This window comes from Marmota monax, unplaced genomic scaffold (assembly GCF_021218885.2).
Source record: "Marmota monax isolate L192 unplaced genomic scaffold, Marmota_monax_Labrador192_F-V1.1 WCK01_AAM20220418_F8-fsc00003, whole genome shotgun sequence".
NCBI lineage: Eukaryota > Metazoa > Chordata > Mammalia > Rodentia > Sciuridae > Marmota > Marmota monax.
In genome coordinates this window covers 2,336,664-2,480,842 of record NW_026694084.1, presented here as the reverse complement: position 1 = coordinate 2,480,842, position 144,179 = coordinate 2,336,664, and the positions used below count along the sequence as shown (strand labels likewise).

Genomic DNA, 144,179 nt, shown 5'->3' with positions numbered 1-144,179 from the left:
CTTCCACCTCTGACCAGGGAGGGAGACCTGAAAAATGTTGTTTGTGGTTCTATGATGACATTTTCTTTAAAAATATGATTTTTCTTAATGTGAAGCTTATCTTTGAATAGCACTTTAAGTGTTACAACAACATCTTTTTCATTTGCCTCTCTCATAATGAAAAAATTATATTTTACTTGTGAGTTTTATATTTTAAACAGCAAATATTGTTGAAAATATTGTTCATGTCCACTTCCACTGCTTTTTATCAGGCAGTACTGCCATTAAATTGGGACAAGAGGGATCCCTGAAATTAGAAGTGTGAGTGTGTGCTCGTGCGCACACACACACACACATGAACCATACACACAGTTTATTGGAGACCAACTTGGCATCTATGACACTCAGAACTGTGCAGTCAATATTAACAAAGTGTAGCTGTAACTTGAAGCAATCATTCTTATAAGGAATATTGAAACTAGACCATAAATTATGCAGCAATTTTCCTTTCCTAAAAACTATGATGATGCTCATATCTATCTGTTCTCTCTTTTCTCCTTTCTCCCTCCCTTTCTCTCAAATACAGAAACTCATATTCTCAGATAACCGAATATTATTAAATGTTACATAACTCTTTGTAAATATTTTCTTGTAATTCCTGAACTTAGAGACAATATCAAGCTTGTTCTTCACTGCATATCTAATATATACTGGACATTTAGAATATAATTGGTACTAAATACATATTCATTTTTGTTTGAACAAACTGTTTTCTCATGACTCGATGACTTTGAATCTGATATTCCTACAAGTCTATAACCCTTCACTAGAATCTTATTCTCTTTCCTGAGAGGTTTCCTAATTGTCTCCAAAAATATTTTTAAAAAATCTTTCCCTCTATGCTCGCATGCTCTTTCTTCACCATTTCCATCATTCCTTGGTCTTAATCCATTAAAACATGTTAGGCCCTCTGAAAAAAAAAATGTTGATTTACCTGTCTAACTTTTTCATTAGAGTAATTTAAAGTTGTCATTTCATTTTTGTAGTTTTAGCTTGCCCTTTCTTTGAATATGTAAATAATACATTTCAAAGTCCTATTATCTCTACTGTGAAAGGTCCAATGAGATCTACGATATCTTTGAAGGTTTCTCAGAGGAATTATTTCTTTGCTCTTTTCTACAATCTGAATTCCTAATGCAAGTTTGATTATTGTTTTTGGTGCCTACTGTCTTACTTTCTGTGATTTCTTCTCTTAATTCTTTTCAGTTCAAACATTTATAAAGCATTACTAAGCAAAAGGCTTTTATTCATAACATATTTTACTGTAAGCTTACAGGAAATGAAAGGAATTACATCCATAGCACTGAAATAGAAACACAGCATAACTGAGAATTGGTCATTTTAAAATTATCTAGATATCCTCAACACCAGGAATGTCTCAGTAAATACCAATGTCTGTGGATCACACTCTGTCTGCATACTGATTATAAGTCTTCTCCCTCTATTAGGTGATTTTCCCATTTCTCTGCTTTTTAACACTCTTTTTAAAGTTCTGACAGCTAAGGCGTTTTGTGTACTTTGAAGAGTAAACTAGCTCTCAATGTCCACCTTAGTCTTTATCTTAGGACTCTGTATAAATTCACTAAACTTCATTATTAAACTTTCTAAGAAAATTTAAAAAATAAATTAAATAGAGAAATTAATTCAAGATCTAAACCCTTAATAACAAAATACAGTAGAATATTCCCAGAATTCAGAAAGGTAGGGATTTCACTATTTAATATATTCAATATCATCTTATACTAATAAATAATCAGTACTGAGATGACTCAAAGAAGAATTAATTTTAGTGCCTAATATCAATTGTCTGTGAGTTCATGTCATTACTTTGCAAATAGTTTTCTTATAAACCACACAATTCAGCAGCCCCATGCTCCTTAAAGTTCAACATAATTATTCAAATAATACTGTTATAGCATTTATGGGATACAACACAATTTTTCTTACAATTAGGCCTTTATTTCTAGTTTAAAGATGTAGTCTGAATATTTGGACTGACTTTTCAAAATTTATTGAAAAAACTCAAAATATATGAAATATAAATGTCATGAAAACACTGGAAAATAATAAAGGGTACAAGTAATGGACCAGAAATGCTAAAGTATTTGGGGAGAATAGAAAACAGAATGGAAAGATGCAATCTAGCATAGTGCATTCTGAGACTGGGAAGATAGATAGCACCTTACTTGAAGTCCATGGGAAATAGTTTAGAATTCATTCCAAGGGCAATGGAATGTTATTGAAGAATTTTAATCAAAGAAGTAATATCATCAGATTTATATTGTTATAAGCTCGCTCTGGGAGATTTTGGAAAAGTGAAATTTTATTATAATACTTATGTTCCCAATTACTTATCTTCTCAGAAATGCAGAAAACAGTATGGGTAATTGATGGAGCTGAGACTGTGCATACCTGTGTCAAGGTTTTGCCAAAATAACTGTGGGAGAATATATTTAGAATATGCTATAGGTGGGGAAAGGAGTGCTGACATTTTGGATCTTCTCAGACCTGAAAAGACTACCAGAAGAACCACAAAGACGGACCAAGACAATTCCTATGCCCAAGACTGGGAACACATTGAGAACTGTAACTAGAGAGGATGTAAATTAGAGAAGCCTCATCCTGGTGCCACAACAGAGACTTGAGAGTTGGTAAGCTACAACTCACCTGCTCACAGAAAGCATGGATAGTACCTTCTATTATGCATATGAATAATCCAGAAAGATGATCTAGCCACTAGGGTTGAAGAAGATATGAGTAGATGAAGGAAAATATGAGGACTTACAAAGGAACCAAGAAGAATCCTAAGAACAGATGACTGCTCTGAACTGGAATAGCCAGATGTGTTAGAGGACAATGTTAACTGGTCTGCACCCAAAACATAAATCCTTAAAGTGGAGTTGATTATAACATTTAAGTAACTTTCTGGATCAAACATATGATTTTTAAATTAAAAGATATTAGTAGATCAATGGAGAGAAGATGACCAGTATTGAGAATCAAATAAATCGCGTGGAAGACTCAGGGAAAAACTACTTCAAAACAGAGTGAAAATAAGATGTAGAAACAATAAAAGATTAAAAATACACCCAGAAGACCTTATCTAAAATAACAGGAGAGAATGGACAGATTTCTTGGCTTAAATGATGACGCTCCTAAAGATTGAAGGGCTTCCCAAATAGAGTGGGAAAATACATACAAAGACAGTAGGAGCATAATCTGAAAATTCTATGCTTAGCAAATATTCTCTGATAAAGGTGTGCAAAATTATATTATGGTCATGTAGTACCCAGAAAGTATACTGTTATCCATCTGAGAAAACTCTTAAAAAATAAATTACAAACCAGATTCACACATAAGAATAGAACAGCAAAGAAAAATATAATGAGTAATAAACCTTCAAATAAAAATAGTTTAATAAAAGCTAGAAGAACTTTTTAAAGTTCTCACCATAAAGCATGATAAATGTTTAAGTAGAAAAATATGTTTGACCTGATTTAAACATTATGCAATGTATACATATATCTATCAAAACATTGCATGGTAGCCCATTAATACATACTATTTTTGTTTTATATATTAGTTTAAGATAAATTTAAAAATAACTTAGTGACTATATTTAGTATTATTGTGATAAATTAATAACAATAATATATATAAAGATTGGATTTTTGAAGAAAAAGGAACATATTATAGTAGAAAATCAATAGTACTCTAGAATAAAAGTTCCAAATTATCTTTCCAACCAAGAAAGTCAAAGGGATTTTTCCATCTATAATTATTCACCCATAAGAAGGATGAAATCATGTCATTTTTAGGAAAATGGGTAGAACTAGAAATCATCATATTAAAAGAAAGAAGACAAACACAGAAAGACAAGTATCATATGTAGGTATAGATGACCTGGAAGTAGTGTCTGGACCACTTGGGATGAGAGAAGGGACCAGAAGGAGGGGGAAGATAGGGAGGATAACAGAGTAGTTAGGAAGGATATGATAAAAGCAAAATATATGCATATATGAAATGTCACAGTGAAACCCATAAATGTATACAACTAATATGTGTTAATAATTATAATAAAAAAAATAAGTGACCTAAACAGATAGAAAAAGAGACCAAGAGAAAGAGAGACAAAGAGAGAGTGGGGGTTAGGAAGAGAGAGAGAGAGATAGAGAGAGAGAGAATGAAGATTGAAATAGGAAACTTTAAAAGTATTCTAAGGAACTTATTTTGACAATATTTGGGACTGTGGTATAGAGAGTAAATAGAGTATATTATTATACAGTCAGAGACAGTATTTGTTTGATATAGTATTATTAAAATATCTTTTGATGGGTAAAATTAAGAAGAAACATTAGGATTTCCAAACTGACAAAAGAAAATAATATACTAAAAACATTGAGAAAAGGAAAAGAAGAAACAACAAAGTAAAATAAACAAATTAAAATGGAGAGAATTATAAACAAACACATCAGTTATTCCTCTAAATATGAATGGATTGAATTTCTCCTATTGAAGCTGCATTTTCTCAGCATCAGAGATTCCCTTGATCCTTTTTACTGCAGTGTGCAAAAGAAAAGATTAAGGGAAATAATGCTCTCTTCTCTTGCTAGGAGAGTGGGCAGTTGAGTCAATCTAGTCATTAGTTTGGCTTTTTGTAATTGTTCTTATCACCTTCAGTGCACTGAGACAACATGCTTCTAATAATGGGTTGCTTTTGCTTGGCTTAGCAAAAAAAAGCAACCCATTATTAGGGCATGGGGTGTTAGAGATTTTTCTGTTTTCCTATTCTACTCTCCATTTTCAGAAGACTCCACTCATCTGCCCCACAGAGGAGGCTTCTTCATGGTCTTATAATAGTGGACTTTTGTAGATTTCAGTTCTTCTGGTATAGACTTAGATTCAGATAGGCTATTACCTCCTGGGCCTCAGAAGTATGGCTATCTCAGCATTCTAACACTTCCTCTTGTGGTGGCCAAACTTTGTCTTACTTCTGTGTAAAGTCTTGGGCCTGAGAATCCTTCTCTTCCTTTAGCTGTGGTAGATCCTTGCTTATTTCTGTGCAGCAGCCTGAACCTCTCCCCTCCCCAAAGGGCAGATGGCCATGTTCCCTTACTCACATCACTGGCAAATGCATTTTTGCCTGGAACAGTCCAGTGGAAGAAGAATTTTGTTTGTCACTGTACGAAGCTCCTAGAAGTGGGGAAGATCTTCTTCCTCCCTCCCCAGAGACAGAAGCATTTTGTTTCTACCTCTCTATCACCACAAGTCTGTCTTTGCCTAAACAGTGGGTGAGAGAGTTTGCTTCTCCTCTTTCTCCAGAGTCAACTTCTACTCCGAGGGCATGGCCTGGGCCTTAGGAAGCAGAAGGCTTTCCTGATTTGACCCCAAAAGGTCTCTTGGAATATTCAGACATGATAACAATAGACCTCATCATTATTGAAACTGAAGGAAATCAGAACTTCTGTTTCTGATAAAATATCCCCTCTAGGACAAATAAGATGGAGTTACATGAAAGAAGTAGATAAGGGTCACCAATTCACTAACATTTGTGTCTTCATGGCATCACAATATTCCTTACTGGCTTTGCTGGCCCATCTGTTTCCATCTGTTTATGTCTTCTAGTTTCTTCTATGTCTAGAGCAAAGTTAAAGGGATTTGAACACCCATCCTTGATTGAAATGAATTGGATGTTTTAAATTGTGTAATTTCCTTTCATTGTGTTGTTGTTATTGTTGCTTAGAATAGAGAATGCAATGCTATACAAAATAATAAAGATAAGAAGTAACAAAGCTCATTCATATACTCTTAGATACATACAAACACATAGAGAACTCCAATCTGTGTAAAATTTTAAATGTCTTACTTGTTGCTCCTCGCACATTTAGATCATTAATCTTAATTGGATACAAAGAGAAAGTGTTAAAGAAGTAAAATGTGCTGAGCATGCTAGTGCATGCCTGTAATCCCAGCAGCTCAGGAGGCTGAGACAAGAGGATTGTGAGTTCAAAGCCAGCCTCAGCAATGGCGAGGTGCTAAGCAACTCATTAAGAGCCTGATTCTAAATGAAATACAAAATAGGGCTGGGGATGTGTTTAGTTGCTGAGTGTCCCTGAGTTTAATCCCTGGTACCAAAAAAAAAAAAAAAAAAAAAGAAGAAGTAAAGTGTTATAGATCACACTCCATGATACCAGATAAACAATAAAATAATGATCAAATATTTCTTTGTTTGGAATAACTCTTAATTATTCCTTTTAGTGAGTAGTTATGAAATTAAAACTACAATTACAAACTAGAAGATAATAAAAAAGAGAGCATTTCATACACAATCCTAAAACTAAAAGCTCTAATGAGAAAAAAAAGCAAGTTTAAAAACCTTTCAATATTTATAATAGAGTATAATAAATGCAATAATACTCATGTTAGTACATTTTTAATAGGAAAATTGAATAAAAATATAGCCTAAGATTTAATTTTTTTTAAAACAATAGAAGATTAATCCTTTTTTTAAAATACTTTTTTAGTTGTCAATGGACCTTTATTTTACTTATTGATTCATGGTGCTGAGAATCGAACCCAGTGCCTCACACATGCTAAGAAAGTGCTCTGCCATTGAGCCACAACCCCAGCCCAAAGGTGAAATTTTTAGAAAGATGAAAAACATATTTATATGCCCTGAGGGAAAAATACATATGATTTGAATATGAATGTGAAAATAATCACAGATATGAAAATAATACTAATTTGTAAAATAAAAAATTATAACTCTAGGTAAAAAGTTTGAAAAACTAAGAGAAGGGAAGGTTTTCTAGAAAAATTTATTTATTAATAATGTATATCCAAGAGGTATAAGACATGAGTAGATAAATGATTATAAGAGAGATTTGAAAGCATATTAAAATATGTCACCAAAGTCAAATAAACCTATATGCTATGTAATATCCCAGTGCTTCAGTTTTCTGATCTATAAAATGTAGATAATGTCTTTCTGACAGAGTTGCTATGACAATTGCCTGTTTACATATATAAACTTCTTAGAGTACTTTATTAGGCATCATATAAATGTTAACTACTTCATTATTGGAGACGATATAACCCCAATGCTATGAAAAAAAGAAAAAAAGTGCATCATTAAAATACTACCAAAATTTGATTATTTTAAGAAAAAACAGATAATTGGACAAAATACACCAATTTTACTTGAAAATAGAACCACAAAATTCTAAATGTATTAACAAACCAATTCTAGTATATTAAAAATAATCACAAGTTATTTGAGAAAATGCCTGGGCTGGATACAGTGGTACATGCCTATTATCTCAGCTACTTAACAGGCTGAGGCAGGAGGTCACAAGTTTGAGGCCACCTTGGGAAATTTAACAATCTTGCTTCAAAATAAAAGTAAAAGGTCTAAGGATGTAGATCATTAGTAGAGTGCTCCTGGGTTCAATCCCCAGTACCAGAAAAAAAAGAAAGGAAAAAGAAAAAATATATATATTTATTCTAGGAAGGAAGAAGTGCACTGATATCCAAAAATATGATCTAATCAATTGTTAAAGGAGCCATCCTGATGAATATATAAGTAAATTCTTAAAAGAATTTGGTAAAATTTAACTGTTATTCTTAATTTTAAAATCTGAAATTAAAAAAAAAAACTAGTAAGATGTAAACTAGGTTGATTTCACAGAAACAATAATAATTATACTAAGCAGCGAGACTATTTTCATATTAGAAACAAGGAATCTACCTGTTACTATTATTTTAACCTCACCTGAAACATTGTCCATGCCTCTCAGTATTTTATTTTTTATTATCATTTAAAAGTCTATAACACTCTGTATATTTTACTTATTTTTCTGGCTTCTTGTCTGTGTATGATCTAGAATGGAAGTTCCATGACAGAGGTTTTTTGACTCTTTTCTTTCTGCTGTATCACTGAGACTTGAACAGTACCTGGAACAAAAATTAAATAAGGAGAAGAATTTAACAAATTAAGTAATTTGTCCCATATTAATTTTGGGGTAGTAACTAATGTAATAAGAAAGTTGGTTAGAAGAGAGAAAATTAAACCAACAAGGTGGTGCAGGCCTGTAAGCCTGTGACTGGGGAAGTTGAGGCAGGAGGATTGCAAGTTCAAGGTACAGCTTCAGCAATTTAGTGAGGCCCTAAACAAGTTAGTGAGACTTTCTCTCAAAGAAAAAAAAAAACAAGTAATAGGGAGTTCTGCTCAGTGGTGAAGCATGCTTTTCAGTTTAATCCTCAATTATAAAAAAAATTGTGGGCTGGGAATATAGCTCAGTTGGTAGAGTACTTGCCAAGGCCCTGGGTTCAATCCCCAGTACCATAAAAAATAAAATATAAAAGAGAAGAGAAGAGAAGAGGAGAGAGAGAGAGAGAGAGAGAGAGAGAGAGAGAGAGAGAGAGAGAGAGAGAGAGAGAGAGAGAGATATTTGTTTGGATGACTGCATGTCTCAAAACTTACAGTAAATAAACCTAATAGAATTAATGAGTAATTTGGCCAGGATTTGGATTTTTTTTCTCCCAGGAATTTTAATTAGAGGGGAATTTAAATCTCTATAGGAGTAGATACAACTGGAGTTGAGTCACTGTTAATAGTGCTCTAAAATTTTGTTCATGGACTCTTGTTCCTGAGATCCTTGGAGCACTTCTCATTTATATTTCTCAATTCTATAACTTCAGCAACACATTTCCTATTTTTACAGCTTAATTTAATGAAAGTCATTTTCTGTCACTTGGTATAAATACATTCTACCTATCAGAATAAGTAAAAAATGTTTTTTATATTTTAATTATAAAAATAAGGATTAATTTCTGTCTAGTCTGATTTGTGTGTGTATATGCAAACATACATATATATAATCAAAAAGTAAAACATGGATATGAAAAAGAGCATCACTGAAAAAACAGCATTCATGTTAGCATATAACTGACTAGAATTCTTAGAGAAACAGATGTTCTGGTTAATTTAATTTTCTTATAAATTAAAAAATAAAAAGAAGCTCCCAACACTTGAGAAAATCTTTATAAAATCTTTTTTTATTTTCTTGTTTTAATAAGCAATCAAAGAGCAAAATTTAGTGTTTCTTTGGTGAACTAGCTTTATGTTTACATCTTACCCCTTCTGTCACTTTTTTATTAAATTATTTATTTATTCTAATTTGTTATACATGGTGGCAGAATGCAATTCATATCATATTACACATATAGAACACAATTTTTCCAGTTATTGGTTGTACACAAAGTGTTTTCACACTATTTGTGTCTTCATACATGTACTTAGGGTAATGATGTCTAACTCATTCCATATCATTCCTACCCTCTTGTCTCCTCCCTTCTTCTCCCTCCCCTTTACATATCTAAAGTTTCAGTATTCCTCCCATGCTCCCCCTCCATCACCATTATGAGTCAGCATCCTCATATCAAAGAAAACATTTGGTCTTTGGTTTTTTGGGATTGGCTTACTTCACTTAGCATTGTATTCTCCAACTCCATCCATTTACCTGAAAATGCCATGATTTTATTCTTTTAATGCTGAGTAATGTTCCATTGTGTATATATACCAAACTTTCCCTATCCATTCATCTACTGAAGGGCATCTGAGTTGATTCTACAATTTAGCTACTGTGAATTGTGCTGCTATAAATATAAACGTTGCTATGGCTATATCCCTGTATTATGATGTTTTTGAGTCCTTTGGGTATAAACCAAGGAGCAGGATAGCTGGGTCAAAAGGTGGTTCCATTCTCAGTTTTCCAAGGAATCTCCATATTGCTTATCAGATTGGATGCGCCAATTTGCAGTACCACCAGCAGTGTATGAGTGTGCCTTTTCCCCCACATCCTTGCCAACACTTATTGTTGTTTGTATTCTTACTAGCTGCCATTCTGACTGAAGTGAGATGAAATCTTATAGTAGTTTTGATTTGCATTTCTCTAATTGCTAGGGATGTTGAACATTTTTTCATATGTTTGTTGACTGATTGTATATCCTCTTCTGAGAAGTGTCTGTTCAGTTCCTTGGCCCATTTACTGCTCAGGTTATTTGGGGGGTTTTTGGTGTTTTTTGAGTGCTTTATATACCCTAGAGATTAGTGCTCTATCTGATGTGCTTGTGATAAAGATTTGCTTCCATTTGTAGGCTCTCTATTCACCTCACTGATTGTTTCTTTTGCTGAGAAGAAGCTTTTTAGTTTCAATCCACCCATTTATTGATTCTTGATTTTAATTCTTGCACTATAAGAGTCTTATTAAGGAAGCTGGGACCTAATCCAACATGATGGAGATTTGGGCCTACATTTTCTTTCATTAGGTGCAAGGCACAAGGTCTCTGTTTTAATTCCTAGATCCTTGATCCACTTTGAGTTGAGTTTTGTGCATGGTGAGAGATAGAGGTTTAATTTCTTTTTGTTACATATGGATTTCCAGTTTTCCCAGAACCATTTGTTGAAGAGGCTATCTTTTCTCCAATGTACGTTTTTTGGTGCCTTTATCCAATATAAGATAACTATAGTTATGTGGGTTTGTCTCTGTGTCCTCTATTCTATATCATTGGTCTACAGGTCTATTTTGGTGCCAATACTGTGTTGTTTTTGTTACTATTGCTCTGTAGTATAGTTTAAGGTCTGGAATAGTAATGCCACCAGCTTCACTCTTTTGCTAAGGAATGCTTTGGCTAATCTGGGTCTCTTATTTTTCCAGATGAATTTCATGATTGCCTTTTCTATTTCTATGAGGAATGTCATTAGAATTTTGATTGAGATTGCAATGAATCTGTATAGTGCTTTTGGTAGCTTCTGTCACTTAATGTTGTTTTAACACTACTCTATTTCAGCCAGTGTTTTATTAATTGCTTTTTAGGATCTTCACTTTTGAATCACTAGTATTTTTAAAAATCATATATTATAAACTGTTTTAAATTCATTAATTCTTCTGACAATCTTCTATTTGTTGTTTGCCTTATAATTCTTTAAAATTTTTTAACACACATGAGTTTTTTAAAACAATACTCATATAGTCAATGTATCGATATATTTTATGCTGATTTCTTCATTTATTTGTATGTTTAGATGTTTCTAATTATTCAGTTAGTCTACCATATTTTATTCTAGTCATAATTTCTTCTATGTTTTGATTGTAATTTTTGATACATCTGTAGTCTATTTTAATTTGGGGGATGAGTTCTGATTCTAAATTGATTATTTAAAAATAAAAACATTTTATAGGTTAATCCTTTTATTCCTCACATATTATCTTGATCACACTTTAAATAAAATTCTCATGGTTATGGCTGTGTTTATGGTTGTTATTCCACAGATTTGTCCACATACCATTGCATTTGTAGAGCACTAATTTTTTAGCTCTTCTTGTTTGTTTACCTTTTCACATAAAATTTAGAATTTGTTTTTGCCTACCTGCTGTCAAAAGTATATAAATCACTGCCATATACTTTTGTTGAAAGGATTTAAAACTATGAATTGGAGGAAAGGAGTAGATATTTTCATACTATTCGCTTTAATATGTATCTATCATATAATATTCCAAAGTATAAGAAATTAAATAAGATGTAATCCCTGATATTAAGGACCTTGTTGTTAATAATTTACTAATTGTTAAAAGTATTCTTTCATGTGTTACAAACACAGAGAACTGATATATTGACCAAGTTGGGAATCTTGAATATCCAGGGACAAATGGTGTTTGAGTTCTAATTCCTTAACTATAAAGGTTACCCAAGTAAATGTTGGGGGTTAAGTAAAGCAGAGACAATCTAATGTAGAAATATTTTAGGAAATGAGTTGAATCATTGATCTAATTATAATACTTTGAAATAAAATGACTTTAGTTTTAGTAAAAATAAACATACCAAATCAACACAGTGTCCTTATACATTTAAATGCCAGAAAAGTTAGCATGAAATTTAAACAAACACATACATACATACACATAAAAACACACATACTTTTCTTCCCTTCTTCTTTTTGTAGCAATAGGAAATATTAAATTCACCTTTTGGGATAAAATGATTTTAGAAAATATAAAGGAATATGAAGTCAAAATAAAATCAGCAAAGTTGTGTCATCCCAAAATAATACTTAAAACTGTATACTGTATTTATATCTGTGCCTGTGCCTTTTGTTCTCTATCTGTATTTCTATATATCTATATCAATATTTATACCCATGTAAATTTATGGTTTATTAGCTTGATTTTTCAGCAAAGTAATTATTTTTTTAATTCTTCAAAAAAAAGATTTTAATATATACATAGGGTCCTAGAATATAAATGTATTATGAAAGTCTTTGCACTAAGATCAGTATAATTATTCTAATCATTGTTTTCAAAAGTACTTTTATTTATTTGATGAATCATATTCACCCTTTATACTTTTTATTATTAATAATTATACCAAGCAATTGCCTCTAGTAACTGCTCACCAATAAACTAAGCTCCTTCTTAACACTATTGGTATTCAAAGACAATAATAGTATTTATTCATTCTGTCTGTGCTAATTTTGCAGGAGAAACCCAAGTACTTTCACATAAAACCAAATAACATACATACATATATAAGTCTATATGCTAAATAATTCTCCATAGTTTCCATTCTCTGTAGGAAAACAAATTTTCCTTTTAGCTATTTTTTTAAGGAATTGTATAAATTCCTTGGAGACTCCAGAAAATTTCTGATATCTGTTTATGATGTTAGATCTACAGACCATCCCTTAAAAACATTTGTCAATTGGAGTTATGAGTGAACTTTGGGATAAAATGTCATCAAGGTAAGACAGTCTCTGATGCTTCAAGAGGCCTAATTGCTGCCATTAGTTTCTTGAATTTGTTGCGTTTCACACATATATATCTCATAAAATAAGGCACAGATAATAGTTTGGTTAGTGTTCTGTGCTTAATTAGACTCAGGGAGGTTGACCTGAATTGATAATGTGTTAACTCAAAAGAATGGAAAGTCCTGAAAGATAATTCACCATTCAAAATTTCAGTGAGATGTAACCTTTTAGTTGACCATCCCATCCTATTCTCTACTGTAGAAACATATTTGGGGAAGTAGGTCTATTACCTGGATCCTTGTCGTGTGTTATGTCACGATGTATACTTTGATTTTATTTCCTTATTTCCTTATTTTAAGATACGATACATAGACAACAACTATCTTAATTAACCATCCTTAGATTCCACTGAGTTATTTCTCTTTACAGATGTATATCTGTATTTCTGCATGTTCATATCTAGACTTCAGTTTCTGCATTTGGCAGAGAACTTCTGTAGAACTAATTTTTTGCCTTTAGTATGAATACTCATACAAATACTATTACCTGACTTATGACAGTGTTCATTGCAATTCAGAAGGAAAAGAATAATTAGCTAACAGGACCAAATGGAAAATAAGGAAAGAGGAGGTAGTAAGGTCCTATTCCATTCCAGATTTCTCCTGAAAACAATTCATTAATTATTTGGAAAACTACTGAAGTGAATTTGGGGAGCTGTTAGGGATTGAATCCAGGGCTTCACACATGCCAGGCAAGGACTCTACCATTGAGCTACACTCCCAGCCCCACAAAGTGAAATTTATTCCTACTCTTTTCTTATGCCATGCATGAAACAGGCAAATAAAACTAAATAGAGAAGAAGCTCTGAGAAATTATTTCAATTTAGAGTAACTGGAGAGATTCTAATATTCACATGTTCTGTATTACAGAATTACTTGAGTTGTTGGACTCAAAGAGACTGAGTATAAAAGTATATTCTAATTAAGTCTGAGTAAAATTTTCATCATCAGTTAGGTTGCAGTTACTAACAGTTAAAGATTTGTTAAGAAATATATTCTTGATAATTTCTATAGATATAGTTGTTAATTTTTCTAGTTTCTGGGTTCAACTATTTCCTCACATAGTTGAATTTCATATATAGGAAAATATTTAAAGCAAAATGCTTTAATGTAAATTTCAGAAAATGTGTATATCTGGTAAAACCATATGAAACAAAATAATTATTTCAGCTGATACTTGAGAAAATAGTGTGGTGCCTTTCAAAACGATGCGAAAAGAAAAAAAAAAAAAAACGGTTTCCCTGGTAAGCTATTCTATATTGCATATAGTAGAATGTTTGAACATGTATTTGATTTTTGCAGATATATGTAAAATCATCCTAAGAGATCTGAAAGGATCTCAGTCAAATCCTATTGTATATTCAAATCACTCAACTACTGCCTCCTTGTAATTAAAGACAACAAACACCTTTCTGGAAATTTGACGTACATAACTCTATAGGCAGAAAACATGCTAGTTAAATAGAGAAAAGTATCTAGTACCCTTAGCAATTTAAGTTAGTCATTGTAAATTATTAAGCTCATGCCTACATATTATACATCTGTACTTTATGAGCTCTACTAATGAGTGACAGAATATTGGATTCTTATTAATTGGGCACACTAACATATTAAGATTCTTAGGCCGTAATATGAAAGGTTAGAACGTGAATTATGCTAGTGGCTACTTTTTTTGGCCTTTTATTAGCCAAATCCTGGGCACAGAATAGGTAAAAAAAAGAATAGGTAATATAGTTCCTTAACCATACTACCACAAATATTACCGCTGCCACCACCACCACTACCACAACCAAAAGACTCATTTAACAAATATTTTCTTGGGTGACAAACATTTTTTTTGTCATGTTTGCCAGAATTTGTTTAATGATTAAGTCTGGGGAAACCCTGAAAGACCTTAGGACGTTTTATTATATATATATAAACAATAAGTGCATGAGATTAAATTTGAACCTTTATTTTCCACCAGATGGTAACTGAAAATACAGTGAAGCTAAATCTCCTCTAATATCTCTAAAGTAAGCTATGCCTCAGTTTTTTGTACCCAAAATAGATATATTCATAAATTTCAACCACTGCTTAGTGTGTGGTGGAAGTTACTGAGAAATCAAAAGAAAAATGGAAAAAAAATATAAGTAAAAGATTAGATAGGAGGCTATCACAAATGAAGGTCATGGAGGAATGAAGAGTTCATGGTCAATAGCTACATTTGTAATGAGAATTTATTGTACAGACACACTTATTTCTCTCTCTCTCTCTCTCTCTCTCTCTCACACACACACACACATACATACACACACACACACACAGAGAGAGAGAACAAACTTACATTTAAGACAAAAAAGCTATGTTTTCAAGAAATGATCTCAAACACTAGAGACCATTGGAGAACAAATAATAGTCATTCAAAAAATCAATTAGTGTCAGTTGACTTTGAAAAAGAAAACTAAAATGAAGTAAATCTACAGTGGTGCTCTACTTGAGTCTACAGAAAAATTTAAAACAATGAATTTATTAACCTTTACACACAGAACAAGCTGAGACAAGTTTGTCATGACAATTGTCAGAACAAATTTATTTTCAGAATTTAGCTCAGCTAGAGGTAATAATTACTGCATTATACATAATACTCTACTAAATTTTTTGTGGCTTCTAATTTTTATGGAATACAAAATATGTGAAATGTATACATAGAAAGAAAACATTTTTTTCATTTAAATTATATGGAACAAGTTAATGAATGCTAAATAAGTGATGACTTATTGCACAGACAAATTGTCTACAACAGAATAAGAGGCAAACTAATTAAGCTCTTCTTTTCAATTCTTTGAAAATAATTAGCTTAAGATTATTACTTAGTCTTCTTTTAAAATCTCATATGTTAATAATGTTTATGACAAATTGAATTTTTTACTTTTCAGACCCCTGCCCAACATGACCTCTAAAAACTCCTTTCCACTTTCACATCATCTGATTATCTTTTAAATCCTTAGCTCATATGTAAGGCTCTGATGATCTCATATTTTCCTTATCATAATCTACTTGAGTTCTCTCACTATAACATGCTAACTAAACATATTCCAACTGTATAATATATGTCAAATTCAAATATATATATATATATATATATATATATATATATATATAATACTTAAAAAGCATTACTTGCACAGGGATGTTAATGGTTTTGACGATGATAGGGCACAGTGACAATAGAATGCCAATTTACTACTATAGTAAATTTTTTTAGGCATTTCATTAGTAAAAATAATACTTTGTACTTCCTTATTTATAATCATATTTTTGTGTAATATTTAAAATTAACATTCCATTTCTGTGATTTTGATAGACATCTTTTCAGATAACTGAACCTGGGAAAGTTTGAGTGACTTGAACAAATTAACAAAGAGTTAGGCACAGAATTCATCACTGAACAAAACTGAGTTGAACTGATGAGAACATCACAAACAATTCTGTGTTTACTGCTCAGTTTAAGTAAAAATTGCATGTTCATTTTGAAGGCAATATGAAAAAACATGAAAAATGTTGGTGAGAAAATTAAAAGGAAAAGTTCACTGGATTCCTAGCCCTTATTCTAGCATTTGATAAAATCACATCTGTGGTAGACTTTATCCTTTGTGTTTACCAAACCCTGAATTTTCTTTCCACCTTGAGCACAGTTCAATTACATCTTTAAGCCTACCTTCTCCCAGTAGATGAGACCATGTGATTAAGTTCCAGCTAGTGCAATATGAGAAATTTGAAAATGATGCACATTGCTTCTATGCTTGTACCCCCAAAACACGCTCCTGTGATTTTCTATGGTTCTCTTAATTTCTTTTATTTCCCTTGTTTTTTAGATGAAATAGAATACGATTTCTAAGTAACAACTGCATTCTAGAACAAATTTCAAGAATATTTGTAGGATCAAAAAAATATCTAGCACCCACCAAGGTTAAGTTCAAAAATCAATTTAAAAAAAAATCCAGGCAGCAAAAGATATAGGAAAGATATACTATGGGATTAAAAGCCTTTCTTCCAGTACTAACAAACCCAGATACAGATGATATAAAGAATTAGTAGGAAAGAATAATAAATACGTACAATAACTATATTCCAAATGATCAAGAAAGTAGAGAAAAGGATAAAATGTTAAGGAAAAACAATGATGATATTTTTAAAATGTTAATTTAATCTTATAAATGCAGAAAACAATGTCTTATCTAAAAAAAAATACACTGGATGGAATAGAAACTTTTCAAAATTATAGACACAGAGAAAAATAGAAAAAGGGGAGACCAAATCTCTCTCTCTCTCTCTGTCTCTCTCTCGAGATATATATATATATATATATATATATATATATATATATACATATATATATATATATATATATATATATATCTGTTTGAAGTTATTGAAGGAAAGCAAAAAGTGGAAAGGATAAAAGAAACTGATGCAAAAACAACTCCAAATTTTTACATATTGATGAAATGTGAAACCCATATTTGTTGAAGCTCAACAAATCCTAAACACAAAAAATATAGAAAAATCTGCACCATGCCATATTATAATCAAACTGCTTAAAGTGACTGGCAAAGGGAAAAATTTTACAATCAATCAGAGATAAAAGATTAATTAGTAACAAAGGAACAAATGTAAGATAATAGCAAACCTCTTGTTGGTAATATGTAAGGCAGAGGAAAAGGAACAGCATCTTTAAAGTATTGAGGTAAAAACTGTCAATCTAGAATTCTATACCCAGCAATGTTATCTTTGAAACCGAAAGACAAAATAACAACTTACTAGACTTACAAAAAGATGTAAAATTTACAACCAGTAGGCATATGCCATAAGAAATGTTTAGAGAAGGCTTTTAAGCAGAAAGACAATAATAGAAAATGGTAATACAGATCTACACAAAGGAATAAAGAGCATGTAAAATGGTAAATAGGTGGGTGAATATAAAATAATTCTTTCATATTTTAAAACCTTTAAAGGAAGATCAAGTTGTTAAATCAAAAAATATCATCTGAATTGTTTGAGTTATAACATACATAGAAATATAATGCATGACAATAACATAAAGCCTCAAGAATACAAGTATATTTTGTCAAAATTATTTTGCTACATGCAAAATTATATAATATGTAAAGATAGTGATAGTAAGTTAAGTATGTATGCTACAAAGGAACCATTGAAAATTATAACTACTAAGTCAGTAAATAAAATGGAATCATTAAAAATTCTATAATTTCCAAACAGAAGAATAAGAAAAGGGAACAAAGAAAAAGTATAGAGAGAAAACAAATAGCAAAATGGTGTATTTAAATCTATCAAATTAGCAATCATGTTAATATAAATGGTCTATACCCCAATTAAAAGTCAGAAGTTGTCCAATTAGATAAAAAAGAAAACCTCAATTACATATTGCCTTTAAAAGTATTCAAAATATAAAGATGTAATTTGGTTACAAGCAAAATAATGGAAAAATTAAATCATACTAATACTGGTTAAAAGAAAGCTGACATAATTAAATTATAATCAGACAATGTTGAATACAGACAAATAATATGACCAGAAACAAAGAAGGTCATTTCACAATTGTAAAGGGGGTCAGTACATGTTAAAGGACATATCATATGCACATACTGACACAGTTTTAAGTATATGAAGCAAAAAAAAAAAAGTTCAAGTATAAATGGACAAATCTACAAGTATAGTAGAAGATTAAATACCTCTCTCAAGTAATTTTTTTAAAAAAGATATATAATCAGAAAAATATAGAAGCCATAAATGCCCCTATAAAACAACAAGACATTATTTAAATATGTAGAAACTTACTGAAGTATAGCAGTATTCTCCTGAAGTGCACATGAAATATTTACCAAGATAACAGATATTCTAGGACATAAAATGGATTTCTATAAATTTTAAATAATGAAATTTATGCAGAGTATATTATCTATAACAACAGAATTAAGTGGAAAAGTAATAATCCAAATATGTCTGGAAAATATCCAATTATTCACACTAATATATATGTATATATTATATATAAACTAACATATATAATATATATATTCTAAGTAATCCATTAATCATATAAGAAATAAAACAATAATTAAAAGTTTTTTAAATAAATGAAAATGAAAAGAAAACATTAAAAATCATGGGAGGAAAATTAAGCAGTGACTAGAGAAATTTATATCACTAATTTTCTATATTAGAAAAGAGAGAATTGTCTAATCAATGTCCATCTACCTAAACTTACTAAAACAAAACAAAACAAAACAAACATACAAATAACAACAACAAAAACCTTTCCCCTCCAGTCAGCAGGAACTGGGAGGCCATAAGTGCAGGAGGCTAGGGCAATAAACCTTGCTAAACCTTACAAAACAGGTACCCTTGGTTGTTAATGTTTCTTTCATGATCACTTGTTCTGACTGGGGCAGAGACATGAACAGAGACATACAAGCATCCCTACCAGAAATAAGAGCCAGGTCCTCCAGATATTGCATAGTAGAGGCAGATTTGGGGAGTGCAGAACTCTAAAATCAAAACCATTTTTCAAATTCTCCTCCAAGCTTCTGTTGGAAACATACAGTGTCTTCTGCCTGTATTTCCTCTTCTGTTGGTTCACATCCTATTCCTGGTCCAAGACAAGGCTATGAATAATATATAAGGCTGACACAGTAAGATGTCCAAGGGTACCATGGCACCACCACATCCATTTTCACAGCCCTCTACGAAGTACCGAGTTGGTGAATAACTCAGATTCCCTAGTAGTCAGCATCAGGGGTGGGAGGATGAATCAGGAGCTACCTCATAACTGAGATTGCTAGATATGATGGAGCTCCTTGAACTTTTCTATCTTATGATACATTAGATCATATGATACTATTAGTCAATTAAGAAGCTCTCCTGAGAAGATTTCCACCAAAAACTGAGCTGGAGAAACTATATACCATCTACACAATAATGATTTTTTTTTTCTTCTAGGTTGTATAGTGACAATACCATTCCTTAAAGTAGAAGGTGAAAAATGATGGTTGGGTGTTGGTCTGACTTCCCTGAAATAGGATAAGCTCATTGAAAAAGTGCTTGGGGCTTAAGAGTTTGGTCTTTACCTTCTATTGGACTAGTTTGGAGTGGAGGCTATGGGTTAAGACAGAAGTCCATATCCAGAATACCTTATATTGGCATACTTATAGGGTATAACGGTCTTGACCTTACAGCAGGGATGAGCCAATAATCCAAGGAAGGTGTCAACAAGTGATACACGTAAAAGTCCTGTTTGTTACTGGGCATGACCTTGGAAGTCAGGGAAGTGGTCTTATTTCAGGTTTTCCTAGTCTCACATTTCTACTATTCTTGTATAGATTCTCACTGGCTGTAGAGGAGCTGGCAACCATGTAGGCTGTTCTGTTGATGATGGCACGGGGTTATCAACCTGAATTAGAACTTGATCTTCAAGTATTTGATGTGAAATTTATGAGGAGATCCAGGCAGGTGCTGGTTGTTTGCAAAGGGCAGGTTGGTAGCCAGCAGCAGTATATGAAGGAAGTAATTCCCCAAAGCTAGTAATATTACATGTTAAATATACAAGAATCATGCGGTTTGGGATAAGAGGTCCCAGACCTATACAAGATGGTATTAATATATTATACTTAGAATGGTATTAAATATTCGCCATCTTTCTTTCAATTTTTCATGTTTTATATTCATTATTTAATACCATTCTAAGTATAATACCATTGTGCTTTCTTGGGTAAAGAAGAGAGTGCAATAGGGGACCAGAATATATTGTGAAGCTCAGACTTGATATCATTATCTTGAACTTTTCCTTTTCCTCTCTTGCACCAAATATGTTATACTATTTGATCTGTGACTCTGCAGAGGTGGGATCATTAAAGCCAACCTTCAAAATTTCATAGTAATGAAATGGTATCAGACCAAGCTTTATAATTTGTAGGTGCCAGGGGAAAATGTGCATGTGAGGCCTATTGTTACAAATAAAATAAAATAATAAAGAAAAAAGAAAAAGAAAAGAAAAACAAAACAAAACCAAAGAAACTAAAACAGGAATAATGTGCCACTAAAAGTAGAAAAATATAAAATATTTTTGCTTTCTTTCGCCATCTTTCTTTCAATTTTTCATGTTTTATATTCATTATTTAATACCATTCTAAGTAAAGAAAAAATATACTTTTTTATCATTAGCATGAAAAGTTTCATTTAATTTCATATTATACAATGCCAGTTTTAAACGAACAGGTAACAGTGATATATAGAATTGCTGCAATTACATAATTCATTTTTCATAGCTTACATTTTGTTCTTCTTGAAATAGCAATGTGATAGTCGGCTTTTTGTCACTGGACCAAAACACCTGGCAATATTTTTATTGTGGGCTCACAATTTCAAAGTTTGGGTACACAGTTGATCAACTCCATCATTTTGTGCCCAAGGTGAAGCAAAACACTATGGCAGAAGGGCAGCAGGGAAAGGAAACTGCTAGCCTCATAGCAGCAAGAAAGTTGAGAGATAAATGGGAAGGAGCCACAGGAAAGATGAATCCTTCCAGGGCAGCACCCAGTGACCCACCTCCTTCGACCATGCTCTACCTGCACACAGTTACCTAGTTCATTCAAACTAGGAATGACTGATTAGGTTATAGCTCTCTATTCAGCATTGTAATAGTTGTTATGCCATGAAAATGAATTAAAAATATTGAAAAGGAGAAAACAAAATTGTCATTATTTATAGAGGAAATTATTGTATAGAAAATAAATAATATTTAAAGGGAACTTTAGCAGAATTGCAAAATACAAAATAAAAATTCAAACATCAATATGGACTTCTGCTTCATGCTATGTCAGAATAGTTGAAAACTGACTAGCTTTTTTTAATGTAAGTTACTGTACAAGATAACACCTTTAAATATTCCTGTTTTAATACAGAAGCTTTTGGGGGGCAACTCAGATCTCAACCATAACAAATGGAAATCCTGCAAATCAAGCTCAACTGTTCTTATCTTACTTATTGATATGTACACATTCTCCCAATGCTATACGGAAGCAAGTGACTTCCATAACACACTTATCTAACACTTGTTTTAAATATCACTGAAACTTCATATCATGGATCCATGAGACTTCCCTGCTCATGGGCATCATGAACTCTCTATGAAATAAGATATCAAGGAATGGTAGTGCACATTTTATCTTGTGCTTATTTTCTCTGCTTATACACATGCTTTAATGTCCCATTAAACTTCACTTACAAAACATAAATTCAAAGATAAAATTATAAAAATTTCAAGATAGCAACAGTAGAGCATTAATTAAACATGGGAACTCTCTAAGTGTGATGTGCCATATGCCCAAACAGTGCTCAAATCATGAAGCTGGCCTTGAGTAACAGGTCCTGGGACCCAGTAAAGATCCAGTTCATGTTCTGGTTTTGTAAGGACTAAAAATTATGAAGACTTCCACCTGGTAGGATTTCCTGTTTCCTTGGCCTAGATACATGACCCTCCTAGGTGGGGTCATGCTGTGTGGCAATAATACTTGAGGATGTACCTAAAGTTCAGGTTCCCAATAATATACTGCAGCCCTGTGTAGTAGCAGCTGCTCATCTGGACTATAAGCCAGGGTTTCAACTAAACCTGGGATAGTAGAAGAGCACTTGAAGTGCACTTTAACATTGGAAAATGATTAATTGAATTCATTTTACCAACATAATAAAGTTTAAAAACATGATCATTTTAAAATATCTAGATAAAAATTTGATGAAGCTAATATCCATTTATGGTCTTTAAAAAATAAGTCTTTGAAAACTAGATATAAAAAAGAATTTCATTAACCTAGTTTAAAAAAAAATCACAATCAAGAAATACTTCATAATGAGTGTTAAAAGCTTTCCATTTGAGAGGAAAAAATATAATACCTGCCACCATCACTTCTATTCAGCATTGTAATGGTTGTTATGCCATGAAAATGAATTAAAAATATTGAAAAGGAGAAAACAAAATTGTCATTATTTATAGAGGAAATTATTGTATAGAAAATAAATAATATTTAAAGGAAACTTTAGCAGAATTGCAAAATACAAAATAAAAATTCAAACATCAATATGGACTTCTGCTTCATGCTATGTCAGAATAGTTGAAAACTGACTAGCTTTTTTTAATGTAAGTTACTGTACAAGATAACATGAGATGAAATTTTTCAGGCATTATGAAAGAGTCAGCACATAACTGTGATTCCTGAGAGAAGGGAAACATTTGACATGATCCCCATGTTCACTGTAGCTTTCTGTTTCGAACCAATTTCCTGATCACAACATGAGTAGTATTCACTGTAGCTCTCTATTTGGGACCAATTTCCTATTTACAATATGAGTAGTTGGAAAACAAGCAGAACATACCAGTCCCACTGGTCTGTGGAGTCAAATTTCAGAGTTTGGGGCCATGAAAATGGCTAGCCTCTACAGGGCAGGATATTGAAGAGAAGAAAGAAGTACCTAAGGGAGAGTTGAAAGTTTTGAGAGTTTCCTAAAAGTCCTTGGCCATGAATGAGGCTGTGCACTTACAATGAAAGATGTTAAAAGGCTTGCTAAAGACTGGTTGCTATAAATTTAAAGATGAATCATGACATTAGAGATTAACTAGGCTGAAGAGATCAAATTCCAACTCAGGCAGAGCAAAGAAACCACAGAAATGGGTCATGCAAAAGACTGATGAGACTTTTGGATGCAAATGGGTGCAAAGACCATACCATAAAGAAAAGCCTACTCCTAACTTACACTAAGAAGCTTAAAACCAAGCCTTGATAAGAACATAAGGGGAAAAAGAATTTGTAATTTGAGGTAGCCTATGTAGAGTGTCTTGGAAATGCCAACAAATCTACCTTAACAGAGCACATAAAAATACTATAGAAATGCAAAGTAATTGAGAACGATTCATTTTGTTGCTAGAAAAAAAAATCACTTTTCAAAATAATATAAAATAATCAAGTCTCTAAAACATATCATTTACAATATCCCACGCTATGGTTTTGATGTGGTTTGTCCCCCAAGAATTGATGTATTAGAAGTTTGGTTCCCAGTTTGGCGATGTAGAGGTGATGTGGAACCTTTATGAACTGGGACCTATTGGGGGGTCCTTAGGTCAATTAGAAGCAAGTCTTTGGAAGGAACTGTGGGACTCCAATCTCCCTGGCTTCTTATCTTGTGATGAGGTCTCTTGCTGTCATATATGCTCCCACCATGATGCTATCCTCCATCAGCTCTTCCCAGAGCTCAAATCACTGGGGAATCTTGAACTTTCAGTCTCCAAAACTGCAAACTGAATAAAACCCTTCTCTTTATAAAGTTAGAATATATCAGGTATTTTGTTATGGTAACAGAAAATGGTTGAATAAATTCAGTATCAAATAAAAAATTATCAGACATGCAGAGAGACAGAAAATAGGACCAATAGTCAGGAATAATAGTAGTCAATATATTGTGACCTCAAGAAAGCATAGACATTTTAATTATCAGGTAATGTGAATAAGACAGCTACTACTAACATATTCAAAGACTTACAGGAAAATATGCAAAGAGTTAGGAATCTCAGTTGAAAACTAGAAATATGTGAATGGAAATCCTAGGAATTCTACAGTAACTGAATCTAAAGCTTCACTAAATCAGCTTCAAATCAAATTATAGGGAGCTGAGTAGGGCATTTAATCTGAAGAACAGTGAGTAAAATCTTAAAAAATGAACACAGCCTTAGTGAAGGGACCTGGATGCCACAATGATTATTCCTATACTTGGAATCCCCAAATGATAGAAGAATTATAATGGGCCAGAAAAATTATTTGAAAAAATCATGGACAAAATTTCCCAAATGATATGAAACTTTGGCTTACATATCAAGCATTCAAGAAAATTAAAGTAGGATAAATTTCAATAAACTTATATGCATAAGCACATGGTAATGACACTTCTAGAAACTAAGATGAAATCTTGAAGACAGATGTGGAAAGAATAGACAGACTACAAACAGGAACATCAACATAAGTAATGACTAATCTGGCATTATAAACATAGAGGAAAGAAGACAATTGTGTAACATTTTAAATGCTGAGAGAAATAAAATAAAGCTTTCAACTAAAAAATCAGAATAACTTTAAAAGAGGATAAAGATATTTTCAGGCAAATAACAGTTGAGAGAAAATATCACCTATACACCTATACTATAAAAAATAATTTTGTAATATGAAGGGAAATGATTCAATTGGAAATGTAAGAAAGAACAAAATGTACCATAAGGAGTAAATATAAAAGTGAAATCTCTTAATTTCCTTGAAAAAATCAATTATTTTGGACAAAGTAACTGCATTTTTTAGTTTTTCTAACTTAAAAGAAACATATAACAAGATGGGAAGAAGATAAATGGAATTATACTCTTATAAGTTTCTTACATTTGTGAAGTGTGATGTATGAACAGGAATTGTGAAGTGTTATGTGTGAAATGTGAAACTGTGAACTCCAGCTCTAGTTGTTAGAGTTGAGGAGAAAATGGCATAGCATGAAGGAGGAATTGCATGAAGAGGAACATAGGAAATTACTCTTAGCAATGTAACATTAAGTGGAGATAACACTAATGAATCTCAGAAAGGATTTAAGGATACAAATGGTTAACCCCAGAATGACCACTAATAACATAATAAAACAAATATTGATAAAAAGCAAATAGAAGTCATTATCTTATTAAAATAAAGTTAAGGAATGGTAAACATATTTGACTGAACCAAATGAAATCAGAAAAGGAGAAACAAAAGATAAAATCAGGATTGGAAAAGAGAAAATATATAGAAAGATAGTATATCTTTCAATAAAATATCAATAATTACAGTAAGTGTAAGTGGAATATAAAGTAGATAATGAATTAAAGATTTTCAGGCTGGATAATACAAGTTAACTCAACAAAACACTGTCTAAAAGAGATAGACTTAAATGGAAAGACATAGGTAGCTTAAAAATAAAGGTATGGGAATGAATTTAGTAGAAACAATAAGCCTAAGAAATGCAGTTTAACTTTATTAGTATCAGGTAAAGTAGACTTCTAGATATAACCACAGATTTGGAAAAAAAGAAAACCTACACAATTCCATAAGCTAAATGAGTTGATTCATCAGGGAAGTCACATAAATTATAATGTATGTTTCTGACAGACTTGCAAAAATACATGAAGCAAGAATTAATATAATTAAAGAGACAAAGAAATGCCCAAGCATGGTTGGAGATTTAACACTTTTCAGTAAGTGATAGAATATGTCAAAAACATCAATATAGACTACAGCTGGACACGGTGGGTGCATGCCTGTAATCCCAGTGACTCTAGAGGCTGAGGCAGGAGGATTGCTAGTTCAAAGTCAGCCTCAGCAAAAGGAAGGCGCTAAACAAGTTGGTGAGATCCCATCTCTAAATAAAACAGAAATTTGTCTGGGGATGTGTCTCAGTGATCGAGTAGTCCTGAGTTCAATCCCGGTACCCCACTCCCCCAAAAAGATATAGACTACAGTAGACATCCATAGAACACTACATCTGACAATTGTAGAATATACCTACCCCCACCCCAAGATAAACCACAGGCTGGGCTATTTTAAAAAAGTATCAGTAATTTTCAAAAGTGTAAATTCTTAAAAGAGTTTGTTCTCTAATCCTAATGAAATTAAATTCCATACTAGAAACTACAAAATCTTTAAGTACTTGCAAACAAAACAGCATAATTCTAAATCTGTAACCCAATGATAAAAGAAAAATTCACAGCTAAGGAAATTAAAACATATTTCCCAAGGAATACAAATTAAAAAACTACATTTCAAGTGCATGGGATAAAACCAAAGCAATTCTTAGTCATAATATTCTAGTTTTAAATGCTTACAGTAGAAAAGAATAAAAATTTAAATCAATTATTTTAGTTTATACCTTAAAGATATAGTAACATAGAAAATTTAGTAAGGCGAAAATAAATAATAAAGGTAAGAGCAGAAATCAATGAAATAAAAAACAATAAACTTATCAAGACAAAAATTGTTCTTCTGAAAAGATTAATGTATTTAAATACTATAAACATTTCATTTAGGAGGGCAAAGGGGTATAATACCTCAGGAAAACAATTTGGTAATTTCCTTTTATTTAGAATATGGACTTGATCTACAACTTTTTTTGATTCTACTCTGAATTATAAGCCAAAGAGAATGTCTGGAAATTTTGCATTAGAAAATTCATGTGTTTATACAATAATTTTGTTACAGATGAAATCTAGTGACGATCCCCAAATCCTACAACAGAACAGAAATGTGAATTGTGGTATATTCAAGCACTAGAATATTTCTAAATAAATCAACCATAGCTATGTAAGGCAATTTAATCAAAAACCCTATCTTGAGTGTTTATTAGGTTCCCTTTGGATACATCAGTTTATAGAAGGATCAATACCTTTAAGCAACTTACATTCTTGGGGTAGAGATAAATAATAAACAATGCACATAATAAATAAATAAATTATGTATAAATACATTAAAAAGTGATGAAATATTACGTACAAAAGTACAAATGAAGCATTATAAGGGACTCTGGAATACTGAAGTTGGGGAGAAACTAGAGTATTATAAAAAGAGCAGATGGAGATTGCTTTTAGCACTGTAGTATTAAATGAATATAATGTTGATGAATCTTAGCAATAATATTGAGCAGCAGATATACATCCCTGATATACACTGATAAGTCCCAGTGCTTTGTTGAGGATGCATGAAGCTCCTATGGGATTCTGCAGTAGCTCTTTTCCCTGGCTGTGAGAAATGGGAATGCTCATTTTGAGATGAGCAGCACAAAATCAAAGCAACTTTGATTACTGAGTCAGCACCTGGACATTAGGAGGCTATCATCTGTAAAAGCCATTATTATCTCTCATTTTATTAATGAGAGAAAATGCTATCTGTGAATTATTTGTAAGCTGAATCATGATTTGGGAAATGTTTTAGAATTATTGACATATATTAATTGTTCAATAAATTGAGAGAAAAAGCTTAAATGTGAGTCTTTTCAACTGGCTAGGCTATAAGATATGTCTTATTTACATTTCATTTTTTACAGATGCAGCACATAGCTGCATATTTGAAATTTCATCCTTATAGTATTTAATTTGTGACTCCATTTTTCTTTCACTTATGTGAAACTATTCTCTACACATGTTTTTACATTATTTAAATATATCATGTATAATATATCATCTATAATAGATAATTTTTCATGATTTCAGAGACCATCTTGCATTCAATTATTTAAAAACAAACAAGTGTTGAAAAATGACTTAATAATATAGGTTCATTCTTCCCATGAAATTCATTTTTTATATGTGCTATGCAAATATAATTTCGAATGTTGTACAAGTCAACAGAAAATATTTTCTGTGGTTTACAAATCTCCTGACTTTTGAGAAAGAAGCTTTTCTTTTAAGAAGACCATTCCCATTTTCAAGTTTCTAATAAGTGGTTTAAATATAGTACTGTAAGGCAAAACCATGACTTTCATGCAAAATTTTAGGGGATCACAGAGCTTTTTTGGGGGGGGGGGAGAGTGTAACCAGAGATTGAACTCAGGGGCACTTGAACACTGAACAATATCCCCAGCCATGTTTTGTGTATTTCATTTAGAGACAGGGTCTCACTGAGTATGCTTAACACCTCGCTTTTGCTGAGAGTGGTTTTGAACTTGCAATTCTCCTGCTTCAGCTTCCACAGCTGCTGGAATTACAGACATTCACCACCACACCCAGCAAGATTTCTTAAATTAAGTCACATGAAAAATAATTTCTTTAAGTAATTTAAACAAAGTTCACCCTAAATGTTTCCCTGATTTTGTCCTAAGATGAATGCAGGCAAATAGCAATATGGGTCTGACCTATTAAGTAATCAGTTCCAGGTACTTTGATAATTCAACCATTAAAATAAGATAAACCTCTTCTAAACAAAATTAAATAATTTCATGTTATATTTACCATTTTAATGTATTCAGTAGACTTCACAATATTTTGGCAGAATCATCATTTTAAGATATTTAAATTTCATGATTAATAAAACAAGTTTCTGCAAATGAGTAAAATTGATCCCGTGAAACTTTTAAGTGTATTATTTTAAGTCAAAGGTGTAAGCACACATAATTATTAGATTCTAGTGTATATTTCAATTTGTCACAAATAGAACTTAATATATGACATTATATGATAAAGAAATAAGTATATTTATAAAATATATCTGAATGCTTTATTTTACATTAAGTCTTTTAGGTCTTGTTGTATATCTCGAAAATATATTTAATATTTGCTTAGTTATATTAGTTCCTCATAATTTTTTCCAATGTACATTTATAATATGGAATAATTTAAAATCACACGTTTTCCAAGTTTTGGAGCAGAAGCATGATGTGCAATAGAAATAACTGAGATGTGAATAGCACAAAACTCTCAATACTCCAAGTATGGGGAGTATTAAAAGTTAACTGGAAACATTACTTTTGGAGCACATTTTGAAAAACTTATAAAACTACTTCACAATAGTTATACTATAGGATGAGTTAGCTAGTGCTCATTTACATATCAGTAAAATGTAGAATAATTGGTTAAGACAAGCTCTTAAGTATATGTTCACAAGTAATTCAGGGATAGACTTATTATCTGATCTTTTTTCCTTATTTCTTCACAGGGATATAGTTTAAAAATTTATTATTCATATGTAGCACAGTATTTTATACTGGGTGTGTAACTAGATACGAAGGTATAGAGTTTCAAAAAACTTGAATATATGCTTCAAAAATCTGGAGCTGTACCTATATATATAACTGTGTTTATTTCAAATATTATAAATTTACAAGCATATAATGCATTTACTTAAATGTATATTTGTATTTTCTCACATATATGTGAGAATGCCCAAACGTATTTGCTATACTTATACTTATTTGAAATGGATTCAAATAAATACATTCAATGCTTAAATTTGCAGTACTTATTTATATAATGCACTTAACATACAATTGTAATTCTTTCTTTTTAGACTAAAACCAGATATTTTTGAAAGATTAAAAAAACATAATGAAGACTAGGAGTCTCACAAACTGAGAAAGTTCTGTAGAGTTATTTGCAGTTAGCAAGCTTTCAGATTTTAGAAATTCAGCAGGACAAGAAAATAAAATCATTTGCAATTGGAATGTGTTTCTTTTATTTCAACAATTTTATCACAATATGGTGGGCATTTTAATTGAATCTCAAAGCACTATCTAGAGATACTGTTTTTCTTGGTTTTGGTTTGATATGCTAAAAAAGGGGTGGGGTTTGCTATTTTAAAGTCACACACCAGGAACCTGATTAAGGATATTAATATAATCACCTTTTCATGTTTAACTTTACCTTTATTTCTGGTAGATTAACTGGAGACTAGAAGATGATTTAGGAGGACACAAAATAAAATTACATTTTGGATTCAATTCCTGGCCATGATATCCTGGGAAATTTCAGAGAACCTTCTGGTTAGTCTATTTATACTTTTCTTTTTTTTTGAATGCTACTTTCTCATGAGATTTTTTTTTTTAAAGATGATGGACTAGCCAGAGATAGGTAAATTATAATTCATCAAGAAAAAAACTAAACTGGAAGTTGCATGATTTTTTGAAGGACATTTAAATTGAGTTTACTAAAGTATAAAAAGACTCCAGACACTTAGATTTTGTTGAATAATTAAATAAATGTAATCTCTCCTAGCCTATGTTTCATTGTTCATAGGCTGTGGATAATAACTTCTCTTAGTGGGTTTTGTAAGATTATATAAATATATTACATAAAGTATTAGATTGTCAAATGTATTCCAAGTAATAACTAATATCTTAATATTTCTTCCTTATTTTATAGAAATAATATTTCTTCCTTATTTCATAAAAACTAAGTACCTGAAACTGACCCCAAACCCTAGTTGTGGGTCATATTTCAGCAATTAGCTTTCCTAAAATTTTAAGTTAAAATTAATATAAAGTTTCTTTTTTCTTTCTTTCATTATCTCTCTCTCTCTCTCCCTCTTTTTTTTTTTTTGGCTGGCCAAAGCTGCAATCAATACACTGTTTTCAAAGACAGTTCAGACTTCCACCTAGGGATACTTGCCTTTGAGTGTCAATTTGGGAGTATAAGGGTGTGTGGGGTGGGGCGTGTTCAATATCACAATAACTTTTTTTCGTCCTATATCTGTAAAATAAGTCAGTTTTCACATTTCTACCTTGCCTGACAGGTGTGGTAGCTTCTAACTTATTTCAAAAGGAAGGAAAGGCCTCAAGGCGCTCTTTAGCCTTCAGGATCGCGCAGAGGCGGGAGAGAGACCAACCAATCAGAGAGAAGACTGAGGGTTGGTCCCGCCTCTGCCGAGTGAGCCCTGCCCCTTTTACGAACCGCCCTGTGGGAATAGCGGCGTGCGCCTGGCTCGTCCCGCCCCTGCTTCTGAGTGACAGGACGGTGGACAGCAACATTCCCAGCCGGACACGAAGTTTGTCAGCCCTTGCCTTGGCTGAGCGGAGGTGTGTGTGTGTGTATCTGGTGAGGGCTAAGGGGCTGGGGAGACCCTGCAAAGAAAGCTCCGGGCCCGGATCTGAAAACGGGCGCACCTCCTTAATTGAGTCCTCAAAACGTTTAGGACACGATCGTTCCGCCCCTGGGAGCGGTTCTTGAGCGGACTGGGGGAAGGGAGATTTTGTAAGAGGAACCCGGAGCTCGGGAAACCTAATAGGTACGGTAATCACTTAAGGACCCTTTCCCCGAGAGCTAGGCGTTCGAGGTGGGATTGAGGGGAGAGCGGGCGCAGGGTTTGGGCGCAGGGTGGGCGTGGCCGCCGCGGTTGCTAAGGAACGCGCCGTTCCTGCCCTGCCAGCGTGTCTGGTGCTGGCCGCTGGGCCTTGGAAACGTTAGTCCCGCCCACTTCCTGAGGCTTTCCACTCGGCTAGGGATTGGTACCATTCTGCTGTCAATTATCTTGCGACCCTTCCTTCCCCACCCCCCTGGGCTGCCTTCTTGGTTCTGCAGTTCTCATTCAGGCCTACCTTTCGTGTATCATTTCTGCTTATTCGTTTTCCTGTTTCTCCTTATTAGTGAACAAGTATGCAGACTAAAATATTTGCAGAGAAGAGTGACTTGGTGCTTGTGGTGTTGGTGTTGGAGCCGGGTTACTTTACCTGGTGCTTGGTGAATCCCTTAATCCAGGAGACATTGGTGTCCATGTGGATGATTCTGAAAGAAGGGTTTAGGAATCTGTTCTCTTCACTTGCAGTTATTTTTCTGTGTTGCTTTTCTGAGCTCAGTGTACTTTCTCAGAAAGTTGAGACAATTCATTCCTGGAGGTTCCCCATTATAGGCTCTCCCCTTCAACCCCTATGCTGGGTCTATATTTGACAGTCAGTGGCTGTAGGGTAACAACCATTTCAAATGTCCTCTCCTTTGCTCATATCACTTGGCCCCAAATGATTCAGCAGAGCAAACATTCCAGAGAGAAAACAAAAAATTCTGCTTTCACTTCCCTGTGCCAGGTTTGCAGTGTAAATCTTCAGGAAGGAAACTTGTACTGCTTGTTAACACTGGGAAGAGCATTGGCCTACAAGTCAGGAAACTGGCAGGATTAATTGCTTTTAGGTAATAACCCATTAATTGCTTTTAGGTAATAACTCTTTCTCATCTTTAAAGTGGGGATACTTGTTTGTGTCCTTCCTTTTAGGAAGGACTGATTTGAAAATGTATTTAAAATAATAATCTTTACAAAGTGTTTTATACTTATAATCTGTCTATATGATCTGAATTTGACAAAATGGTTAATCTGTTTAAAGTACTTTTAATTTTTCCTTATGATTTTTTTTTTTAATCTTTAGGATTAGAAATAATCAAGAAACCACTAATGTATTCATTAATGATTCAGGGTTGTTCTGAAATGTCTTGCAGGATAACCTGCCCTCCGCCCCTCCCCACACCATCCCTCCTTTTTTTTTTTTTTTTAATGACGTGCATATATAGCCTGAAAGGAAGGGAGAGCATGTTTCTAATCCATTAATGATTAGACACTACAAGGCTGTACATAGAATTCATTATTTTCTTTGCTCAAGTCACCAATGAAAGTAGGCATCAATTGTAATATTAATTGTAGATGTAAGATGTTATCATTGGATAAGGACGAAATTGAAGAGGGAAAGATTTCTTACTTTTGTAATAAATCTTAAGGATATATATGTGTAACTTTTATTTCCTTAGCACGTTAATTTGAACTCTTTAACATTTGACTCTTTCCTTTGACTCTTTCATTATTCAACTCTATTTCTAATAGAAACTAGAATGAGGAAAAATGGATACAAGATAATGGACTTAGTGATTTTAGGGGTTCAGTAGTAGGTCTTTTTGAACTGTCTTGAATTTGTAAAAAGTTTACAACATCAGCTTTGTTACTAACATGCTGGTTGAGATTAGTGCTTTAAATAGGACACCAAAAATAAGTACTACTATTTCCTACCCTCTTTTATCCCCTAAAAAAATTTAGCTGATAGAAAAATTTCATTTTTTAGAACAGATGCATTTACCCAGAATCACTGCTGTGCAACCATAGCTGTACTCATTGGCATAATATACACCAGCATATTCCAGCCACTGATCAGATAACTGCCCTACTGAAAAGCTACACAAGGTGAGGGATCTTAGGCCAGGACTGTTAACTTAGTGCTCTGGTTTTCCATTGTGGGTGATACCTCTGGTTAACTGGAAATGTGTGGTAGTACTTTTGAGTTATTAAAGTATCTTTAAAGTAAGTAATGGCTTTTGGGACCCTGAAGTTTAGAGATGTAAAATATTTGGTATGTAGAAGAATTATGAAGTTTCACAAAGAATAATTTTCTTCCCTCACTCCAATGCACAAGGCATTTCCATGGAAATATTGGTCCTACAGAAGTTCTTTCATGTAGAAACATGTTTCTACATGAAAGAACTAGGGCATATTTCCCCCATTTTTGATATCAATAGATTTGGCTGTAATTGTGAAGTCTTAAAAATACTACTTAGAATATATATTTCTTAGTATTCTTTCAGAATAACTAAAACAATACTAACTAGTGAGACATATTTTGTATTTGCTACTCTCAAGAATTTCTTACTGAAGAGATAATGATTATATAGTCCTAGAACTGATTATTTTTCATAGCTACTATATGTATTTAACATTTCCTATATGGAAGAAATGTTAAGTATCTTTGGATAATTTGAGTGAGATGGGTATGTATATATTTTTATGAAATAATTTTGAAATGTTAAACAGCAGTAAAAAATATGTGTTCTACATCCAGAGGTTTAACAATCTGTTTCATTGAATTTGAAAGTAAATAAATGAGGGACTCTTGTCAAGTTCATGGCTTTATACCACTGAACATGGAGAATGGGGATAGTAATAAAGTAATTTAGTTCCATAATAGTGTTACTAGGGACATAGTTGTAAAAATAGCATAACAATTAGATTGAACAGCTTAAAATTTTAACAAAGAGAAAAGAAACTTGACTGTATTTTAAGCACATTTGTTTTGCATACTTTAAATGTTGAAAATATTTAAATATTTTGGGTATTAGGAATAACAAATGGATACCTAAGAAAATGTTCTAATTTTGATTTATGGTTTATGACCTACACCAGGTAGAAAATAACACTGGATGGAAAAACTTGGCTCCGGTATTAGAGATATTATTTTTTGGATATTGTAACACTTCCAGTGATCAAATTCATTATATAGGAAGGGTTGAAGATATGTAGTTCTCTTCCATTGTTTTTGAACCATATACTTGAACATTATAATATACTCCCATTATTCATAGAGACTTAATATAGCACTGAATTTCTCTCAATAGGGGCATGTCAGTGTTGTTGTTGTGTTTTTCCTCTTAATATAGGCAGGTATAATCAGTTTCTGATTCTGTTTCTAGAGGTCTGTTCTGTGTCTCCTCTCTTCCCCTTCAGGTTATCTCTCCTAAACATATTTGGAAAACATTACACTATGCAGGACCAGCATATACTCTTTTTAAAATATAAAAATAAATAAATTTAGCATTTGAAAATGAATTAAGTGGAACAAAACATCCCACAAAGTCAAGGCAAAGGAAATCAGCTGAAGACTCTGAGGCATACCTATGAAAACTTAAAAGTAATTTTCTGCTAAAGAAGAACATTTCAGGGAATTCTTTGATATTTAACATATTCAGGCATACATGAACTCTGTGGATAGGAAAATTCTATTTAAAAAGGACAGATACTGATGATGTGATAATAGGAAGTTAGAGAAAACAAAATAAGTACAAGGAAACTAAACATATTAGAGATATATACTTTTTAAAATTCTTGCTATAACAAATTACAACAAACTTTGGAGCTTAAAACAACAATTTTATTTTCCTATAGTTCTATAGTTGAGGAGCCTGACATATACCACAATGGGCTGAAATAAAGGAATCTGCAGAGCTGCATTCCTTTATGGAGGCTCAGAAAGATAATTTTCATTTTCTTGACTTCTAGTTTTTGAGGTTGCCCACATTCCTTTCTTCCCTCTTCTTCCATTTCCATAGTCAACAAGATGGCATCTTTATGGCTTCTTATGTAGTCACCTCTTCTGAATATAGCAGGGAAAGGTCATCCACTTTTCAAGACACATCTAGATTATCCAGGGAGATCTTCCCATTTTAAGGTTCTTCATTTAATCATGCCACATAATCCTTTGAGCCATATAAGGTAACTTATTCACAGATTCTCAAAATTATGATGGAACATATTTGGGTCAGGGGAGTATTATTCTGTCTACCACAATAACATTAAAAATCTGTATTTGAAGCAGTAAAAGGCAGAATTGATATTGTGATAAAGTTTAGTCAATACAGAGTATAGTCTTAAAAAGTTATATAGCTAAAAGTTATGTCATACAAGTAAGATGATATATATGAGTATAAAGTATGAAGACCACTTAATTTTTTAAATATTTGTAGATTCTGAAGATGAGACAATAATATAGATAATTTTTCCAAAAGAATAGAATAAAGCATTTGAAAAAAAAGGTAATAAACAACAGCAACAAAAAAAGAAGGAAATAAAACTTTTCCCAAGCTGAGAAAGACCTATAAATGCAGAAAGTCTTTATATAAGACATGACAACACAAAAAGGGACGATATCACAAAATTTTCAAATGATGATAATGAAAAAAATATTTTACATAGGAAGGAAAGAACAAAAGCATGTTATTATCAGGAAGTAAAAATTAGGTGGGTTTCCAACTTCTATTCTGTAGTGTAAAATGCTTGAAGACAACAGAACAATGTTTTGAATTTTAAAAATATTCCCATTCAAAGTGTATTTCTGATGTGATGGCAACATGAGACCATGTGTATATAAGGGGAAAAAACACTAAGATACCTACTGTAAATTATATATAAAAAGAAAAGAACCATGATGTGTTTGTGTATAAAACCTGATGGAATACTCTAGTATAGAAGTACCTTGAGATAGTTTTGTTAAATCTACTTAAAAATTGACTGAAAATTAAAAATTTACCTGCATAAGAAGATATATATTGTAAAAGTTAATTCAGTAGCAACATTCTATAGTTAAATAAAATTTTGTGACCTTCTAATTTATTTATTCCAGATATGAAATCTAGTATTTCAAGAGAATGAACAGATTTAAAAATATAACCACACCATTGATTTGCAAACTATAACCAATGGGCCTACTCTGGCCCACCATATCTATCACATGACCTTGTAAAAATCGTGTCATTTTGTGAAATGAAAATTTAAAAATTCAAATTTTATTATTAATAAATAAAGTTTTATTGGAAAACAACCACATTCATTTATTTCCATATTGTCAATGGCGGCTTTTACACTGCAGCAGCAGAGTTGAGTAATTGCCACAGAGATGCGTATGTGACACTTTCATTGCTGCTTCTGTGCATATTACAAATAGTAGTGACACAGTAGTAACTTGATTTTGCCTCTTGGCATGCAAAACATAAATTATTTGTATCTGGAAAACAGAAAAACTTTTATAACTCCTGAACAGAATTGTAAACTTTAGTGTATAAATTAATATTTTTCTTTTCAATTTAAGGAATCCTGATTTACTCCATTATTGCTTTCTTATGTCAGTATCTCTGGTCTTTTATGAATTGGTGTTAACATCAAGAAGATCTTATTCTTTACATTTAATAATCTGTAACTTCTTTTTCCCATCTGTAGAGATGGAACAAATCTTGTGCAAAGATTTCATACTTTAATTTCCAAAGACAAAAATCAGTTAATATGTCATTATTATAATAATGAATACTTTACTGTTTTGTGCTGAAATTATGAGTGCTTATAGAGATAAGCATGTGCAGTATTTAGTGAGTTATATGTCAATCAGATAATCACAGATTTGTCTGGCATGTATAGGGGAATTATACAGATAACATACGTAATTGAAACAGAGTCTTCAAGAACACCTATGAATTCAAGATAGATAAGACTAGGGATAAGGTTACATTGAGGTAAGAACAAGGTTTGTGAAGCCATTAAGCTGTAGCAGAATCTTGTGATTAGGAAATTAAAAAAAAGTTTAGTGCCTAGAACAGGATATAGTTAAAAGCACCTGGAGTTTAGATAATGTGGACCTGCTAGACTAAGGTTAGAAAGCTTTTGAACACCATGCAAAGCAGTTTGCATCTTATAGGCAATGAGGACCCATTTTAGGTTTTAAAATGATAGAATAATATGACCAGATTAGTATTGTAGAATATTGGTTCTTGAATTTTTTAAGTACAACATACTCCAAGATTCATTAATTCTATGGCAACACAAATAAAAGTTGCCTTGGGAAAGATCTACTTATGTCTTACTTATGATAAACTTTTCCTTGAAAGACAGTATATCAACAGTCCCCTAGTTATCCTAGGAACATCGGTGTTATATAAATTTATGTGGAATATAAACTTATGCTATAAATAAATAAAAAACATTTCATATTTTCAGAATTAAGAAGTTTCCTGTAAAGTAAAAAAGTAATCTGTTCTGATTTCTCATCAGTAGATAAAAAGATAGATCTTCTTTAAGATAAAACATAACGTTTTTTTTGCATACTGCCTTACTTTTACATAGGACTTATAAAAAGTTTGCAGAAACTTAAGATGATAGTTTAATTATGGGATATTTGAAGATGTTTAGATTTTATATTTTAAATATTTAAAATTAACACTTAGTGTTTAGCATTTCTTTCAATAAACATTTTTTTCAATGTCTACAGTGAATTTGATTAAGGTAAAATCCCACTTTGAACCTTTATTATTTATATAATGAAATAGTTTTGAAGGTAATATTATCTCTGATTTATATAGACCTTGATATTCAGCATATTATTTTAATAATATTATATTGAGCAATTAACTTACTAAATAATAAGGAAACTCAGTTTCCTCATTTGGGGTTAATTATACCTATTGGAGGAGAAAGTTAGAATTTCTTTTTGGGGGAGGGTGGGGTACTAGTAATTGAACTCAGAGGCTCTCCACATATCCCCAGCCCTATTTTTCATTTTATTTAGAGACAGGGTCTTACTTAGTTGCTTAGCTCCTGACTTTTGCAGAGGCTGGCTTTGGAATAATGCTCCTCCTGCCTCAGCCTCCAGTGCCGCTGGGATTACAGGTGTATGCCACTGTTCCCGGCAAAAGTTAGAATTTCTAATCATATATGTGACCATGTATAGTATAGTATTTGTCATATTAGTTGACATTTGACATTTGGCAACTGCTAATCAGCAGTTGTATTATTACTAATATTATTATCTTTAATAAGGGTCCAGTGTCCATTATTTACATTTTAAAAATCCAAAAGTTCTACAAAATTAAAATTTCCCAAGTTTTGCCTGAACTCAACTGAGGAAAAAACCAGCCTTGATTGAAACAATTTATATCAATATTTTTCAATGAAGTATTAACATTCTTTATCCACATCCCTTAAGGAGTATTATGTTTTTATGATAAATGGGATGTATTGCTCTTTCTGTAATCTAAAACCTTCACAGAAACATCTGGCCCAAACATTTTAAATAAGGCCTATAGACCTGTGTTATTATGACATCTTTAATATCTTTATTGAAATATAATTAATAATTGTAAGTAAGATTTATCATTTGAAAATATACAATTGTTTGGTTTTTGTAATATTCGTGGAATTGCACAACTACCACCACCATTTAATTTTGGAATATTTTCATTATCTGAAAAACAAACCACATACCTATCATAAGTCATTCTTCATTCCTTCTGCCTATATCCTCTAATGAACCATTATTCTGTTTTTTGTCTCTATTTATTTCCCCATTCTAGGTACTTTTATAAAGGGACTAACAGGAGTAATGTATTTAGCCATATTTTGTGGCTAGATTTTTCAGAGCACAGTGTTTTCCAGCATCATCCATGTTGTAACATATATCAATATTTCATTCCTTTATATGGCTGAATAATATTCCATTATATGGACCAACCACATTTTCTCCGTTCCTCATGGATTGTTTTTACTTTTTGTTATAATAATAGAGTAATGATCTGCTCTAGTGCCATCCATTTCCCTGCAAATTCTATGATTTTGTCATTTTTAAATGTAGAGTAATACTCCATTGTGTATAAATGCCACATTTTTTAAATCCATTCGTCTATTGAAGGGCATCTGGGTTGGTTCCACAGTCTTGCTATTGTGAATTGAGCTGCTATGAACATCGATGTAGCAGTGTCCCTGTAGCATGCTCTTTTTAGGTCTTTAGGGAATAGACCAAGAAGGGGAATAGCTGGGTCAAATGGTGGCTCCATTCCCAGCTTTCCAAGAAATCTCCATACTGCTTTCCAAATTGGCTGCACCAATTTGCAGTCCCACCAGCAATGTACAAGTGTACCCTTTTCCCCACATCCTCGCCAGCACTTGTTGTTGTTTGACTTCATAATGGCTGCCAATCTAACTGGAGTGAGATGGTATCTTAGGGTGGTTTTGATTTGCATTTCTCTGACTGCTAGAGATGGTGAGCATTTTTTCATGTACTTGTTGATTGATTGTATGTCCTCCTCTGAGAAGTGTCTGTTCAGTTCCTTGGCCCATTTGTTGATTGGGTTGTTTGTTATCTTATTGTCTAATTTTTGGAGTTCTTTGTATACTCTGGATATTAGGGCTCATGCTAAGTGAAGCTAGCCAATCCCTAAAAAACAAATGCCAAATGTCTTCTTTGATATAAGGAGAGTAACTAAGAACAGAGTAGGGACGAAGAGCATGAGAAGAAGATTAACATTAAACAGAGATGAGAGGTGGGAGGGAAAGGGAGAGAAAAGGGAAATTGCATGGAAATGGAAGGAGACCCTCAGGGTTATACAAAAGAACATACAAGAGGAAATGAGGGGAAAGGGAAAAATAATACAAGGGGGAGAAATGAAGGTCAGTAGAGGGGGTAGAGAGAGAAGAGGGGAGGGGAGGGGAGGGGAGGGGGGAAAGTAGAGGATAGGAAAGGTAGCAGAACACGACAGTCACTAGTATGGCAATATGTAAATCAATGGATGTGTAATTGATGTGATTCTGCAATCTGTATATGGGCTAAAAATGGGAGTTCATAACCCACTTGAAGCAAAGTGTGAAAGATGATATATCAAGAACTATGTAATGTTTTGAACAACCAACAATTTAAAAAAATAGAGTAATGAACTTTGCTTTTATTCTTATTTGTTATGTACAACAGCAGAATGCATTACAATTTATATTACGCATATAGAGCACAGTTTTTCATATCTCTGGTTGTACACAAAGTAGAGTTACACCATTCATGTCTTCATACATGTACTTAGGGTAAAGATGTCCATCTCATTCCATGTTCTTTCCTTCCCCTTCCTCTCCTTTGCCCTATCTAGAGCTCATCTAATCCTCCCATGCTCGTCCCCCCCATTCCCATTATGAATCAGCATCCTTATATCAGAGAAAATATTCAAAATTTCGTTTTGGGAGATTGGCTTACTTCACTTAGCATTTTGTTCTCCAACTCCATTTACCAGCAAATGCCATGATTTTATTCTCTTTTAATGCTGAATAGTATTCCATTGTGTATATATACCACAGTTTCTTTATCCATTCTTCTATTGAAGGGCATCTAGGTTGGTTACACAGTTTAGCTATTGTGAATTGTGTTGCTATAAACATTGATGTGGCTGTGTCTCTGTAGTATGCTGTTTTTGAGTCCTTTGGGTATAGACTGAGGAGTGGGATAACTGGGTCAAGTGGTGGTTCCATTCCCAGTTTTGCAAGGAATCTCCATACTGCTTTCTAGATTGGCTGTACCAATTTGCAGTCCTACCAGCAGTGAATGACTGTGCCTTTTTCTCCATATCCTTGCCAACACTTATTGTTGTTTGTATTCTAAATAGCTGCTATTCTGTCTGGAATGAGATGAAATCTTAGAGTAGTTTTGATTTGGATTTCTCTGATTGCTAGAGATGTTTAATATTTTTTCATATGTTTGTTGATTGATTTTATATCCTCTTCTGAGAATTGGCTGTTCAGTTCTTTGGCCCATTTATTGATTGGGTTATTTGTTCTTTTGGGGTTAAGATTTTTGAGTTCTTATATATATCCTAGAGATTAGTGCTCTGTCTGTGCTTGTGGTAAAAATTTGCTCCCCAAATGTAGGCTCTCTATTCACCTCACTGATTTTTTTTTTCTGAGAAGACACTTTTTTAGTTGGAATCTACCCATTTATTGACTCTTGATTTTAATTCTTGCACTATAGGTGTCTTATTAAGGAATTCAGGTCCTAATACGACATGCTGGAGATTTGGGCCTACTTTTTCTTCTAATAGGTACAGTGTCTCTGGTTTAATTCATAGGTTCTTGATCCACTTTGAGTTGAGTTTTGTGTATTGCGAGAGATAGGGGTTTAATTTCACTTTGTTGCATATGGATTTCCAGTTTTCTTGGCGCCATTTGTTGAAGAGACTGTCTTTTCTCCAATGTATATTTTTGGCACGTTTGTCTAATATAAGATATCTGTAGTTAGGTGGGTTCATCTCTGTGTCCTCTATTCTGTACCTTTGGTCTACCAATCTATTTTGGTGCCCATACCATGCTGTTTTTGTTACTGTTGTTCTGTAGTTTAAGTTCTGGTATAGTGATGCCACCTGCTTTACTATTCTTGCTAAGGATTGCTTTAGCTATTTTGGGTCTCTTATTTTTCCAGATGAATTACATGATTGCTTTTTCTATTTATATGAGGAATGTCATTGAGATTTTGATTTGGATTGCATTAAATCTAAATAGTGCTTTTGGCAGTATGGTCATTTTGACAATATTAATTCTCCTATCCAAAAACAAGGTAGATCTTTCCATAATCTAAGGTCTCCTTTAATTTCTTTCTTTAGTGTTCTATAGTTTTCATTGTAGAGGTTTTTCACTTCTTTCATTAAGTTAATTCCCAAGTATTTTATCGTTTTGAGGCTATTGTAAATGGGGGTAGTTTTCCTCATTTAGTCTATATACCTCCTTAAAGGTCTATTATAAATAAGAAACAATATTACCTTCAAAACTATTTCATTATATAAGTAATAAAGGATCAAAGTGGGATTTTGGCTTAATCAAATTTTCTATACACATTGAAAAAATGTTAATTTTATTGAAAGAAATGCTAAACACTAAAATCCTTTCAGAGGATTTGTCACTGACATATAGAAATGCCTTTTACTTATGGGTGTTGATTTTATATCCTGCTACTTTCCTAAATTCGCTTATTAATTCTAAAAGTTTTCTGGTAGAATTTTTTTGGGTATTCTAGGTATAGAATCATATCATTGGAAAATAGTGCCAATTTGATTTCTTCTTTTCCTATCCATATCTCTTTAATTTCTTTCATCTGTCTAATTGCTTTGGCCATTGCTTCAAGAACTGTGTTAAATAGAAGTGGTGAAAGAGGGCATCTTTGTCTTGTTCCAGTTTTTAGAGGGAATGCTTTCAATTTTTCTCTGTTCAGAATGATGTTGGCCTGGGGTTTAGCATAAATAGCTTTTACAATGTTGAGATATGTTCCTGTTATCCCTAGTTTTTCTAGTGTTTTGATCATGAATGGGTGCTGTATTTTATCAAGTGCTTTTTCTGCATCTGTTGAGATAATCATATGATTCTTATCTTTAAGTCTATTGATGTGATGAATTACATTTATTGATTTTGTTATGTTGAACCAACCTTACATCCCTGGGATGAACCCCACCTCATCATCATGCACTATCTTTTTGATATGTTTTTGTATTTGATTTGCCAGAATTTTATTGAGAATTTTTCTATCTATGTTTATTAGAGATATTAGATGCTTTTTTCTTTGATGTGTCTTTGCCTGGTTTGGGAATCAGGGTGATACTGGCCTAATAGAATGAGTTTGGAAGTTCTTCCTCTTTTTCTATTTCACTAAATAATTTGAGGAGTATGATATTAGTTCTTTGTTAAAGGTCTTGTAGAACTCAGCTGTGTATCCATCTGGTCCTGGGCTTTTCTTGGTTGATAGGCTTCTGATGGCATCTTCTATTTCATTGCTTAAAATTGATCTGTTTAAATTGTGTATATCATTCTGATTCAATTTGGGCAAATCATTTGACTCTAGATAATTTTTTGATGCTTTCAATATTTTCTATTTTATCGGAGTACAAGTTTTCAAAACAATTTGTAATTATCTTCTGTATTTTTGTTGTGTCTGTTGTCATATTTCCTTTTTCATCATGTATGTTAGTAGTTTGAGTTTTCTCTCTCCTTTTCTTTGTTAGCATAGCTAAGGGTTTGTCAATTTTATTTATTTTTTTCAAAGAACCAACTTTTTGTGTTTTGTCAATTTTTTAATTGTTTATTTTGTTTGAATTTTATTGATTTCAGCTCTGATTTAAATATTTCCTGTCTTCTACTAATTTTGGTGTTGATCTGTTCTTTTTCTAGGACTTTGAGATGTAATGTTAGGTTATTTGTTTGTTGACTTTTTCTTCTTTTAAGGAATGAACTCCATGCAATGAACTTTCCTCTTAGTACTACCTTCATAGTGTCCCAAAGATTTTGATGTTTTATCAGTGTTTCCATTTACATCTAAGAATTTTTTAATTTCTTCCTTGATGTCTTTTGCAACCCATTGATCATTCAGTAGCTTATTAGTTAGTCTCCAGGTATTGGGGTAGCTTTTATTTTTTTCTTTTATCATTATTTTCTAGTTTCATTCCATTATGATATGATAGAATGCAGGTTAGTATCTGTGTTCTTTTGTATTTGCTAAGTGTTGCTTTGTGGCATAGTATATGATCTATTTTAGATAAGGATCCATGTGCTGCTGAGAAGAAAGTGGATTTGCTCATTGAAGGATGAAATATTCTATTTATGTCAGTTAAGTCTAAGTTATTGATTGTATTATTGAGTTCTGTAGTTTCTTTGTTCAGCTTTTGTTTGGAAGATCTATCCAGTAGTGAAAATGGTGTGTAAAAGTCACCCAGACTTATAGTGTTATGGTCTATTTGATTCTTGAACTTGAGAAGAGTTTGATGAACATAGAAACTCCATTGTTTGGGGCATATATATTTATAACAGTTACGTCTTATTGGTGTATGATTCCCTTGAGCAGTATGTAGTGTCATTCTTTATCCTTTTTGATTAGCTTTAGCTTAGAAGTCTACTTTATTTGATATGAGGATGGAAACCCATGCTTGCTTTTGGAGTTCATGTGAGTGACATGATTTTTCCCAACTTTACACCTTCAGTCCTTGGATGTCTTTTCCTATGAGATGAGTGTCTTGGAGGTAGCATATTGTTGTTTTTTTTTTTTAAAATGCAATATGCTAGTCTATGTTATTATTGAGAGATGATTTGTATTCCCAGCCATTTTTGTTTATTTTTGGTATTTAACTTGACTTGTTTTCTCCTTTGATTAGTTTTTCCTTTAGTGTAATATCTTCCTCTGCTGATTTTCATCATAGCTTTTCATTTCCTCTTTATGGAATATTTTGCTGAGGATGTTCTGTATTGCTGGCTTTCTGGTTGTAAATTCTTTTTAACTTTTGTTTATTATGGAAAGTTTTTATTTCATCATCAAATTTAAATCCTAATTTTGCTGCGTATAAATTTCTTGGTTGGCATCTATATTTTTTCAGAGCTTGTTATATATTGTTCCATGATCTCCTGACTATGAGGGTCTGGGTTGAAAAATCTGCTGAGATACAAATTGTTCTCCTCCTATATGTGATGATATAGGGGGAGATTCCTCTTTCTTATGACATTTAAAATTCTATCCTTTTTCTGTATGCCACGTATTTTCTTTATAACGTGCCTTGGTGTAGATATGTTGTAATTTTGTACATTTGGTGTCCTGTAAGCCTCTTGTATTTGATTTTCTAATTCATTCTTCATGTTTGGGAAATTTTCTGATATTATTTCATTGAAGAGATTGCACATTCCTTGGTTTGAAACTCTGTGCCTTGCTCTATCCTAATAACTCTTAGATTTGTTCTTTTGGTGCTATCCCTCATTCTTGAATATTCTGTTCATGTTTTCTTACTGTCTTCACTGTGTAGTGAATTTTATTTTCCAGATTGTATACTTTGTCTTCATCATTTGATGTTCTGTCTTCCATGTGATCTAATCTGTTGCTGATGTTTTCTATTGAGTTTTTTATTTGGTTTATTGTTTCCTTCATTTCAAAGACCTCTGATTGGAGTTTTTTCAGAGTCTCTATCTCTTTCTTGAAGTAATCTTTTGCTACCTGTATTTGCTCTCTTTTCTGTCTGTTGGAGTGATTAGTTTTTGTCTCTGTTTGCTCATTTAGGTCATTCTTTAATTCACAGATCATTTTAATTATGATCATTCTGAAGTCCTTCTCTGACATTTCATCAACTTCACTGCCATGGGATCTGTTATAATAGTATCCTGATTTGTTTGGGGTACTTTCCTCCCTTATTTTTTCTTGTTGTTTATGTGTCTTATTTTCTTGCAGTGTGGATCTGAGATATTATAGTTTCTGCCATGCAGATTATCTGTACCTCACCTTGATGCTGGGCTTCCAGACCCTACAGGTGTCCCACGATGGATGCTACTGCAACTAAAGGTGGTGATTGCAATAGGGGAGGCAACTCGAGATAACAGTGGAGGTGCCCCAAGATGGATGCAAAATCTTTCAGAGATTGGGCTGAAATGGTGTACCTTAAACCGGCTTTGGGATGCCTGCTCCGAAATGTAGTTGCTTTTAGGCCCTGTCTGTTGTCGAAAGGTAGAGGCTACTTTGTGGGGAAGACTATGGCGATGTCTGCAGTGTCCCAAGATGGAAGTGGGCTAGGCCTGGGCTCACAGGTCGGAGGTGGGTGGTGAGGAACCTGGACTTACCCTGGGCCTGAGTCCTGCACAGGTGGGTGGAGGCGGATATATAGGTGGGCCTTGTCATGAACATTTATCTACAAGATATTTTCATTTTATTTTATTTTATGTGATGAAAGCTATTTCAGTGTAAAACTAGGAGTAGAATTGTTAGTTGTATGGTAACTTTGTGTTTTGCTTTTTGAGAAACCACTAAACTGTTTTCCAAAGTGTTCACCATTTTACTTTCTTATCAGCAATTTATGAATGCTCCAGTTTCTCTCCACATCCTCATATTCATTTGTTATTGTTTTTTTGATATCATAATTCTAGTGGGAATGAAAGATATCTTGTAGTTTGTGTTTGAATTTCCCTAATTGCTAATGATGTTGTGCCTTTTTATGCACTTATTGGCAATTTATATATTTTTGGAAAAAAATCTGTTCACGTATTTTATCCATTTAACAATTGATCTATTGATTTATTTCATTGCTGAGTTTTGAGGGTTCTTCATATATTCTGGGTAGAAAACCTTTATCAATCACCTGATTCGCAAGTGTTTTCTCCCTTTCAGTGGATTGTCTTTTCACTTTCTTGATCATGTTCTTTGAAGCAAAAAGGCTTTATATAGATGAAGTTTATCTATTTTTTAAATTTTGTGTTTGTGGTTGTTTTGGTGTTGTGTCTGAGAAACTGTGGTCTTAGTCAAAGGCACGAAGTTTTACTCTTGAGCTTTTTCCTAACTGTTCTAGTTTTAGTCTTTGTGTTCAGATTTGTGATTCATTTTGAGGTAATTTCTGCCCATGGTGTGAGATAAGGGCCCAACTTTATTCTTTTGTAAAACCATTTGTTAACAAAAGACTATATTTTCCTGTTATAACTTCTGACTTGGATTATTATTGGTGATCTTAACAACTTCAAGGTATTTTTAATGATCTTTTTGGAATTGGTGAAATTTATATTCTCTAAATTTTGAGTTTATTATTATTAGCAGTAGTTCTAACCATTTAAATGTGATATTCTTTTCCATATGAATGTTTTTGTAGTGTAAAAGTATAAAAAAAGTTCAGTGTTGATCACATGATAGGTATTTAGTTAATATTCATTGAACAAAAATAAATAAATCATGCTTTACTTGATTTTTAGTGGGTGCTTCTGGTTGATATTTAGTGGGTGTTTAGAAAATAATATATACTTGAAAGTTTATGATTAAATAAATACAATTGTGAGTCAGCCTGGTACAAATTGAAATAACAGAAAATAATTTCAAATTAGTTTCTCTGCAGGCATACTTGATTCTAGAATGTATTGGAAATATGTCCTATTACTTTTTAGATAATCTTTGCAGACATACTGGATAAAGGAAATTTTAATAGGATTTTCTATTATATAATCTCTCAGTGTCCTTATTATATAATTGTGGCTTGTGAAAGTGGGCATAAAATGCAGTATTTTCTGAGTGTATTCTGGCCATGTAAACTTATTTTGATTTTGTAGGTAACAGAGTTAGCAACCCAAAAAACTTTTAGAAATGCTTTTACTGTGATTCTATTTTGTAGACAATGAGGGAACTGGGGATCATCCATTTAACATTTACATATGCTCTATTTTGAATTTCAGTAAGAAAAAGCAACCAAGGATATTATTTTTGGTATCTGGAGTTGAATTTTCCAGGAATCCAAGCACAGCTTCCTCAGTAAAGACCTTGGTTTTGGAAACATCTTACCCCTTGGCGGCTCTCCAGAGTTCAGACTTGGCAGCATCAAGGACACAACGCAAGGTGTTTATTTGATTTAACATTTGGCAAAAGGTGTTTTGATTTGTAGTTTATTTCCTCTCACTTTGTTTTCTTGTTTTGGGTTGTTTGGTTCTGGCAAGGAACCTGGGTTCTGAATACAGTTCTTTCTTATGGAAGGCAGTATTACACTGAGGAAATGTTTTTACCTGTATTTATTTTATGGTATTTGGATAAATCTAAGTAAATGAAGCAAGATTCATAAAGCTATTAATCTTTTTCTGATTGGTTGTTAATTCATTTTATATTATTATCTACTAAGATTTGTTGCAACATAAAGAACTTATTCTCTCTTGATATTTGATACATTATTATACTTTGGTACATTAAAATATTTTGGTAATTACATATTGGTTTTACTCAATCTTGCTGCCTAGCAATTAATGAACATAAATTATCAGATATTCAGTGTTTTTTTCTAAGATTTCTCCATGCTGCACATGTATTATAGAGAGAGGAAATATGGCATAAGATGGGAGATTGGGGCTGTCGTTTCTTTGACCTTATCTTCTACTGTCTTTTCCCAGTCTTAACTCTTTGCAAAACCATTCAGTGGTTCTTCATTGCGCTCAAGATAAAAGCTAAAGCTCTTAAATTGACCCATAAAACTGACCCCTTGTTTTCTAATTTCATCTCTGAATATTGTCATCCTCCTTCACTTGCTCCAGGCATACTGACTCTTTTGTTTGAATATGCCAGGCATTTTCCCATCTCAGAACTTTTGTGCTTAGGTTGTTTGCCTTTGCATTGTTCTTGTCTTGGATATCTGCATGGCTAGTATCTTTACTTTCCTTTGTATCTGTATTAAAAAGGTCACCTTCAAATTGAAGGTCTTATCTGACTACCATGCAATACTTGATAGTCTTTCCCTGCTCTATAGCATTTATCACTATTTAATAAGATATGATTTTATTAAGTATTTTTTTTTGCTTATTGCCATTGTTCCTCAGAAAAATATGAGGTTATGATGGCAGGAATTTTTGTTTGCTTTGTTTTTACTCTATCTCTATCTCTACTAACTAGAATAGTCTCTTGTTCTTGATGACTGAATGAATGAACAGTTAATTCAATAAACATTTTAAGAACTTACTGTGCGCTTAACACTGTGTTTTCACTGTATGGTGAGAATGCACGACCGAAGTACACAGTTCCTTCTTTTAGGAGTACAGTTTAATAAGGGAAATAGATAACTGCGACAGTCATTTTATTACATTCTTGTGTTATAATAAGAATATGACTATAATGCTATCAACACTTGAAGAAGCAACATTTAAATCAGTTGATGTTGCACTCATGAAAATGTAACAAAAGTAACCCTCTGTATAAGTAAGAATAGCCTAGGTTGTGCTGCAGGAGCAAACCGGCCAAAAAAATACTGTTATGACACAACAAATGTTTATTTCTTTTATAGGCTGTTTGCCCCAAATGGGTTGATAGGGAAACTTTAGGGACCCAAGATGTTGACCACTTCATCCAAAAGTATTTCCATGATCACAGCAGCAGTGGGAAGACTGGCTTATTATATATTGTCATTTATGAGTTTGATTGGTCAAAGCAAATTGTTTAATTTGAAATGGGGGAACTGTGAAGTATAATATTGCCTTCTATCAGAGGGGAAGGATAATTAGAAGATTAGAGTCAAATTAGTGACTGCCATACCCTTTTTCTATTTTAAGGAAGAATAGAACATATCCTAATAAAAATATTTTGAAGCATTTTTAGAGAAAGGAAGAGCATGAGCAAAGATAGTAAAGTATTGTGTAATATAATAGCAAACTGTGTTTCATTCCAAATAGTTGGAGCACATTATATGTGTGGGATAAAGACAGGTTAAAAAGATCGGAGAGACTATGGGCCAGAGTTTACCAAACTCTGAAGTAAGAACTGCATCTTAAAGGACATGGGGAAATATTCAATGATATAGCATACTTCAGGGGAATATCTTGACTAAACTTAAATCATAAAAGATTGTTCTGGAAGTGCCATGATATAGATTTGTGGGAAAGAAGACTGAAGATAGAAAAAATCAATTCTGCTACAAATTCAGTATTGCAAGTGATGCCCCAGGTGGAGGCACTGGCAGAGCATATAGAAAGAATGGAACAAAAGGCATGTTTTGGGGGTAATCTCCTGTACACAGGGGAAGCCTTGGCAGAAGACGGAACATTTCTTACCCTGAGATCAAAGTAGAAGTACTGATGCAGACAGGGTTTGTGTCTAAGGCTATGTGTAGATTTGTGTGTTGGTGTCTGTGAGAGACTTAGAGCAAGCTTGAATATTGACTGATTTACCTGATAGCCTGTATTTTCTTTCTGAGTTAGGAAATGAACCCAAGTGCCCAGGCTAAAATGAATATGGATGGGGATTTGAGCAGAGCTGTGCAAATTGGGATGGCTAGAGTCAAATGGGAGATACAGAAGATTTGAGGCACAGGGATTGCTAGAAATTTTTAGCATTTTTTTTAATAAACTATACATTTTACTGAAAAAGTTGCTTTGGGAAACTCAGTTGCTTTTATCTTTAAATTGTTTATAATTCAGTAAAGATTGAAAATGTATACCTTAGCATGTATAGATTTAATAGTTCTATAGAATTTTGAGCATGTGATTTTTATTAGGGGGCTTATGAAATATAATAGCCTCTGGATAAGAATTTTGTTTAACTTGATAAGAAAATTTCAATCATTTCTTAATAGTGGAAAAATTTTATAACTAGTTAAGTAATTATGCAGTACTATTATGGAAATTTTTTTTCTGATAGCTCTAAACTTTTTTTAGAACAGCTTTTAAGTTCACAGCAAAATTGAGAGGAAGGTATAGAGATATCCTTTATGCCTCCTGTCCTAATGCATGCATAATTTGTTCGTTATCAACATTTCCTACTAGAGTCTTATATTTGTTACAGCTGATGAATCTGCATTGATACAGCATCACCCAAGTCCATTTCTTACTTTAAGGTTCACTGTTGCTAATGTACATTCCATGGTTCTGGACACATGTATAATGACATGTATCTACCATTATAGTATCATATAGAAGGAAACTTTTGTGTTCTGCCTATGATTGCTGCTTCATATTATAAGAGTATGATTATTTTTGTAAGAAAATGCCAAACTTCCAAAATGGCAATATTGTTTTGCATTCCCACCATCAATGAGTGAGAGTTCCCATTGCTCCACATCCTTAACCAGCATTTGATGTTGTCAGTACTCTGGACTCTGTCCATTATAATAGTGTGAAGAGATCTCATTATTGTTACTATAATTTAAGAGTTGTTCTAAAATTGGGTTTCTTGTTGCCATTATATGTTAGATCCAGGATTATTATAAACACAGAAATGCTACATTTATTATCGAAAGGTCCAAACCTCTATGATAGAATGAGTTTAATTAAAGCCAGGCTACTGCTCTAATATAGGAAACTGTATTGACATGCACAATGCATGTGGCAGATATAATAGAAAAATTGACTTACAGACTAAGTAATACTAACATCAAGAAGAGGACATAAGGAAGAATTGGTAGAAGTGGTCACCTGACAAGGTCCTTTTCTTAAACAGAAGTATAATTTGGGACTTCACGCAATCAGAGATTAAGCTGCCAGTTTAAAAAATAGTGAATAGTGTGTGTGCTTTTTTTTTTGTTGTTCTAAAGTATTCAATTTTAGAAAGTAAATATTTTTGAGTACCCATTATGTACATATACTGTAAGTATGTAAGTGATACTATGTTAATCCAGAGTTTCCCGCATTTATAATCAAGGACAATATACATTTATTATCACAAATGAAAGGTTATTTGGCATCTTGTAAGTTATCTAAAGACACTTTTATTGAAGATTCTTAGCTGTTGATAAAAGATGGGTAGGAGAGCTAGCAGTAGCAGAAACTGTACAATTACCTGTAATTAAGTTGTTACAGGCTTAGTATATTCTGAGACCATTCTTAAGAACCTATATATAATGGAGCTTATTGATTTTTAATGAGATGGGGTTAAGGTCAGGGTGTTTTATGAGGGGGAGTCTAAAGTACTGTTTGCCCTGTGAACCTTAACAGTAACTTATTGAATCAGCACAATGTAGAGGTATTAGTAATACTGAGTACTTATTGTGTGAGAAGCATCATGTTAAGCACTTTATCTGATTTATTTATTTAATTTAGCCACTATAATACAGCCATGAGATAAGTGTTCTTATTGTACCCATTTTAAAAATGTAAAATGAGCTTACATGGGTCAATAGCTAAAAAGTAAGAGACTCAGAGGAAACAAGTTAAAGTAGAGTTCATCTATACTTTATTATGCTCATATTCTTTAATAATATGTAACTACTTTGTGCTAGACATTGTCCCTATTTTTTGAGAATCTTTAGTATGCAAAGCAAAGATCCCTGTTCTTTTGGTACTGCATTCCAGTCAAGAGAAGTCAGAAAATAAACAATAGACTAAGTTTAGTGTGAAAAATTATTTTAATAGTTTTAAACATAGTTTTGATAGATCTAAGAAAAATAACTTTTATGTTTCAACACTGATAATCTGATTGTTCATTAATTTGGCAGTGCCTACACCAAATCATGCAAAGTATGAAATATTGAGTGCTATAAATATTTATTAAATAATTAATTTGATGAAATAATGCTGACCATTATTATAGTGAAATCTCTCCCTTTTCTCCTTCCTTATACACTGAAGATGCAGCATTCCAACGAAGCAATTAAATATCATTTGTCATTTTTAAAGGAACTTTGTTTTCTGTAATTACAGACCTAGGTGGTCTATGGCTTAAAAACAATGAAACTGAATTTTAAAAAGGCCCTAGGATATATTTTTCTAAAGAAGGACACATTTAAGTACAGTCTTGGCATCTCAAAATATCTTCAGAAGCTCATGATTAAAGATTTAATTTTGTTCTTTTTGTTTGCAATATATGGGCTTATATATAATAAAAGAAAAGGGAGACAATGAATATGAAAATGAGAATGAATTACACTGGGGCTCCTTGGGTAACTTTTTCAGAATCCTACCAATGTAATGCAGGGAATTGACTAAATATTTACATATTGTTAAAATAACTATATCATTTTTCTCTGTGTTTCTTCTACTTTTCTTCAAGCAATCTTGGTATTACTATACCATATATTCCCTTATGCAAGCATGTCTAGTTTTACTGCTTTAAACCCTCTGTTAGGTAAACCATCTTGCATTAATTCTTTCTTGTGAGTGCTTCAAAGGGTTAAATAATGGATATGGTTTATGGAATTCATCCCTGAAATAATAATGATGTGGCAGAGTGAAAAATTAAAATGTTCAATCACAAGGTCATTAACAAAGAATAAAAAATAATTAAGGGCAAAAGAAGAAAGAAGGTTTTAAGATAAAATCCAAACTCAACTTGAATATAAAAAGAGCTGGGTGTTGAAAAAGGCATAGCCAGAATTTTTGCAGAGAATGGAATCTATATTTAAAGAAAAGTATAGTTCTGTTTGTAACTAGATTTTTGTATTGAAAGAGATAGCATGAATGTGTTTAGAACAAGATTCTAAAAGAATTTTGGAAAAAATAGAGGTAACAAAAATGACACATATATTTAAAAAATAAACTAGTTTGCATGACACATTCAGGAGAAATATGGTCCAGTTAGAGATTATGATGATGGCTAATTACATTAAAAAGTTGGAAAACAACTTTTTTTTTTTTTTTGCTTATTATTAGCTTTAGGGAATTTACTCATGAAATTAAGAGTTGCTTACTTTTACAAAATCACATTTTTTGATCTGAGCTACCCAGAACAAGTTTAAAGGCAGGAACTCAGAATAATTCATAGCCTTTTTACTACATTCATTTTTAAATGCCTTATTTGAAAGGAATGTCCTGGTTTATGATTTTCATATTTTTCCCTTTTAGAAAGAGGCAGATGGTATGAAAACTGGACTCCCTTATTTAAAGGAATGTTGATATTTATAACCAAGCTTATCTCCAGCAAGATTTGTTTTTTGCAGCTGTTCCAGGTTGGAAAAAAATATTATATGAAAGTCCTGGCTTGTTTTCCTTTCCATATTTTGGGGGGATTTCAAAATGTGAAAAAATGATGTTTGATTTTAAATATGAATGCAATGTAAACTGTGATTTTTTTCTGTCTATATGTGAATTTTCTGTTTGTATGCTGTGATGATATTACTTTTTGTTTTACTGATCTATTTCCTTGGTACTTCACACTTAAGAAATAATTTACTCATTATTTTCTATATATCATCAAAATATTCTAGGAAATGTAGATTTTCATGAGGAGTTAGCTTATATTATTAAACAAACGAATTTCTTATTTTCCATTTTAATATTTTAGGCATTTTCCTCTCTGTTCAGAGTATCTTTACTTGTTTTTTTTGCCTATAACTATATTTATATAATTTATTTTAATTTTTTCTTTTTATTTTGTTCTCTTTGATTCTCTTTTTAATTATAAATGATGCCATATTTCTCTGGATATATTTTACATCCCTTATTTGTATAACTTAATTGAAAAATAACTATTTTGTACTATGAACAATACATGAAGCTGTCTCTTTGGGCACATGTAAATATAAAAGAATGGACACCCATGCCTCCATATGCATATAATTTTTATACATATGTATATGTGTATAAGGACCAACACATATATAGTGTTCCATAAAGAAAGAATTTGTAATTAATGCATTGTGAATAAATGTGTTAACTATTGATTAATGGGAAAGTAGCAAATAGTATGCTTGTCAAAGGAACTCCACTATTTATGTAGTGATATCTTCTTGAGTATGAAATATTGTGCAAATTGTTACTATGTCAGACTTACATATTTTTCATTTTAAATTCTGAAGCAAAAACTTTTACTTAAAATTTTTTGTTGCCTCTCTATCTCACTCAACAATTTCACCATTTACTTCAACATCATGAAATGCAGCATACTTGAAATCTATGAAACCAGTCATTACTAGTAGCCAACAACTTAATTATCTCCAGAGAGATTTCTTGCTCTTTTATGAACAAATGTTTTAAGTTTCAATCTTTAGTTCCCAAAATAAATTTCATTTTTTTCTCTTATTAGTCACAGAGTTAATGGTGCATGAGTCCTTTCAGTAAATTTTCTCACTTCAGTCTATTCCACATCTTCTTTTATCCTTTCTTTATTGTTTACAGTGATGCTCACTGAAGTGAAATGTGAAGAATATGGGAACTCAGTTGGTATATCACCTCTTTCTTTCTTTTTATAAGTGATGTTTTCACACAAGTGGAATACTCCACTACACAAATGCCATTCTGTCCTTTCATGAGTGTTTGCTTTATGTGTATTTGGAAAAAAAAAGTTACATGGAATTTTCAAAATAGAGGAAACAAATTGACATGACACAGTTAGTTAAAACTCCTAGCATTCTACTATTCTATACATTTACCATGTAACAAAGCAAGTGATTCTGTATAAGGCATAAAACTACAAATAAAAATGTTGCACATCTCTACTCCCGTTTTTTTTTTTGTTGTTGTTGTTACTGCTTTATGCTTCTTTATGTTTGTTTCCAGTGAATAACTATATGAGCAAGTGTTTAAGGACCATACAATGTGGAGTTGTCTGTTTTCATTTTCTACTCATTAAGCAAGGAGATCCCACATATATGTTATTAAATCCTTTGAAAATAAAAAAAAATGAAGGATATTCCTTCAATCAGCATCTTACATATCTGAATGAACATAAGTCAGATAGGAAAAGCTAGGACATAAATATGATATGGCTGAAGAAGGAGATGATGTGTTTAGCCATATAAATATAAAAGTACCAGTATATAATAGAAAGTGAAATAAAATATATTTAACTAAATTAAAATCATTGGATTTTTAAACTCAGAAAGTTCTTATGAATTTCCTGTTTGCAGCTCTTTAATGTGAAAATTGGTGATTATTTTCGGTCTGTTTATTGAGGCAAATAACAAATTGCTGATGATGGATCACTCTCTTTTGGAAATATCCTTCTTTAGAGCCCAATACAGAGATTAAGTGTCAGCTTTTCAGAAGGAGGATTTGATCAATATTGGTGCCATCCAGCATTGGAGAAAATTTCTTGGATCAAATCTTTTTCACCTAAAATTTTTCTTATTTCTCTAATTTTGATCTCTAGACCAAAATTTAATTTATGTGAAACTTGTCTTCCCATTCATTATGACATAACCACAGAATATCATCATAGTTACAAATTCTGTCCACACACAAGCTGGGGAGGCAGTTAGGCAAGGGTGAGAGTCATTGGGAGTCATCTTAGACTTCTGTTTACCACATTTGATAAAAAGTATTACCTATCAATATGAATATAATGATAATTTTAATGAGTAATCTGAAATCAGTTTTCTTTTTTAAAAAAAAAAACTTGATCACAGCTCCTTCTTGCTTTACTCACAACATTTTCATATTTACTTTGACATTCCATTCTCTACATCTCTGTTGCTACTATCATAGTTTCCTCTTTATCTGGGTTTAGAGTAGTATAGACATCAGGAACCTACGTTTTTAGGTTTCTTGCCTTTTCTGAATTCCCAGGGAGAATTATTCTGTGTCTACATTCTACATTCAAAATTATTTTCAGAAAGCACAGAATATCTCAGCTAAGTACAAACAAACAAACAAACAAAAATTCTGCCATATATTTAGGAACAAATGTAGCAGAAATGCAATAATGTATTTTCTTATCCTAGGATCCCCAGACAACATATTTTGAGGCACAACCTAGGGTTGGGTAAAACATTGGAAGATAAAGAGTGAGGGAGAAATGGAAGAAAGAGAAACAGTGAAGGAAGAAAAACAAAAGTTGATGACTAAGCAGCCCTCAGATATATAAGAAAACCCAGACACTGTCTTAGTCACTTGCTCAGTCATGCGGAGCATCGCCAAACAAACTGTATAGAATCGCTCAGTTAAATTAAGGTAGGGGAAGAGATTTATCTGCCAACATCTTCCCAACTCTTGGTTTTCATTGGTCAAACTTCTTCTCATGGCACATATCATCCCTGTTCTTTCAGATTGTGTTCCTAATCCTTGTGGGCAGTTGTTGGGGGAAGTCAGATCCCACAGTGTAGGCTGTGAGGCTTTATTGGAATCTGGAAGTGATAGGAAAAACCAAGCTTGTGTGGGTCAGTGTATAGGTATTGCTGTGACTGTGGAGGTGATGTTGGAGCTGTGCCTCTTCCTTTACCCACAAAGGAGCGCTATGCCAGTCAGTGGTTTTAGAAGATAAGTTGAAGGTAGTGCCTGTTGCTTGCTAAGGGCATTGCCTAAGTGACAGAGAATTCAGTAGGTAGTAAATCTGGGCAAGTACAAAAACTGGGTTCAACACAGGATGATGGTAATGATTAGATCTGGCCAAATTCTTTAAAGATTATTTATCATATATAAATGTGATTTTCACAGTATCTGGTTCACAGTAAGCACTCATTATTTGTTTGTTTAATTTTTAGATAATATAGTTTCTCTGGTCCTTAGAGTCTTTTCAACATTTGGATATGAGTTTCTTTTATGGTGGGAGAATGAATCAGGTATAATTACTATCAGAAACATAAATATCATTTCTTTGGATATCCTTTATTGAGTGTTTGAGTTATTTAAAAAGCATTGATCTTTTGAATGTGTTACTTTTCAAATGTGAATATTCAGTTAGGGTAGTATTCCTTACTGGTGTGACAAAAAGTACTTATGAATTTCAAATGTCTGTGTGGAATAAAGAATTTCACAATTAGGAATTCAGATATTTACATGTCTTCTTACAGAAAGATTTTATTATTATTATTTGTTGGGTATTATCAAGGTTGATTTAATAAATGTTATTTAACCTTTTCACTTTGGTGCTGGTAATGATAAGTCTGTTTTCTAAGAAATGTAAGTTTAAGAGAGAGAGATAGGAATGACAGAAATTCAAAGTGACTGTGGGATTATCCAGAGCAGAGTAGCAGGTTCTCTGAAAAGAGAAACTAAGGAAGTTTCTGAACATTCAGAGTGTCTCACATTTTCTTGCTATTGCAAAAATCTATGACAAATTTATGTAAAAACAAAAACTCAACATCCATGCAAAGTTTATAAGCTTTTATTATTTAAAACAACAGCAACAGGAAATATGTATTTTAATTTTCAAATTTATTGAAACAAGTAGTTTTTTTTGGAATCCTCCTGTTGGATAATCTCTGCAGAATATTTAGTCGTGTTCTATTTTTCATTCCTAATATTGTTTGTATATTTTTCTTGTTCTGTCTTGATGAGAGTTAGTACTATGTCATTATTTTAAAAAAATTATTCTAATTTGTTATATATGACAGCAGAATGCATTTCAATTCATATTACACATATATAGAACACATTATTTTCATATCTCTGGTTGTACACAACATAGAGTCATACCATTCATGTCTTCATACATGAAATTAGGGTAATGATATCCATCTCATTCTACCTTCTTTTCTACCCCCATGCCCCCTCACATCCCTTCCCTCCCCTTTGCCCTATCTAGAGGCAAATGCCATGATTTTATTCTCTTTTAATGCTGAATATTATTCCATTGTGTGTGTATGTGTATGTGTGTGTGTATATATATATATATATATATATATATATATATATATATATATCACAGTTTCTTTATCCATTCATCTATTGAAGGGCATCTAGGTTGGTTCTGCAGTTTAGCTATTGTAAATTGTATTGCTATAAACATTGATATGGCTGTGTCCATGTAGTTTGCTGTTTTTGAGTCCTTTGGGTATAGACCGAGGAGTGGGATAGTTGGGTCAAATGGTGGTTTCAGTTCCAGTTTTCCAAGGAATCTCCATACTGCTTTCCAGATTGGCTGCACCAATTTGCAGTCCCACCAGAAGTGTACGAGTGTGCCTTTCCCCCCCACATCCTTGCCAATTTTTATATTCTTAATAGCTGCCATTCTGTCTGGAGTTAGATGAGTAGTTTTGATTTGAATTTCTCTGATCACTAGAGATGTTGAACATTTTTTCATATGTTTGTTGATTAATTATATATCACCTTCTGAGAATTGGCTGTTCAGTTCCTTGGCCCATTTATTTATTGGGTTATTTGTTCTTTTGGTGTTAAGATTTTTGAGTTCTTTATATATCCTAGAGATTAGTGCTCTGTCTGATATGCATGTGGTAACATGGTAACAATTTGCTCCAAAAATGTAGGCTCTCTATTCACCTCACTGATTTTTTTTTTTTTTCTGAGAAGAAGCTTTTTTAGTTGGAATTTACCCATTTATTGACTCTTGATTTTAATTGTTGCACTATAGGACTCTTATTAAGGAATTCAGGTCCTAATCTATCATGTTGGAGATTTGGGCCTACTTTTTCTTCTTCTTTTTTTTTTTTTTTTAAAGAGAGAGAGAGAGTGAGAGAGAAAATTTCAATATTTATTTTTCAGTTTTCGGCAGATACAACATCTTTGTTTGTATGTGGTGCTGAGGATCGAACCCGGGCCGCACGCATGCCAGGCAAGCATGCTACCCCTGGAACCACATTCCCAGCCCCTACTTTTTCTTCTATTAAGTACAGTGTCTCTGGTTTAATTCCGAGGACCTTGATCCACTTTGAGTTGAGTTTCATGCATGGTAAGAGATAGGGATTTTCTCTTTACTTCATTTCTCTTTAGTCTTTTGTAATTTAAGTTTACTCTAAACATTTTCCTTTTTAAAGAAAAAAACCTAATTGACTTATAATATGTACAGGAGCATGCTTATGACCTAATAGTGTATATATTGAATTTTTTAAAAATGCACACTGATGTAAATCCATGAGTATTTTATTTTAGCCACAATTTGTATACATTTTGTTGATGAAGTCTTTGGATCTGTATAGTCCACAGCATGGAAGTTAGAGTCTTTTTCTTTTGTACAATTTATTTCAAATCTATATTTTTCTTATTTTAATTTGCTAGCTTTTTGTTTTCTTTCTTTTTTGTGGAACTGAATGCTTTTAGAAAGCTCAACTATCACTATGCAGCATCACTTTGACATCTTTTAAAATGAAATGCCTTAGGAAAGACATTTCACATTTGACAGTGTAGGAGTTTGGGAACAGGAGATGGGAGATGGAAAACCACTAAGATAGAAATTTTTTTGCTTGCTTTATGTATTTTAATCATATCTGACAAATCATTTTTGTTAATCCATTGTAACTGAAATTTGATTGTACTTCTTTTCTCTCTACATTCTGCATTAGAGTTATGTTAGTCATAACTCAATGCTTTTCCCCATCAATGGTTTCCACATTGTTTTCTCAGTTTGTTACCTCAATTTCTTTATTATATTTCCCTAGTAATACAATTTGGTGGTTTTACAAATGTGTGATTTGTATCATAGTTTGTAAATGTAAATTTTAATTCCACATTCTGTTTAAAAACTACCAGTTTGAAAAACTTATTTTGGTGAAGTGGTAATGATAGAATCACATAGTACTTCAATATAATACCCTTTCCACATTTAATGTAACTTCTATATAATTGAATATATAGTAGTTATTTTTATACTTTTCACAGCTACTTACTAATAAGGCTATTTTAAAATAAATAATACAGAATGATAAATCTATAGAAATAAAATAACCATGAAGGGTATTCTAATGGTTGCTTTCAACTCTTTATTTCACCTTATTTTCTTAGATTAAGATTACTTTGGTAAACATAGCTTACTTTCATTGGTTTTAAAATATGTGTTTGTTGGGCATGCTGATGTGTACCTGTAATTCCAGTGATTTGAGTGGCTGATGCAAGAGGATTATAATTTTGAGACTAGTCTTGGTAACACAACAATGTAGCAAGACCCTGACTCAAAATAGATAAATAAGAAAATAGATAAATAAATATAATGTTTTATAAAGCAGACTGGAGATAGAGCTCAGTGGCAAAGCATCCTGGATTCAATCCCACATTACCAATAAATAAATAAAGAAAAAAGATATGAGTTTTATAATAGTATTATTATTATTAAGATTATTCTAATATGCAAATATGTGTTTCTAGGCCCCAAAATAATTATTCACAGTTGAGTACATGGGCTAATATATATACAGTTTTTTTTTGTTTGTTTTGTTTTGTTTTTAGTTGGAAAGGAATCTAGAAATTGTTTAAGAAGGGAAACTACATGACTTTGTCAAGGCCATTTAGTCTTTTTTTTTTTTTAATAATATGGTTAAACTAAGGTTTTATGCCTGTGACCTGGAATGTTTACCTACTAGTTTTTATTTTGTCAAGGGACGCAGACATTGAACAAGTGTCTTTTTGAAACTGGACCAAACTAGAATTTTTTTCTTTCAGTTTATTATTCCTGAAGTAGTTAGCTATATACAGAGAGAGTGAAAGACAAATCTGTATTATTTTTGGTTCCCTCTATATGGGCTTAAATGGCTTTTCTTATGATGTTTTTGTTAGATCTGGAAATGAATTACTTGAAATGGATAATGGACATGGAAATGACTAACAATTAGCATTAGTGATGGCTGCCATTAAAATAGATAAGGAATTTAGTGAGTAAAATCTCATTTGTATATTTTACAGTCAAAAGTATGAAAATCATTGTTTTAAAATCCTAGATTAAGTGATGAATGAATATATTTACTCATAATTTCACTTTATGGGTATTGAATATAAGTAATTTAGTATAGCCAAACTGTTTTTTAATGTACAAATATTTATGTGTATATACAGTATGTGACTATATATTCAAATGACACTTTTAGTTTCCTGTCTAGAATTCTTACTCTTTATCTTCAAAGAAGTCTGACTATATTCCATTATCTACTCTTGCTGAAGACCGCCACATACTTAGGGGAAACAGATCCCACTGTCAGTTTCAAGGGATAGTTGGTTTAAATACAATCTCATTTTCCTTACCATAAAGTGGAACATATATGTCCATAATGTGTAAAATAATGTGACAGGCCTGTATGGATGTTTAATATTGGATATTAATATCATCCTCCAGTTGGTCCCTATCAACCCAGGATATTTATTTGGTACATTTGGTTCAAATGAGCTTTTATCATTTTTTTCATAAGTAATTCACAAATTTAAAAAATCTTAGATATTAATTTTCTTTTACTAATTACTATAAAAATTATCCATATGACAAATTTATATTGATAACTGTGTCCAACAGGTTTCTCAGTGTCAAAGAAGAAAGTTATACAGATAATTGTGGAATAGTCAAGACTAAAACTTGGTGATATTGGATTGGAAGTATCAACTTCACACACACACACACACACACACACACACACATATATATATATATATATATATATATATATATATATATATATATAAAACAGTATATCTCCATTAGAAATTAGCATATCTTGACTTCAGATCTTTGTTTCTAGAGCCAATTTTTGAGGAAATGTATACTGGGCATCTTGGAAAAATTGCAGATTCAAGAGCAGGTGTAGGAAAAGTTCAGGATGATCTATGAATATTTTAAGGGCTAGACAGTATGGAAGTAATTAAAATAATTATGGTAGGGGCTGGGGTTGTGGCTCAGTGGTAGAGTGCTCGCCTAGCATGCATGAGGCACTGGGTTTGATCCTCAGCACCACATAAAAACAAAATAATGTGTCCACCTAAAACTAAAAAAATACATTAATAAATAAATATTTTTTTAAAAAATTATGGTGATATGTCAAAAGGACACAAGCCACCTTGAAGGACATTCCATTGGCCAATACCAAAGCAATTTGGGCATTAAAATAAACAAATGATACAGATGAAATCTAACTCATTGATCAAAAAGTGATCTATGATTATATACTGCTATAAACACAAATGAGTAAATAGGGAGAAGCAAATACTCTTGTACATAGTACAACACCAACTAATAAATGTGGTAGGAATGATGAAATTGGAAAATAATTATATGGTAACTGTCAGAGTTTTAATAATTCAAGAAACATGAATAGATGGCAAACTAATAGTTGCAAAATTTTATAAAGAACAAGATATAAAACTTTTTATAAACACATTGATTACTAAGGAAAAAGCTTAAATTCACAGTGGAGAAATTGGGTAGAAACTACCCTAGTGAAGTAATCAAAGTTAGCATCACCAATTGAGGACATCATGCAATAAAAACAATACTGTATTTGTGATATTCCTGTGATGTATTTGTGAGTTGAGTGAAAACCAAAAATTGAGGGAGAAAGCAGTGTAAAAAAGTTAGACAAAGGATAAATGAGAAAATTAGGTTGATCATTCTCAGTCAGAATGATTCTGAACGTATGATAGAAGTAGTCAGGGCTAGGGAGACAGGACCTTAGTGTATATTTGAAAGAATAAGGCACCAGAGGAGAGCATATTATATGGAACAGGTGAACTTCGGGAACATCAATTATCAGTTTCACAGGCAGAGGTAGAGTGCTTATAAAGGAGGCCAAGAAAAAAATCTAAATGGAGAGGAGAATCAGGAAAAGTGTTACCTTGGAAACCAACAACTTAATATTTTAGGACTAAGTACTCAGTGGTGCCACATGCCTCAGAGTAATTTTGTAAATAATGACATTGTTTTCTCATAGCACAACTTTCTCTTATATTATCATATTTGCTGCAGGAAATTTCTAAAATATGAATGTTTCCTGAAACATAAGTATTGGAAAAGAAGATTTGCCTTCCTTCCCTTTTATTGCAATACCTTACTAGTTGAACTGTGGTGTATTATAAATTGTCCTTGTGTTTCATAGTTGTGGCAAGGATATATTCCAGCTGTCCTAGTTTACACATTTGACTTTGGGTAGTGGGGTCCCTTGCTTTCACAAAAGGGTCCTGGTTTGGATGATAAATTATATAGCCATCCTGTTATAAGCTTCTGTTAATAGGATCATGTGAATCTGGGGAACTAATAAATAAGTCGGTGTTGCAGCCAGTTATTGATATCTTTTATTCATTAACCAAAAGCGTATTCCCTTCCTTTATAATTCTAAATCAGCTTTTTAATAAATTTGGACAAATAACACTGGGAAATGTGGCATATTCAAGCCCACTCTTTGAGACTGACAAGGCACCTGTACAGACTCAGAGGATTTTCAGTAGACTTTATTAACATATTATCATATTTGGAGTATATCAGAACATTTCATCTACACTGAACACACATGCTTCAGAAATTCCTAATCATATTCATCTAACATTTGGGCTATACAGATACAAATGTATTTTTACTAATAAATCTTCAGAAAAAAATTATTGGAAACTTAAAAAGTAGTTGCCATTTGAGATGTTTACATCTACAGTGTATCTATCACTTTTCTTCATCCTTTAGTCACCAGTTTTTGGTACCAGTTGGAAGAAGTATGGATTATATTATCTATATGAAAGCTAAAGAAACTCTGGATCTCCTAGACCTCTCTTAAAATAACCCAGTTTAAAGGGATTATGCACATTGAAAACTCGAGGTTTGAGACCTTTATTCATAATGTTTTCAGTTATTTTTTGTCTCATAAGCAAAAGAAGACTGAAAGTAGGTTAGTTAATATTCAAAATGGATATGAAACTGTCCTTTCTCAACTGTGTAATCCCTAAAGCCAAACATACTCTTCTTTCTTCTCATTCCTCTTAACTAATCAGGCTCTTGAGTGAAGCTGCCCACCTTATTGGTTGTATGCCAGAACTATAGAAGTCTGTTTTTTATATTTTTAATGTCTTCATCAGTACTTTGTAATAATAAAAACAGAGTCTGCATTTTTTAATTTGATACTATTTAATTGTAACCTTTAGAAAATCTTTTGAAAGAATAATTTTCATAAAATAACCTTTATTTAGAGAATAATGTAACTTGTGTGACTAATGACCTTTTAATTTGATGCCTACAAGTTCATAATAGGTATCTCATATACCAATCCTAGCTTAACTAACTGATCTCCTTTTGCAAATATACAGGAAATTAACTAAAGTGCACTTCCTGTTTTGTTGAAATAAAACACTTGGTGATTTTAACAATCATATTCCTGTATTGGAAATGATTACTCAATAGAAATTCTCTCCTTTATGTGGCTTCTCAGATTTGAAGTAATTACCCCTTTTATATTTGTGTAAAGTTCAGAATTAAAAAAGTAATCCCAATGGACTCAGCAAATGTGGCACCCCCTCCTCCAGTGATGAGTGTTGTTGATGGTACACACAAGGCAGCTTTTTGTCTATTCTGGGCAGTATAAATTTAATGTGTTGTTTTCAAGTGTGTCATGTGTCCAGATGCCACAACAATCTGTGCATTAAAAAGGCATTAAAACGAAAGTAAGTAAAATATTTGTGGGTTATTTTTTGGTGGGGCCCAAGGAATTTGTGATGTAATTATGTTTGGATCAACTAATTCTGTTAGGTTTTGGGAAAAACAAGCACATTGTTTTCTTATAGCAATTATAAACATTTTATCAGATAGATTTCTAACACTCCCTCACTCCCAACCTCACCACATACCCTATACATACATTACCTTGCTGCCAGGGAGTTGATCCCCTTGTTGAACATGCTGCCTCCTTGATCCCTCCCCAGTCTTACTATTTCTAAATGGTAAGGTCTGGGACCTTTTGATTAATTATACTATAGTTAAAAAGCACTGTTATTGTCTCTCAGTTTTCCGTCTGACTCATGGCCCCATCAAGGCTGCTTCTAAATTCTGAAAAAGTCAAACACCAAATATTACTACTTTATATTTGCTACATATCTTCCTTAGTGGATTTGCCTTTGGATTTCAGCAAGTTTTTTCCCCTGTTCTATTAATTATCTTCAAAATTTTCAGTCTTTCTAATCTTATTAAATAGAATCTGATTCAGTTATCATACAAAACTTTTTGATGACTGTTGCATTCAGAAGAAGCTTATTTAATAAAAAAAGAATTTAAAAAGAAAATCATGAAAAACTACCACAGTTTAGTCATGCTGCCCCAACCAGACCTTACCATGCATCAAAGAGGATAAAGGATCCCACAGGTCCTGCTCAAACTTCACATCTGCTTCCAACAAGACTTTGCAAATTACAGCATGCAAAAAACTACCTGTGAGCTTGTTATAAAGAAAAGCAGTGGTTCTTAATCTTTAATGGTCATAATAATCACCTGGGAAGTCTAAAAGCCAAGGAAAATTGGCGATCTATGGGCCTTAGCCCTTGAGATTCTGATTCAGAACTGTGATGGGGCCCAGGAGCATGCATTTTAATGAACATTCCAGACATCTCTGAGACTGGGAATGATGGCCATATTTTTACAAATGCTGACTTACATCCTTGAATTGCACTGATATTTGTAAGTATACCAGTGCTGAATTTCAGCTTGCCAACCCTTCCTAGATTGACTGGTATTTCCCCAGGCCGCAATTGACTCCTGAGAGACCAGAACATTCAGTATCGTTTTGGGATAAATATAGTCCAAGGTTCTATACATTCCTGTTCTGTGAATGCTTATGCCCTGCATTATACTGTGGTTCTTTTCCTGAACCGCTCTCCTGCTATTCTCTTTCCTCATATTTTTTTATATACCACCTGAACTCTCTGTCATTGAGCACTTCATTGAGTATTAGTTTTACTTTGTGAGATTAAACTTGATTTTCTTATAGACACCACTTTCTTGAAGCATTCTAAAACAGAGACTATTCTTTCTTTAAATTTCTGCGTACCTGTGAGTTAACAGTTTGATTGTTATCATATTTCTATATTGCTGTCTCTAGATCATTTACTTTTCTGAATTTAAAAACAAACAAACAAACAAGCAAGGCAAGTTGAAACACCCAGCTCCTTTGGGGTTCATTCCATTTAACTGTACTGTTATCTCTCTCTCTCTCTCTCTCTCTCTCTCTCTCTCTCTCTCTCTCTCTCTCCATCTATGGGCATTCAGATCCCTCCTTAGTCTTCTTAGTTCACAATTTTTTTTGTGTGTGCCCAAGCCCAAATTCTGACACCATCCCAATGCTTTCCCTGTTCACATGTGTAATAATATGTGCATTATCCTTTCTCTCAGTTCCTTAGTTTTTCATGTTTTTCTATCCAAAACAAGTACTATCTCAATAATATCAATTCCTCATACTCACTATTTAATAACTTTAGTTCTTCCCTAATAAATAACCTGTAATTCTTCTACTGTTAATATTAATTATCTTTTACTCTCAAGTTTGGTTGTTCAACATCATCTAAACCTTAGAATCAAAAACCAATCAAGTTTCTGGTTAAATCTAAACCCCCGCTATCCTCACTTTCTTCTATAGCTTTAGACACTATGGGACATCACTTCACCCACTTTTTGTACTAGCCTAAACTCTTTTTTTTTTTTTTTCACCTTACTGCCCATATGTTGTGCCCATTTAGAAAAACTAAAACTCTGCTTAATCTGACTACCTTTTCCCTGTGCCTGTACTGGGCACCTGAGCACTCAGAAAGAAATACATTTATAGTCCTGTAGTCCAGTGCTGCAATAGGTTAATGGTTACCAAATCCATTTGATCTCTTAGTATATTCCTTCAACCTGTTTTCTTTTTAGACAACTCTGCATTCCTCCACAGCATGAATTCCAGTATCTCTGTACTTTCTACCTTCCCTTTCACAGGAGATAATCTTTCCTCCTAATTCATAATAATAGCAGAGCTACCAAAACTCTCTCCTTTTGGCTACCAAACTTTAAACCACTTTTTTTTTTTTGCGTGTGTGTTTGTGTGTGTGTGTGTGTGTGTGTGTGTGTGTTTATGTATTTCAACCATTGTTTCTCTTTTTCCTCTTAAAGTGAAAGGTAGTGTAATATGATTATCCAATCAAATATGTACTAGATTCTACCCCTTCCTATCTACTTGGAATTCTCAATCATTTTTTTTTTTTTTACTTTTGGTCCAGTTTTATTTTTTTCTCCCTTATCCCTTAATTTTCTACTTGTTCCTTTTAGTTATCATTTAAACCAACTCAAATTTCCATCTTTATTTAGAAATGAGCCTCAAGAGTAAAAACAAAGCATAACAACAAAAAGAGCAAAATCTTCCTCAATCCTAGTTCCTTTCTACTTAGAGGAGATCAGCCTGGTCAAGTGATGCTACAAGGACAAATAAAACTTATAAGTGCCTATTTAATTTGGGTCCAAAGAAACCTTTGCTTCTTTCACTCAGCACATTTAAACCATTCTAGGAGGTGTGCAGTGGTACCTCAGTTCCAATTTTAATTGGCATTTTGCTGATTACCAATGCTGTTAACTTTTTAATGCACTTGTCATTCATATATCATCTTTGGTGAAGTTACTATTCAAACCTATTACTCCCTTTTTTAAAATTGGTCTGTATCTCTAAATATTATTGAGTATTCCTCAGACATTCTGAATGCAAATTCATTTGTCAGATAGAGGTATTATGAATACTTCCTATCTATTACTTGCCTTATTTATATTTTTCTAGTATGTTTTATGCACAAAAATTAATTTTGATGTAACACATTTTATTCTATGTTTCTTGCTATTTGTATTATAACTAAGAAATATTTGCCTCTCTCAGGTCTTATAAATTATCTCTACTTTATCCCTAATATTTATTTTATTTTTTTAGGTCTTCTGTTTAGGTCATGATTATCTTGAACTGTGTATGGTGTGCAATAGGGATTGAGTTACTTTGTTTTTTGTTTTGCTTATTTTGTTTTTCTTAAGAAAATACAGTAATTCTAGAACTATATTTTAATACTGCATTAATTTTAATTCCATAGATTGAAGGCTGAAACCCAGCAATTAGGATTCTTTTCCTGGAGCATAACTTTTGGGATTGACACAGTTAACTATTCTATAGTTACTTTTATGAACATTTATATTAATGTTGGCAAGTTATTAGGGGTTTGGAAGTAATCTTTTCACATTCAAAATTTTAGGTAATTTCTTGTGCTGCTACAAATGAAATTAATTTGGCAAAATTATAGTAAGCTGATAATAAAACTGATATAAAATAAAGGTCATTTGATCTTGAAAAGTTATGAAAGACTGTTAGCTCTCTAGTTTTATACAAAATTTTGTTTCTCATAATAATGACTTGTCCCAATACAATCAACCTTCTGTATATAAGGGTTTCATACCCAAGGTTTTCAATTCTATAGCCTCAAATACAAACTGAAAATATTTGAAAAAAAGAAATTGTTTTTTTACTGAAAATATATAGGATTTTTTCTTGTCATTATTCTCTTAACATGAAATTATAACAATTGGCATTAAATTTTGATTGTTTAAAGGCTTATAAGTAATCTACAGATGATTTAGAGTACATGGGAGGATATACATAGGCTATATGTAAAAACTATGCCATTTTATAAAAGGGTTTGCCATTTTATAAAAGTTTCTGGGGATTTGAATTTCTGAGAGGTCCTAGAATAAATCTTCCATGGATACCTAGGGATGGTTATTATATTTATTTACTTATTAAAATGTTGACAATTAGTAGTAATATTAATAAATGCAACCAATAATGGAGTGAGATAACTAACATTATTTAATGTAATGTTAATTTTTATGTTTATAATAACATACATTGTCTATTTCACATTCGGATAGTATTTCAAATCTTTTTTTTTTTCTTTAAATCTCTAGAGACCTAAATCATGTATGATGCCTCTCAGGCTAGGTATAAGTGATTACTCATTGGAGATGATACTGGTGTGCATTATTAAAATATAGTTTCCACTAGTGGTGATGTATTGAAAGGACATTTAAAGCAGAATACAGAGCCTGAGTAAATTCATGAAAATGTTCATGATATTCTTCATGGAACTAAAAGCTGAAATTGATAGTGTATGGAATATAAGTAGGGAACAAATGACAAACTCAGATCATTAATGGATCTTTATGTTAGGTATTTTTTTTTTCTTTAAGAAATATGTCATCATTTGCATGACTCCAATAAGTTAATTACATGAACAATTTTCAATTTTAAATACTTTGGAAACAGGGTCATTCGATCAGGAATAAATATCTTCTTTGTTTAACACTATGTCCTAGCAGCTAGCATGTGGTTATATTTTCATGATTGGTTCTCAATTTTGATCCAGCCATATAAAATATTTCTACATAATTATAACTTCATGCTTAAACTGAGGATTTTCTTAGGTAAGGGTTCTTCTCTTAGCTTTAAAAACTGAGATAATTATTTTTTCCATGGTCATGGGTTGAATCTTTTAATAACCTGTGTTTTGATATATATTTAAATGTCACAGTCTGGATTTAATGCTTTTTCTGGAAGCAGAGACATGTGTGAAGGCTTTGGGTTTCTTATTTCTTTACTTGTTCTTTCTGGATTTCATAAAAAAGGTATAAATGAGCAATAAAATGACTTGGATGGAATGTGATTGAATATAATACTACATTTGTTTTAAGAGGTCACATATTTTGCTTAAAATTACATGTGGCAAAATTGTTATGTTAAATTCAGGTTAAGAAAGCATATTAAAAACAAAGATATCTTAAATCTTAAAAGTTCTAGAGTGTAAAGTTTTAATTAATGAAAAAATTAATGATGAATTATTTTAATATGCAATTTAGGTATTAAATAAAATTAGCATTCTTTCTTCCTTAAGTATGTGTTATCAAATTTCAAGAATGTTAAAAACTTCTCTGATGATTTAATCTGAAATCATTCCTACAGCAAAATTCATAAATAATAAATACTATCTTATTAATCCATATTTTAGTTTAGCTGGGTCTCAGAGCAAGTTATCTCCTCAGGGAATGTAGTGTTCTTTATAAAAGGAAGTGATGAGACATAATCTCTAAGGAATTAAATTGTGAAAACAATCTTGGTATTGTACATGCTAATATAAATCTGTTATTCCCTTTCCGCATCTATCACAACACATTTTAAATTGTGGCTGATCTTGTATGCAAATAGCTGTCTTATTAGAAATTGCGGCTGTATGTGCTAATGTCTCCCTGGATTTCTTGGGAGTTTTCTATCTAACCATCAAAGCAATAGAAATGAATGATGATTACTGCAAGACTTTGAAGAACAAAGAAAAGTCAGGACATTTTAGAGGTTCTAGATATATGAGGCATTGACAGTTTGATCCATACAGATGAATGGGTATCTCTTTATTGAGGTAATTTAAAATAGCCTCAATGTGTTTATTAGTAAAGTAAAATATTTTTCGCTTTCTTGTGTTTGTTACAACTAATTAAATGCAAGTTTTTTTAAAGTGTGCATTCTATAGATGTTTTTTTATTTTACCATTTGGTGAAATGATTTTTGCTTATATAAATAATTGGATATAATTTCAGAAACAATAGTAAAGTTAAAAGTTTTGAAATTTTGATTACTAACAATCTTTAAATAATTAAGAATAAAAATTGAAAATCAATTGATAATATATTTACTTGGTGGAAATTGTTTTAAAGTTTTTATATTCAGAGATTATTATACCTATAAAATGTGACTGTTTATAGAGCCCAGGTCCTGATAAAAATTTAAATACTTTGCTATTTTTGTCATACAGAGCACATTTACAAAATAGTGAAATTCAGTTTCCTTTAGTGAAAAGATATTCTCAATTGACCCCTTACTTTTTATTTACTACAGGCAATGAATGAATAAAATACTGGCCACTAAATTGTTAACTCTTCCTGGGATGTTGGTTTAAATGATCAGGAAGGAAATTCAGAGTAGCCATTTTGGCGGATAGCTTTAGTAACCTGATTTTCTTTTCTTTTTTTTTTTCTTTTTACACATATTCCTTAAGGATAAAAAAACAAAACTATACTGAAAAAGGGATATTATCTTGTGTATTCATTTGTATAAATTAACTTCTCTCATAAATTGAGTGATATCTTTTCTAGCCTCACACAATTAAGATAAAAATAACAACTCACAATTAATAAATGCAAAATCACTATGCAAATGGATTTTCTATATGAATAAATTATAATATATCTATCAACATTATTTATGATGCTTGTCTTGACAATTATTTTGAATGTTTTGAATTATAACAAGTAACTATAGGATTAGAGATACCTTGGTTTCATTTATAAAATTTAAGAAATGTGTTATCTTACATGAAAAATTAAATGGTTTATTAGAGTGGAAGTCTTAATTTTTTGACTGTCATTTTTTAATATATTTATATTCCCAGATATTGCTTTAATACTATAAATCTCAATATTATTATGATTAGAAAGATAGGATTTAAGTGAACTTAATAATTTTCTTACATGCAAATAGAAATTATTAGAGATGCCTTTTACTGTGTTATATGGGATCATTTTAGCTATCTCTGTGAGGATATAAATACATACACACAGACACACACACATAAAATGCAGTTTGATCTGAACAGATTTCAAATGCACTTGGTGTTTTAGAACCTTAATAATGCTTATTAAAATATTTGCAGTTTGATAATTGCATCCATTTATATGGAGAGATCTCTACCTGTTTGTTTTAGTTGAAGTAATACCAACTGCTTTAACAAGTAGATGTAAGAAATGTATAGTGGCTCAAATGCTGCAAGTTTATTTCTTGTTCTCACAGAAGTATGAAAGTGAAAAATAAGTTGGTTGGAGAGCTTTCCTCCATGCACTCATTCCAAATCCAGGCTGTCACAGAGTCTCCATCCTCATTATATCATTTCTTAATCCATTCTCATCTCAACCAGATAAATTAGTATACATGAAAAAAATTTATGTCAGTTCTAGAAGTAGGAAGCAATTTACTCACATTCTATTGGCTAAAATTAGTGATGTGCCTGCAACTAGTGAGAGGAAGCTGGCAAGTGTAGCCAAATATGCCTGGGGAAAAAAAGAAAAGCAGGATTTTTGTGAGCAACCAAAAATTTTTACTATTTTGACCTTTCTGGCCTTAAAATAGCCATGTACGTCCTTTTCCCTGCCTCCTCAGTAAGAGAAAACTTGATAGAGTTTATAACTTACTGCATCCAGTTCAAAACCAAGAATCTAAAGCTAGTAATACACAGTCTTCTCAAGTTGGGATGTGGTTACTTGAGGTTTATAGACCATAAAATTTACCCACCCTTTTCCAGCCTCACCAAAAGAAGATTCTTGCTTAGATCCCAATTATGATCCTTTCAGAGGAACTCCTTCATTTTTTTTTCTTTATAATTCTGCCTTCTGGAATGTTCTTTCTTCTTGATCACATATAAATTTGATAGTACAAACTCAGCAGAGTTTACCTTCCTTAAGGCTGCTCTCTGTTGTTTTAAATATAGAGACCTAAGCATTGGTTTTCACTTTCAGACCTTTTAAATGAAGTTTTTGCCTTCTTGGTAAATGTAGTTCCCTCAAATATTGCAAAGCTTCTTACCATTTCTAGTGAGCTCCTTGTACCAATAATTGTATGTTAATTTCTTTCATACATATAATTCTCAACCTATGCTTTGTTTCTATGCTTTGTTTCTATCCTGTGATTCTCTGTTTTTACCCAAGAAGTCTACTTGGAAGTAATTTTAAGTAATAGGCCCAGTTTAGACAGTAACATCCTTAATCTTAACTTTGTTTCTGTCTGTCCGTCACCCCTTCTCTTTCTGTTTTGAGCTGAGAAATTTTAATATGTTTTTTGTTTTTCAAAGTCTTTTTCAGTTTTATTTCTTGCTGATTTGTTTTTAGCAATTAGCATTACCATCTCATTAGTACCTAATTTACTAGACTTTCTATTTCTTAATATTTTTGTTTGTGAGCTGAGCAGTTCTTGCCTTACTTTATCTTCTCCTATAGCACCTTAACTAAAAGCAGTGAGGAACAACTTCTCTTGCACCAATGTTGGTATTATTTTAGCAAAACTTATATCTCTAATGCATAAAACCCACAGATGTATAAGAACTCAATTACAATTGAATTCTGTTCCTTTCTCATAAGTGGGATAATAGGGTGGTATTATGATTTGGATGTGAGATGACCCCAGAAAAGTTCATATGGCAATGCAGGGATGATCAAATTAAATTGATTAGATTAATAAGAGCTGTAACCCAACCAGTGGGTTAATACATTTGATGTGTTAATAATTTGAATTTATTTCTGGGTGGTCACTGTAGGCAGTTATGATATGGCTGGAAGAAGTAGGTGGGAGGGGGTGTGCCCTTGGGGATTATATTTTGTCCCTGGCTCTTTGCATTCTCTCTGCTTCCCAGCTGCTATGTCTCCACCATCCCCTTCCACCATGATGATCAGCCTTATCTCAGGCCCAGAGCAATGGAATCAACTGACTATGAACTGAACCTTTGAAACTATGAGCCCAAGTAAATTTTCTTACTCTAAGTTGTTTTTGTCAGTTATTTTGATCATAGCAGTAAAAAGCTTACTACTATTACAAGTGAAGTTCGAGAAGTTCATGAGAATACTCTTCTCCATTCCCACGCAGTCTGACCAAATTTCTGTTTCTACAAATGTAGCTTGGAGATATCTGGAGTTCATTTCCACTTGAGCCTATTAGAAGGGGAAAAAGGATGCAGGATTATGCTTGAGAGATTTTCATGCTAAAGTTTGAAAGTGATGCATGTCATTTCCATTCAAATTTCTTTAGGAAAAACTCAATTTTATACTTGAATTTAGGCTAGGAAATATTGTCTAATTGTGCAAGCAAGAAAGTGGAACACACATTTGGTGGCAGATTATAATCTTTATTGAAATATTTAAATTAAATAGAAATAGTAGGATTTGAAAGATAATATTGAGGATTAATGAAACAGTACATATAGTATGCAAAATATAAGTAAATGGTAGTATCCTTATTGTTTATAGTAAGATGGACACCACTAGAACCTAAGTTATCCATTTTGTCTACAAACAGAATACAAACTTCCTGAAATTCAAACTTTTGCCTTCTTATATTGTGCAATGCAATAGATAATTGGTACAAAACATGTGACCAAGAGCAAGAATGTAGCCCCAGCCCATTTGAATAAATACTATGTGATTTTCACATTTACAGATAATATTATCTAACAGTGTGGTTTAATTGAGCATTGATATTTCTTGATAAAATAAATGTTTCCAAGAACAAATGATTGGAAAATTTAATTACCAGCAATTGTATCCTTGATAATTTATTTGAAAGAATTTTGTGTTCTTTATGGATATCTAATGGGAATATGTCAAAGGCATTTTTACCCATTGCTTTAAAGATGAATTTTAAGGAATAAATTATTCCTGAAGTTTGTAGATAGTCTTTTTAAGGATTTCATTATAATTGTTTTCTTTCTTTTCAGCAGGCATTTTGGAGATCAAAGATGGGTAGAAAAGATGCTTCCACTATAAAACTTCCTGTTGATCAGTACAGAAAGCAAATTGGTAAGCAGTGAATTCCCTTTGATATACTCCTGTGAGTTAAGATAAAGAGAAAAGCAATTATGCATGATATTAAGACATATTTTTTGTAATACATATGATACATAGAAATGTACAAAGAAGAACTTAGAGATTTTAGGAACAAAAACTATATTTAGCCAAGCTTGCCATAAAAATACATACTTTATGTACTTGTGATATATGAGTGTTTATACAATATTACTTACATACTAGATCTCAAGGAAAGACCCTCCAATTTTAAAGAAGCAATATTCAACATATTCCTCTAGGAAAGTGTAGAAAATTGGAAATCAGAAGAAAAAATTTAACTTTTCCTCCCCACTCACGGTGCACTCCTTTTGTGTATCCTTTCATCCCTGCTAACTCTCATTCTTTTGGAAATAAAAATGTAATACGTTAATAAAAATATGTCTTTTAGTAACTGAAGAATAAATAAAGAATTTCCAGGAGAAGTCAGAAAATAATTAAAAAGAATTGATACCAAAACATAGGGTATATATTTAGTTCATAAATATGGCACAAATGTACATGCCATAAATTTTTGAAAAATTTAAAACAAAATCTGCAAAACAAAAGACATGCAGAAAAAGTAGAATAATAATCTGGCATACATGCAGCCAATTAAGAATTTTTTGTATTGTTTCCAACAATATACAGGTTTAGAAAAGTGATATATATATATATATATATATATATATATTTATATATATATATATATATATTATATGTATATATATAATATATATATACACACTTATATATACGCACACACATATGTGTATATATACACACACTTACATAAATATATACACATACATAGATATACACATAGATAACAATAATTACTATAATCAATCCAATTAAAAGTCATCATTTTACATAGTTATCTTTTTTGTGTGTCCTCAGAGCACCAAAAGTCTACTCTTAGCAATTTTCGGTTATATACCTTATTAATTATGGTCCCCCTGTTGTACATTAAATCCCTAGATTTATTCATCATATGTGATTATAACTTTGTACCCTTTGACCTATGTGTACCCATTGCCCCCTCCCTTACCTCTAGTAAGCACCCCTCTTTCTCTATGTATTTGCCTTTTGTTTTCCTTTCAGGATTCCAAATACAAGATATCATGAAGCATTTTTATTTCTGTGTCTGACTTATTTCACTTACCATAATGCCTTTTGGGTTTATCCATGTTGTTGCAAGTGGCAAGAGATCATTTTTTTAAGGCTGAATGACATTTCATTTTATGTATGTATGTTTATGTGTGTGTGTATGTGTGTATGTGTGTGTGTGTGTGTGTATGTATATATATATATACATACACACACACACACACACACACCACAATTTCTATCTTGCAATCTGTCAACAGACACTGAGGTTGTTTCCGTATCTTAGCTATTGTTAATAATGCTGCATTGAACATGGAAGAGGAAATATCTCAACAAAGTGCTGATTTCCTTTCTTTTGAGTATATAGTTAGAAGAGGAATTGGTTTTACTTTTAATTTTTTGAGGAATCACTATAATGGTCCCACCAATGGTACAGTATTTGCTGTTCTCCATATTGTCACTATCAATGTTACCTTCAGTTTTTAAAATACTTTTTTATTATATCCATCTTAATAGGAGTAAGACTGTACCTCACTTTTGTTTTATTTTTATTTCCCCTGATAATGAGGGTAATTGAGTACATTTTCATGAACCTGTTGGCCATTTTCCTGTCTTTAGAAAAAGGTCTGTTCTGATTCTTTGCCCATTTTTAAGTCAGGTTTTTTCACTATTGGGTTGTGTGGGTTACTTACCTATTTTGCATTAACTCTTTCTCAAATATAGGCTTTTCACATATTTTTTCTATCATGCCATAGGTTGCTTTTTCATTGTGTTCATTGTTTTCTATCCTCCACAGAAACTTTTAAGTTTAAAGTAGTTTTGCTTATCTATTTTTAACTCAGTTTGCACTTTCAGTATTTAATCTGTTTGACTTGGTTTTGTGTGTGGTGTAAGATTAGAAACTAGCTTCTTTATTTTGTAAGTTGATATTTCATTTAAGCAGCATCACTTATTGAATAGACTATTTTTTCCCCCCGTTGGTCAGTCTTGGCACTCTTGCCAAAGATCACTGGTCCATACTTATATAAAACTGTTCAATTGATCTATATATCTGATTTTATGTTAGTGTCATACTGTTCTGATTACAGTGGCTTTATAATTGATGTTTGGAATCAGGAAGTGTGATGTCTCCAGCTTTCTTCTTGCTCAAAATTGCTTTGGCTATTCACAATCTTTATTGGTTGTATATGAATTTCAGAATTGTTTTTTTCCTATTTCTGTAAGAAATAACATTGAAGTTTTGATGGATATTGCATTCAATCTATAGGTAGCATGGACATGTCAACAGTATTAATTCTTGCAATCCCAGAACATGAAGTATCTTTCCTTTAATTGCACCTGCTCTAATTTCTTTCATCACTCTTTTATGATTTTTTCAGTATACAAGTCTGTTGCTGCTGTGTATTTTCTTCTTTTTGATGCTATTAAAATGAGATTGTTTCCTAAATTTCTGTTCCAGAAAGTTCATTGTCAATGTATAGAAATGCAACTTCAACTAATTTTATTTATGTTGAGTTTATGTCCTGCCACTTTGCTGAATTCATTTACCAGTTCTAACAGTGTTTTTGTAGAGTCTTCAGGGGTTCCATATAAAAGATCATACTACTTGCAGAGACATTTTTACTGTTTCCAATTTGAATGCCTTTGATTTCTTTGCCTTGCCTAATTGCTCTAGATAATAATGTGTTGAATGGAAGTGGTAAGAGTGGGCATCCTGGCTTTGTTTAAGATGTTAGAGGAAAAGTTTCAGTTTTTTCATCATTGAATATGATGTTGACTATTGGTTTGTCATATATGGCCTTTATTGTGTTGAGATACATTTTTTCTATATATAATTTGTGGAGAATTTTTATCATGAGAGGTTGCCAAATTCCATCAAATACTGCATCTGTTGAAATTATCCTGTGATTTCTATCCTTCATTCTGTTAGTATACTGTATCATGTTGACAGCTGCGGCATATGTTGAACTATCCTTGCAATGCAGGGATACATTTTTGGTCATTGTGAATGATCTTCTTAATTGATATTGAAATTTACTTTTATTGAGGATTTTGGAACTGTGTTCATTGGAAATGTTGGCTAGTGGTTTTTTATATATTTTTTTTATATTTTATTTTCATTTTTTTCCTTTGTCTGGCTTAGGTTGTTGGCTTCATAAAATTAATCTGGAAGTGTTCTCTCTTATATTTTTTGGAAAAATTTAAGAAGGATTGGCATTATTCTTTTTTAAATGTTTGGTAGAATCTGCCTATAAAGGCCTCTGGTATGGGGACTTTCTTTATTTCTGGTTACTGATTCAGTCTCCTTATTTGTTATTTCTATGTATAGGCTTTCTATTTATTTTTAATTGTATCCTTGTTAAATTTCTAGAAATATGCCCATGTTTTTAGAAATGTACTGTTTCTTCCAGTTATTCAATTGTTGGCATGTAATTCTTCATTATAGTCCATTATGATCTTTTTCATTTCCATGGCTTCACCTATATTGTATGCTCTTTCATTTATGTTTGTATTTATTTGAATCCTTTTTCTTTTTTCTTAGTCCTGATAAGGGTTTGTCAATTTTACCTTTCTAAAAAACTCTTCATTTTGTTAATTTTTTAAAATATTTTGTTACTTGTAGACACAATAACTTTATTTTGTTCGTTTTTTTTTTTTAATGTGGTGCTGAGGATTGAACTTAGTGCCTCACATGTGCAAGGCAAGCACTCGATTGGAAATCACAACTCCAACCCCTTTGTTAATTTTTCCTATTGCATTTCTTCTCTCTATTCCATTTATTTTTCTCTAATTTTTATTATTTTATTTTTTTCTGCTAACTTTGTACTTAGTTTACTCTTTTTTCTAATTTCCTGAGATGTAAAGTTAGGATATATACTTGGGATATTTCTTTTCTTTTAATATGTTGTTCATTACTATATATGTCTGTTAGTACTACTGTCTCAGTTTGTTTTCTATTTGTATAAAATCTATCTGAGACCTGGTGATACATAAATGAGAGAGAATTTTTAGCTCATTGTTCAGAAAGCTGAAAAGCCCAGAGGATAGTGTCCACATCTTATGGCAGCCTTCATGCTCCACAAGACATAGAAAAAAAGTACCACATGGCAAGACAAAGAAAAAATGGTCAGCTCAGTCTCTCTTCCTCTTCTTATAAAGTCACAGATTCCATTATGTGGGTATACCCTGATGATCCTATGTAATCACAATTACCTCCCTTTTGTTCCACCTTCAAATATCATCAATGTGAATTTAGGGATTACATTTCCACGTGAGTTTTGGAATTCTCATTCAAACTATTTCAACTACTTTTTCTAGAGCCAATACATTTTAGTATATTGTGTTTTCATTTCCATTTGTCTAAAATTTTTACTTATTTCCCTTTTGAGTTTTCTTTGACTCAATGGATGTTTAGTTTTATACATTTGTGAATTTTCCCTTTTTTCTTTTTTTTATTTAATTGATTTTATTTTTTTAAATACATGACAGCAGAATGCATTACAATTCTTATTACACACATAGAGTATAATTTTTTTGTATATAAAGTATGTTCACGCCAATTCATGTTTTTATACATGTACTTTGTGGTTTTTTTGCATTACAGTTCTTATTACACATATTACCACAATTTTTCAGATCTCTGTATATAAAGTAGGTTGACACCCAATTTGTGTCTTCATACATGAACTTTGGATAATGATGTCCATCACATTCCACCATCCTTGCTAATCCCTTGCCACTTCCCTTTCTCTCCACCCTTCTTCCCATCATTTTGCTTTTCTTATTGATGTCTAATTTCATTCCATTGTGGCCAAAAAAAAAAGATATTTTGAGTGTTTTCACTCTTCTTAAATTTGTTGAAACTTGTTTTGTATCCTAGAATGTGTACTTTTGCTATTGGGTGGAATGTCATATATATATATATATATATATATATATATATATATATATACACACACACACACATATATGTATATATATACATATATATATTTTTTTTTCTATAGGATTTTTATTTGTTTCCTTCTTTATTTCTGTATGGATGATCTATCAATTAATGAAGTCTCCTGCTAATATTGTATTGTTTATACTTCCCTCTTCAGTACCATATATGCTGTGATGTTGGGTGCATATGTAGTAGGTCATTCATATCATAGGTTCCATATACATGGATTCAACTGAGTACAGATAAAAAATGTTTGGAAAAACAAACTGCATCTGTAATGAGCATGTACAGTCATTTTGCTTGTCAATATCCCTGAATAGTATAATACAGCATAACATCTATTTACATAGCATTTCTTCATATTAGTTATTATAGGTAATCTAAAGAAGATTTAAAGTATAAGGGAAAACATGTATAAGTTATGTGCAAATACTACACCATTTTATAAAAGGGACTTGAGCATCCATGGATTTTGGCATTGAATTCTTGCAATTCCTGTGAAAATGGAAGCACACCTATATACATTTTTAATTATTGCATCTTCTTGATGAATTGACTCATTTATCATTATGTAATGCCCTTCTTTATTTCTTACATTAGTTTATTTTTATCAAGTATAGCTACCCCTGCCCATTTTTATTTTGTAATTACTGCATATACTGTCCTTTTTTCATGTCTTCATTTTTAGCCTATGTATGTCATTAAATCTAAAATGAGTCTCTTATTGACAATAGGTAATAGAATCCTTTTTTAAAAATCCATTTTGCCATTCAATCTTTTGATTGGTGAGTTCAATCCATGTACATTTAAAGTAAATATCTGTAGAGAAGGAACTACTGACATTTTGTTGTCTCCATGTGTTTTGTGTTTCTTTTGTTGCTCTTTCCCTCTCTTGCTATATTTCTTTGCAATTTAATTATTTTTATAGTGAAATACTTAAGTCTTTATCTTTTTCTCATCTATCATATTTTTTTTTCCTTGTGGTTACCATGAGGCTAGCGCTACACATAATGGTGTAGTCTAAACTGATAACAACTTAACTTCAATTATATACAAAAATTCTTCACATTTGTCTTCTCAGACTAATTTTTAACCTTGTTTCTTGTTCAGAGTATTTTCTGTATGATATCTTTTTTTTATATTAAGATTTTCTCTTTGAGTTATCATGTAGTCAATTTATTAAAATTTCCTTTGTGCTTGAAAGGCATAGGTATTTTCTAATATTTGGATGCATTAATACTTATGTTAATTATGGTGTTGTATTTTCTTTTGTACTTGTTGTATACTCCAGCTGTAATTTTTACAAGAAAGAGAATTATAATATCCTAAAACTATGAAGCTTTTAATTGTTGTATTTCTTTTTTATTAATTTCTGCTTTATATATTTTGAAGCTAGGTGATTATTGCTTAGCATTCTCAAATTGATATATATTTATTGTATTTCCCCCTTTCCTATTATTATGACCTCTATATTTATAAAGTTCTCATAAAGTTTTTCTTAGAGTTCTTTTTGTTTTATATTAATATTGATAAATCACATTTCTTTAGTATTTTGATGTTTTTATCCTCTTATTTTCATCTTTACTTTAATGTTTACATGCTTTTGGTATAGCCTAAAATTCTTTTTAAGCAGTTTTAATCCAATTACATTTATTGTGAATTAAAAAATCTACATTTATCCAATTTTATTTTATATTTCCTATTTCTGGTGACTTTTCCTTGCTAATCTTTATTCCAACCTTCTATCTTGAAAATTTTGGTCATTTTTATTCTTTAAATTTTTAAAGTTTTTCTTTCATTTTTTTCTTCCATTTTTTGTTACCTTAGTTTTTTCTGGTATATTTGACTAATATAAAGTGTATCAAGTTTTAAACTCTTAAATTTAGTTTTTCTTTCCTATTTTTCATGTCTTTTTTATTTGTAGCTATGAAATTTAAATATTCCTGATGTCAGAAGATCCTAATTTTTTTCTTCACTCTAGTGATTTACATGGAAGGCTTTTAATAAATATTTGCTTAAATATCAATAAAGCAACTTCCCTAATCTCAGATAATTACAATTCTATTTACCTGTTTTAATCTAGTGTTTGTATTAGTCTTGATTGTTCTATCGTATCTCTTGAAATGATAAACTTACTGAAATGTTTTATGTATCTTTTTAAAACCAGTTTTTTGTTATCCCATTGTTTTTCTTTGATTTTACTTCCTTATATCCCCAAGAGTACCTTGTATATAGTAGTTCTTGATTTTTTTCTTGTTTGCTAAGTACAAACTAAATTTTGATGTGCTTTAGATTATCTTTTATTTAACTACCTTTTCCCTTATTAGAAATATCAGGATGCCAGCGTGGGTGAGGGGCAGGGTTGTGGCTCAGTTGTAGAGTGCTCACCTAGCGCTCTGGGTTCGATCCTCAGCATCACATAAAAATAAATAAATAAAATAAAGTTATTGTGTCCAACTACAACTAAAAAAAAGAAAAGAAAAGAAAAAGAAAAACAAACAAAAAATAAATATGAGGATGCCACAAGGAATCACACATACTTACTCAGAAGTAGTTTGGGAAAGCAAACTTTACTTCTGCAGAAGGGTATGCTACTAAATAATGTCTGGCAAGCAAGCACACACAGATTGGGTATAACCAGCATTTTATCCACTGGAGTATCAGGTCACTCCCCTAGTTCCTCAATGGCTGAGTACTATGGGGTGTACAGTCTTCCCAAAAGTTACTTTAGTATTACTGACTTCTATTGAGTTATTTAAAGAAATATACCTTTAGTTGTTTCTACCTCTCTTTGTTCTCCTGTGGTGGGAAAGCTTTCTCGAGGGTTCATGAATTTTGATATGTAGGCAGTTCTTACTTCTTTACCTAAGTTTATATTTCTTTACTGAGAGATTTCTATGTGTATTGGTTAAGACATTCTATTTCAATGCCTCATTTGTTGAGGGGCTGTTCAGGTACATGAACTTTGGATCTGCCACATCCATAGGGTATGGTATTGTTGTGTACCTTTCCATTCTGCTGTATTTCTCCTCGGAGTGCCTTTCTTAAATCCCAATTTTACATTTAAATACTGTAGTCTGAAAATGGACTTTCTATTTCTCATACCCTCCATGTATAATTTGCTGCTTGTTGGTTAGCATTTTACTGTGACTTTTTGGGGAAGTATAGCTATTAGCAACTTGTTGGATTAACTTCCTAGTATCACAATGGCTAGTGTTTGTTTCGTTGTACTGTGTTAAATGATGGTGTGGCCCTTGTAACGTATGATTGATATCCAGATTTTCTGTATAAATATTAAAAAAATTATCATTTGTTTAAATTAACTTTATGTCATTAAAATAAAAAGTTTGCAAGAGATTTTCATTCTCAGGATTAATTTACCAGTTTACTCTCTGAAGTACAGATATCTCTAATAATATTGAAAAAAAATGCTTTTTGCAAATTTTATGTTTAGAGATAATATCTCCCTTTTATTCTTTTTTGGAACATTGGAATAATTTTGTATGCATGGCTACAAATAAAGGTATACTATTCTGGTGACAATCCACTGAAACCATTTTTTATTGTTTCTAATTTCATAATAATTTTCCTTTTGTTAATTTGATTATTTTTTAATTAGTTACTTTATTGTATTTATAATTGTGTCTATCTTGAAGGTATCAAAATGTATACCATTTATTTATTGACATAACTACTGTGGATTACTATAGGGATCCCTAAGAAAGACTATTAATTTTTGGTTTTGTAATGAATCTTTTGTTTTTTTATATAATTTGTAATATAGTAACTAAAATTGTGTTCATATGGCAGTTGGGAAATTATACAACATATTGTATTGTTCTCTTATATCTAATTCTGATAATATGAGAAAAGTAAGATTCCAAGTAGTGTTTTGTTTTATGAAGCTGGGAGGAGGGATTTGAAGCTGTTGATGAGAAATTATTCTAAAAATGTTGAAGGCAATATAAAAGTCTTTACTGTTGATTAGCAAATATTATTTGTCAGTATCTTTGGCATGCTGTAAATAACTCATCTTCCAATAATTCATTTGAGTAATTAAATTTAGATTGCAAATTTTTCTTTTCAAATATTTTGACTCTTATCTCTCTGCTTTTCTATTGTATCTTAATTGGTGTGGTCTATATAAATGGACAATAAATTATATATCTTTGTTATAGAGATCAGACAGTGAATAGAACTTGGTATTCATCCCAGACAGAATTATGATTGAATGTATTTGCAAGATTAAAGCACTGAATTTACTTTTTTCTAATTAAAGGCAATTAAAGATTTCCAGACACAAATAAAAGACAATGAATTGAGGAATAAGTGTAGGAGCAAGTCCATTTGCAGGTGAAAAGATGTGCCTTTGAAGCAGAACCAGCTGTATTTTCATTGAAAGAATAACAGTTTAGGAAGCTTTTCTGCATGTGCTTGCTTGATAGCATAATGTACTCATAAGCAGCTTATGCAGTATTCAGAAAATAACAGTGCATTAATTTTTAAAGCAGCAAAGGCAGAGGAAGAGCAGTGCTGCCACGTTGATAATGAATGTGGCTAGTATAAAGTTCACGTTGAGAAAGGAAAAAAGTGAGCTTCTGAAAAATGAACATTTATAAAACAATAACCAAATATTCACATGGTAATGAGCTTGGGCAGCAGTATCAACAAAGGGCAAACATGTAGTCTTATTTCTGGGCAAGGGTAAAGAATTGAACAGGAAGGCATGAAAAGCAATTAAGTAATCTTTTATTAAAATAAGGCAACTTCCAGGTAAAAGCATGTAATAGTTAAAACTATTGCTTTGAATATGTAATAATTTCTGACATAAATAAAGATTTTATATTGAATTAAGTAGAGCATACAAGTTATTCTTTCTTAAAATAATATAAAAGGGGTAGTGATAAATGCAATAGTGAAGTACTGAAATATTTATGAGATTTATTAAATATGTTGTTATATCCATAAACATTAATATATGTTTTAGTAATTATATTGTGTACCTACTTAAATATGTGATTCTTTATAGAGATGGTGCTTAGGCTTAAGTTAAATATGTTCTAATCATACTTAATATGTAAACAAATGAACTTCTAACACATAATATTCACTGATTAGAAATTATATCTAAAAATGGCTAAATATTTTATTTAAAACAGGTACTAAAGATTATCTGCAAACTATATATAAATAAAAATTATGAAAATTAGTGTAACAATCTTTGTTATAAAAATTCTAGGCATAATTGAAAATCTTTTGTATTGATGTATGATTTTTAATTATAATTTTGCTTTTAGTTGATACTCATAATCCTGTTGAAGACTTAAAGCAGGAAATTCTGTTGATACTGAGTACCATACATTTTCAAGTATATATTTATATTTTAATTTAACAGTAGAATGCAGAGGTAGACTTGTTTAGCTTGGTAAAGTTGTCTGAGTTGGGATCTATACCCTTATTACTGAGTGGATCTTAAGTCTTCTGTATCTTCTGTAATTGGAAGAAATCTTATAGGCAATTTTTTAGTGTATGATAAAAATGATTAAAGTGATCTCAGGGAAAAGTGTCCAGGTCTTTTCTATTCCTCCAGTTCTTGTGAGTACTGGCAAAATTGATTCTCCACTTTCTCCCTTCCTCTCTCATTTTCATTTTATTCCAAGTTCAATTTCTGTTACTTAACAATGGAAATAATTCAGCAGAATCTAAAAGATATCTCCAGGATCCTCAGCAAGTACCTAGATGCATATCTGAACCAAACCTGAACTGGTGTCCTCTAAGTCTACAATTGCAAGTGATATTCAGCCTTTTTTGGGGGAGTGGTGCGAGGACAGGGGTGCTATGCCAATCTAACTTTAAAGGAAGAGGAATAATTTTTTTTTTTAATTTGATAATGGTGATTTTGTAGGGAACAAGAACAAGAATGTAGGTTCAGGCTACCATTCTCAGTTCTCTAGCTCATCACAACAATTTTAATTTGTGACCTCCCTCTTCCAATACTTTATTCTAGATCATCTCCCTAATAATCATCTTCGTCTGCTTAAGTCTTTGAGTTTAGAATGTATCTTTATCTTCATTTCTGAAACTCTAAGCTCTTGGTGATTACCCTGGTTATAAAGTTAGATGGAAAAATATCATTAAATTTAAGGTTTGTCATAGTAGTTAACCCCAGGAGTTCCCTCACATCTCCCCATGTTCCTTTTGATATTTACTATATATTAACAAGGCAATTTATCCTTGATAACAAGCATACATTGTCCTAGCCAACACTGGTTTTTTTTAAATTTTCCCTGTTTACCCATAAGCATTAAAAATCCAAAACTTCCTATTGAGGAAATCTAGTATTATGCCTTTTCTGAAGTTACCTCTCTTCTAGATAAACTTCACAACAAAATATACCACTCACAATTTGAGTGGGATTTCCCTTTTTCATTGTACTTTAGGGTCATCTCCAAGGTTAGCAATAATAGCATGGCAGTCTACATCCAATTGTTGTCAAAACATTATAAAGAGCTATCTGTAAACTTTTTAAAAAAATATTACAGTCATGTACCCAATTTTATGATTTTTTAATCTATATAACCCTCAGTTCATAACTAGTAGTTTAAATCTTATAATCTCATGACCAAGTAGTCATCTCCAGCAGTTTGGTAGGAATCTAGGAGTTTTTTCTTAACAGCCATACTTACTGAAGAAGGTATGGCAGTGTTCCAAAACCTTAAAGACTTTTTCACTTCTTTTTTATTGGGATCCACTAAAGACTTATTTCTATGTCTCAGCTAAAAAGTCTTCAGACTCCATTGACTCTGCCATTTCATAAACTCCAAGAGGTATAGTAGATTATCTGGCAATTTATTGAATAATTTTTTATTGACCCATGCGCTACTCAACACTATAGCTTTTCAGGCCAACACACAAGAACTGTGCATTATAGATTTTTTTAAATAATAATATGAATAACTATGTATCAATCATAAAACATACATTGTTAGCTTAGAAGCTATTTGTATGCCTCTTCCCTATTGCAACAACACTCCATGCCTTTGAGAAACAACCATGATCTTGATTTTTTTAAGTCTCTTTTTGGATTATGCTACCCAAATATGTGAAAAAAATATTGTTTAGTTTTTGAGTTTATATTAATAAAATCACAATGTATATAATATATATTTTGCTTCATATCATGTTTTTGAGTTTTATTCTTATTAATGAATGTTGGTATAGTTTACTTAATTTCAGTTCTTTTTAGTATTCCCTTGTTTGTATATACTGGTATTTTTCTACCTGTTCTAGTTTTAGATAAATTAGATTATTCTCAATTTCTTGACTTTTTTTTTCTGTGTATCCTGTTATGAGCAATGCTACTGTGAATATTTTTATACATGTCTGCTTATCAGTTTACATGTATGGGAGTACCTCTATAATGTTCACTGAGTAGAATGTTGGGTCATAGATATGGATGCATACCATTATCAAATAATTCTAGTGTGTTTTTTTTTTTCTTTTTTGGTTGTTGTTGTTTTTGTTTTTTTAAGAAGTTGTACCTATGCCACTTTCAAGTGGTAAATGGATGGCAGGTTATGGCAGGTTTACTTCTGGGAGACAGTCCTGATGTACTTTACATCAGTGAACTTCCATGAATCACATTTATGTGGCAAATCTCCGAGAAGGTTCATACTTTTCTTCTTCTTATGTATATATCTGAAGAGGCTTCTCAGCACTTTCAAAGTCTTCCCCAAAGCTTATCTCAAATCCTTGTCTTTTGATATGTTGTATAGTACTGAAGCCATTAATATCTCTGGGATTCAGATTGAACACCAAGATGTACAGTTGATCTACTTCTGCTATAGGACTGTAAGTATACAACTATGCCTTCCATTAAAGTAAAGCAGCCTCTTACAGTTGCTGTGATCACAATGTAGAAAAATACATTAGCTTAAATAAATATATAGTTATGACCCATGATAAGAAATTTGTTATTCTGCTACAGTTAAGAAAATTCTGCAAGATTTTCATGATCAACTAGTCATGATGAATAGGTCTGTGAAAATAGGGTGACTATGTATTTAAAGTTTTATTGATATAGTCAATCTCTAAAATTTCTTCTAGAGTATGCATTGTCTTTGAGATCATTCTAGTAAGAAGGGGGAATATTATTGGTATTTCAGCCTTACTCTTAAAATAGCTTTTATATTCTACATCAGAAAACCAAGCTGGAAATTTTATTTCCCAGGACATCATTTGACCCTCTGCATTCAGAAATTAGAAAATAAACACAAGAGTCTGTTCTGTTCTGACTCTAACATTAGGAAATATTTATTTTTAATTATCTGCCCTGTTAAACTCTCTTCCCCTTTATGTTAGTGTCTTTTGAATCTAAACTTCAATGGTCTCAGTGTTTGGAATTGCTTCTAACATATAGACTTGCCCTCTAACTTCATTCAAATATTTGTTCAAGTGACATCCCTGACTATCTTATCAGAAACAGTAGATATCTCCACTTTATTGTCTACCTTATGTCTACCCTTGCTCTGTTTTTCTTTTTTCATGCTTTTTATCATATGACAAATTATCATCTATCTACTGTTCACCCTTTTTTCCTGCTTAATACTATTTTTTTATTTGTTCTAATTAGTTATACATGGCAGTAGAATGAATTTTGACACACCATACATAAATGGATTATAACTTCTCATTCTGATTGTACATGATATAGAGTTACACCAGTCGAATAATCATATATGCACATAAGGTAATATGTCCGACTCATTCTACTATCCTTCCTATCCCTGTACCCGCTCCCCTCCTTTCATTCCCCTCTGTCCATTCACTTTTTATTTCAAAACTACCAGACTATAATAAGTACACACATCATAGTCTGGTAGTTTTGTAAGCAAGGACATCACTGTCTTGCCTGACATTTTATTAAGCAAAATATACCTGTTCTGCAGTAGTATATACACTTGTAAATGTGTGAATTATTAAAAGTCCACTATCTAGATAAACTTCCCTAGCAACGACACATGTTCATGGAATTCAAATATAAGAAAAGCAAAGTCAAAAGAGATAAGCAACCATTAACTGAACTATGACTACAAAGCAATTCACTGCTTGTTTCCATTATATTAAAATGTAAAATCTGTTGTATTATTAAAAAATTTTAAAATAACTTGTGTTATTTTAGAAATTGAATAAAACTCTGAAAGGTATATATATATATATATATATATATATATATATATATATATATATATACACACACACACACACACATACATACATACCACAAAGACATGCCTCCAATAACCTATTGTTTCCAACCACACCCTATATATACACACACATACACACACACACATGCACACACATAGTCTCAAGGACATTCTAAGAAATACAGTTGAAATCAAAATACATGATTTAAATGAAATACTAAAAAACAAAGGGAGCAAAGAGAAACAATAAAATGATAGTCCTCGATAAAGCATATCAATAGTTTCATTAAATATAAATGGTCTAAGCATAGTAAAGGTACTAAAGGACATATATTTTTTTTCAAATTGATCTTTTAAAAATGACCCAAATATAGGTTGTATAAAGAAGTTTACTTCAAATATCATGATATTAAAAGTAGGGGAGGAGGCTGAAAATCTGTTCTACATAAAAGCAATAAGAAAAAAATAGGGAGAAGGAATGAGGTAGGGAAAGGCAGTGAAATGAATCTGACCTAACTTTCCTGTGTACATATATTAATATACCACAGTGAATCTCACCATCATGTACATCCATAAAATGCTAAATAAAAAAAATTTAAAAGCCATAAGTACATAGCAGAAAGATCAGTAGAGTAGAGGGAAGTGAATAGAGGGAGGGAAAAAGGGAAGTACTGGGATCTGAATCAGAATAAATTATATTTCATGCTTTTATAATTACATCAAAATGAATCCTATTGTCATGTATAACTAAAAAGAACCATAAGAAAGATTGAATATTGAAAGCAATGAGAGTATGCATTTCTTATGGTGTGCTGATAACACAGGAATATCAAATAAGTGTTCTGTATCCAGCACAACTATTAAACAAAGAGAGAAATTAAGCCATTCTTAGATGAACAAAAAAATGAGATAATTTTTCAGTAGCAGACATGATTAAGAAAATAACTTTAAAATATAGTAAAGGAAAAAAAGAAAGCAAAGGAATTAAAAGTGACTAGAAAATAATGAACACAACATGAAACAGTATGAGAGAAACAAAATGTCAGAAGCCAAATAGAAAACAAAAAACCCAAACAGAAATCCATCTTTATCATTAATTAATTGTATGAAGTGTAAATGGAATAACCATTTCAACCAAAAGGCAGGGAATGGTAGAATAAGAAGAAAAAATGATCCTGTCTACAAGAAGCACACTTTAGATTCAAGATCAAAATAATTTGACCATAAAAGAATGAGAAAGATAAACTAAGAAGCAGTACCCCCAATAGCCAGGATGGCTATTCAAATAGACAAAATAAGCTTTATGAAAAAAAGTTTTTAGTAGAAATGAAGGACATTTTATAAAGATAAGAGGTATTTCTTCTGGAAGATATAACAATTATAAACATGTATGCACCTGGCAAAGATCCCTAAAATACAGGAAACAAGTCCTGACATAAGTGAAGTGAGAAATAGATAACTAAGCTATATTAGTTAGAGACTTTAATATTCCATTTTCCATAATCAATAGAATGACTAGGCAGAGAATCATAAAAGAAATAGAGGACTAAAACACTGCTACAACTAGATCTGTAGAACACTTTACCCAATAAGAGCAGATTTCATATTTTAAACTGCACATAGAACATTCTCCATGAAATAAGTCTTCAAAACTTTAAACAAATTGAAGTTATGTGATTTATTCTCTAGCACAATAGAATAAAATTAGAAATTGCTGACAGAAGCAGTTTATATAATTAAATTTTTAAAATGTTTTTTGAATAATACTCTTCTAGATAACCAAAAGAGCAAGGAAATAATATGGCAAATACTTCGTGATGAGTATAAACAAAAGATAAAACTTTAGAGATGGAGCTAAAGCAATGCTGTTTTTAACTTTTTATTGCTGTGACCCAAAGACCCAATGAGAACAACTTAGAGAAGGAAAAGTTTACGTTGCCTCATGGTTGCAGAGGTCCAATCCATGGCTGGTGAACTCCATTGCCCTAGGCCCAAAGTGCAGAAGAACATCATAACAAATGGGCATGACAGAGGATATCTACTCAGTTCATACAGCTAGAAAGCAGAGAGAGACAAAATATACACCACAAAGACATGCCTCCAATAACCTATTGTTTCCAACCACACCCTATCTGTCCACAGTTACCACTCAGTTACCTCATTCAAGTGGATCAATCCACTGATCAGGTTATAATTCTTGTAATCTTAGCATTCCCCTCTGAGCATTCTTGTCTTGTTCTTGAACACATGAGCTTTTGGGGGATGCTCCATAACAAGTACTTATGTGGAAATTCATATGTGTTAAAGACAATATTAATAAAGAAAAAATTTTAACTCAATAACTTTATACCTAAGCCAACAAGAAAATGAAGATCAAACCAAATTTAAGGCAAGCAGAAGAAAAGAAATAATAAAGATTGGAGTAGAAATGAACAAAATAGAGAATAGAAAATTAACAAACCCAGAAGTGTAGCAGTTCGAAATGTTAAAAATATTGTTAAACCTTTAGTTAGACTACCTAAAAGAGAAAAAAATGCAAATTACTAACACTAGGGATGGCCTTATGGAAATAAAATGGATTATAATTGAATACAATAAATGATAGTATGCCAAAATTTGTTAACCTAGGCAAAACAGTACCAAGTATTAGTGATGCTACCCAAACTCATGTACATTGCAAATGAGAATGCAGCATGATACAACTATTTTGGAAATGGGTTGGCTGTCAGTTTTTTTGCAAAATTATATATATATATATCGTGATCCTGTGACTCAGTAGTCTTACCCTTATATAAAGGAAAACTTGTGCTTACACAAAGATCTCTACATCTGTGTTTTAGTAAGATTTTTCACCACTGTGACAAAAAGACCAAATAAGAACAAAATATTGGAGGAAAAGTTTATTGGGGGCTCATGGTTTCAGAGGTCACAGTTCCTAGACAGCTGACTCCATTGGTTTCAGCTGAGGTGAAGCAGAACATCAGGGTGGAAGTGCATAGCAAAGGAAAACAAGCCAGGACATGGCAGCAAAGCAGCAGAGAGCTCCACTGACCAGGGACAAAATATATACCCCAAACTCATGCCCCCAGTGACCCTTCAGCCATACCCTACCTGCCTAGGGTTACTACCCAGTTAATCCATTCAAGTGTCTTAATTCTCTGAAAAGGTTAAAGGTTTTATAATCCAATTATCACAATGCCAAATGGATTTATTACATTTTCAAGAGTCTTCATAGTCTTAACAGTTTCAGCATTACCCAAAAGCCCAAAGTCCTAAGTCTCCTCTGAGACTCACGGCAAACTCTCAGATGTTTTCCCCTGTGAAACTCAAAAGCAAGTTACATATATGCAACATATAAAAGCACAGAATAAACACTTCTATTCCACAAGGCAGAAACAGGGACATAGAAAGAAGGGATGAGTCCAAAGCAAGACCAAAATTCAGCTGTGCAAACAAGTCCTATAGTTCTACCTCCAGCATCTGGGGCACATGATATCATGATATTCTCTCCAAAGTACTTATGAAGTTCCTCTCCTATGATTTTGATAGTTACAGCCTCACATAGGCTGTCTCTTAGCTTGTCTCTGCTCAATTTCTTCAGCTTTCCTCAGCAGATGTTCTATGGTACTGGCATCTCAGGGTTCTCCACTGAAGCTGCAGCTTCCTTCTCAAATCTCCATGAATCATCTTTTCAGGGACAGCCAGCAGGAACTTTGACCTGGCTACACTTTGCCTGGCCTCTCAGGTCTTCCTTTAAAATCTCAGGAAACCTCTAAGACTCCCTAACTCCTGCATCCTGCATTCCTGCAGAACCAGCACCACGTGGTTGACGCTAAGGTCTGCCACCATCTCTAGCAGTAGCCAGGACTCCAGGGACCATGGCTACAGCAGCAGTTTTGAGTCCCAGAGCCCTTGAGCATGGTGAAACAATGTCTTAGATCCCACTGTGTAAGCATGGTGCCCTACTTCTCTCCTCAAAAGAATTTTTATTTATATACCCTTGAGCCTGGAGATGGGTATAGTCTTACAAATTTCTGAAATGCCCTCAAGCTATATTTTCTATTGTATTTGGGTAAGTATTTAGCATTTTTTAGTGGTTGTCATTCCTTTAACACTTCCTTACTTACACTTCTTTGACCAAATTGCAAGTTTATCAAATCTTTCTTCTTTCCTTTCTAATCATAATTTTTCACAATAAACTTGTCTAACAGCCACCAGCAATGCCAGTGTCACCTCCTAAAGGCAATTCTGCCTTGGAATTTTCTCCTTCAGACTAGTCTACCATCTTTAAATTCAGCCTCACAGAAAGTCATAGGACCTGAGCAAAATGTAGACAACTTCTTTGCCAGAACATAACATGAATGTCCTCCAGTCCAATTTCCAATTGAGTCCTTGGTTTCCTGTGAAACCTTTATGAGCCTAATCTTTACTATCCACAGTTCTATCAGCATCCTAGTCTTTTGAGCTTCTGCCAGAATCACCCATTAAGCTCCCATTACAATAGTCTAAACCTTTACAGCTTGCATCTCTAAACTTCTCAAAATTCCTGCCACAAATTCCAAAATGCTCCAAAAGCTTCTGAACCACATCATCAGGTTAGTCACAGCACAACCCCACTTCTCAGTATCACATTCTATTTTAATTTTTTTTTTAACATTGTGACCAAATGTCATGACAACAATTATCTATGAGGAAAAGTTTGTTACTCATGAATTCAGAGGTCTTAGTCCATAGAAGGCCAGCTTCCTTGCTCTGGGCCCAAATTGAGGAATATCATCAAGGTGGAAGGGTGTGGTAGAGAATAGTAGTTCAGGACATGGTAACAAGGAAGCAGAAAGAATTCCACTCACCAGAGACAAAATATAAATCCCCAAAGGTACATTCCCAGTGACCTACCTCCTCCAGCCACACCCTACCTGTCTATGGTTTCCACCCAGGTTAATGAAGTGGATTAATGTCCTCATTAGGTTAAGACTCCCATAACCCAATAATTTCACCTCTAGACTTCTTTGAATTGTCTTATACATGAGCTTTTGGGGACCACCTCATATTTAAAACCATAATAATGTACATTTATAATAGCTCTAATAATACTTGCTTAGCACTATAAGTAACCCAAATACTCTTCAGTAAGTCAATCAATAAACTCTGATACCACCATACAATTGAATACTACTTAGAAATATAGAATGAAGTGTTGATTATATGACTTCAGTAAATCACAAAGACATTACACTAAATGAATGAGTATTGTCACTTTATTGCCACATTGTTGAAAAGGAAAAGCTACAGAAATGGATGATAGATCTGTGGTTGCCAGGAATTATTGGTGGAAAAGTAGGGACTATAAACATATAGTATGTTGCAGTTTTGAGAGGTTCTGCAACTATTCTGTATCCTGATTTTATTATACATGAATCTATACTTGCATTACCTTTTATAGAAATGTATATCAAAAGGAAAAATGTAAATTTCAATGTATGATAATGCCGCAGTCTGGCTGGGCACAAAATCACCAGCCACCACACACCTTGTAGATTCAAACAGCAACTCTTTATTCTCAAACTGTCACCGGCACTTTACACACACGTTCTGGGCAAATCCACGTTCTGGGCAAAATCCACATTGTGGGCAAAATCCACACACTCCACCAGGCTCTGAATCCCAAATACTCTCTGAATCCCGCGAGAACTCAAGGGGAACTCAAGGAGCGGGCGCACGCCTGAGGCAGCAGGATATGCCCTATTCCCAGCAGGGTACACCTTAAACCTGGAACTGCCCTAAACCCAAGGAGCTGGATACTCCCTAATCCCAGCAGGATATACCCTAAACCTGGATCCGCCCTGGTCCTTGAGCAAGGTCACCTTACATGCAATGTCACTGCAAATGACCTGGGTCATGCCATGCGTCATACCTACTTGGCAATGGCTCTCAGCATCTCCCCCCTTCTGATTAATTAAACGACAAGCAATGTGGCTTAAGGACCGTGCCTGGTAGGTTGTCCAATTCAACATATGGTTCTTATCCGTCATGGGAAACACTGACCTCTAAGCGTCAGCCTCCTGTCTTAGGTTGATACCACTGCAATTGGATCATACCCGTCACTGACTACCAGTCCAGCATACAGCCATACTTGTGGATAGGCCTATGCACCAGTGGGGGGGGGTGAGGTTCTTGCCTCACCTCTATTGGCCCCCAAATTTGGCCTTGGTGCCAGTGGGGGGGTGAGGTTCTTTGCCTCACCTCTGTTGACCCCCAAATTTTAGACCATCACTAGCAGAAGGGAGGAGGATACAGAAATGCCACGACACCAAGCCAATTGACGGCTCCTTAGGAAAAATTGCATCACTGGTGACACCATCAGCAAAGATATGCCAGCACTACCACAATTCGCTGCACCAAAGGATAGTTACATAGTCCAGGCAAGTTCTGCAAGCAGTTCAAAGCGGAGGAATCTATCAATATGTCCGTTTCCTCCCAACGTAAGTCGACTCCTTGATTGAGCATTACTTGTTGAGTTATATTCATTGATGCATCAGTTTATACAGTTTACTGTGATAGCTATCATAGAAGCTGTAGTTTGGTTTTATCTTTGTCTTCACCGGCACTGGGATGAAGATAGGAATTCTGGCAATGATGCTAAAGAGACATTATCCTGAAAAGAATTATTAAATATAATGAAAAGGAAAGGTGAAAGTAAACAAACAGATCTGTTAACCTCCTTTAAAAACAATCCTTAACAGCTGTTTTCCTAATTTAAATTAAACCATTTAAATCACGTGAATTAAAAAAAAAAATTCGGATCCATTTTCTCATGAGCGCTCCTCATATAAGAAATATGGACATACGCACACACAGACATACAACACAAAACACAAGAGTGCACACAAACGTACAACACATAAGACAATAGTAAAGTCCTTGTAGCTTTACCTAGGTGAAATCTCCATTGTAATGTTTAAAAACTCCACAGTCAAAAAATAAAACTGATCAGAAAAACATTAACCTAGGTTTGTATGAGCTCAAAAAATAAAATAGAACTTTATGATGTGGGAAAAGGCAATAATAAAATAGATATTGAAAAAAGCATCCTGGTTAATCACTGTCGCAGATGTAAGAATAGCCAAGCTGGAGCTCTGGATATCAGCTGTTATGGATTTGAGTCAAATCATCTTCTTTTTGGTCTGTAGAAATAGCTTTGGTTAGTCTCTCTGGAATCCAAATTGGCTGCTGTTCTCCCTGTGGAAACACACAAACAGAACCCCGACTCCAGACAATCACTGGGTCAGGACCTTTCCATTGTCCTGTTAGAATATCCTTCCAAAGTACCTTAGGCTTATGTACATTTTTTGGATACATATGCCTTTCCGCAGCACTAAGTCCTGATGAATCCAAATTTAAAAAGTTTAGAGTAAAAAGGGTTATTTTAAGTTTATCTTTGGGGTATATATACCCCTTTCCAATTCCCTCTTTTTGCTTTAATAAGTATATGTCTGTATCTAATAGTTGTCTTAGCTTTTTGCATTTTCTGTCTGAAATACCTTACTTGACATTTTCAACCATTTTTTATCTTATTTCTATCTTCTAGTTCCCCCCCCCCAAGGTTTGTACATTCACCCTTAGTTGCTTTTTTTTTCTCTTAGTTTTCTTTTGTTTCCTATTTTGTGGGTTTAAAATTATTGTCTCCCTACATCTTTTTTATCTTCCTACATCTTTTCTATCTTTTTTTCTTTTTAACTTTCTATACTTCTGTCTTTAAAGTTTTTCACTTCAAATTTTTAATCTTCTTTATCTAAGTATCTTTTATCCTATTATCTTCCCATTTTCATGTGTTTATTTTTTTTTAAGTAATGCCTTTAAGATTAACTAGGCTTCGAATGACGCAATCTTTCCTCTGTCATGAAGGCATTTTAACCACCTTCAATTTAACCTTTTAAAGCCTTTTGCAACTTACTTAGACATTTTACAACTTTTTACTTTACCACACAAAGATTATCTCATCTAGAAACATTTCTTTTTCTTTTGACCTTCCATATTAAAATATATTTCCACATCTTGAATCTTTTTATATCTCTCTTTTCTTTTTTCCGCCATGAAGGTATCTCAACCACCTTCAATTTAACCTTTTAAAGCCTTCCAATTATCATCTATACTGTACTTTTAAATGTACTTTTTCACCACCTACAGCTTCACTCTTTCAAACGAGGCTTAGATTCTGTTTAAATCGCTTAATGTTAGTTTACATGGCTGCCCTTCAACTAAAGGCTCCTTTTTTTTTTAACTCCATGAAGAAGCTTTGTCTGTCTGCCATGTACAAATACTTTTTTCTTCTTTCTTCCTTTCTCAAGCTTTTAAAGTAAGTCTAGTTTCCTCAAAATCTTTTTAAATGGCATTTTACAACTTTTTACTTTACCACACAGAGATTATCTCATCTAGAAACATTTCTTTTTCTTTTAACCTATTAAAATATATTTCCACATCTTGAATATTTTAATATCTCTTTTTAAGCCATTAACCCTTTTTATAAATTCACATTCTGAAACAACTCTTATAAAATTTCTGATTTAGACAAATTACTCCACTTTAATAAGATGAAATACTTTCATGTTTTTTTATGGTAGTATAATACTATAATTGAAACCCAACTAAAACTTCTTATACTCTTTGTATATAAATTACACATGATAGAATCTTAACTCTTAGTAACCTTGTTTTAGCAAAGACACAGACCAAAGCAATATTAAACCTTTTTTCCATTTACCAATTTATGAAAACACACATAATGCTTAAATATATTACCTTATGGAACTTAATAAGTAAAGAGTACTTGATTTTATATTTAGTGGTTGATATTTTAACACTTTAGCATTGTAAATTAATCAGATATCTGTAAAACCCAAGATCTTAGACAAGTGTAGTAAACAGAACTAGCCATCTCTTTCTTGTTGAAGAAAAATCCTTCTACAGGATACCATGATGGTCCCATTGATATATTTAACAACTCATCTTTAAAAAGCCATGTGCTACATTTTTGTATTATATCAACATATGCCCTATCTGTTCTTGGTCTTACTGGGGTGCCTCCTTTCTCTAACAATTTCTCTTCCTCGGAGGCGAACAACTTCAAACTTTGAGCCAACCATTTTCCCCAGTTTGCCTGAAAAAGTTCTAGGAACAGGCAACTTGAAATAAAAACAAAATAAATCAAAACAAGAACACATTGTTTTTTGAAATGGTCACCCATTCTTTCGCTCTCCTTCAGGGGCGAGTAATTTCACTTACCTCCAAGTTTCAGGTGTTCCCCGTCCTGGCCACCAAATGCCTCAGTCTGGCTGGGCACAAAATCACAAGCCACCACATACCTTGTAGATTCAAACAGCAACTCTTTATTCTCAAACTGTCACCGGCACTTTACACACACGTTCTGGGCAAATCCACGTTGTGGGCAAAATCCACACACTCCACCAGGCTCTGAATCCCAAATACTCTCTGAATCCCGCGAGAACTCAAGGGGAACTCAAGGAGCGGGTGCATGCCTGAGGCAGCAGGATATGCCCTATTCCCAGCAGGGTACACCTTAAACCTGGAACTGCCCTAAACCCAAGGAGCGGGATACTCCCTAATCCCAGCAGGATACACCCTAAACCTGGATCCGCCCTGGTCCTTGAGCAAGGTCACCTTACATGCAATGTCACTGCAAATGACCTGGGTCATGCCATGCGTCATACCTACTTGGCAATGGCTCTCAGCATGATAATTTCAAAATTAAACATTATTATGGAATTAGACTAGAGGGAGGAAGCATAAATCAGTTGATCAGAAATGTACAATTGAAAAAGACCTTGTTACCTAAACATTTTAATAAGAAATGAAAATATAGAAATTATATAATGAATGGTATCCTTGAGGACAAAAAACCTGGATGATTGAGGACTCAGACTGGCTTTATAGGCTTGAGTAACAGTTTTTTTTTTTTCTTTTATATGAAATTACTAAGCAACTGTTGAACAGATACTTTTGTTTTTGTTTTTGTTTTGGTCCTGGAGATTGAACCCAAGGCCTCGTGCATGCTAACCACATGCTTTACCACTGAGCTGTACCCCTATTCCCTTGTGTGTATAACTGAGATCAGACCTAGCTGTGTTAAATGAATAGTCTACATATAAAATCTAGATTATTATTTTTTCCCTAGGTGTTACTACTCAGAAGGTAGAGAATTTCATATTTTATGTTTTTAAATAATAATGGCATATTATCTATCTTGAAGTCATAGAAATTCACCTGCTGTAAACTTATTTCATTATATGTTAAGACATTTCATTTATGAAGAATTGAACAGCTGCCCCTGTCAATGTTTTCACTTAGTAGACCAAAACCACATTTTGCAACATATACTTTTGTATATCATAGTCAGCAAGGAGAATGCTAAATTAATGACAGATGCATTGTTTGGAAGAGTACCAGGTGTACAATCATGTTTAATACCATCTATTATAAATACAGTTTCAAATGTTCATATCAACTTTAATAAAAATCTAGAAGTATTATTCTCGTAAGAGGATATAGGAGTTTAATTGAAATATAATACATTATTTACCAATGATTATATGGCACTTGGAGGAGAGTGATGAATTCTCATTTTGACTCTCTGAGCTATATTTGAGTCTATATTATGACAGACATATTAGCAAAAATATTGTATATCTGAGATCAAAACTACATGGAGATTTTAACTCACTCCATTTAGAATGGCAACTATCAATAATACATATGGAATTAAATGCTAATGAAGATGTGGAAAAAAGAGAACACTTTTACACTGTTAATGGGATTTATAAATTAGTACAACCATTATCAAAATCAGCATGAATGTCCCTCAAAAGACTAGGAAAGGAACCACCATATGACCCAGCTATTCTATTCCCTAGTGTTCATTCTCAATAAGTACTTTCAGGGTATTATAGCCATACATGTATTTACATTTTTATACCAGCACAATTCACAATAGCCAAATTATGGAACCAGTGTGTGTTTATCAACAGATGAATGGATAAAGAAAATGTGGTGTATATACACAATGGAGGAATCCAGAATGGAAGAAGGGAAAGCAGGGTAGCAGGGGTGGGGGCAATAGTTCTCATGAAAATCAAAAGGAGATTAGGAGAACAGAGGAAAGGGACCAGCAAGAGGGATGAGGAAGGAGAATGGAGAGACACTGGGGAATGCTGTTGTTCAAATTATATTATTATATTGTGTGCATGTATGAATATGTAACAATGAATCCTACCAATATGTACAACTATAATGTACCAGTAAAAAAAATTAAAAAATAGGAAAAAAAGACATAAAAAATTTCAGTTTGATATGGTCTAAAAAATAAAACATTGCATATCTGCATGGAAATTGTATTGGTTAAAGTAAACTTTTCTTCTTCACTTATTTTTTCCTTCTTTGTACCAGAGATTATTTTAAGATGTATACAGGATAAAACAATAAATCACCTTTGACTTCAAATCTGTAAATCTTCAAAATTCTTTTTAGATTTCTATTAGAAATGTGCTTTGTAACCCTGGAGTGGAAGCATTTGATGTGTCACCATTTTCATTGTTCTGAACTGTGTATAGCTCAGCAGGAATAATGACATGAATAATTTGACTGTTCAGATGTGAAATCAGAGTGAAAACTTGTCAAAGTTTTTTACCAAAATTAAATGTTCCTAATTTAAAATGGGTCAGAGTGATATTTTTCTGCATTTTATTTATTCCATCCCTGTTTTTACAATTGGTTTATTTCTGGATCATTAAACCACAACTTCAAATAATATTTATTAAGCTTCTGCTTATAGATTCAGAATATCTGGTATACTATAGTGGTTAATGAAAGAACAAATGCCTTCCTTAAAATAATGATAATACATAGCTCTTTAACCAAAAACATTTTTATGTGTCTAATGAATACAACTATGGCATTTCTACATTGCCTCCATCCATATGATTCTCTTATCTCTGCCATTTCAAATTCTAAAAATCTGTATGAAATTTTAAAGGTGCTTATAATTCATTAGCAGACATATTAAGAAACTGATTTATTCCTTAAGAGACACTTCTCAGAAGATGATGTACAATCAATCAACAAATACATGAAAAAATCTTCATCATCACTAGCAATTTAGAGAAATGCAAATCAAAACCACTCTAAGATTTCATCTCACTCCAGACAGAATGGCAGCTATTATGCATACAAACAACAATAAGTGTTGGCGAGGATGTGGGGGAAAAGGTACATTCATACACTGCTGGTGGGACTGCAAATTGGTGCAGCCAATATGGAAAACGGTATGGAGATTTCTTGAATAATTGGGAATGGAATCACCATTTGACCCAGCTATCTCTCTCCTCCTTCTATACCCATAGGACTTAAAAACAGTATACTACAGGTACACAGCCACATCAATGTTTATCTCAGCACAATTCACAATAGCTAAACTGTGGAACCAACCTAGATGCCCTTCAATAGATGAATGGATTTTAAAGATGTGGCATATATACACAATGGAATATTACTCAGCAATACAAGAGAATAAAATAATGGCATTTGCAGGTAAATGGATGGAGTTAGAGTAGATAATGCTAAGTAAAGTTAGCTAATCCCTAAAAAACAAATGCCAAATGTTTTCTTCAATATAAGGAGGCTGACTCATGGTGGGATAGGGAGAGGGAGCATGGGAAGAAAAGACAAACTCTAGATAGGGCAGAGGGGTTGGAGGGGAAGGGAGGGGGCATGGGGTAATTAATGATAGTGGAATACAATGATCATTATTATCCAAAGTGCATGTATGAAGACATGAATTCCTGTGAATATACTATGTATACAACCAGAGCACAATGAAAACTTGTGCTCTATATATGTAATAAGAATTGTAATGCATTCTGCTGTTATATATATATATATATATATATATATATATATATATATATATATCTATATATTAGCTTTATTGCAGATTAAATTTTATTATATACTTTAGATAAACTGCTCTCAGATTTATTTCACTGTGAGGATGTGGAAATTAAAGTTACAAGTTGTATCATTTAGATAAAGGAAATGTATGGGTAAGTTTTGGAAGAAGCTGATCATTAAAAGGAAGAGGAATAAGATGGAAACAAAAAGGCAAATTGCAAATGTGAAATAGATTATCTAACCATGTTAACTCCCAATCAGAAAAATACATCAAACTATTATATTAAATTTTCTTTTGATTCTCTTCCTAGTTAAGAGTTTAGTTAATGCCTTTGTTATTGTTATCTAATTAATTATCTAGTTAATGCCTTTGTTATTGTTATTATTAAATCTATTTTTTCTGCCCAGACTGTATGTTATGTCTTTTGTAGCTTATTGGTGATGTCACCAGATGGTATACCAAAGTAGAAATTTTGTGATAATTCAGTTTTGCTCATCTTTCACTGTGAAACATGATAGAGTTGATTGAGACTAGTATCAAAATATAGGTGTCCTATGTCTTTAATCTACACACATTAGTTCTATCCTCTATTAAGAGGAAACAAAAGTTAAGTACATATTTTTCTAATGAATTCAGGAGACCAAAATTGTTTTACACATTCCTTCAGTCTCTTAGAGAAAACTAGTAAATATTTCTCAAATTGATTGTATGAATACTAAATATATCTATACAAGTTTATAATTAGCTATTATTCAATTATGAAGGGAAAAGTTAATTTTTCCTGTTAATAAGATCTTACATATCTTCATTTGTACATTTGTTTCCAAATTCTTCCCAGTGTTTTACTCCCTTTACCATAAACTTACAATACAAAATGAGTTATAATTTTTAACATTAATTGCACATCAAATCAAAAATGTCTGTCAGACAAATCAAAGATGTCTGTGAGAGTTTTATTCTTGAAGAAGTAAGAGAGGAGAAGTTGACCTTTGTGTACCAAGTTTATGGTTATCACAACTGGGAAGAAGTTTGGAACTATGTGTCCCTGAATTGCTCTATTTAAACATACTTTGATATTTCAGATGACTGTTAGGCTCGAATTATATATAAGCATAACTCATTGTCTAAAACTGTTTCTTTCTAGGCAAACAGGATTATAAAAAAACCAAACCTATTTTACGAGCAACCAAATTAAAAGCAGAAGCAAAGAAAACAGCAATAGGCATAAAGGTAGATCACTATTTGATAACTTTATAATTTCATATGTATATGCCATTTCATTTTCTAAAACTGGATTGCATAACATTGAATTCTAAATGTTTTATGACATTTCAAAATCTAAACACCATGCCAGAATTGAAGAATTTTTGTGAAGAATTTAATTAATGGAAAACATCCTTCTTAGCCTGAGATTTTTTTTTTGGTGGGGGGTAGTGTCTTAAAATGAAACAATGTTTCATAAGTAAGCCAGTTTTTCTTAAATTTGTAATATATTTTTTCTCTAACTACTATATGTATTGCTCAAACATTTCAGTGATGTATGTGGCTTTAGTCAAAAACCCTTCTTTCATTTTCAATGAATTTATTTTTATAGTTGATTAAGGTATAGTTGTAATCATATATACTTAGATCATAAATATATATATATATATATATATATATATATATATATAATTTTGTTATTTTGTTATTGTTGCCAGTATTCTATGTTGAAATTCTAATGACATTCCCAAACTTATCCTTTTAGAAAACCAGTTTATCTGCTTAAGAGGGATAAATGCAACTGAGAATGATGTTAACAGATATTAATTCAACATGCTAGCACAATAAAGTCTCACAAAATTACATTTACATTATTGCTTATGTTATATATTTTTGGCTAAGTATTAGAATTGAGGTAAACTAACTAGAAAAATTAATTTGACAGTCTTACTACCAAATGTGTAAAATAAAAAATGACCAGTACATATATTTTATTTAAATATTAAAATGTTAAAAGGAGATTTTGGTTTTTATCTGGCAGATGAGAAATCAATTTTTCTAAGTTATAGCTTATAGCAAATGCCAAGGTATTACTACCAAGCTGTAACAGCTGTTGAACTGCCAGATGATATATTTGGTTGTCTTCCAGAATTTGCTATTATGATCACGAAACACTGCCTTCTTTTTGCTTCTGATTGGTGATTTTGATCAAGCATTGCCATGTGATGTGGTTTGTTTTCACAACACAGTCTCCTCAGTTAGTGCTATGTGTCAGTTTTTAATGAAAAAAAATTATCTTTTTGTTGAAAAGAGAAATTAATCTTTTGAAGATTTTTTCTAATTTCATATGAAATTTCATTCATCCTTTAAATTATTTCAATGACATGACTTTTCTAAAATCAATGCTTAGATTTTTATTTTACGTTCCATTACTTGATGATTATCTATTCTATTAAGAGCCTTTTGTCATTGTCTTTCAGGGAAGTATGTCACTTACTTTTATCCTTCACAGTGCAGTAGAGTTTTTGTTTATTCACTTGTCAGGAAAATTCTGGTGTAACAAAATTCATTTGTGGCAAAGTTTAATTAGCAGTTATATATTAGGAATTGAGAAATAGTGCAGCCATTCAATTATTTGTATTTCACTCTTTTATACACATCCTTTTTTCCCCATGTGCTTTATAATTTTTGTTATTTTTTTTAATTTGGAGAAATAATTGTGATCCCAGTATGAGCTTAAACCTCCTTTATAATACAATTATCCAATGTCCCTTTAAAAACAATATAAAATTTATCTTCAAAAATGTTTTAATTTTTATATTTATGAATGTTTATTCTTAGACTTCATTTACAATTTAAAGTATATATAGAAGAGTTTTTGACATCAGAACATAACTCCTTTTTAATAAGCTAGCATATCATTTTGATTTGTAAGCCTGTGAAAAACAAAGAACTTAACTTTAAATATTGTTTACTTAGCTTGAAAATTTATGTGAAGGGCCCATTAAGATGATATGAAACTTTTTAGAATCAGAACCATGAAGGTGTTTTACATTTCAAATCTGGCATACTAATTAGTTTGCCCTGTCAAACTTTGATTGCCTTGTCATTTTGGCATAGGATTTTAAATAACGAAATTTCTTTCAGCAATTGCCATTTAATGCTTTTTAATTTCCCTAGTGAGTGATTTTATCCATATTGATAATGTCAGAGAAGCAACTAAGGACTAATGAACATCAAACATGTTTGACTCTTATCTAGTTGATAGAGAATGACCATAATATTATACTATTTTATCACTTTACTACTTACTCCTTTGAATGAATCATAGTTTTACGCTTAAATAATTTGAATCTACAGAGAGTATGAACAGGTGCATGAAATAGAAAAATAACACCAATGAAAACAACACTGAACGTATGATGAGGCAGCCTTGGATCACATCTTTTTTGGCCCTTTCTATTGCCATGGTCTAACTAATTCTAGGCTGCAACATTTGTAAACTGGAGATTATGCCATTTACCCCATATAATGTTGTCCAAAGAATTAATATTACAGTACAAACATCAAGCACTGAACTTATTACATGGAAGTAATTTATGAATAGTTAGCTGACTGAGAAAATACATGTTAGAATTAATAATATCTAGTTTGTATAAATAAGACTTCCCTAAAATGTTTTCCAGTGGCCTTCCCTTACTTAAACTATTTCTCCGTTATGTGGTTCTATAATATATTAGGAAATGTTCTCAGATTTGTTGTGGAGATAGTATTATGGATTAGTGTTGTAATGATTTAAAAGCATTACAGAATTTTAGTATCCTTTGTATAAAGATTATATAAATATTACTCAAACCATCATGTATTGAGAAATTACTATAAGTATCATAATATTGTAAAATCTATGGAAAGGAAAATGAGTTAAGTCATGATTTTCTTGAAAGAACTTAGACAAGAAATCACTTACATATTTTAAGTATCACATTAAATCAAGAGTACTGATGCAAATCACAGTATAGAGATATAAAGAATTATACAATAGAGCCTTTTATGTTTTTAATGTTTTCTGTAAATAGACATTTAATAATAGAAAATGTTTTGGGGGAAGAGTTAATGTTTTCAGCATAACGTATGAATAGATTGTGTTAAAATCTATAACTAATTTACAATTGAGAAGTCATTCACTTCTTGTGTCTTACAAATGTAAATAAAATGTAGTACATTATGACACAGTAATAAAATAATAAAAACTGTGGGGTTGAAATGAATGCCATCTAAAAATATTTGCATAACTATATTTGCTATTTAGTTGCTGTTCAATTAGAAGATTATGTTTTAAGAATTACAGCGCCACTAAAAATTTTTTTTAGAATGCAAATATCTGTGATTCCTAGCATGTTGAAGGAAAAGAATCTAAAGTTTTTAGTTAATTTGCTGTTTAAAAGGTTTATTCCAAAGGCACAATCATAATAAAAATAAAGATCAAAGTTTTGCTACATAAATAAAATATTCAGTGTTAACCAAATCCTGCCAACAACCCCTTGAGATGAGCAGCTTGAAATGTTACATTTGTTCTTTTTTGTTATTTCTGAATTAAAGCTAAAAATGGCCAAGGGGCAGGGAAGTCATAAATGCCTATCAGTCTTTTAAATTATGGTTAGAGTCATCAGCATCCTGAAAGCATTATTCTCGAATTTCACAATTTTTTGATTCCCACCCCCCAAACTTTTTTCTCTACGTGCTTGTCTCCTCAACAAATCTTCGGACATTTTGAATAAAATTATTTGTTCTACCTACCCCCCTCCCAATGTTTCTAAACCATCCCATGCCATATGTAGAATAGACATAATTGAATTAATAGATTTTCTGAAGTTGTATTCTATGAATAGCGTCTGTTTTCTATCCTTAAATTTCTTTTTCATTCCTCTGGATATCCTGGAAGTATACAGTAACAATAATTCAGAGTTATTTTAAGAATGAGAGTTGAAAAGCAGCAATTAAAGTTGATTATCAATAAGATGAAAAACATGGCCTCCAATCAAGAATAAAAACTTTATTTTTGCATTAAGCTTGAGCAAATGAAATGGTGACTGCTGTTGATCAGTTTTGTTGTCCACTATACAGAACAGATGGAGTTTGCAGTTGTGTGTCACTTGTTTATTACATCCTCTTAAAATTAGTAGCTGTGTAACCAGATGGGTCTGGGAGCACAGCTGTGGATATAAGAAAATAAATGAAACCTGTCTGCTGCTGCCATGCCCTTTTGAGATGCCAAAGTGTTCCAACTGTAACAAAGAAAAATTCACTTTCATTTGACATTATATTGATATATCAGATTTTAAAAACCAAGTCTTAAAAAAATTGACACTGAGTTTTTCAACCTCACAATTTTTATTATTTATTTTCATAGCTTGGATATGTAAATAAATTTAATTATGAACCTAAAACTCTGCATAAAATTATCTATTTGTAATCTCAACATTCAGATGAAAATTCCATGTTGATTATAAACAAAATTGATTTTAATGTTTTTAAAGTTTATTAAGTAGCATATTATTTTATGTTCTTAAGAGATGTAAAATCTATTCATGTGAATGCAAATAAATTGCTTTTCCATAAAACAATGAGAGTTAAAGGATATGCTACATAAGTGAAAAAAAGAAAGGAATATCAGGTCCAGCATTCTATTTGTGCTTTGTTGTTGTTGTTGTTGTTAAGCCAAATGACATATTAATATTGAGAAAGTTTTCTTATAATACATACACACATACTTTTTGAGAATGAATATGACTTTTATAATATATATGGTAGAAATTTTGGTCATTTAATGTAGTTGATTAATGTAATCACCAAATTATTTAATGAAATATCTAGTACCATGCTACACAGTTGTGACAAATTGTACTATATCTTGCTTCATAAGCTGAGTACCAAGTTTTTGATCACCCACAAGATAAGCTATAAGATTTAAAAGTTAAAATTTAAAATTTGAACAAGGTAATTATTGAGGATATAGATAGATACATAATCTAGAACCTGGTTATAATAGCCATATTCCCACTAAAAATGGAATGATAAATTTTTAAAAAATTGTATGTGCAAATGCTATCACCAATAGCAAATATAATAATTGAAGCAACAAATGAAGTTAAACATACTCAAATAGAAAAACAGATAAACTCTATAGGCACAAACTACATTGCTTGCTTCCAACATTTTGATATATAAACTATGAAAAGTTATCAAAACAATAATTTTTAATTTCACTATTAGGAAAAATACTAGGTTAACTAAAAGTAATAATAGAAATGACTCACCCACTGATGTACTTGCCATTGAAATGGGTACTGACATGGGCAAAATAAGTTTCTTTATTTAATGGCAAAAAGTGTTGAACAAAAAGAATGTGATTATTAGATTCAAATTATTCATTCCACACTGTGGAATAATACAGTTATTTTATCTAATGAAACTTATGACATTAACCAGTCTCTCTCCATCAATTTTAAGTCTGCTTTTTTTTCTTCCCTAGGAAGTTGGCCTTGTACTTGCAGCTATATTGGCCCTCCTGCTGGCTTTCTATGCTTTCTTTTATCTCAGACTGTCCACGGATGTTGAGCCTGATCTGGACCCAGATGAAGATTAGCTGAGCAGCAATCAATATTTGAAAGGAAAATAATTTTATAAAAGCATCCACTGGGACCAATACTTTCTAAAGTACTGAAACTACAACATCTTCAATATTTTCTTTTGGTACTTTCAGTTTGCTGAAATAGCTTTTTAAAATAGTTGTATAGGATATCAAGAAAAGAACCTTATGTAGCAATGCAGTATAATGTAAGCTACCAGATACATTTATAAATCTGTCAGTTTTGACAGGCTCCCTATACATGTTGCATTTAGATAAAATGGATAACATCCAAGTTTTCAGATGTCTTACCTAACTTACATGTATAACTTCATCACTTACAGATTATTTAATGTGTTTTTGTTTTATATACATCATAGGTAAAAGTATGTATCCTAATCTACGGGAACATACTCAAATCACATTCAGAACCTAAGAAAGATCGACAAGTCATGGGAAATTTTTCTCTTACAAAGAAATCCTGCTTTCTTTCCAGGCATATTTTATATCATTAGAGAGACTATCTGCACATACATCTACAGTAATCTTTTCCTTCTTTGCCAACTGTTCAGTGCACATGTGCTCCGTCAGAAATGGCACCTGGATGACAGAAGCTCAAAGAGTCACATATGTCTCTAAAATAGAGTTCCTTTCCTCTTGCGCTGCCTGAACTGGTGTAAATAGAAAGTTCGGTTGATCTTGATTTTAATTAACTTATTACTCTATTAATACAAACTTGGAATTCTATTTTAATTATGTTGTTCTGGCTGCCTGCAGTATCAGTTTGCCCTTCTTGTTAGAGAGATATGTAACAATCTGTCATTTAATTGTGCAGTCTTTTTCACAGCACAGAATAGCAAAAGTCTTATCTACTCAGAATCATTTTCTTGGGTTGTGTCCTAAATCTGAACAACACAAAGTTGTTTTCCAAATTTACATTTTATCTTTTAAGAGTTAATCAATTAGAATTCTTTAGGGAAAATAAATAATAGAAGAAAATATGTATCTCATAAAACTCTCATGTAGTTTTTTTTATATATAAACTTTTCAATGTATTTTCTACTCGTTGGAGCATAATGATTAGGATATTCAACTTTCTTGATAATCAAATTTTACTACATTTTAAAAAGACATGAAAACATAAAGCTTAGAAAAATGGAAATTATATATCCATAGAAGAGTTGTTAACTACTACCTTATATAAAAATACATAGAAAATAGATATTTTGAGATATCTGCATAATGTATTTCATAGTGTACACATGGTATTTATGAAGAATAAATACAGTATTCAGATTGTTTTCATAGTGGCCAAGAGACAAAAGTTTTGATAAATACCCCAGGAGTATTATGGCTTTATAAGAATTTCTTAAAAAAAAAAAACATATCTTTGGTACTTTTGCAAAAAGTTGAATATGACAGTGTAACATTATGCTCTGTAGAGTTTTTTAAAGTAGCATAATTTATTTCATCAGTGTGAAAACAGCCAAAGGTTCCAATACCCTCACAGATTATTTATGCCAAACATCTGAGGACAAAATTTAGCCAGTGTTATTTACTGGATTCTTCTCTTGAACTCACAAACTCAAGAGACAGACCAAGAGTTCTTATATCCTCACCACAGTGGACCAATCCAAGTGGCATTTTTAGGAAAGGTTGCAGCATTTTATGCCATGTGGTATGTCTGTTCGCAAAGTGGGAGGCAAGGGAATATCCAAGCTGGCATTTTGGATATGATGGGCCTTTTACTTTCCTGAGTGACATGCCACATGTCAAGAAATACTGCTTTCCTCTACTCCCATCACATTTACGTGAACAATTTTCATTTAGTTATTTCCCTCCCATATGGTGTTAAAAACAGTCTTATTAAATAAAGATTATTCCTGGTTTTCAGTTTTAATTTAAATGAGAAGATATGTAATAATTGCTTATTAGCTACCCATACAAGTGAGATATTAACAGGGTTTACAGTATTTAAAATAGATAATTATGTTTTGGGAAATGTTTGAAAATTTATCATATTGAGAAAAACTACCATTCTGTTCAATTCATGAGGTGTTCTTTTGGGGGGAAATGATAGTAATACATGTTAGCCTAAATATACTGTAAATATAGGCAAATTTTATTGCCCAGTGTTATTGATACCTGAGTCAATAGCTAGTCCATTTGTATGACTAATTGATTTATGATGGCTTCAGAAAACCATAAATCCAAAAGGTTTAAAGCTTTGATTTCAGTAAATAGCAGGTAACATGAGATGATATATGTTTACACAACAGTTTTTGTGAAATACAAATTTTGTGAACTCACATTACCTGGGAAGCAGCCAATACTGTAAAGAGAAATCCCAGATTGAAAGTCTGGTTTGAATCTTGAAGACGGAAAGGTGATATCTTTTGCTGTTTCGGGAGATTGCACTTTTGAATAGTGAGTGGTATTTGTCAGAAATCTGAGACTGGCATCAAACAAATTTTAGACAGGTTATTTTCCCTCCAATAATTTACTGCTTGGAATAATTCAGAAGACAAAAACAGAAAAAAAAATTATAATGACTTTTCAGAATGTTCAAATCTATTTATTAACATACTCTGCAGAATAGATTTCCAACCAATGCTGGAAATATAGCCTATGAAATACTGTGAATGAAGTATGAAGAGTTGCTGATTCTTATTTTTCATGTAAGTTTAGACTAGGGTAAAGAATGTATAAATTATCTGAGGGGAAATATTGTAAAAATCTAACCTCATCTAGTATTTCTTTTAAAACTATTTCAACAAAAATGTAGGATTGATGGTTGTTTTAAGGGAGCAAAATATATAAAGAGTGTCTCTTATCGGTTTTTCATAAAGACAGAAGAAATGTTCTCATCCTAACTGATGATTGTAAGATCTAAAATATCTTCTTACTCATTTCTGTCCAATAGCATAATAATCTGCACATAAATTTAATAAATGCATGTTAAAATTTAAGCTAATGTATTTTAGTTCTGAGTCTAGATTTCTTGATGTATAGATGATCCAAAATTTTTTAATTTAATAAATAAAATTTAAACATCATAATATTAATCAACAGCATTTAGCATTTATGAACTTTGGTTGTATTGCGATACATATTTTTATATCTACAAATATAGGGTTTTTTTCATTCTGATTCTCTTGAAAATTAAGATAACTAGCCTTAAGGTTGCTACAAAATAGAAACATTGTTTTTTCTAGTAAATCAAGTATGCATATTTATTTAAAAACATGCTCAATGTTTGAATTCAACTTAGCATGCGTCTTCTCTCCAAATGAAAATAAATCTAAAATTTTATTATAATGTTTATATGAATATTAAAGCATTTGCAGGTTCTAAAAGTATATAATCAATGATAATTCAATAGAGTGACTACTGCTTTGACTGAGTTTCAGAAATCAACTTTTTGAAATTAAAACTTATTCAATTTTAATGTATTTCATCATAACATAAGGTTCTTGAACTAGAAACTACCTAAGATAATGTTATATTCTCTCCTTAACAACAGTTAGACTTCTTTACACTTACCTGAGGCTTCTCTGAGAAGATTCCTACCCCTTCTCCCTTAGCAGCACTGCCTTCTTTTATTACAATTACTTCAATGCAGTCTGGATAGAATGTGTTTGCTAGATTTTGTTCCTCTGACTCCATATCTAGAATCAGTACAACCAATAGTAAAAAAAAAAAAAAAAAAAATTAAAAAAATGTAGCAGATGAATTCAGAACCCACAGGAACATTCTTATCATATTTTTGAGGTTTTGACTATAAAGGTAGGTATAGAGGGAACTTGGAGAGTCATGTAAAAAAACTATAGTAGTATGGAAATATCCATAGAAGATCAGTAATTCATTTAAAACAATTGAACTGCAGCCGTAGTCAGCATAGTGTCTCCTTGTTATACGTTTTTTTTTTTATCCTTAGCAACAGATATGAGATCCTTATTTCAAGAAAAATAAGATACTTTACATGCCAGAAGATTTTTTTTGATGACAGTACCCCCTCCTATTCTTCATTTTTTAAAACAACAACCAAATTGGTAGGGAGGCAGCCAAAATTTGAGGTACCAATGCTTCTCGAACAGATGTCGCACCATTATTTTTTAGCTCGTTTAGATGAATAAACATGTTAAACTGTGAAGTATTACATTTTAGATTTTTTCATTAAAAAAAGAGACAATCTGTTTACTGTCCTAATTGAGACAACAATCCTTGTGGTTGCCAGTTTTGGCAGTCATAACAATGAACTATAAATATTTGGACCAATCAAGTAAATGGTGACTATAAAGGCTATAGCATGTGTAAAGTTCTGTTTTCACGGGCACCCCTCTTAGTATGGCATTTTTTTCTGACTTCTTCAAATACAATTGTTTGTGTGAAACTGAAGGTTCAAGATAAGCCTAAAAGAAATTGATTTCAATATCTAATTTCTTTCTAGTTTATCATCCCTTTTAGTGCTCAACTATCCATCTGCTTGTAACAAATTGCTTCTGCAGTTGCTCTATTGAATGTGACAAGGCAGGTCTTCATTGGATTGCCTTCTCTGTATGTTCCAGGGTACCACAAAATTCAGAGTTTTTTTTTTATTTTACTTTTTTTCATATTTATAAAATGAGGTTAAAAATATTTAAGTCTCAAATTGCAGAAATTAGTTTCTTTTTCAGATGAGGTTTTTATGAACAAACATTGCTGGATGTAATGCTTAAGAGAATGACCTTGAGGAGATCATGTCTTAGCCTCTACTAGAATGGTTTACTTGAAACACCAGTATGAGAGAGTTGTTAGACTAATGAGACATAAACAATTGGTGATGCTAGTGCCGAACATTTGTAATCCATGCAGGAACTGTTCTTCCATGCATCTTATTTGAGTGCTTCAGCTCCCTTCTCCAACTTTTCCTTTTTTACCCTGTCTCTCCCTGTTCTGAGTTTGGGCAGTCCCTAAAGTTCTCTCCCTGTTGTTTTGAAATCCAGTGGTATTTTGGTGGATTAGCACTCTCTCCTACTTCATCGTGTATCTTCCCTATTAACCATCTCTGCTCCTTTACTTACAATCATCACTGATCCTCACCTATTTTCCTCTCTCATTTTTTAACTGCTTTCACTTTTATTACTAATCTTTTGTATTACACAAAAATAGAATAATACAATGACATTCTATATAGCATCACCTATATAAAGGGTCATAAAAGTTTGCCACCCAATATCCTCCATTTTTTATAACCTGAAGTATTTTTAATTCTAGACATGGTGGCATTTTACCTGTAAATAAATCAATATGCTCTTTTAGCTAAGAATAAAGTTGCTTTTTGTTTGCTTGTTTGTTTGATGTGCCATTAGTATAGCTCATCAAATTAGATACAATTTCTTAATATCATCTATTACAAGTTAATATTAAAATGTCCTTAATTGTTTCCAAAATAACTATTTACAATAGATTTTGAATCAAGGTTCATATTCCATTCAGTTGAACATTTCTTAAATTTCTTTTATTCTAAAACAAACCTTTCTATTTCATGTCATGGATTTACAAGTCCTTTAAAACATAACAGTATTCTAGACTTGGTCTTTTTCATCATTTTCATTTTATTTCTCTATTTTTCATGTTTTTTTTTTAACTTGCAGTGAGGTCTTAAGCTAGATTAGCTCCAAACAGATTTTTTTGAGAGAGAGAGAGAGAGAGACAGAGAATTTTTTTTAATATTTATTTTTTGGCGGACACAACATCTTTGTTTGTATGTGGTGCAGAGGGTCGAACCCGGGCCACACGCATGACAGGCGAGCGCGCTACCGCTTGAGCCACATCCCCAGCCCATTCAACAGATTTTTTTTTGTTATTGTTGTTTGTTTTTAAGCCAAGAGTATTTCACAGCAATTAATAAGGAACATAATATACTGTTTTTCTCACAGGATTTCTGAAATATATCTGTGAGTTCATGTAATAATAAACTGATTCTTGCCAAAATAAAGTTTCCTATTAATATTCTATTTATATCTTTTAGCATGCATTCACAATTATTTCTTAGAGCTATTATCTCTTTTTGCATTGAAAAATGGCAATTTTCTGTCATTCCTTAAGCATTTATTACGTGGAATTATTATTATAATCAAGATAGGATGTTTTTACATTGTTATATAATTGGAGACATTTATACAAGGTGTAACGATCAAATCAGGGTTATAAGTATTTCCATCTCCTCAAATATTAATCATTTCTGTGTGTTAGGAATGTCACACTCTTTTAGTCATCATTTTCATCAATAGTTTCTGTACAGTGCTGCAGAAAATCAGAACTGATTTTTCTTGGTGTTTTAATGATCCTTATATGTCTTCTTTCCATCTTCCTACCTCCCTCTACCTTCCAGTTCTAGTGACTACTATCCCATTCCATATATGTGGAATTATTAGATAAACCTTATCAATTATTTGGTTACCCTGAAATGTACCTCGTACAGGAAAAGAAGGATAAATACTTGTATTTTTCCCTTTCACATTTATGCATTAGCATTCTCTAAAGGTGACTAATGAAGATTTGAAACTGTTATTGATGTTGCTTTTACTGTCATTATAATTCATAGATTGAATATATTTGATGTACTTCAGTACCTTGTAATCATTATCCTTTTTAGTACCTTAACAATAGAGTATTCTCAAGAAAATCATGAAAGGTATATGCTTTTGCACTATTTTCCATTTTTCAGAAAGCAATAGTGAGTGGAATCAGATTTTAAAAGCAACAGAGTGAATGGTAAATATGGCAAAAATGGAAAAGCCTAACATTTTCTGATTATGTGTCTCACTAGAAAACTAACAAAATATTGAATGAGATTTATATAATATTCTCCTTTAGAAAATAACTATGTGATAATCAATAGTGTTATCAATCAACATATATATATATATAAACAGTAATTATAAAAATTAGTAAAATATCATAATTGAAAAGTATCTTTCACAACTACAACTAAAATTATGGGCTATGTATGTGATGAGCCTTTATTTAAAAAAAACTCTATAGGGTAATGTAATATATTTATACTTAATGACATGAAGAGAAGTAAAAAAGAAGTTATAAAACATGACATGTGATACCATTCTATTTGTTTAAATATACATGTCTTTGTATGTGTATTTATGTGTGTTGGAAGAATATTTGGCAAAAGTAAGGAGTATTTGACTCTAGCTATGAATTACAAATGAAGCTTTAATAAAAAGGAGACCAATGGTCTTCCTGGACAGGAAGAATCAATTGTACAAATATAATTTTTTTCTAATATGGGAATAGAAAAGTAAAAAGTGAAACTTAATCTGTAAATATTAAAGTATAAATAATAAAAATAATGTCATAGTCAAGGAAAAAGTATTGAGACCAGCAGAAAAAAATGCAGTGTCCAGGGATAGATAAAAATATAAACATTTACTTAATGCATCATATGTAATTAAGATGAAAATAAAGCTTATTTATTAAATGTATTTTAACAATTGAGTATCCTTTTGCAAATTAAAGCACATTCATACCATGATTTAAACCAAGTTCATTTCTGATGAAATTTATGATTTCTATGTGAAAAATGTATTCATAAAAACTATTAGAGGAAGTCATAGTAGACATTGTGGGAATCTTTTACTGGGAAAGTTACCTCTGGATTATAGTATGTTAAATTAGAATGAAGCCTTGTACTTAGAGTTAATGAAGAATTTGAGGAAATAAGTCTGTTTTCTAACCTTCTTGAGGGAATAGGAATCTCACATACTTTCTAGAAATCCATTTACAGTATCCTTCCAAGGCTTTAACTTTCATAAGTATTTGTAGATATTGGATGACAATGCCAGTAGTATGCAAAAATGAGCAAAGTTTGTCATCTATAGCATTGTTAGTAGCATTAAAAAAAAACCCTTAGAGTAATATAAATGTCCAACATTAAAGTCTCTCTAAATGAATTGTTTCTTCCATAAAATAAGCATGATGAAATCATTAAAATCATACATATTTATACTTAATGACATGAAGAGAAGTAAAAAAGAAGTTGTAAAACATGATATGTAATACCATTCTATTTGTTTAAATATACCTGTCTTTGTATGTGTATTTATGTGTATTTTTTAAATGTGTTAGAAGAATATTTGGCAAAAGTAAGGAGTATTTTACTCTGGCTATGAATTACAAGTGATTTTTACTTTATATTGAGTGACTCCTTCAGTCTATGCTTCAGGAAGACTAGAAGGGAAATGGTTTTCAGAGATATATATTGAGTCCCAACACCTAGTAGGTATGTCTCTATTTTTTCATTATATTCTTCTATTTTCCATAATTTTTAATCACCCATTGGATAAATGTCTTTTTTCACAAGTCCTCAACATAAGCACTATAGAAATAGACAATTCTGCTTTTTCACAGTGAGAAATTGATCAATGCTTCAGAAAGGATGAATATTTGAGCTTATTCATTTTTCATTAAAAAATTGAGGATTTGCTAAATGCCAATGGCTGTTCTTTATGCTTAAAACAAGTTAGTGAATGTTAAAAACAAAGAAATAAAACACTCTTGTCTCATGACATGACATGTGATCTTGAAAGATGATGATGGTTTCATCAAAGGGAGGCAGGGATAAAAGTGGATAGAAAGATATTCCATGTGAGGGAAAACCAGTGAGTATAGAGACCTATTAGTGCCAGCTTGCTCCAGCTGGTGTCTCAAAGAGTGTGTGTGGCAGAATAGGTTGTGAAATTTGTTGGTGTTCCTTTATGCTCACTGTTACCTTCTTTTCTTTCTCTGATTTAAAACCATGTTCTCTTGATGAATACAAAAAATTCCTATTTATCTTTTAAGACTCTGCTCAAGGCACAACTCCTTACACCCAAATCTAAGTTCAGTGATTCTTTTCTGTCTTTCATAGAAATTATTCCATAGTAATTATCTATTCATGTAACTGATTCTCTACCTTGACTCCAAGATTCTTAAAGAAGTAGTTCTGGGTTTTATTGCTGTATCTCCAACACTAACATGGTTTCAGACCCATTGTGTATACAAAGTAAATATTTTTAAATAATGAAGTATTACACCTACTTCCCTGAATAGATTATCACATTGTTTTTATTTGCATTTGAGGCCAGACAATTATTTGTATGTGTCCAGATAACTCTGTATGTTGTAGGATATTTAGAAGGATCTGGATGCCAGTATGTAGCTAGGTACAAGTAGCATCTCCCATGCCCAGTTAGGACAACCAAAAGTGTCTGCAAACATTGCCAAATGTTTACCCTGGGGTCATCATTGCCCACCATCTGTTGGATCACTGATGTTGAGAACCACTGTCCCATGTCTATGCAAGTTGCAATTCCAATGAATAAGATGTGAAATTGGAGTGTGCAATGGAACTTTCCACTGACTTCACATTCTTTTTAGTCCAAGCATTCCTAATTCTACATTAATTATTGGATTCTAATGCAGTATTAAATTCTAATTAACAAATTATTATTCAATGCAAAGAAATTTTAATATAGCTATCCAAATTATGTCTTAGAAACATATTTGAGTCTTAGGAAATTTTTTGAAACTTTCCTTTGTAAACACTCTTTCATGGATGAACTGATTATTTCTTATCAACCTCTTTATTCTTAAATATGAAATGACCCAGATATTTTTAAATGCATATATTTCATATATACTATGTAAAAGTATGTATGTTGTTGAAAGAAAAATTAATACCCAGTGCCCAGCATACCAACATTTGGTATTGCCATGTTTCTTTAATTTGTGCCATTTTTAGTGTATAAAATCATTTTACTGTCAAATTTTTCTTTTCTGTTGTCGAATTTGAACACCTTTTTTATATATTTTACTATTCATTTATATTTTCTCTTTGTGAAAATTTTTTCATTTTATTGCCCATTTTCAAAATATTTTCCCAACTTTCTTAAGAAGGATGAAAAATTATTAATTTTAAATATATTCTGATAATATTAATTTAATATTTTAAATTATTTGTGTGTGTATTCCAAATATAATGTTAGTGTTTGTGTCATATTTTCACTTTCTTTGGGGTGTCTATTCACACAAGAGTTCTTGATTTTAATGTGATCAAATACATCTTTTTTTCTTTTTTTTTTTTTTTTTTTTTGTATCAGGAACTGAACTCAGAGGCACACAACCACTGAGCCACATCTCCAGCCCTATTTTTTATTTTATTTAGAGACGGGTCTCACTGAATTGCTTAGTGTTTCACTTTTGCTGAGGCTGACTTAGAACTCTGGATCCTCCTGCCTCAGCCTCCCAAATCTGCTGGGATTCCAGATGCATGCCACCTTACCTAGTACCATTTTTAAAATTTTTAACAGTTATTGAAATGTAGAGAAGCAAGGATATTACCCCAGAGTCATGGAAATATTTTTCCTTTTTTTTGTACTAAGGATTGAACTCAGGGCATTTTACCACTGAGCTACCTCCCCATTCCTTTTTATATTTTTATTTTGAGACAGGATCTTGCTAAGTTGCTGAGAATCTCACTAAGTCTCTGAGGCTGCCTCAGCCTCCAGGGTCTATTGGATCACTGATGTGCACCACCTCTCCCAGCTATGAAAACAGCTTTCTATATTTTCTTCTAAATGTTTTACAATTTTTTCTCTTCTATTTAAGTCTTTAATCTCTTCTGAAATTGATTATTATGCTTTGCTCAAATACCATCTACTCAGTGAGTCCTACTTTGATCACCCAAAGTAAAAATATACACATTTTGGGTGATAGTCCCTTTTACCCTGCCTTAATTTTCAAGGAGTGTTCAGGCACTGCTTGGACATGTTTTATCTGTGTCAGTTCTGTATTGTTGTCCTCATACCATTTATTGAGCTGCTCCCTCTTGTAAGCAACAGGTACAATTGCTCACTCTGGATTCTATATTCTGGTTCGCTGGAGTATTCTGACACATGCATCTGTATATTTCATCGTCTATCCCTTTGCCATCACCACACAATTTTAATAACTTCTTTATAATTAACTTGATATTATAGGGCTAGTTCATACCCTTATTTTTCAGAAATAGCTCTGTTATTCGTGATTCTTTCAACTTCTATTCAGTATTAGAAACAGCTTCACTAGTTTCCTGACAAACCCTGACAATATTTTTACTGAAATTTCATTAAATCAACTTGGGAATAATCACCACATTTAACATATTCAACTTTATTTATTCAGGTATTTTTCATTACTTAGCAAAAATTTTTAAAGTTTTTCTTAAACTTTAAATTTTTTGGTAGATTTATTCACAGGTACCTTTTAATATTTGTGTTATGCTAAATATTTATTTTTTTAAACTAGTACTTGTTGCTTATTTGTAGAAATAAAAATGAATTTTTATGTTAATTTTATTGAAATAATATTGTTAAACAAATTGTTAATTCTAATAATTAGTCTGAAGATTCTTTTGAATTTTATATGAGGACTTAAAATTGTATTCAAATAATGGTAACTTTGATTTTCTTTTTTTTTTTTTTTTTTATTTCCAGTTGTAGTACTACTTACTTTTCCCCATCCTGGCAGTTTGAACTAGTTCTTTCAGTACCTTATAGTAAAGAAATGTTGAGAGTAGGCATTTCAGCCATGTTCCTGCAAGTCTTTACATAAGTGTCATCTTCTTAGTGAGGCCTACCCTGTTTAAAATTGCAAATCTTCACCCATTCAAGACCTTCTCACCCACTTATCTCTTTTATTTGTCTTTATAACAGTTATTACTTCCTGACATAGTCATATTTTATTTATGTGCCACTTTATTATTCATTTTCCTTTTCACAAGGCATGGACTAGATTGCTACCTAAGTTATTTTGAGCAAGCGATTTGATAACTTAGAGTTTGGATATTTATATCCTATTTTGCCAAAAAATTGTTACAGTTTCATATAGTTTTTTTTTTTTGTTTATTTGTTTGTTTGTTTTTTGTTTTTAAGTGATAACTGGGGATTAAACCCAAAGCATTCTCTGCTACCAAGCCCCAGTACATACCCCACCTTTTTCCGTTTTTTTTTTTTTTTTTTAAGACAGAATCTTGCTGAATTCCTGAGACTGGGCTCAAATTTGTGATTCTCCTACCCCAGCTTCCTGAGCTGCTGGGATTATCGGTACATGCCAACACACCTGTCCTTACAGTTGATTCTTTAAGGATTTCCAAGTATTCTCCTGTTATCTGTAACTTGGCATAATTCAAGGTCTTTTGGGGTGTTCTTTTTCAATTCTTATGTTGCTAATTCTTGTTGCCTAAGAAGACTGAGTCATACTGCTATCATAATGTTAAATACTAGTTGAGATAGTGGTTATCCTTACTCTGCAGAAATTACTCTGTTGCATCATTACATAAGTCTGGCTTTAATTTAGAATTATGTGTATGCATGTGTGTACATTTATAGGTTGAATATCTTTTATCTAACATACTTAGGATCAAAACTGTTTCAGATTTCAGATTTTTTTCCAGACTTGGGGATTTTTGCATATATAGTGAGATTTTGGAGGACAGAACCCAAGTCTAACCCTAAAATTTATTTATGTTTTATATATACCTTATACACATAACCTGAAGGTAATTTTATATTTTAGTTTACCTGCATCAAATCACATAAGGTCAGGTATGGAACTTTCCATTTGTGGTGTCATACTAGCATCCAAAAAATGCCCAATTTTGGAGCATTTAGGGTTTCAAATTTCCATATTAGAGAAATTTAGCCTTTAAGCATATAATTAGTGTTATATAATAATTCATCAATCATATATAAGATGCATAGTGGATTATAAATAATTTATCAATTATAAAATCACATAATTTGTAAAGATATATAATTATGGAATATATAAATAATGAATATATAAATATATAGTATAATAAGTGTTGCATATTAATTATTATATATAAGTCTTATACATAAAAATATGAATCTGTTTTATGTAATATAAATAAATGATGTATAAAATATGTAATTGATTTTGTAAAATTGATACATATAGAAAATAAACATATATGTGTTTACTAATGTAAGGAAGTAAGGAAGAATCCACCATTTCTAGACTCTCAAGATTTATCAGAATATTTATTGAACTTTTTCATCATGTATTTCAGCATCTATGTAGATAATCATGTGGTTTTTCTCTGAGAAAAATTACATTTCCTTTTTAGGGAAAAATCCTGTAGTAATAAATTTCTTATTGTTGCATAATCTTTACACAGTGTACACCTTACCTGGTCATGCTGTGTATGTTATTAATGATATTTTGTGGTCTGTTACTTATTTTTTTACATCAAATTCATAAATGATATTGGTTTTTAGTTTTCTTTTTTAAACACAAGGATCAAGCATCATTATTACATTTCAGATTAGACATCAATGTTACATTTTCTTTGTAAAAAAAAAGTTGGGGAGTTTTTTTGTACCGTGTTTACTCTGAATCGGTTTATGATGCAGTATTTCCATCTCCTTTTTAGAATTCACTTAAATTCCTATGTGAAGCCATGTAATCCTATTGCTCTTGTGAAGTCCTTCTTGATTTTTTTTTCTTTCTTCTATGGGAATTGTCTATTTAAATTTCTGTTTCTACTGAAGTTAATTTTGTAAGTTGTATTTGCCTAACAAACATCCGTTTCAACTAGGTCTTCAAATTTTGTAGCATAAGAAAGCATAAAATATTTTCTTATTATTTAAAGTTTTCTATTTATACCAATAGTTATTTCCTTTTGTCATTCTTTTGCTGTATACTTAGGTTTTCTCCTTTTTATGTTTTTAATTTATCTTTTTTTAAGAATAATATTTTTATATACTAATTTAATCTATTTGTTTTATGTTCTCTACCTAATGCTCATGCTTTGTTTTGGTTTTGCTTCGTTTCTAATTTTTTATTTTCTTCAGTTAGAAATTTAAAACTTATTTTTATTGTTTTATTTTTACTGAAATAAATGGTTAAAAAATATTATATCTCTGCTTTAAATTTATTCTACAGATCTGTTGGTTCAAAAATTCTATAATTCTTATTTTGCTTTTTTCTTTTCAGGCAAGTGTTATTTAATAGCAAATTTAAATATTTGTGTGTGTGTGTGTTTTAGAAGTAGAAGGGCTTTTAATTTAAAATTTAATTTTTAAGTTCAAGTTTTACTGTATTGTAATAGCAATGTTCATTATATTTCTATTCTGTGGTACTTGCTGCTATTTTCTGTTTCATCATCTATAGATCAGTTTTTTGTGATTCATGTACAAGGGAAAGGGCTACATATTTTATCATAAAGGGTAATGTCTACAATTGGTATATAAAGTCAATCTTACTAAATATGCTGTATAAATCTCCTGTCCTCATGAGCTGGGGCTGGGGCTCAGCCTTAGAGCTCTTGCCTCGCACCTGTGAAGCACTGGGTCTGATCTTCAGCACCACATAAAAATAAATAAACAAAATAAAGGTATTGTGTCCATCTACAACTAAAAAAATAAAATTTAAGTAAATATATCTCCTGTACCTTTATTTGATTTTCTTCCGTTTGATCTGTTTATGTTGAGAGTGGAATGTAAAGTCTTTGATTGCTGTGTTTTTGTTCCTCTTTGTATCTTCTATAGTCTTTCCCTGTGAAGATGGTAGCTCTGTTAATTGGTGTATTGATATTAATAGATATTATATTTTATTGTGAGTTGCAACTTTTAGCTTAATATTCTTAAGGCTTCTGGATCTTAATTCTGTTTTTTATCATGTCAATATAGCAATTTCTACTGTCTTATTATTTGCCTTCCTGATATAATCTTTCCCATCCCTATTATTTAAGCATTTTTTAGTCACTGTACATTAGGTATTCCTTGCATAGGACAGATGTTGATATTTGCTCTATGATTCAATTTGAAAATTTGTCTTGAAATAAGTGAGTTAAACTCATTTATATTTTTATATAGCCATGTATTAGTACTAATTCTACATGTAAGTTTTTGTTTAGTTCCCATATGTATTTTCTTATATAAACCATGTTTTCCATTTGTTGCTTCTTTGTTACCTAAAAAATTATTTTGGTGTTTTTGAAATTGGGCATTTTCATTGTAGTTTACTCTTGTATTTACACCTTATTAGTGCCCTTAATATAATTTTTTCATAAATAACCTTTTACTAATGGACTATAAATCTTAACATGATAACCCTGAATCTCATATATTACTTATAAAATATCAATGATTTTATTCCACTTTCTCTACAGCTTAATATTTTCATCTTTGTGAGTAATTTGTTACATTTTTCTTTGTTTATATTTGAATTATTTTTCGAGAACCTGTCTCAAGAATATTATTTTTCAATTTTCAAAGCACACAATGTGCTTTTTGAATATGTAAAATAAGTTTTTTTATACCAAAAGGTTTTCATATAGTTTTACTTTTATCTAGATTACCTATATGTTTGTTGAATTTTCTTTCCATGTTTTCCATTTCCATAATTTTCTCTTTGATCCTTTACTGGTTATAGTAGTCCCGTCTTATCCACAGTTTTATTTTGTGTGGTTTTGGTTACCCTCAGTTAACTGTGGTCCAAATATATTAAATGAAAATTTCAGAAATGGCAAAGTCATAATTTTTTAAATTGCATACCATTCTGAGTAGTAGTATGAAATCTGCTATACTTCACTCTCTGTTCCATTTGCATTGAGAATCATCCCCTTCTGCAGTATATCCATACTATCTATTCCACCCATTTATTAGTCACTTAGTAGCTGACTCAGTTATCAGATTATTTATCACTCTCTGAGTTCAGGTAAACTTTATTAACAGTAAAATAAAGCACAAAAATAGTGATATGGCAATTTGGAGATATGCCAAAAAGAAGCCATGAAGTATTTCCTTTGAATAAGAAAAGCTCTCAGTAATGAAAAAAAAGAATATATGTTGAGGTTACTGAAATCCAAGATAAATTATTGTTCATCTCTTACTGTACCTAATCTATGAATTAAACTTTATAAATCTATGAATTTTTACCTACTCTATGAGTTAAACTTTATATAAGGAGAAAATATATTTGAAATTCAGCACTATCTGCAGTTGAGGCATTCACTGGAAGTCTTGGATATCTCTCCTGGAGAAAGAGGAGCATCTGTATTTCAATCTCATTTTGATTAATTTATTTCCTGCTTTTTTTTCTTCAAAAGTCTCTTATTAAGTTTTTACAACAAACTATTACATTTTTGGTATGTTTTAATTTTTTTCATATTTCTGAGATAGGTTTATCCTTTTCTTCATTTTCTTTGCTGAGATGAATCAATACTTATTGCATTATTCCCCCTTTTCCACTTAAGATTTTTTTCTTAAATTCTGATTTTTGTGAGCTTTATTTCTTCTTTTTTAGTACTGAGCATTTTATCACTAAAGTAGTTTGATTTGAATTTCTTGTTCTTGTTCTCATTTGCTTTTTGTCGAATAGACCTTATTATTTTTCTCTTCCTAGTCCTTTTGTGGGTATAGTCCGTAGTCTAGAAATTGGCCCTCTGTCAGTATAGAGGGTGGTTTCTTTACTGGATACTGTTGGGAGAAGTAGGGACTGGCATGTCTAATTTCAATTTAGTCTCTGAAAGATTCTTCATTTTTTTCCTCTTAACTTCTCCATTCTCATTTCTGGTACATCACCAAGGAATAATGTTTTCTCTATTTTTATGGTTCTTTCCAAACAGCAGTGCTTTTTCAAGCTGCTAACTTCTTTTTTTTTTTAATTTATTTTTTTATTGGTTGTTCAAAACATTATAAAGCTCTTGACATATCATATTTCATACATTAGATTCAAGTTGGTTATGAACTCCCAATTTTTTAATACTTGTAACTTTCAGATCTCTTCCCCATAGGTGGTTCTGTGGACTGCCAAATACCCAATGCAGTCTTTGACCACTTACTGTTTTAGCTTCTTTTTCTGGGGTCTGTGCTTTGTCTATCCACTCCACCTTTCTTTCTTTCTTTTTTTTTTATAAGCTTCTTTTTCTCTACTTTCTGCACACCCAGGCTTACAGTTGTGTCATATCAAGAGCTCTGTAACAATGTGGTATTTATATATGAATTATATAGCTAACTTGAAGTTCATAGTATTTTCTGTTTTCTAGTATGGCTAAAATCTTCAGACAATTATAATTTTATTTGCACTCTTTTTTGATATTATTATTTTGTGGGAGGACTTGAGAAGAGATTCAGGGGTCAGGGGAGCATTATTATCTCATGTCCTAGAATTTCCTGGGGAATAGAGGGTGAATTGATGGTTTTCCAGGGTGAATGTATACAGTAAAATCACTTTGGAATTGTTTTCTATAGGTCTGTTATGTTTTGCATTTTTAAATGATTTTGTGTCTTTAAGTTGTATATGTATAAGTGAAACCAATACTTCAAGAAAAAAGGATCTTTCAGTTTTGATTTTCACCACAGTACCTGGCAAAATAACTTACAAATAACAATTTTTCCATAAACATTAATTGTTCAATTAATAAGGATGTTATTCACTGTTAGAAGGAAAACATTTTATATAGGAAATTATAGCATATGAAGTATTTAAATGTCTTTTAAAAAGTTTCTTACATAGATTAATGTTGAGAAATGTCTTAGAACAAATAAAATGTAGTCCAACTTCTTAAAAAGAAAATATTTTAAAGAAGCATGCATCTAAGAACACTTTCTCCTGACAAAATTGGAAATAATGGAGACTAATTTCTCCAATTCATATTTTTCTTAATACCTTCTATGTAAAAAAAAGAACACCCATAAATTTTATTCTTTATTTTAGTATGTGTAAAAATTAGAGCATCAAACAATAAGAAAATATAACACATTATTTTAATCTCTGCTATTTATTAATTCACTTAATTTAAATGCAAATTATATGTTTTAATAATCATAAATTGCTTGGCATCAGCTTGTTCCTGGTAATGAGCAGCTCGAGATGGTACTTTTTTGAAATTCTAATAAAGCATTCTATGCAGCCTTCTTCCTTTGTGAACATGGCTGTCCCTTGAAACATACTGAAATACAGAGCTGAAATGATAAAACCTCAGAAGAAGGGTTTTAAGGTTGGAACAGGAGCCACTCTTGGTTTTATGGCTAGATCTGTACATTGAAGTTAAGAAGCAATTTCAAATCAATCTGTAGAAGGATTTTACTTCTGATCATGAGCAAACAGAGGCCCTCTCTCCAGTAGGTGTCAGAAGTCATGTGATGGACACTAATGATGTCTGCTGCCTTTTATCATCTGTCAGGGACAAGTCACATTTATTCCTACACAGACAGTGAGAACATTTAATGAAACAAAACAGCACTATCGAGCTCCAGGTTCCCAGTCCTCTTTCGTCCTAGAAATGAGGCTCCAGGTTCATTAAATTGTGGCTTGTGGAGGTACACCACAATTATCATCTACTGAACCAAAAATTATAAGATCCCAAAGCAAGGCTTTAACATACACTGACCCTGATGTCTCTATTTCAAAAGTTCAAATCAATTCAGCAAACCACCATACATACACACACATATAAACTTTTATCATTCTTTGATATACAATCATGTGTTCAATATTGAAACAAACATAAAAGCTAATAAAAATCCCAAATTATATTCCCCGATATATCCTCTGATAATATTTACATTTGTTATTTTGCTATTTAACTTTCCAGACTTTATGAGAGAGTCATATGAATATAAAATATGAAACTTATTTGTTTTCACTCTTCTGCCTATGACAAAAGTAATACCCAGATGGTTGCTATCTTAAACCAAAAGATGTAAAAATGTAGGCAGTCACAGACCCATTATATTTCTATATTTTTCTTATTTATTATTTATTCAATCAACAAGTATTCATTCTAAAAATACTAGAAATATAGTATTTCTAGTATATGAACCAAAACTAATATTAATAATCCCTCTTCACTCAGAGTATGAAGCAGTAGGCAAACATATAAAAAATAAACAAATGAAAAGATACATACACATACACCAAAAAAAAAAAAATATTGCAGGTGGTAAGAAATGCTGTAGGGAGAAAAAGCACCTAGGGAAGAAAAAAAATTCAGACACTTCTTGATTTCAGAATATATGCTTCAACCTCAGGACCTTTGTGTTAACTGTTCCTTCTGTTATGCACTCTTTCACCTCTTTCTAATATTTACTTAAAGAGCATCTTCTCAATAAGACCCACCTCTGAATACCTTATTTAAAATCTTAACCTGATACTCCATCCTGCCCCAGCACTTGCAAGCCACTTTCCATCATCATTTTTACCTAATGCATATCACTTTTGAATATTCTACACATTTTACTGGCAATGTAACTCAGTGATAAAGCACCCCTGCTTTCAATCAAGTATCAATATATGTTGGATGTTTAAAGTAGAGATGTTAAATTATTGACAAGTTTTGAGAAGGCAAGGATGGAAATAAAAATTGGGGAGTTATATAGGGTAAAATTTTAAGTCACTAATTGGAAGAGTTCTCCCAGAGAATGAGTGAAAATGTGTAAGAGGAAAACTGCTAGGCAAAAGATCCTGGATACGTCCATGTTAAAAAGAAAAATCAGCAAGATAAGGAAACTCCAGGAAAGAAGGCTGAGAAAAGTGTTAGTAAAGAAGGAGGAAAACCAGCAGAGTAAGGTAGCCTATGATCCAAGCAAAGGAAATATTTAAATAAAGAAAAGGTGAGCAAATTTGGCATAGTTGTCTTTCTGTAAAATATATACGTGAAACATCTTTTAATGTTCTGCCACTCTTTAAAGTGCTGTGCTACAAGATAACCTGTGTATCTTTGGTGGTAAAAGGATTTTTGTTGAAACTCCAATCTAATTACAAAAGTATTCTAAAGGTTCTAATTTTTGCCAGGCATGGTAGCATATGCCTGTAATCCCAGTGGCTCAGGAGGCTGAGGCAGAGAGATAACAAGTTCAAAGCCAGCCTCAGCAACTTAGTGAGACTCTAAGCCTCTTAGTGAGACCCCGTCTCAAAATAAAAAAGAGGGGAGCTGGAGATGTGACTCAGTAGGTAAGCAACCATCGTTCAATCGCTGTTACCAAAAAAAATTATAATTTTATATAATTTGCCACATGCAATACTGTAGTATATGAACTGTAGAGCAATCCAGTAAATTAACAGAAAATATTTTGAATCCCCTAAGATGCATGAACTCCACTTTAGAAAATATTGATCTAGAAAATAATATTCACAAGGACCTCAGACTGAGATCATCCAGACTTCATCTTCTTTTTTTTTTTATCAGCTCCCACCTCTTGTTTCATATTTCTTTAAGTGGCAACTCTTTCTGTAAAAACATATCTGTTTGGTCACAGCTTTTTGTTGCTGTGGCCAAAATACCTGACAAGAACAACAACAGAGAAGGAAAAGTTTATTTTTGGCCCACGCATTCAGAAGTTCAGTCCATGGTTGGCTGACTCCATTACTCTGGACCCAAGGTAGGGCACAACGTGGCAGAGGGACATGGCAGAGGAAATCAGCTCAGGACATGGCAATAGGAAGCAGAGAGAGCTCTGATCACCAGGGACAAAATATCAACTCCAAAAACACACCTCCAGTGACCTACCTCCTCCAGCCACTCTCTACCTGTCTACAGTTACAGCCCAGATAACATATATCAGTGGATTAATGCACTGACTAGGTAAAACTCTCATAACCCAAACATTTCACCTCTAAACTTTCTTGCATTGTGTTACACAATTGCTTTGTGGGACACCTCAAATCTAAACCATGACACTGTACTACATGATTCTACTTCCCTCCCTTCAAGTCAATTGCCAAGTAGTATTGGCCTCACATCCTGTCTCCTTTACATCTATTCTCTTGCAACCTGTTTCCTTACTTTGAGCATTTTTTTAATCAGACCCTTAGGACCACTATTTCTATCTTCTCTTCATAAGAAATCTTGCCTAAGTTTCATCTACTCTCACTAGCTCGCTTTTGAACTCTCTTTACATTCTTCATCTATTATATTTTGATTTCTGTTCTCACATCACCACCTCATCTGTCCCAGCTGAGGTTACCAATAATCTCCTAACTGCCCAATTCAATGGAAACTTAATTCTTATTTTGCCCATCTGTGGCATTTCACACTGATGGAAGATACCTTCTGCTTGATGATTTTTTTTTTCCCTGGGACATCTGTCATGCCATGTTTCCCCACCTGATTCTTTGCAGCCTCCTTTGTGGCTTCCCCTTTCAATATCTGCCCCTAAGTTTAAGTGGCCCTCAGAATGAAGTCTAAGGTCCACATATCATTCCTTAAAGTATTTAATCTACATAAAGTCCTTCCTTCAGTTCCACTTCTTTATTTCCCATGACCTGTGTATTCCCCCTTTTCTCTGTGATCTTTCTATTTCTACCTTCTAGAACCTTCTAGGTTCTTTCCCATTTGTACCACAAATGTAGTCACAGATCTCTAGTACTGGTGCTTCAAGACTCAAGAGATATTTTGTGTTCCTCCCCAAAGCACCTCAAGTACTTTTCACAAGTTCTTTTCACAGCCCATCAAGAATTAGTCTTATTGATGTAGCTACTGTTATCTCTCTGTGAGCCGACTCCATGTCTAATCCATCCTTTTCTATTGTGGCATTGAATATAGGTGGAACTCATTAAATGGTGTGAATAAATCAATAAGAAAATAGGAATGTGTTCTTACAATGGCACGGTCACTAGGAAAAAGTCATTTAGTTAGCAACATCCAATATTGCATAGCACACTCTCAAATTAAGGACTGAGCAAACTAACTCCTGTCCTGTTGAATGGATAGTGCTTCATGAAATGTCTCAATGAGCAGTGGATACACATAGATTCACAGAGAAATTAATACCTTTTTCCCAATTAATATGGACATTAAAATATAGAAACACATTTCCAAATATTCAAATCATAGTAGTTGTCTTTCAGTTACTTTCAATGGAACATTTATATGTACAACAATACTATTTTTTTCACATGTTTTTTTACAATGTTTTTAGACCATTTATTAAGTGTGATTTCACAGTTCTCTGACTACCTTGGCAGAGCTCACTTTGAAATAAAATTAACATTAATGATTATTAATACCATTCTAATGGAGCATTATATTAACATGTGAGAAGATTAGGGCTTGTTACTAATATTCCTCATGTGATAATTTCTTTAACAGTTTTAAAATTTATTATGCCATTATATTAGCCACTTTTCTTTGAGCATTGCTTAGGCTTTCACCTACCAAAACTACTAAATTTAATAACTAGGAATAATAGCAACAAAAGCTATCATTTATTGAGTATTATGTCAGTGTAGGCCCATTGGTAATCCATTGAGGTGTATTACCAATACATTTTATACTGAGAAACTGAAAGGTTTAGATAAGTAATTTTTTTAGTCATAATCTAGAAATGGTAGATCTGATTTTCCAAATTAAAAATGACTTACTCCAGAGCTAGTTGTCTAAATTATTTTTATTTGACTTCTATATCTCTCTGATTTGAATAAAAGATATGTTTGAGAAGGTTATACCATGTCCATCTAGTTTGCCAATTTTTGTATTTAACATCTAAGGTCATGATGTGCTAGGTTCTAAGAAGAAAAAAAAACCTTAATATTCCCAAATAGGGAAATCATTAAATACAGCATGATTTGCAGTGTATTTACTGCATATCCATAATGTTTCATTTAAGAAACATTAGCTTAAAAGATAATCTGAGGGCTGGGGTTGTAGCTCAGTAGTAGAGTGCTTGCTGCATAGGTGAGGCACTGGGTTTGATCCTCATACCACATAAAAAAGAAATAAAAAATAAAAGTTAAATTCTTAAAAAACAGATAATGAGTCAGGTTTTTTAGTGTTCAGAGTTGACTTCTATTTAATGGCTCACAAATATATTTTAAACAATTTATTCTAGTATCTTGCTTAGAGTCAAGTTCCAAGGAGTTAAATTCCCTGACATGATTTTGAACATCAGGACTGTTTACTCACCTGAAGTCCCCCAAAACATTGAAATGAAAAACTTCAGTTTTTGTGATTCCTTGAGGATATTCAAGATGAGTGATGAACTAACATTGTTTCCTTATATTCTAAATAAGTAAAATTTGAAAGCTAAGAGACACAAATGCAACGGAAATACATAAATTACATTCCTCTTACGGATTTCTGGCTTCAATTTTCTCTTACCAGTATTTGTCCTACCATTTTTAGCTGAAGAGCATTCTCTTTGACAATGAAAGTGGAAAGATGATGTGAATTTATCAGATTTGCTCATTTTTGTTGCCTGTCATCCAATTAGATCTGAGCAACAGAAAATGAGGAACTTTCCTCCCCTTCTTATTTGGGATATAAGTAAGTGAAAAATTATTATATTTTTCCTTAGTGATTTTTACCTACTTTTGTTCATATAGGGGCTTAGATGTACTGATTAGAGCATTCTTTGGAAGTCCCTGATGCTGGGTGGGGGGTACAGAGTAATAAATACACTTTGTAATACACTCTTTTACTTTGAAATCCATTAGAAAGCTCCCTTTGAAAATATAAGTGATTTCTAAATTGACAATACTGGATCATTCTGAATTAACAAGCCACTTTGAAATCTAATGAAGGTTCTGGACATCTCAAAATATTGCAACTGGACATGCAGGGAAGTATACAAACCAGTTATTTTCATTCATGGACTGTTCTGGAAAAAATCCTGATCAAAACCCCATTACAGATTTTCCCATTTTCATCTTCATTGGAATTATGGGAATTTTACTAAAGCAATTTAGTTGCTCATATAAATAATTTAACTTTAATAATTTGTTTTATGATCTTTTATCATGCACTCATGCCTGTCTTTACTATGAATATTTTGAAGACTTCCTTCATTAAGATTTAGTTACCTCCTGCATTTTTCTACCACAGCTGTTTTGTAATGTTTGTTCATTGGAGGCAATGTTAATAATTTTAAAAGTTTGGGGCTTTGAAGTATAATGTTAATCAAGGTATTTGATATTTCTACATTGTGCTCATCTGCTAAATAAGATTAGAATCTACCACACTGTTCATTTGCTTGTTTGCTTGTCTGTTTTTTAACAGGTGGGAATTAGATGGGAATATCAGCTCCCCAGTAGCAGGAACATCTTTCTTTTGTTAATGCTCTTCCTTAGAACTCAGTTATATTAGTGCCTAGTACATAGTAAGTGCTCAATGACTAATCCTTTAATGAATCAAGAATATATCCAAACTTCTTAACAGAATGTATGTCTTTGGTTATAATTTTTAATTACAAATATTACAATAATGTTTCAGAAATGAAACTATTACAGACAAGGCAAGAATTCTCTGGCACACTCCTTTTAGCTGAGTTTTGCTTGTAGCAAGTGGTTAGCTCGTTGTCAATTCCTGCTTCTTTATTTTTATATTCCTCAGAGATGCTTTCCCTGACAATTCTAGCCAATACTTGCTCCTATCCTAAGCCAAGAACTCTCCACTATATTACACAGCCTGACATTCATGTGTTTCATTTGTTCTTTATTTCTTTACCCCACTAAGGAGTAAGATTTCTGAGAGGACTTTATCTTGTCCATCATTCTCCCTGCAGTGCCAGGCACTCAGTAGGCACTCAACACACACTTAATAAAGGACCAGTGAGTCCTAAGTGAAGCCTCTTTTCCTAGGATTATTTTCCTCAGGCCTGTTAATGGTGTCTACCTTATTCTCACAGAACACGGAGCTCTACTATCTTCTTGTCTAGAACAGCCCACTGACTTTACATCTTGCTTTCTGGGGACAGACCAGACCTCTATTCTTCAGATCCTGTTCCCCTCTCACTGTTAACACTGCTTATGATCCTAGTAGCAGAGACTGCTGGTTGCTGACCTACCAGCTACTTTATACTTCATTCTTCCAAACAGAACTCAAGTTTTGTTTAGTCATTTATACACCTCTTTCATGCAGCCATTACTCCTGGGAATGCCAGACCAACCCCACTCTCAGGCAATGGGGTCCTGATTAAGCTACCCCTATGGTCTCATTCTCCTTTCTGATGATTGGTTTAATTGAAGGCATGAAGTTTATTAGTGGCCAATAAGTTGCAAGGAGTATTTCTGGAAATTTCCATGAACTGATAACAATTCAGTCATACTATCATATTATAAGTTCCAGAGAGCTGTAGAGAACACTAGGATGCAAGGGCACAGGGAGCAAGAGCAAGAGAAACAATGTACAAATACAAAAGGCAGAGAATGAGTGAAAGAATGAGAAGACACAATTGAAGGAAGAGACTAAGAGAAAGAATAAGAGTCTAAGCATAAGATATACATAAAGATTAAAGTGGGGTTGTGCTGGGCTCAGCGGTAGAGGGCTGGCCTAGCATGTGTGAGGCACTGGATTTGATTAAATAAAAATAAATTTTAAAAAAATAAATAAGTAAAATAAAGGTATTATGTTCATCTGCAACTAAAAAAATCTTAAAAGGTTAAAAAACTGCAAAAGTTAACTCGACTATTTTCCAAGAAGAATAACTTAAATAATAATAATAATAAAAGACTTTCCTATTGAATTGGCAGCAAGAACCTTGCTGTGGAAGCTGTACTTTCAAAGAAAATTTTTCTACTTGCTGTTCACCATTAAATTACTAAATGATAGCAAATGGACTTTTATTCGATTTCTTAGATTATATTAAAGGCCCTAAATATCTCTTCAAATTATTTGTTGATATAATTTAACAAACAAATGATGTGTCAAGTATCCATAATCCTGAATTTCTATAGTAATGCTTTCTTTTCATATGATGATATTCAGGGTCTGTTTGCATGACATCATTCATACTTCCTATAAAGAATGCCAAGGAATGGCCACAGGTGTCTGGCACATTCTGACTATGGCCAGGAGACCCATATCATTAAGATAATGACCAGGAGTCATCCTGCTTGGCTATGTGTTTGAAATCAAAACAAGAGGCAAAACCAATATAAGTGCAGTTAATTTAAGGCACTTTCCCTCTATTTATTAAAGCTAATTGCAAGTCTGGCTTACAATTAACAAGTGCCTAAAGGATTAAAGTGCCCATGGCACTTGACATAACAGAGTGTCCATGGCACTGCCCCTAGACTTACTATTTCCAGGAATGGATTCCATTGCCCGTGGTGTTATGGCTAGAAATAGTCCTGCTGTATAATAAGTATCAACACTAGCATGGCAATGCCAAAGCAATTTATGATTTTTATGACAGTCTATATGAGTGTCTAGTATTAAAGCAATACAGCTGGAGGCTAATTAATGGATGCAGGTAGGATGTTCCATCCTGTAAGAGGGAGATTGCTTGTTCCCTCACCGGCTGCTGGCTGTGGCTCTCATACTGATAGCATGTTGTTGCCAGTGTTGCCACCTCATTAGAAAATTAGCTTTTAATTAACTTTGGAAGCTGTTGCATGGCTTTTGATAGGAGGCATACATTTGTACACATCTTGTTGCAGAATTAAGCCGCCCCTTCATGTTTCTAATGGGCCTCTCCTGCCTTGCAGAAAAGCAGCAGTCTAGCCGCTTGCAGGCAGCCGCTCCATGGGTAGCAGTGGCCACGCAGCTCCAGCCTGCTCCCAATTACAAAGAGATGTCCTTTGGTGCCCTCATGAGCGGCCCCTTACTCCAAGGCCACTTGAGACATAAAGCAGCAACAGAGAAGACCACAATCCCAGATGCTCCCCTTTCATTCTTCTGACCCCCAACCTGGCTTTAATGGCACATAGTCTGGAAAGAATGTGCCTTACCTCATTTTTATATTTAAACATCTCTGCCTGAGCACAGTGGTGATAAACCTACAGACAAGATAAATAGCTAGATTATCACTCTTCTCCCCAGGGGAAAGTCGTGCTGTCAATTAGGCTAATGGGGGTTCTGGGTTCAGCTCTGGCATGCCCTAACACCAGGGAAGGCTTTTTGCCCTGGATGGCTGCAAAACCCAAGGATGGATTTGAAAAGTGGCGAGGACCCTAGGATGGCGAGCCAGCAAAGAGGGAAGTCAAGAAGCCTGACGATTAATCATCTGCCACAACAATGGGAGGGCGAGGAAGATGAGGCCCAGGAGACCAGATCTTTTGAGCTTTATTATAATTACACATTGCCTCTTTCAATTCTCCTTGGTGGCTTAAAAAGAGATATGGGTGCTCTCCGTTTAAGAAGTGAGGCTCCAGTCTTTACCAAGAATAAATGTTCTTTTGTCATACTTTTTCAAAGCACTTACCCTGATATCTCATTTGATCTTATTACCAGTCTCTGAGGGACACAGGGCAGGTGGCATTTTCTCAATCTGCAGATGATAGAGCTGTGCAACACAGAAGAGGCTAGTAATTTCCCTCTGCTCACACAGCCAGCTGGTGATGGCACCAGAATAGAGTCCAAATAATCAAACTATCCTAAATCCTTATTTATTTATGATTCTCCAGTGCATTAGGCCTCCTCTTCTTCCAAGCCCAGAAATTATATTATGACCTGCTCAGACACTCTTTTTTATAACTCTATCCATTATGTGGTTTATACCTAGTAGACAAATCTAAAAAGTAACACATCTGGCAAATACAGCCTGCTAAGCCATGAGACAATTTATTTAATACAAAATGGGAAAACATAGTTTTAGCCTGGATTTTTTTCTACAATTGGGGAAACTCAGGAATGATGTATATGTTTTTGATACCATCAGAAAGAGACAAAATCTACAATGTTCATATTTTTCATTCAAATAAAGGTTCTTTGCAGAGTGGGGAATGGATTATAAATTGGGTGACCACATATTCTTCTTTGCCTGCATGAATCCTGGATTTCCATTGTCCAAGTATTCCACCAGTTTTAACACTTTCCCTGAATAATGGTCCAATTGAATAATAAATGTGTGCTTTATCTTACAAATATATTGTCTCACTGCAGAGACAGCCCACCTACAACTTAACTTTTGGGTGTTTTCAAGAAATACTTTGTTAGTAATATTGTATTCGCCATGTTTTCCTTAGAGGATATGGCAGTGGTGATAAAAACGATGGAATTTATGGGACAATTACCATGTGGTCAGTGCCATGCTTCATGCTTTACCTGCCCTATTATCTCCTTTAAGCACTGCCCTCCCAATCCTCTGAGGTGGTTACCATTATTGCCTATATCTTACATGAAAGGAACCTGAGGCTCATGATATTTAAGCAACGTGCTCAAAATTCAACAGCAAGTGCTAAGCCAGGATTTGAACTCGTCTTTCTGGCTTCAAAATCCAGGGTCTTGACAGCTATGATTGTTCAGAGTAGACAAGTCTCCGTACAGATCCTCAGGTTGTTCTCCAGTGTGTCTGACTCCAACAAAAGTGAAAGCCACAGCACTGTCTCAGACCTCCCAGGCTGCTTTCACTAGCTTCATGTAAATAATTGCTTCTTCTGAAATGCATATCCCTGGGCTCTTCTTCAAAGATTGATTTAGTAGAACTTGTACATTTTCTTTTCAATGAGCTTCCCAGGTGATTTTCTCCTTAAACTGTAGAGAAGCACTGATCCATACATTTTTAAGTATTTATTGTATGTGAACATTTGGATTTGATTAGAGATTACCAAGTAGACTGGGAAAGTCATGGCCAGATACTCTATTTCATTGAAAACTCCTGAAATGGAGAACAATAGTAACTATGAATATTAATCACCGACCCTGCATTAGATACTTTCCCATATTTTATGGCATTTAATATTTATAAGGATCCTGTCGTGTGTGTGTGTGTGTGTGTGTGTGTGTATGTATGTATGTATTCGTGTGCACATTTTGCTCATAAGAAAATTGAGACTAGAAGTAAAATTTGCTAAGTTAAACATCTCAGGGGTAGCATAGTTACTTACATAAACTTTGATAAACATATTTTCCTAGATATTTATTCTTATGGATGAAAATACATAAAAATTTTAATAAAAGGCATTTTTTTTTTACATTTATGTTCTGGCTATTTTGTTTTCTTCTTTAAAACTTCTGTGTTTTCCAAATTTCCTCTAATGAGCAAATGTTATTTTCATAAACAGATAGCAGTAGCAATGTAAAACTATGATTTCTCCTTGGTTGGCTTTCTCAGCAGCAGACTCTAAAATGGAGATTTGAGCACAAGTAATTTATTTGGGGAATAACCACTGGAAGGATGGTAGAGAGTGGAAAAATGAGACAAGAAAGGAACTGATGTCCACATTGAATGTCAGTGATCAGATTACCATTTATGGGTAATTGGAATTCAATCCTACTAGGGACCTCTGAAAAACTATATAGAGAACTACTCAGGGGGAACCCATCTGAAGGTTGAGACATTTGAAGTACTCATCCTCTAGGTCTCACCTATTTGCTTTCTCAGCATTTTCAGCTTTCCTTGTCTCTGAAATGAGAAAGCCCTTGGGAAAACAGATACAGATGTTTGCAATAAAAAATGATCTGGGTATGTGGGTGCAGAGCTGGATACATTACCAAAAGGAAGGTGGAGCCCTGGTAGCTTTACTAACTTCTGTGTCTTCTGCCCAGAGATACAGTTTGACATCTTTAGGATGTTTTGGATGCTTACCATTTCCTTATTAGTTACTTTATGCATTCGAAAATGAACACTATTAAACTTAGACACTGATTTATATCTAAATTATAGTATACACCTAGCTTAATCTTTCTGTTACTAAATTTTTGATTTTCACAATCTTGTTAAAGATTATAGGAAGGGGGTGTCAGTTTATGTATATTGTGTTGGCTTTTCACTTTCAGCATGCAAGACAAACTTACATTTGAAACCTCTTTTACTTAACAAGATAATTAAATAGGCAATCTGGAATGTTGAATATGATGTTTCTTCCTCACAGAAAAGGGTGGGAGATCTGTTCTGCATTTATTGTCTTGGACAACCCAAAGGAGAGCTCAATCTTATTGATACAATGAACTGACAGGTAAGATCCAACTGTCCCCATCCATCATAACTTAAATCAGCAGAAATGCTACCATTGTCCTTTGGGGAGCAGCAGCCTACCAGGTGGGGGCTGCCTCCGAGAGACAATGAGGAAATCACCTTTGCTAATTGAACCTCTCTAGGAGAAACTGCCAATTTTTTGCTAAAAGCAGCTGTCTCTGTCTTCCTTTCCAGGAAGGGACAAAGTGGATGGAAAAGAGGACCAATAGATATTGAGTCACCTTCATGTCCCTAGATGTTTCTCCCATCCACATAAATCCATATCAAAGTAAAATCTGGCTTGCACAATGAGAAAGAGTAGAAACTGCATTTTTTAAAAAAATATTCTAAGTAGTTATATATGACAGGTAGAATGCATTTTGACACATCATACATAATCAGAGTGTAACTTCTTATTCTTCTGGTTGTACATGATGCAGAATCACACAAGTCATGTACTCATATGTACATTGAGAAATAATGTCTGATTCATTCTACTATCCTTTCTCTCTCATACCTCCTCCTCTCCCTTCACTCCACTCTGTCTAATCCCAAGTATCTCTATTTTTCCCCAGCCTGTTGTGAATTAGCATCCACAGAGAAAACCTTCAGCCTTTGGTTTTTTGGGATTGGCTTATTTCACTTAGCATGATATTCTCCAGCTCCATTCATTTACCTACAAATACCATAATTTCATTGTGTATATATACCACATTTTTTATCCATTCTTCTGTTGAAGGGCATCTAGATTGGTTCCATAGTTTGGCTTTTGTGAATTGAGCTGCTATAAACATAGGTGTGGTTGTGTCACTGTAGTATGTTGATTTTAAGTCCTTTAGGTATAAGCCAAGGAGTGGGATAGCTGGGTCAAATGGTGGTTCCCTTCCAAATTTGCTGAGGAATCTCCATACTACTTTCCATAATGGTTGCACCTTTTTGCAGTCCCACCAGCAATGTATGAGTATACCTTTTTACCCACATCCTCACCAACATTTATTGTTGCTTATATTCTTGATAATTGCCATTCTGACAAAGTAAAATCAGGAAATGACTGAGATAAATGAGATGAAATCTTAGCGTAGTTTTGGTTTGCATTTCTCTAATTGCTAGAGATGTTGAAAATATATTCACTTGCCAAAAGATGTAATATTCAATATATGTCTGTTAAGTCCAAATTATTGATTGTATTATTTAGTTCTATTGCTTTTTTTGCTAGTTTTTGTTTGGAGGATCTATGCAGTGATGAGAGAGGTGTGTGAAAGTCACCCAGTATTAATGTGTTGTGGTCTTTTTCGTTCTTGAAATTGAGAAGGGTTTGTTTGATATATGTAGATGTTTCATTGTTTGGGGCATAAAAATGTAAAATTGTTAGATTGTTATGTTTTCTTGATGTATAATTCTCTTAAACAGTATGAAATGTCCTTCTTTGTCCCTTCTGACTTGTGGTGAGCCGCTTCTGCCGTTTCTGCAGACTATGGTCGCCATTACAAGATGGCGCTGGCTCCGCTGTGGTCTGTGACAAACAACTCCTTATTTGGGAGAGTTGGCGCATGGTTTTTCACCACCCTATGAGAAAGCTCCACGTGGCAGCTTCGCATTGGGGCTTGAGATGCTTTATTAAGGCTGGGAGGGGCATCCGAGGGAGAGAAGAAGAAATATCAAAGGCCTGAATAAACTGCTGAAAGAAGATTCCTGAGTTGCGTCTTCCTTGCGGGCAACGGGTCGTGACAAGTGGTGCTGAAACCCGGGAACCAGAACTTTCAGCAGTCAGGGGTGGTGCACTGGTTAGTCCCAGGTAAGTGGGATCCGTGACCAAAGCGGGGCAGCTCCTCTGTAAAGAAAGAGAGAGCATTACATTTTATTGCAGCTGCACTGTGTACTTTCGCTTCTACTTTCGCTTTTGTTTTCTGTGTTTCTTTTGTTGTGTCATTTTGCTTTTGTTTTTTGTGCTTCTTTTGTTGTTGTGTCATGGGTGCCGCATCTTCAAGCCCAATTTTGTTGGCCCTAGATGGGTTGTTACATTCAAAAGGACTTAAGATAAAGCAGAGTACTTTGCAGGTGTTTTTAAGAGAAGCTGATATAGCGGCTCCTTGGTTTGCTTTTTCAGGGAGTCTTATGATTCCTAGCTGGGACAAATTAGGGAAAGATCTAGATTTCGCTCGTGAGCAAGGCACCTTAGAGGGTGGCATTATACCACTTTGGAAGTTAGTTAGAGGATGTATAACAGATGGTAAATGCCAGGAAGCTGTGAGTGAGGGTCAAGCTATTCTTGAGCAACTGCATGAGGAAAAATCTGAAGGATCATGTAGTGAAGTGGCAGAGAGTATTAAAAGTAACAGTAGTGAGAAGGCAAAAGAGCCTGAAGATAAAAATAGGAGAAGGCTCTACCCAGACTTGACCGAATTAAAAACGCCTGAGAACACAAGCAACTCAGAGAGTTCTGAGGACCTTGATATATTGTTACAACAACTACATAAGATAAAAATGAAAAAGAAGAAAAAGGAGACACAGGGCACGCAGGCCTACTGTAAGAAGGGGAAGGGAGTCAACAAAACTCTGAGGAGGAGGAGGTAGAATATCTAGAAGAAGATATGGTGCCGATTGCCCCACCTCCGTATGTGGGGGGGAGCCAAGGTTCCGGGAAATCTTTTCATGCACAAGTTTGGAGGACAGTTAATACAGATATGGGACTTGCATACCCTGTATTTCAGGACAATAACAGGGGAAGATATCATGAGCCTTTAGACTTTAAGATAATTAAAACCTTGGCAGAATCTGTCCGCACTTATGGCATAGATGCCGCTTTCACTCTCACTCAGGTGGAGGGACTTACTAGATTTTGCATGACTCCCTCAGATTGGGCTAGTCTAGTCCGCGCTTGTGTTTCCCCAGGGAAATATTAGGAGTCCAAAGTTGGCTGTTTAATGTTTCTGGCAGTACCCAAGACTCGGAGCGAGGTAGGAGGCTTAAAATTTCTGCAAATAATTCACAATTATCTAATGCTACATTACCCTCCGCAGCAGTCTGTCTCCAATCTCCGTTCCTGTTTCTTTTGGCTAATGATACATCACAGGGGATGCTTAATTGTTCTAATATTACCTGCTATTTGTCTGAGTGTTGGAATGGATCCTGGCCTATGGCAGTGGTTATGAAAATTCCAACTTTTGTCCCGATCCCGGTTACTGCAGATCCAGAGTCTTTTCCTATTGTTGAACTGATTAGAGCCCGTAGAGATTTTGGAATTACGGCAGCTATAGTGACAGCTGTGGCGGTATCTGCTGCTGCAGCAGTTACAGCTGGAGTAGCCATGGCCAGCCAGGTTCAAACTGCTGCCACTATTAATCAGGTTATTCAACAAACATCCACCATACTTGAATCTCAAAGTAGAATTAATCAACATATTTTATCTGGGATTCTGGCTGCTAATCAAAGGATAGATTTACTCCAAGCTCAGGTAGAAGAATTGGCTGACTTGGTGCTTTTGGGTTGTGTTGACCAACGTGCACATTTATGCATAACCTCTGTCAGATTTAATGATTCTAGGAATGCCTCCCGCATCATTGGCGAATATTTGGCCGGAAATTGGTCCATGGCAGCGGAAGACATGATCCAGTCTCAACTAACCCAGATAGCTGTCTTGAACAGTACCCGTGTCGATCCCGTGACTTTGGGTCAATTCACCGATTGGATATCTTCTGCTTTTTCCTTCTTCAAAGAGTGGGTGGGGATAGGCATTTTTGGTGCAATGTGTTGCTTCGGTATGTTCCTCTGTTTGTGGTTTCTCTGTCGCCTTAAGGCCCGCAGTGCTCACGATAAGGCTATGATCATACAAGCTCTTGCAGCTTTAGAAAATGGCAACTCACCTCAAGTCTGGCTTGCGCATCTTAAACAGTAAACCTTTGACATGGTCGTTACACCCCAAGTTATTATAACATTGCACTGGGATCGACATGACTTTCCTTGTTATTCTCTTAGTGTTGGAAAGCCCTTGCACTCTGCCGGTCTTACTGCCATTGCACGCAGATGGGTTTCCACACTAGTGCTTTTCTATAGCCTTAAAGTCCGTGCCTTTCTTTCAGGGTGCTGTCAACTTGTTTGTCATTATAAACAGCCACAGTTCAGCCTCAGCTATCCCCCTTCGTCCACCATCGTCACGATACAGGATGCGAGGCAAGGCACTGCACTTGAGTGATCCTTGACGTGGACCTCAAGGAGAGCATGTCCTATTGCATGCGGGTTAGACGCGTCCACGCCCCGCCCCACGAAAAAAGGCGTCGGCTGATATGGCCTCAGATCTGGGGAAGGGCCCTCCTTAGGACTGAGCCATACTATGCAGCCACTTCTGCACAGTGGGATAGGACCTCTACTCTCGCCTGTATTGTTTTAAGAAAACAGAAAGGGGGAACTGTGGTGAGCCGCTTCTGCCGTTTCTGCAGACTATGGTCGCCATTACAAGATGGCGCTGGCTCCGCTGTGGTCTGTGACAAACAACTCCTTATTTGGGAGAGTTGGCGCATGGTTTTTCACCACCCTATGAGAAAGCTCCACGTGGCAGCTTCGCATTGGGGCTTGAGATGCTTTATTAAGGCTGGGAGGGGCATCCGAGGGAGAGAAGAAGAAATATCAAAGGCCTGAATAAACTGCTGAAAGAAGATTCCTGAGTTGCGTCTTCCTTGCGGGCAAGGGGTCGCGACACTGACTAAATTTGGCTTGAAGTCCACTTTATCTGACATGAGTATGGAAATCCTTGCTTGTTTACACAATCCATGTGAGTGATGTTTTTTGCCCATTATTTCACCTTTAGTCTATGGATGTCTTTGCCTATGAGGTGAGTCTCTTGGAGATAGCATATTGTCAGGTCTTGTTTTTAATCCAATCTGCCAGTTTGTGTCTTTTGATGGATGAGTTTAGACCATTAATATTCAGTGTTATTATTGAGATATGATTTATATTCCCAATCATTTTCATTTATTTATTTTTATTTATTTGGTTT

General features: G+C 32.7%; 1 protein-coding gene across 7 annotated transcripts; it reads left to right on the top strand.

Moving 5' to 3' along the window:
- The first annotated feature begins 31,388 nt into the window (after nt 1-31,388).
- On the top strand, nt 31,389-112,369 carry Triqk (triple QxxK/R motif containing). 7 transcript variants are annotated; one of them, XM_046464901.2, is made up of 5 exons: nt 31,389-31,518; nt 47,988-48,147; nt 75,363-75,444; nt 103,839-103,924; nt 109,209-112,369. In XM_046464901.2, exons 3-5 carry the CDS (start codon nt 75,384-75,386, stop codon nt 109,320-109,322), a joined length of 261 nt encoding a protein of 86 aa, XP_046320857.1. In that variant the 5' UTR covers nt 31,389-31,518; nt 47,988-48,147; nt 75,363-75,383; the 3' UTR covers nt 109,323-112,369. The 7 variants fall into 7 exon arrangements, with proteins under 7 accessions (XP_046320857.1, XP_046320855.1, XP_046320856.1 ...); XM_058585611.1 differs by lacking the exon at nt 31,389-31,518 and adding an exon at nt 31,545-31,727 and having other exon boundaries at nt 47,988-48,177; XM_046464898.2 differs by lacking the exon at nt 31,389-31,518 and adding an exon at nt 31,546-31,727 and having other exon boundaries at nt 75,366-75,444.
- The last annotated feature ends 31,810 nt before the right edge of the window (nt 112,370-144,179 follow it).

Bases quoted from the DNA above. Each gene is read 5' to 3' on its own strand.
- Triqk (XM_046464901.2), top strand. From the start codon at position 75,384: ATGGGTAGAAAAGATGCTTCCACTATAAAACTTCCTGTTGATCAGTAC. The intron at 75,445-103,838 runs GTAAGCAGTGAA...GTTTCTTTCTAG, and splicing joins TCAGTACAGAAAGCAAATTG to GCAAACAGGATTATAAAAAA. The intron at 103,925-109,208 runs GTAGATCACTAT...TTTCTTCCCTAG, and splicing joins AAACAGCAATAGGCATAAAG to GAAGTTGGCCTTGTACTTGC.